Genomic DNA, 134,463 nt, shown 5'->3' with positions numbered 1-134,463 from the left:
CATTTTAAGTCTGGGTTATAGTAGCTGCACTTGCATGCTTTTATTATGTTATATTATATCATGTTTATGGCACAACCACTGACATTTATTCTTGTAGCCTTTTAAAATTCAGCATTTTAATTTTATTCCAAAAAATTACATGTAGGAGGGATAGTGTGACTTTTAAATAAACTTCAGCTCCTTAATTTTAGCTTTTTGGTGGAAGTTATTACTGCATTTTTAAGCCTATTTTCTTTTTTTCACTAAAACTAGTTCACGCGTTAATTGACAGTCACCCAACTGTACCACACTTTTTAGTTTTTAGGGATTAGAATTAATTAATTATTATTTATTTGTATTTTTTTACCATTCTTGTTCGGCATCCGGGACTCATTTGCACTTTATTGGAAACTGAAGCAACAAGATCGAAACTATATTTAATTTATTTTATATGCTCTTTGAAGCAGTGTCTGTTCAGTGGCTCAGATGATCTTTGCCGTGGTCTAAGAGTTTCACAGTTGGCAGTGTGAACTAAATTGTGAGATGTGACTGCAGTAATGAGCACGAGCGGAGATTATCTGTCCATGCTTCTTTTTTTTTTTTTTCCAGACCCTTTTAGTAATGACAACAGCTGGACACTGACAGGACACTATCACACAGCACAGAGAGCACTCTAGCGTATACAGTTGCCCGATACAACTGTAAAAGTCATCAATATTTATATTTCTGTGCTAATATCATACTTTCTTGCCTGCAATATCGCTCTAGGGGTTTTTAGTGTTCTGCAACATGTTCCAGGGGCTGAACAGTCTATGGCTTTCTCTCTTTTATCTCATGTCCCAGCGCCTAAACGTGTTTATGCATGTTTTCCATTGTGTTTGTTGTTCTCTAGCGTGTGACATCAAAAAAGCTGCCACGCTGAAGTCCCCCTCAGGCTGTTGATCGCCACAGAATAGCATGTCACATTTCACACAGAAAGCCGCTAGCCATGCAGTCATTTCACAGATGGTGACCAGGCCATGTGTGGATAATCAGGCTCGTTCTCACAAAGGTGAACAAAGCAACCTGTAGACTGTTTATAAAAAGCAACCCCCAATCGGTGTCCTGCTTGTTTGAGGAGCATTCGTGAAAATTATCATCATTTCATATATGCCTTGCTATGGTATGATATGTAATGGAGTGATACTGATCATCATTATAGTCTTTTATCCGTTCATACTTTTTGTTATGATTTGTTTTGTTTTAGTTTAGTTTTTTAGTATTATTTTCCATAAAATGGTCACCGATGTTCATCTATAATTTAGCCTTTTGACCAAATCAGGTTGATTTTTGGACAACATCGCATTCAGTGTTATTTTAGTAGTATTTATATGCTATTATAGTATTTGTTAATGTTTTGGATTTTAAAATTCATTTCAGTTAGGACATTTGTTGAGCGTTTCTAGTTGGTTTTCTAATTCATTTTATTTCATATTATTTAATTAATTATTATTTATTTTAATAAGTTTTTTTTGTTTAATTCAATTGCTGAAATGGATTTTTAATAGACTATTTTTTTACAGTAACAGCTGATCGCATCGGCAGGGCGTTCAACCGTTCAATGCGCTGCAAAGACTTTTTCCTTGAAGAAAATATTTCTAGTTAATCTACACCCAAGGTGTGTATTTTATTACGCTCATTCAAACTTGTCGATATTAGAACAAGGAAATGTTTTTCACTTATGTGTTTCAGGTACAACAGGGCCGTGTCTTGAGCCTTCTTTTATTTTGATTTGTGAGTTATGTTAATTGCAGCCTTTTGAAGCTGCTTTTAGTATAATCAAGTGGCAGGCTGGAAAATGGGCTATTTAGTCTGTGCACAATAGCGTACTAATCTGAAAAAAACTTGAAATCCGAACCTTAAAGTGCCACCTTAACCCAGTTCCCCGTAAAGCACGGGGTGAAATAGATAGAAATGAACCCTCCTGGTTCACATTTGAGGGCGTCCTCTTCACGCTATGCTGCAGTTTTGATCGCAGCTCGCTTTGTAATGCACTTACATAAGAGGTGTTTGGCTAACGTGAGGTGTCTGATTGCTGCATTGCTCTCTTCGGAGGTGATGGAGTGGATTGAGAAAGGTTAGCTGCGTTGCTGTGGTAACCACAGAATTGGACCCTGCGTCTGCGGTCTCAGGGGAACGTGAGGATCTAAGGCTCTACAGAGATCTGGAAACAGCTTGTTGTCGCCACGATGATGATTTGCAGAGCGCACATTGAGCGCGGCTTATCTCTGCGGCAGATCCCGAATGAGGCCACGTACTGTATACAAACCCAGCCAGGAACCAAGCAGCTGCGGCAGCGTTATCTGTGCACTTCTTATAAAAACTAAAGGCACAAACAAACACGATCTACATGTTTAAATACGCGCTATAAAATCCAAACACACCTTTGAGTGCTCAGTAACAGAGAGCAAACATCCACCTTTAAGTCTTCCAGCGTTGACTACACAGGTTGCCAAGTGCTTTTCGATCAGCAGGGGCTTCTGATCTTCGCGTGCTGTCTGGCTTTCTAAAACAAAATAGCGGTTTTCATTGAAGTGCTCTTTAATGTCTTAATGTGGGCATTGAAAGATGTAGGCGTAAATCTGGGTTCTCATTTCCTGTGGTCCGCTGCACTTCTTTCACTAATGAGGGTGTGTGTCATTATTGGGTTTTCGTTAATGACAATTAGGATCCAAGCCAGGCGGATTAGAAGAGACCCTCAGATGCTTGAAGCACAGTCCGACGTAAACAAAAGCTCTATTGTGTTGAATATGGGAGAGTTTTCCAGACGCAGTTGTTGACTTTTGTTTGGTTTATTGCGAAGAATGACATGCAAGAAAAAAATCATGCATGCTATTTTGTTCCTTGATTTGCTAAATTTGTGCACATGATTTGTTATCGATTTATCAGTTGTGTGCATGATTTAGAAAATTGAAGGAACGAAATAGTAAATCGTACGATCGATTTAGCCTACTATATTTTTTTCTGCATGTCACGTGCGGGGCTCCGTAGTTTCGAACTCTTTAGGCATGTATTTATTTCCTCATTTTGTACGGATACCAAGTACTAAGGATGTGAGCTGCACATTTATTTTCAGATCTTGGTTTTAGTGGCCTATTTGTATGGTTGTAGAGCAATTATTTCGCTATAGGCGAAGGAGATGCCTGGTTAGCGTCATCTGTAGTCACATGTCCCTTTTGCTGTATCTAGAAATCCCACAATCAAATATTTTATTGCTGGAGAACTGAAGTATTAAAATGATTCTACATCCAGCTGTTATCTTTTACTCTGTGCAAATGAAGAGTGGAAGCCTGCCTACTATACTACACATCTTAACTCTCACACACATTCATTCAAGTGATTAATTTAAAGAATTAAATTAAACTGCATATAATACACTCTAATGTGCTTTGATGTTTGATTAATTAGCATATATAGTGCATATATAATGTGTGTGTGTGTGTATGAATATACACTGCAGTTCAGAAAGTTTTCTTTAAAGATATTGGCTTTTAATTGTATTTAACAAGGATGCATGAAATTGTGACAGTAAAGACATTCATAAAAAGATTAGCATGTAATATTTCATATTTGATTAATTAAATGCAGCCTTGATGAGTGTAATTTTCAGATATAAAAAAGTCAATTTTGAGATCACCATTATATTTGTGAATTTTCATATTCTAGAGATGGCATTTTGAGCGTTGAAGCATGTTTGTGTTAAATGTAGCGCAGCCATGGTTACCATTCTGTTCAATCCGGATCAGATGTAATCACATTAGCACCTTGCTAATATAGCCAGACAGCATAGTTTCCATAGCAGCAGGGATTGTAGCTCGTTCCCATGAAGTTAATAAGTACAGAGAGTGAGAAAGAGCCGAATGGATGGAAACGCAGGTGAGCCCATGGCCTGTAAGGCTAGGAGTGTCTCACAGAATCAACTTCAAGCTCTGTTTTCAGATCAAGAACATTGGATTGAGAATGCATGTTTGTTTGAGCTGTGGATATTTATGACACGTCACGTCGTGTGCTGTTGCTGTTTTAAAGGGCTACTTCACTCCAAAATGAAGATTTTGTAATTAATCACTTACGCCAATGTCATTACAAACACACAAAAGCTTGGCTTGTGACTCTCCCATTGACTGAACACTGTCAAGGGCAAGAAAAGTACAAAGTATTTTATGAAGCAACGAGAATACTTTTTGTATGCAAAGAAAAAGAAGTAATTATTCAAAAGTATTCTAGTCGCTTCATAAAATAAAGATCGAACCACTAATGCAGATGGACTATTTTTGGCGACGTATTTAGTACTTTTCTGGACCTTGGCCGTGTTATTTCATTGGGACAGTCACAAGCCTCCCGATTGATTCAAAATATCTTAAATTGTGTTCTCAGGACAAATGAAAGGACAATATGTGGGTTAATGAAAAATAATAATTTCTGAGTGGAGTAACTCTGTAAGTGATGAAGACGGGTAAAAGAGTCCTAAGCTGTATCTCTACCCTTGAATATAACCAAAACTTGGCTTTTAGTTTGTTTTACTTGGACCAGAAAGCCATATAACATACCTTATAACATAGCGATGTTTTAAAAGTGCTATGAACACTGTAGCAAACGCATAGTGGTGTCGTGGCAGCAGTTTTTCCATTTCCTTGCATTGTATCTTCAGAAAATATTAAGTCTAGGTTAATAACATGAGTTCGTCTGTAGACATGGAAGAGAGCCAAATTAAACCAGAAAAACAACTGGCCCTTAGCTCGACTTTAAGTGGAGCAACAGGAAAGTCCACACAATGGGAGTTTCCTTTATCCATCCACACTTTCCTGTTCATGGCATCTCCTATCGCTATTGCAAATTATTATCTATCTTCATTTTTTCCCATTAGCTTTATTGCTTCTTAACAGATTTTTAAACATTTGTGGCCGCTTATGATTCACATCCTACCTCACAAAGTAAATGGAAGCTGTCAATATTGCCACGTAAGCGTTTTTCTGTTCCCGTGCTGCAGGTCTGTGCTGATGTTGGCTTCCTTCCCGCTCAGAGCTTGGTTAATGATTTCTGAGCCAGCAGCAGATGGTTAGAAATATTCGGTTTTAATCCAGCTTTATGATATGCTGATCTTTTTACGTAATCATGTGTGCTTTTCCTTAGTCTAGCAAATGACCAGAGATGTTTTCACAATCTTACTTCATAGCCAGCTGAAAAGTTTGATATTTTGGCCAATACAGATGCGTTCGAAAACAAGCACAACAATGTGTTTACAACCAGTTAATTATTTATATTTGTTTATTTATTTAATTATTTTTATTAATTATGCAAAGAGGAATCTGTGCATTTTTTTAATGTGAACTGGTGTGAAAAGACCAAATTGCTATACTGCGTGATAATTAATTAATAAATTAATTTTATACCATATTAACTATGTTTTGTGATGAAAAATGTATTTTATTACATGGACTTGCTAATTTTTATTGTATTTTAATTAAATCATTTACAAATAGACAATACCTCGTTACTTTTAATGTCACATAATCATGTTGCAATAATTTATTAATTTAGATTTTATTTTATTTTTAATTTGATACTTTCCAATAGAAAATACCTAATCAAATTATGATTATTATTATTATGAAACGGGTCATGTATGCTATTTTGTAGCATCAAGTTATTAGTACAAAATACTTCTTACTATATGAGCCATGCTTGTGAGCAACAAACACACTAGCGTATCAGTTTATTTAGTTTGATATAATTATATTCAGTACTATATTATATTAATTAATTTTTTTAATGTATTTTATATTTTAAAGTTGTCTTTAGAAATGACCATGTTTCAGATATTGTCCAGTGGTCGGTTCTCTTTTTCTTTTGAAGGTCTTCATGTCATACTTGACTGTACACATCAATGGCCGTCTCATTTCTATTAGCTAGTCCTTCAAAGAGTCCAAATAAAATTATAAGGTCTGTCAGGTTTGACTTTGATCAGTCAGTGATTTTAGATGCACTGGCGATCAAAGCATCTTCTCCAGAAACATTATGGTTTGTGATAACGGTCTGTGAGCCCTGTTAGCTAAAACAATGGGGTTCTATACAAAAGAGATCTCAGTGGGGGTTTCTTGTACATGCAATAAGTCATATTAAAAAACAGTAGTCGAGTTATTTAAATAGAAGTGCACTTACTGCAGTGTAGCTTAAAAAACCCGTTGCTTCCAAATTTCCTCTTTATTTCCAAGCACAGCTTGAGCTTGAGGTTGATTGTGTAAATTAATGTCCCTGACCGGCTGGAGGTGGGCGGCCCAGCGGGGTGTTTAGAGGAATGTGCATCTCTCACATGCGCATACAGTTGCACCTCATTAGTCAGTTAATCTCAGTTCTCATGACTCCTCGTCCAGATTTAAAAGCAATCTGGTGGCGTTTTATAAAGACTAATGAGAGACGATGATGTCTGTGAGCAGAAATCAATGCATATTGTGCAGAAACATCTGATAAAAGGCACAATGATGATCGGAGCTAATGGCAAGATGCTTGCAGGATCGTTTTTCAAATGCCTGTAAGCACATTATATTGATTTTTATATGCGGAATGTCAAATATGAATATGAAATGCCCAAGTTTCTGTTGTTGAGATCAAATGTTGCCAAAAGTCTGTTTAAACTATTATATTTTTGTCATAAATTAATCTAGTAGAAACTGTCCGACAGGTTCGATGACATACTAAAATCATATATTGCAGTGATTATTTTAAAGATTTACAGATTACAAATTTAAAGATTACCAGTCAAAAGTTTGGGAGCAGAAAAAAAAATGTAAAGATTAAGATTATTATTATTATTTGTTAAGAATGTACTAAAATGATCAAATATGGTGGTGCAAATTAAAAAATTCTATTTCAAATCAAATTGAATAAATGGAGGCTTCGTGAGCATTTCAAAAATATTTTCAAATTCTTACAGACCTTATTTTTTTGAAAGGTAGTCCATATGTCAAATATTTTGGCGTCGTTGGTCGCCACTTGATATATATATATATATATATATACACACTGCAGAATCTGGGACTTGATATGAAATTGTTTGTAGTCTATTAATTTGTTTTCCAAAATGCCTATTAGAACAGAACATATGTATGTCTACTGTATGTACATTTCGAGTGTGGTGTATGGAAGCATTTGCCTTGGCAGGGCACTTGTATGCTTTCATAACAACGTAAGAGTGCTGTTAAATAACTATTGTTGCCTGGAAACACATCATACTCAAGGTGGCTTGAGAATATAAACTGTAAAAATGAAAAGTATCATTTGATATTACACAAGTTTGTCTAGACCATTAGTCAGTTTCACAGTCCAGTGAAACTCTATTCTCCTTCAAGAACAAATTGTAAATGATTGCTTTATGCTCATTGAAATTCTTTTGGGTGGAAAATGTGTCATTGTTTGATATTCAGCTTTGAGTTTCTACTGACGTCTGCCTGATGATGATGTCAGAGTGACAGATAGAGATCCAGTCATCACACAACACTGAACCGCTTCTTCTCTGCAGCTGAAAATTATTTTCCGATTTTGCTTGGAGGGTCTCACTACGGGTAAAAATACTTTATAAAATGCCTATATTTATTGTGCTATCTTATAATATTTTAAGGAATGCCTACTGTGGTATGAGCTCCCAGGTTGTTATATAATGGAATATGCATATGGATTTATTCTATTTTATTTTATTTAGATTTATTTTATTGATTTATATGATTTTTTTGCTTTTTAGCTTTATCATATAAAATTTCAGGAATATGCCTACCATGGCATAGGCTTCAGGTTTTTAAAAAATAATGCAATATGCATATTTTAATTTGTTTTTATTTAATTTTATTTTATGTTGCTTTATTTATTAAAAAAAAATACAACCCCAAATACCATTACTATTGTTTAAAAAGCAAATGGCCTGTTTACGATGTAATGGAGAAATACAGTACATTTTAAGTTCTGCAAAAGAGCACTGTATTAATCACATACATTTATAATTTATTTTTTTTTTTTTTTTTTTTCAAAAATGGAAAAAACCATCCATCGATAAGGCTCACAGAAGGCTAAAGCTGAAATGATAAAACAAATTACTAAAATAAAATCAATTATGTTTAAAAACTTTCAGCTAGTTAGTACGACAGCATTTCTTTAAAAATCTAAATAAACTTAAATTAAACAAAAATCACAAATATTTATTTATACTATAATAGTATACCAGCAGCACTAAAATGACACTGATCCACCATGAAATCCTCAAGCACAGTCACAACACACACACACACACCTGCTGCTGACCCAGATTTCTTCTGCACCCCCACAGGGTGAATTACACAGAAAATTGAGGGATTTATAGAGAAGAGGAGCACATATGAAAAGGTATCATCGAAGAGAAGCAGCTGAGATTATGATTGCGTCTGCGGACCGATTTTCATCATTCAAGCATGTTTGTACCGATGACTGACGTCTAGAGTGATTGAGAAGCAGTCAAGGATATTAGGCAGCCTGAAATCAATAGCATTGATGTCACTGGGTACTTCAGATGCCATAACCATTGAATGCTTTTGAGGCTTTAATCATTTTTCAGGTTGAAGTAAAGCTCCATCGACAGCATCTGTGGAATGCTTTTACGTCATGTCCTTCAGCTCTGTCCTTGTGTACATACACGTGTAATGTGAAATTGTCCAGATTTACTGGCTGTGCATGAACACGAGAAGAAAATAAAATATATGGATATACACTCATGTTTTTGTGGGGTTTTTTAAACCTTGTGATGTATTTGTTTAAGATAACTATTTTCTATTTTATTAATTTTGTTTAATTTTCATCTTGTGATGGTCTTTAATCACATGATCCTTCAGAAATCATTAAAATATGTTGGTCTGCTGTTAAAGAAACATTTCCTCTTATTATCAGTATTGAAAACAATTATTCGGCTCATATTTTTGTGAAAGAGCACAAAATATTTATTGTCTTTTTTAGTGATATAAAATGCTTGCTTTTTCTTCTAATCAATTTAATGGTTTTTTGTTTAATAATAATAATAATGTTTTTTAAAACGAGCATCACTCTTAATCTGTAATATTTTCCAAACAACCGATATCAAGAAATGTAATAGATTTTAAAGAGACTTGATTTTGTGCTATACATACTATCCTTTAAAGATACTGAGTATTTAATGTGTAGTGATATACATGTTCTTTTTCTGTTTCATAGTTTGAAAGAAGAAAATAAACTTTAATAAACTGATACTTTTTTTACTTGCAAAAACAACAACGACAATTAAAAAAACAAAACAAAAAAACATGAATCTTAATGTTGGTGTGACTTCAGAGGAAATTATGACTTTTAATGAACAACAGTTTTTTCAGCACCTGGTGCACTACTGAATAATGATTTTAAAGCACATAAATATTCAAACACATGACATGTGATGTACTTTTTTTTTTTTTTTACTGTTTTTTCTGTTTTCTCAGCGAACAAGTGCCCGATCACATAGACTGTGCCAGAAAGGGGCGGCACTTCTGCAAGCCTGGCTCCTCCCACTGTGGCCCCTGCCTCTCCCCATTGGCGGAAGATAAAGCGGGTCATTGTGTTGCTCACAGGACACACTTTCTCCCACACCACCACCAAGGTCACGAAGGCTTTCACGCATCCACCCTACCCTCATTATGGCTGCTGTGTCACGTTTTATTTAGCACCTATTGTCTAATCTGGCCTTTGCTTTGGTACATCAACAAACTGAGTCAGACGGCACAGAACCGTTTTCTCGAGCAAAACGCCGTGCATTCATTAACCAACCCTTGGCCCGTGACTAATGCCTTCGTGAAAGAAGAGATGATGTTAATGGTTTTAGGCCGCAGATCCTCCTTCATCTGGCCTGTGCTTTTGCTGTCATTTCTATTGGTTTTGCGTGGAGCGTAATCTCTTTCCGTCCCCTCCTCGTGTGGCAGAGGCACATAACTGAATTTAATCAGATGGATTGTAAGCATGCGCGTGTGCCTGTGTGCAGCCTTGGCTTTAATATAATTCGCATGTGAGCGCTGCATGCCCTGGCAGAAATAAATAACACTTCTTCTTTTTTTTTTTTTTAAATCTATTGCAATGCAGTAGTCTTAGGTGGAGTTACGCCTTTATAATAAATGTCATTTTTAGCAGCATATGCTTTCAGAAAGAAATTTTTGTCTTCTGTAAATGATTATTAATCGTTTATTAGGTTTTATTAATGTGCTATTATAGCTGAAAAAATCAAATGGTGATCTGATTTTTATAGATTTTGACACATGCAGCATAACAGTAACTTTAATTTGAACTATAAAAAAACAATAGTTCTTAAATAGTTTTTCAAATGAACTAGTTTTGTTTTGAAATGTAATTGTTTATAGATTACAAGTTCCAAGCATCCATTTAAATTACTTTATTACTTTATTAAAGTAAAGTAACCGATTACATTTGATTCGTTTTTGTTGCTTACTACTTTTCTTAATTTTAAACAATGTTTTACAACCATTTCAAAACATTTAAAGCAGGCACGATTACCAAAAATTGGGACTCAGCGCTGATTACTGACTTTCACTTGAGTTATGATTATATTAATGTCATTTTATTATCACATGCACCACATAATGAGACTTTAGCACCTCTTTACTTACTCAGCTATGACAGGAAACACTGGCATCTAACAATGCCTTGGACAAAAACAACTAATCATTACACAGTAAAGCGTATACTTGAACCCAAAGAGGAAATAAAACAGTTGAATAAGTAGTATTAAGTAGTATTCTGGGTCCAAATCTCCTGAAACATTCTTCATAAAAAAACGTTTTTGTGCATGAAATGTATTAGTATGTCATGTGATACGATTCACGTGTGATAAATACTATATAAAAATTCTTGAATATTTACATATTTGAATAGTTTATTTGCCAAAACAGATAAAAAAATGTATAAATCATGTTTAGTTTTTTTTTTTATATTGTCATGTTTTCATTAAGTTAGCTGTATACTTTGTTAGTTATCACTCTTTAAAAATTAGAGTTAATTAGATCTAGAATTAGAATATAAGTGTGTGTGTGTGTGTGTGTGTGTGTGTGTGTGTATTTTATTTATTTATTTTTTTAAACATGATTTTTACATTTCTTAAAAGAAATTTAATGTTTTTACAAATTAACTCTTTATATACTATTCATAATACAAAATGTTAAGATCCATTAAAAACAGTTTCTTTATGTCGAAAATACCCTATTATTATTATGCAGTTTAAAATTTAGGGGATTTTAACTGAATATCAATTTGAAAAATGTATAAAATCTTCAAAAGAAATTACAGATAAACGGAGATCTATTTATTCAATGCAGTTTTGCCTCTTAACACCTTTTTTACCTCTGATCTTTTGAAAGCTTTGCAGAACAGTCTTGGAGCACAATGTTACTCAATGTTGGATCAAGGTGGAACCTGCTGTTAAAGAGTTTACTGAGCAAACAGCCCGTGTCACAAGTCTCTTTGCCTTGATATGGTTACAAGTGAACAACACGTGGTGCTTGAGTTTTAAAGAACAATACAAATTCATTCGGATTTTAATACCCCATTATGTTTTGAAATCCTACTTTTTCCTACCCTTGAATTTGGGCCACACTGACAAGGTATTTAACAGCCATCAGCTAAACCGTCTGCGACTAATCATCATCTGTCTATGTAGGTCAGAGGCCTGATTTTTGCAGCACTCATCGGACAGAGAGAGACACCAGACACAAATAAACAACTTTTAACACATACATGGCTATGTTAATTATCATATTGATTGAAAGGACAGACTGTCTGGTGGTACTGCTTGTGTTAACCTGCACATCAGTGAATGGCTTAGAATAACTGTACTTTGGTTGTTTGATTTGAGTTGAATTTTAATTTTCAGCACTACATTGTTTTTAGATTTGAGCACTGTCGAAAACAGCCAGTAATCACTGACCACTGCATTTAGTAAAGCCACCACTAGATGGCAACATAATCGTGTCCAAAACTTCAGAGTGTTATATCCTGATTAATATAGAAAGATGGATTATATACTAACACTAGAAAATAGTGTCACAAATCACAAAGATTTTGGAGTATGCACTAATGCAGTCTTTATTTACTTATTTTTTTACTACTTGCAACTTTAAAGGTTAAATAGTCAAGTTTGTGAAAGAGTAATATGTCTCAACGCTGCCATTCATGAAAAAAAAAACGAGAACATTTAGTCCAAAATTGTTAGTAGATTTCACAAAAACAGCAAGTACCACGTGACGTTTGAAGACTCAAAAGCATCTTCCTGTAAAACTTACTTACCTATAATATTTTTGCTTTATTTACAACTTCAATTTTTTCCTTCACTAGTGAAGTGCAGAGTTATAGTTGGCAATAAAAGTGTGAAAACTGAGTAACATTATGTTAGATTTAAAGTGCGCCTATTATGGGTTATGAAAGGTTCGTGTTTTGGGAGCCCCAAACAACAGGTTGGCAAGCAAGTCACATGATGCTAAACACTTTTCTTATAATATGTATTTATTTTTACCTTTTTTGTTCAGCAACCCCCAAACAATTTGTTTTAAGAATAATTTTTCCAAACACCTCTGTCAATCGATTGATTTTATTAAAAGTAGTGTTTGTGAGCTTTTAACACTCAAAAATTCTCATTTTGTATTTTTAACTGGTGGGCAGGCGATATGCCAATGTTTTAAAAAAGGACTGATTCAGTGATTCAGAGTTGTCTCTTCCTTTTTTAGACAATAGCGTTAACTTCGCAGGATGTTTTCATTCGCTTAGAGCTGTGTATGAATCTCATTTTAAAAATCCACAATAGGCGCGTTTAAAGCGACTCTTTCTTAATACGCTTTTTACACAAAAAATACTAATTAGATTTTCTAGTAATAATATGAACAATTACAGTTCTAGTGTTTACAACATACTTTACGCATGTAAAGTTGTGGAAAAAGTTCTCTTACTCTTCTAGCACCTACTGAGTCAAAATTGAATCAAATTGTTCAGCCGCTTTAGTCAGGCTGGACTGTTTGTGAACACCCCCTTTATGCGTAAAGCACAGATGTACAGGTTGACTTGTCCCCTAAAAACAAGTACAGATGGTTTGAGCCGCCCCCTTCGACACCTGCTGTGGAGTGTGGGGTGCTCAGCCAGAGATATGTGCTGTTCTATCACATCAGTCTTGTTCCAGAAGGCAGATGGCCAGTCATCTGTAGACTAAACACAAACCTTCACGATAATAAACGGTAACTATCGACTGTCTGCACTGATCTGCATGATACAGTGCTGAGGAAAGTTTCGATATTTATAGTCCTGTATGGAAATGTCACTTGTTCAGCAGCTCTTTGCAGCCATAAGCTGTGTTCGGTATGCAACACCTTACCATGGCTGTTAAACATATCTTTGTTAAACTGTTAAACATATCTTTGTCAATGTGTTTCACTTATTAACACAAAAGAGCTTGGAGATGCAATAATTGTTTTTAACTAAAATGCCTTTTAAATAAATTAAATATTTATGTACATTATATGTTATTAATGTGCTGTTATATGTATGTTATTAATGTGCTGTGTGTGTGTGTGTGTGTGTGTGTGTAATTTTTTTATTTCAATATAACATATCAACTATATTTTCACTATATTCTGTGTACCAACTGGGGCTTTTATGAAATTAAGAGCTGCTTATACAGCTTATATTTGCTAAATATTCTATATTACTTATTTGTTTTTATATTTCATAAAATTAACCTTCTAAGGCTGAATGATGTAAAGATATATAATATTAATTTATTGATGATTTATAATTTACTGACTAGTGCTGCTGAGCAAATTAATCAACATTTCTGAAATATTCAATATAGTTTTATGCCATTATAAAGTGTTTTATAAGTCTTACTATGTTGCTATATGTTTAAAATTAAATAACTCTTAGTATAGAATCACAAAGAGAAATTCATTTAATACTGTATTTAAAAAAAAAAATTAAGATAAATGACAACAAGTTTTGATTCAGTGAATCAGTTGATTCACTCACCACATCAACACACTACTTTTTCCTTTTCTGAATGTTGTAGGAGTTTGTTGCGTTCTTGCGGGTGAGAGATAATGAGCGATCACACACCCTCTCACTGGCCACACACACACACACACACACACACACACACACACACACTCAGGCTGGTTGTCAAGAGGACAATCTTCCATAGTCTTGGAATGCAGCTTACTGTCTGGCCAAGCGTACCATTAAACCATGTGCTGCCTTTGTTTTCCTTTAAAGTGTGTCAAACAAACAACACTCTGGCACACTCTCGCTCTCAGGACACACACAGCCCACTCATCACACTTCCCTCACAGATATATATGTGAATATTTACCGTGCTTCAGTAACATATTTTCAATACAACTGAGACTGAGCTCAATTTATTATGAAGTACAGAAAAAAAAATTTGTTGCCTGCTCAATGAAAAGAATCAGCTTTGTATTTAATGTTTTCTATCTTCATTTCCACAGCCTCTCATCCTGACGTCGATGAAGAAATCGACTATCTGTCCTCCGTCATTGCAAAGCAGCAAATGTCAGAAGTCAAACAGCCAGGTTTGAACTATCTTCTCTTAAGATCTGTGTGGTTATGGTTAGCTGGGTAGTGTAAGCGGTTATAGTGGTCATGATTCATAGCAAACCCTTGTGAGCTTTGCGTCCTGCTCACACTTTGCTTTGTGTGAAGTTTCTGTTTTAATGTAGCGTAAAATAAACAAGCGATGCGTTCGGATTGCAGAAGCAATGCGGCTTAGTTAACGATTCATCACATCACACCCACTCACAAAATATGATTTCATTGCATTTTTGCTTTTGACAAACAGTAAGGTGAAGTCCTGTATTATTTCATCACGAGAAAAAGTGCCACAAAGACATGATTCTTCTGATCCAGATTAGAACGTTTTGTTCAGTTCTGAACCCGTTTGTACTGAATGATTCTGAACACGTTATTTTACGCCTAATCCTGATTTTATGGGTTAAAATTATGGCCAGGGACTTAAGATGATGCCGGATGTGACCCAGATGTTTCCTGCTACATCTGTGAATGTTTTACTAATTAAAAAAAAGCACTTCAAAGCTTTTAATTTTTTATTAAAATGCAGCTATTATGGGTAATGTAAGGCTCATATTGGAGAAAAGGTTATTTTATCAGCTCCAACAGCGGTACCGGTGGCAAGAATGAATTTGCATTTGCATTCAGACCAAGGAGATAAGACTAACACAGGGCTGTCTAAACTCGGCCCTTTAACTTGCCTTAACACACCTGCATGGGAGTTTCTAACACGCCTTATAAGAATTTGATTGGCTGCTTAAAGTTTTAAGTTGACACATGAAACCGCTCAGTTCGTTTCATTGATACATGATATCTTTCTTTTGAGAGACAATAACTTTCACTTACAGCGCACTTTCACATAGGAGGATGTTTACACACTGCATGAAAAGTCATTTCAAAATCCGTAATAGGGGCACTTTAAATATCGTGCATTAAAGCTGAAACTTATGTATCTGAAAGCTATATAATTAGAAAAATCTTAATTGTTAATTTGTGGGGAAACTATGTGATGGTAAATGTTTGTTTGTTTTTACTGTGCATCATGAAACTATATACAATTTTTTTGTCTTTGTCTCTTCACCTCCTCTCTAGACTCTACGCTCGTAGATCTACTCTGCAACACCAGTCAGAATCGAAACAGAAAAGTCTACACAAACCCACCACTGCAGAACCAACGACCAGCGGCCCATCCACACCAGCGCACAGACCCTAAAACTCTCCAACCGGTCACAAACTCGTCCGACCGCCACGGCCCAATCATCTCCCCCACTCCTCCAGAGACAGCCTGCTAGTCCGTTATGTGTCACTCAGCTTCTTCTGATTTTTATTTAAAGCCTAATTACGATCAATGTGTTGTGAGTTGTTATTTATTTTGAATCATTTCAATATACTTTGGCCCAGTTTCCACAGAAATCTTTCTGTGTCCCATTTTGAATGCCATTTACTGGATTTGTTGTGGTTTGGCTGACCTGCCTCCCGACAAAGATGGCATTTAAAAGCAGGCCAATCACATGATGTTTTGTACTTTTATAATTGGCTTGTCCTTAGATGTTGGGACACTGTGAGCCTCTCCGAATTATATCGTCAAACGTCTCTGGAATGTGTCCATTTAAACACTTCACGACGTACCTTATTTTCGATGAATGTTCTGTATATGAGAATGCTCCTCATAGTTTTCTCGTCTGTCTCTGTCTCTCTTTCTCTTTGGGAGCAGTGATGATCTCTTTATGCATTATTGTGGGGTCCATGGCGCTCATAAATCGCTGCTGTCTGCTGGATCAGGTGAGCTGAATCTTAATTATTTTTATTCGTCAGTTTGTAACGTCAGTCTAAACCTTCACATGGCCTTGTAATGTGTTTCTAAAAACATCCTGTTCAAACTAATGAAAATAAGCTTTTCTAAATAAATTAAGGTATAAATATATATTTAAAATATATAAATGATTTTTTGTTGTCAGTGCATTATTTTTTTATATACTTTTTAGTTTTGAAATAATAAAATAAATATTATATTAGTATTAAAATGCATCCTTTTAAGTTCATTTTTCATACTTTGTATTTCTATGAAATTTTAGCTTGATGTATTATTATTATTATTATTTTTTTTTTTTGTCTTTTACAGGTTACAGAGAGAGAAACTGCGTCTGCTCAGAAAAGATTACCTCAAGACATTTCATGTTGCCGGTGCCAATCGCGGGCTCACAGCTTCGTGCAAGATGATTTCACAGATGGTCGACAACGATATTAACCGGGAAAATAATAAACACTTGACATTTCTGTAATGTGTTTATGTCCATCTTTCTTTCACGTTTTAGTTCGACAAAACCCCGGCTCACAGTGCTCAGATGTATCAACAGCACAGAAACAACAGACGCTTCAATGAGAGGGCACAAAATGTGATCCTCTTCTTTGTTACTGCTTGGTCTCTACATTGCTCTTTCACGTTTGAAACCTTTCTATTATTTGGGTTTTTTTATTGTTAAAGTTAAAAAGGTAGTATCGCGACAAGGTCATAACGTAAAGCATGTACTACCTTACTACTTTCATACTGCTTACTTCACTACGTACATATAGCACGCACATTTCAGTACGCTATTCATGCCATTTAGTGCTAGTTTGAACATTACATAGCTTGAAATCATGACTTGTAAACAAGTGATTTTTTTAACGCTTGCTTGAAAGGTGAAGTTGTCTAGTCCTTTTTAGCTGGGCACTTCTTTTCAGTTGGGATGAGTTTTGTTATGAAACGAAAATATATTCATTATGTTATTTGAGAAGCTTATTACATTATATGTATCATATCATTACCTAAAGTTTTTCACAAGTTCTTCTACTGACAGTGCTGTCACACACGAGATACAAATTTGTAATACAATACCTTTATAAAAGAAACGAAAAAGATGTGCTATCTCAGTCAGATTAATATCAGATGAGAGAACATGGGAGATTACTGTGTACGAAAGTGTTCTGAGACTGCAGAACAGTTTCAGACTACATGTATTTTTATTAATGTTAACACAATAAATTTGAATAATTAAATATAATTTGGTTAAATTTAAAATTATATTTTATTTTATTTTTTACATAAATTTGTTTTATCGCATGCACATGTACATTTTTCAAAATTATTGTCTTTTGTTGAATAGCTGTTTATATATATATATATATATATATATATATATATATATATATATATATATATATATATATATATTATATATATAGTTTAAAAATACATATATATATAGCAGTATATAGTTGAATACACACACACACATTACAATACACACACACACACACACACGTGATAGCATCGCTATGGGTTTTGGTAACTTAGTTTTTTGTTTTCCTTCTCTAGACTGGAGAGACGGGAGGTGAAAACTCATTGTTGATGCCCACCTGTCTTACTAGAATGTTAGTATTCGACACACAATATTACACACACAGCCACACACACATTACTCCGCATTGGCTTCTTGAATAGAGCCCACGCCAGCATCTTCCATAGTGAAGCTGCAGCCCAGCCAGCACACAAATGAAATACATGACTCTTCTGAAAAATTGTTCGAATGCTAAAAACACCAAACTCTGAAGATACGAGCAGCGCGGTGCATCAGGTAAATAAAGTAAAGACAGCAGTGGTTGTGCGTTTTTCACAGATGCATTATGCACTGATTACCACGCGATCACAAACAGTGGTTCAGATCGTTTTCATGTTTTTGTTACCATCTTTGCCTTCTTCAAGACTGGCAAGGCTCACTCACTTGCTTTTATGTCACCTCTCTTTAAAATCATTTCTTCTTTCGGTTCGTTGTGAAATCTTATAAGCATCTTTCAGCTAGATGTACTTTAATGTTCATGTTTTTTTGGCGCTTCTACACCTCTTCCTTATATTATTGCGTAGTAAAATACAGTGCTTTCATTAACTTGTGTTTCATTCGAGCATTATTTTCATTGTTACTGCTGTTCATTAAAAATCAAATTCTGTAAAGTTTGACTAAAAAGTTATTTATCTTTCACATTAGTTTTTCCTCATGTTCTTTATCGCTGAGCTTTCGTATTTCATTAAATATCAACCTTAATATCAGAAACATTAGTTAAACTGAAATACAGATGTTGAAAATTTTCGTGCTTCAAATCACTAGTGTAAATAAAGAAATAAATAAATCTCTAAATGTATTATATACGTGATAGTTTTGCAATTACACTCTTGCACAAGCGCAGTGTTACACTGTACTGTTCATTTACATTTTGTCATAGTAATCATATCATTGAAAGAGTTTCAGTTATGGAAAATATATATATATATATATATATATACATATATATATATATATATGAACAGTGGGTAGCAGTAATGTTGTGAATGTTTTCAGTTTAACATATTTAAGGTGCCGAATTAGTTTCATATTGGCTCAAAAATGTATTTATTAAAAAATATTCGTTTTACCAGCATTGCCCCAAACATTGAATTATTCGAAATGTTATTTTCAAATATTATGTTGTGTTACGTCACAAAAGTGAATATTCAGATTGGCAGGTGTATTAAAAGAATTAAATAGCCTGATTACAAGTTGGTTTATTCCCTTTTTATGCTTATGAGGTTAATATTATAATATATTTAGTATAAAGTTTTCCTAAATTCGGGATATTCGTAGTTGTTAGCATGGGTCTGCAATCGTTGTTGTTTGAATAGTGCTGCATCAGCTATATATATCAGGACTTCTTGAAAGGAAATGATAATAATTATGTTTGATTCGGGCTCCCGAATTTTTCCGATTTGAACTATTTGCGTTGACATTGTTTTAGTTTGTTTGTCTTTCTCCAGTCATCTCAACTAAACAGAACGCAGTAAAGGAGACAGTCATCTCCCCAGTAGCAGTCTTTGACAACAACTGCTCCCATAAGGCGTGGTTCAGAGCAAGCTCATCACAGACCAGCTCATTGAGGTGTTCAGGAGAGCCATTAAAAGGCCATTGCACCGTGAACGGTGAGAAGGCACAGTCGCTCCGATCAAGACATGCGGGGAGCATATAGCAGTCGTCAGCAGGGTGTCAAAAGCAATCAGCGTCATCGGACAGGCGAATGGGCAGAGGAAGAGAGGTCACACATCGTTTATCGATACCGTAAATCCAATGTCGCTTTAAAAACAACAAAACACATACTTGCTTCCTCACTTGGGCTCACATTGCCAAAATTATAGGCGAATATAAAATGATTTATTATGACATAACATTACATTACATGTTGCTTATATTGCTTTTTATCATTATTATTCAGAGGGAGAACAGTTAACAACCGAGAAAGTTTTATACCGGCGGGTATATTATAAAGTTTTTTTGTTCTTTTATTTTGTCTTTTCCATATTTATTTAAGTCATTTTTTGTTAGTTAGTTACTCTTTTGATACAGGCCTATATAGTTGTTTTAGTCAATTAAGTAATCAGCAAAAATGTGCCGTTTTGTGTTAGAGTCAAATAGCCTCTTTAGTTCAATAATTCTCTGCTCATATATCGCTAAGATTACGATATCGATTTCGCAAGTTTTGTTACTTGATTAACTTTTTATTAGCAGCGTAAATCACTAGCTTCATCTGAATAAATGTTTATTTACATATATAGCGTGTGGAGGCTGCCGCTGCTTCATTTATTATGCATATATAAATATAAACACGTTGTATACATAATAAATAAACACAAAGACACATGTTATGTAAACAAAAAAACTTTTATTTGCATGTGATTACCGCTTGACAGAATTATTATCCAAATAGTGCTTTTGGTTAATATAATAGGTTTTCTTTTAGTATAGATCGATGTGTTAGCTTTATGTTTAAGCTTATTTCTTTCTTCTTCAGACAGACATCAATCACATTATTCATTCAGCTGGAGTTTATTGTTATGCAAGCTTCTTTTGTGCCATAACAATATTTGCTTTCACATACAAAGGCCGTAGCGGATGCAGAAGTAATATCGCCTGAAATGTTTTAGCATGCGTTACACGAACATGGTGGGGCGATGCTGCCTCGCACAGCTGACCAAGTTGAATACAGCTGGTCGCTTGTAGATCTGCACACGCGCTCGTGAACGATACCCGGGAGCGTTTTCGCGGGCTGATCTCTGCCCCTGCCGCCTTCGCCGCTCGTTCGTCTATCTCCACTTTCCTCCCATGTCTGCATGTATCATCTTCACCGTGTTCACGGGTCACGCCGCAGCAGAGCCCGATCTGCTTGATACCGGTCTTCGAGGCCTGCGTAAAATCCTTTCTGTAAGTTTTGCGACCGAAGAGATGGACAGCTTGTGACTATAGTTTCCTGAAACTGAGAGAGCGTGTTACGGCAGTGGGGTCGATTGTTTGTGTTGCAGCTGCCAGCTGTGCCGAGTTGTGTGAGGACAAAGCTGCGGTGGCTACTAGAGAATAGAATAGAATCAGCAGACAAGTGAGGCACATTTGTGCATAGTGTTAGTTTTATCATTTTAAATTAGACTGTTCTATGATGACATGTACTTTGCCATCCTGGTTAATTTTTTTCAATTAAATATAAAGTTATTATTTAATGTTTTGTTTACTTAAACATTATTGGTCTACATTATAATTTTGTTTAAGAGAATATTTTGAATGTTTTATTTATTTCATACACAGTGTGCATGTGTATATATATATATATATATATATATATATATATATATATATATATATATATATATATATATATATATATATATATATATATATATATTGTCTAGCAAGCCTGGCGATTATTTATTACATAAAATTATTTTCAGCACACCAATAAGCCCATGACGCTGTTGTGTTTACATTGCTTTGCCTATTTATGCTTTAAACGTTATGTTGTGAATATACGTTCGCCAGTTCCTAATTCAAATAATTACAATTTAGTTTTAAAATCCAAAAGCGACATTTCAGTCGATAATACGCCATTAAACCACAGTACAATGCATCGAACGCCATCACCAGCGTCTGGTACCGTTCATTTGCGGCGCGCACAACAGGAGCTGTCGGCGCGGCAGCCTGCCGTGAAGCCGGGACGCGCATCATATGCACGCGAAAATCGTTATAATAGCGCACGAACGCCAGACGATTTAGCGCAACAGCACCGAGGTTCGTTTTGTTTTAGTTTCGTGATTACATTGCGACGTTGATGCTGGAGAGCAGAGTTCGGGATGCGCGTCGCGAAACTTTTGCGTAGCGTTTGCTTCAGAGTGAGTAGCGGCGTGTCAGTGACCACGTTCAGCAAGCCGAAAGGCAGCACGCGCCCCGACCTGGAAAAGTAGCCACAATGCCTTCCACCACTTCTGGCGGCGCGCGCCGCTTCCCCAAGTCGCACCACCGACGGTCGCCTCGTCGGGGCGCACAGCCGCATCGACGTTCGCAGAGTCCTTCAAATCGTAAACGATACACTGCACCCAGCTCATCTCATTGGCTATTTTATCAGGCCATTCTATGGCCAGTAAATTTCAGCATTATACGGAATTCAAATTCATCAGTTTCTTTAAGTGCTCTGAATAAATTCAGACTTTTATACTTACAATCTACTTTTTAAAAAAGATTACAGCTATTTCTTGAAGATGTTGCTTACGGTGCACTTAGAATAATCACAGTAATATATAATACAATAAATTATAATAATGAAGATGATAAAATCACATCTCACAATAATAAATAATACGGGAGTTATACGTTGCGCACAGATCATGTGTCGACTATCCTACATGATGCAGCTTTTTAAATTATATTATTGAGACTATCTCTTCGGGATGGTTGTGATAGGCTTTTACTCATAAATTGTTTTGAAATATGCAGCCCGTGTCGCTCATATGAAACTAAAGTGAATCGAACCACCGCGATTCCATAGCAGCAAAGTCACAGTTGTCTCATTAAAATACTGTTCGTCAGTGATTCGGCAGGCGGCTGAAGGTGGGAGATGCCACGTTGTAATCCGTCCGTTATCAGCAACAGACAACATTCACCAGTCGCTTCGGCCAAACAGTAGTGACGCAATTTCCACGATCGTACAGTTTGCTTGGCATCTTTTTACACGAAAATTAGCCCAGGGCCCGAATGAAACCATTTCTTGCCACGTATAAAAACTAAAAACCGTATTTTACACTGCGCATCAGAACTGCATTTTTTCCATTTATAATTTCAATATTTACAAAGTTTATTAAGTGCATATTATTGAATACGGTTTGCTTAATGCGGCATGAATATTAATATAAACATGAATAAACGCATATTTGCATTGTAAATACTTCACGCGCGTAAGATAAAAGTGATCGGTTATCGTGCGTTGTCGTATACTATTATTAAATGCGTGATTTGTGTACTTTGGAAAATGCAAATATACACAGATATACTCAAAGTTGTCTTTCGCTCAATATGAAAATTAAAAGTCGTCAGCCGTGGTTATTAGTTCGAGTAAGATCAGAGAGAGATGGTCAGCACCTCTGTGCCTTCAACCTCGACTGATTAGAAATTGGGACAGATCACTGAGCCAGCAGCTGGTGCTGGTGACTCTGCGAAGGCCCACTGGATGGCCGTCACAGAAGAGCCACACAGGCTGATGTGCTGGGACGCGCAGCAGGTTTCGAGTCTACTTTGGTTTGCTAAAATTCGGTATTACAAAATATTCGGTACGGGAGTTATTTGTCGATTATCAACATCAAATCAATAGCTTCGGTCGTTTTCCGCTTCGAACTACAGCTTTTGCGAGAAGATGACTTTATAGACACAGAGCCCGACAGACGACGCAGACTCCCGCTTATGTCAACAGCCACGTAATTGCCGGCCGCAGCCCGGATGGACTTTCGGCGGCGTCTGCAGTCGCGCACGGCATGCTTCAGACCGAGCCCGCTTTTTAATAAAGCCCATTTACGAATGTTCTCAGACGCATCAGCATCCCGTCTACGGGCGATTTTGTGTCCAGCGACCTGCAAGGTGAAAGCACCAAAACACGGCACTGCTTGCGGGAAGCCCGAAGTTCACCGGTCAGGCGGGAGACGGCGGCGTCGCTCCAGCCGGGCGGTCGTTTTACGAAACCAGGAACAAAATCAAGATTCCGGCTTTGAAGTAAAAATGAAAGCGACGTTGATGAATATTGAAGGCGACGAAAACAAAGCCGACGGCACAAATATATCTTACGCCCGACATCATCAGCACTCACCGCGAATTACACACCCCTGAAATCCCCTCGTTTTGCCTGGACCGTCACACATTACGGCCCCCGCTTTTCAATATTTTCAGGCCCCCGACTCGTCCGGCATCATTCCTTATCGATGTCCATCTTCGCCGAATGGCAAGCCCGCCGTTGAGTCGCAACCTTCTCTTCGTCAGACGCGCAGTCAGGGAGTACCTCAGTGAGTGGCGCAGCGATTCTGGTGAGAGTGCGAGCTTTGACCTTTAATCGTTCAGTTCACCTCGTTTTTGAGCACCAACATCTTCCTACTTTACAGCTGTTTTAGAGCAGTTCGACTCAGAAGACTTCGGGAGCAGTTTGTCAAAAGAGCCAAACACAAGCGCACACCCCGGCTTTCACGCAGCAGATGCGGGCCGCGCCGTGCCTTTCACGGTGAGCGCCTGAGGCGAACGACCGGTGTGTACTACGCGTGAAGAGCTGCTTTGCGTTAACTGAAGTGTTTGCAGTTCAGCAAAATAAAACAGTCAGACGATAAATATTCGCCGCTGTGCTCTCCAGCTTGCTCGTTAAACAGGCGTGCAACTGCCGCTTCCAGTATGCGGTTGAATGATACGAGAATTCAAAACCTCAGATGCAAGAAGACTACGACCCCCGTCGTTGAATCCTGATTTTACAGTCGCTTCGTTTTGCTTGTTTGCCGGACGCATCGGTTTCATCGCGTTAGGCAGTTCATTTGCATGCGAAAATCGATATTTTAGGGCCGGCTCAGTTTGTTGCGCCACTCCTTCAATAGCGTTGAGTTTAGCCACTGTACATAAAATTTATTAGTTGACCCAGTTAAAATGTAATAAGCACGAAATTACTGACGTGACTGGAAGTTTGATTACTTTTCTGGCTAGTCGCCTACAGTTGTTAAATCTTTATTACGGTTACATTGAACAGCTAGCACTACAATAAAATACTTCAAACCACGATGGCTCGTAAACTCGTTGTTTTTGCCATGTTTAATACTAATCGTTTGAACAGTCAAATATGCAAGTTTAAAATGTCACATGCTTCGATGCTTCAGTTTATCAAATCTTATTTCAAATAAAGAACAAGTTTCATCTACCTTCTTTGATTTTTTCATATTTTCAGATGCAGCTAAACACGGGTGTTTGTTTATCACAAGAAAGAAAGAGGAGTGACCAGTTTGAAGGTAATAAACTGCCTGAGCCTGGTTTATTGTAGGCAAGCGTTCAGCCCAACACCCTGAGATCACACACATCTGATGACCTAGGCGCTGAGAGTAGATGTAGCGTGTTCTCAGTTTGGCCCATCATGTTTATTAGTTAGGAACTACTCAACGTTTTTCTTTTTCTTTTAATTTGTAGCATACAGGTGGTGTTCAGCAATCACAGACAAAGTGAAAACACTCTCGACATGAATGCACTGAAGCTGTGCATTGCTTATTCACCGCCTCCACTTCACATGGGTGTAATAGTTTCAGGCAGGTTGTATCCCCGGAAGCCTCTGCCCTGCACATGCCTCCATCGGTCGGAGGTTCAGTCACCTCGCACTGGATCGTGTCACTCACCAGCCAATAGAATGCTCGAGCAAGTTATCGGTCATGATTTATTTTTATAAACATTGCATCTTCGTGTTTATTTGGTTCTTCTGCGTGCCTGGGACACTTCTGATTAATACGTTGGGCCCGATGGATCAATGTATCGGTGCCTTGTTCAATTAATGCTTGCATTACGAGTTACAGGAACAGATGATTTCCTTTAGTCAGTGGTTTGTCATATTTTTGCTCTCCGTATCATTTCACGCACATATTTGAAACTATCGTTCAACATTTTGATGATTCCCAAAGTATATTTCCGCATTCACCATACTCAGTTTTTCTCCCACTTTTTCGTGTGAATCAAGGTGCCAAATCCTGAGCGCAATTTCGCCACGAGATGGATCTTTCTTTTCTTTCTTTCTTTTATTACACTTGGGAGGGAAAGCTCCTTCTCTCTTTTTTAAATGGCTTGATAAAGGACAATAGTCATTGTTCTTTTCTGTACCCAGATTCTCATCTTCCACCTGAAAATACTCTAGGTGTATTTGTGATGCAAATTATTATTTAAAAAAGAATAGTTTTCCATGGAGAAAACAAGTGTGTCTATTTGGTGTCATGCATGCTCATTCTTATGTGCAGTGTAATGAAAGTTACATTTGATATAATTTATTGAAACTGTGCTCAACATCATAAGCTGGCCATCATTGGGCAGTACTCACAAAATGCTCATTAACAGTCACTACTTGTTTCAGGTTTTGCATAGATGAGTTCTGTGTGTTTGTGCTTTGACATGTTCAACGTTATGCACGTGAAAATGGTTGATATGGGGTGTTTAGTTTTATTTGCATTTTCTCACACGATGCTGGAAGCCATTGCAAATACATAATTTGCTGCACAGATATTATAGTTGCAAAGGATGATTTAAAAGTTATTTGCACATTGTGTTTTCGTTTGGTACAGCATCTGTTGTATAAACAGAAGAGGCACGTGAACATGTTGTGAGTTTATATTTAGCAGCTTTTTGATGTTGCCCCGAATGAGTCACATCATTACCAGCAGCAGACTATTCACACAGAATCGCAAGCTTGAGCCTTCACTGACGCCAGATCAGATACGTGTTATTTGTAAACATGCTCATTCTGCATGACTAAAAATCCCACAATTTGTTAAAATGTTTAAACTCAAACATCTTCATTGGCGAATACAGTCAAAGTTTGTGAATAAGCGATTAAAAAACAGGTTGAGACTGTTTTTTCCAGCCTACAACCACATCATGTGGCGCAGCGTTGCGCTGCCGCATACTTGCAGTTTCGTACATTAAGCGCAAGCGATGCTCGTTTCATTTCGCATTGCATAGCATTTGAAAAAGGCACCAAACGATTTATACTCTTCTATTGCTTGTTTGCGTTTTTTGCTTCAGTTCCCATAACATCACTTTAACGACATTCTTGATGTCTCAAGTTAATATAATGTTAATAAAATTATAGACTCGTATTTTTCATTACTCCTGCACATCTTTTTGCCTTCTATCATGTAGCATTTTTAATAATTTTTTCTCAAACATACTTCAGACAAATGTCTTTCATCTACATTACGTGCTGGTAAATGTACGTTCGTTGTTAAATAACGTTCAGTTTTCGGGTCAACATAATGTCCAAAATAAGAGATTTATCTATCTCAATTGATAAGACAAATAAATAAAGAATTGGGGAACACATTGAACTCAGTGAAATTAGACATGTATTTTCCCAGATTTATTGCGCATCTGTGTGGACTAGTCGCCGTTGATGCTAATATTTGTTCATTACCAAATTCCGTGGAATGCCTCATATATGTGACGTTCTTCTCTGCTCCGGTATATATTTCACCACAGCGTCTCCAAAATATCATTAGCATTTTTCGGACCCAATATTTCAAAGAGATTAGCTAGTTTTAATAGATTTGTGTCATCTACGTGATGAAATACCACGTTTTCATGTCTTTCGACGCACACAGGCACATTCTCCTAATGGAGACTGCGTGTTTTTCAGCGCCAGCAGAATAATACGTGAAATCGTTGGTTAGCGCCTCCGGCGGCGAGTCGTATTCGCATTTCGAGTGTTCTTTTTCTGCTTCTTGGTACACGTCGCCTTCTTTGTGCCGTTTTTTAGTTGTCACCAGCAGGTTCAGAACTTGCTCGTATAATAACATCGAAGCAGACGTGGCGACTGCTGAGGGCGATAGGCGACATGGTGAGGTTGAAAGGGTGTTGTATGGCATGTTGTCGCTACATAGCCACTTTCAGCTTGGCAGTCGATGAAGATTTACCAAAGGCGTTGATTGTATACAAAGTGATGAAAAACAGACGCTCACAGAGCGTTATTGTTCACCAGATATGATTCGTAAGAGCGCCAGAACCAGACACGTCTTTTCGCGTTGTACTGGGTGGTTATATAGTTGTGCGCCACAATAGAGCGGTATTATACAGCTAGAGTTTATCTCAGCGTTGCTGATGAGATGTTATTATCACCAGCACCAGTTATCGTTAATAATGTCATAATAAAACAAGGACAGTCTTTAAGGTTGCAGATGCCTTTCTCTCCACTTTGCCATAGCTATCTATGCCGCAAAGCTCATAAGCGTGCGTAAGCGTGAAATAGGCCAGTTGGCAGCGCATTAGTTTGCCGTTTTACGTTTCACGCAAGTTTCAAGCCCGCAACTTCTGCCTTGTCAAAGTCGCGATCCGCCTTCTTTCCTTCCTCGTGAATGACAAGAAGTATCAGCAGGGAGTACCAACAGAATTCGCTTACTTCAGTTAAGAAATTGTTATTCTACGCAATGCCGGTAGAATTAACGCTTCAGGAAACAGCCATTTTATTTCTTCTTCTTTTTTTCGCGCCAATGTAGTATTTGCAGACAAACAATTGAACCGGTTGTTTTCTTTGGATCACTGTTATTTTTCCATGCTTATAAATTCGCTTACAGCATTTGCTATTTTTTGAAAATAGAATTTTATTTTAATATTTGGCTTGCGTTTGAACGCCTTAAGATTTAGTAGCGTATGCTTCTGCAGACAGCCGCTTTATAGCCTAACTATCAGATTAGAACTTTTGTTTATTATATCAATTAAAAATTTAAATTAAAAGCTTGTTTTACTTTTATGAAAATGTTGTTTAGCGATTTTTTAACAGAATGTTTTAACAACTACATCACACAGACAAAAGTTCACAGCATAGCAGTTTTCCACTAAAACCTAATAATAATTCTGATTTGCACCGAAAGCAGTTGTATTGTAAAGCAAACATTATAAATATATATAAGAGAGTGATATTTTGCTCGTGATATACTAAGATGGTGCTTGTATTTCCGTGAATGTAAAGAAATGAAAACATAAAAAGATAATGTGCATAATTGTGCAAGAAGAAAAACAGAAGCGATGTTAAGCTCTACTGTTTTATCGCGTCTTGCGGGAGAGTTATCGTTATTGCACAGTCTCCTCAAAGATGCGGTGAGATAGGTGGAGACTAACCCGTCAATAAATGATAAAAGATTACTATGCATTTGTAGAAACAAGAGCTTCCTGTTAAGATCACTACCATGTCTTCCCACTCATTTGCATCGCTTCCTCGACGCCAAAGCAGCTTGACATGCCTATTCTCAACAACATAGAACGACATAACGAAGCTTTCTAAACAATATAAGCCTGCTTCTCATGTCATTAAGCCATTGCGGGCTTTGACCCCCAAACAAAGCTCGACATTGATTTTGCTCGATAAACTGTTAGTTAGCAACGAGCATGCATTTATTTTCCTTTGTATCAGCGCAGAACGCGTTCGTGGCTGCAGCTTTCATGCCGAGACAGAGCACTGCTGGCGCTTCATCATCCCGTCTTTGCGCTCGTGTTTCTCATTTAAACAGTTAAAAGTGATCGTTGCAAACTCCAATGTTTAATTTCATAAGAAAAATCGCATGTGAAACAGTCTCCAAAGTAAGAAATGTAAGAATCGTCGCTGAAGAAGCTTCTTAAAACATCAAATTCCTTTGTGAACCTTAATTAAAACGTTTTTGCTTTAAATCAGGTTCAGCACTGCTCTCACAGACTCACAAATATCAGCCGATTATCAACATGCTTCTTTCTGGTAGTGGTTGATTAATGCCGTATTGTAAGATTGTCATTACGTCATCTCTCACATTAATACCATGCTCGAGTTAAAACATGAAAAAGATTATATATCAATTTAATAAATGCATTAATGATTCACTGTTAGCCAGCATGTGGTTAAAATATTCTTCTCAAAATATTTAATGCTTGTCATCAGAAGAAGTCAGTTTATTTATGTTTTTCAAGTTGTTTTGAGGTCACCTCAAAACAACAGAAAAACCAAATGAAACATGACTTTCTGGTGAGCAAACACAAAATATTTTGAAGAATATTTAGGCCATGTAACAACAGTGGGGTCAAATTTGAAAATGCATTTTATTAGAATTATTATAATCTTTTTCATGTTTTAACTCAGGCCATGAACATTAGTAATGAGGATGACTAAATGACGGCACATCGCAATACAGCATTAATCAACCAATTTACCAGAAAAAGCATGTTGATATCAGCTGATATTTTTAGTAGGTCTGTGAAGCAGTACTAAGCCTGTAGTTTCAAAGCAAAAACGCTACCAAGGCTCCCAAAAAAAGGAATTTAGATGTTTTGCAGAAGCTGCCTAACGGTGATTCTACATTTCTTACTTTTTGGAATATTTCTATACGTTTTTTCTTATGGGAAATTAAACATTAAGGTTTGTAACAGCTACTCGCTTCTCTATTTAAAATGAAAACACAGTACGTAAAAGATACAGGATAAACGTATAGCGTGAGGCCAGAGTTCTCGCAAGTGCTCACTTCCTCCTCCTGTAGTGTCCTCAGCGCAGAGAAACTACAACCACAGTGAGACACTGATACACGACCGATACACGTAAAAGAATCGTGCCATGCTCGTTCTGCTCTTTTACCCAGTTTGGTAGTAAAATCATATCGTCAGGCTTGTTTAAAGGACATTAAAAGCCCTGGTGAGCTAGTGAACATGAAGCAGGCTTATATTAGAAGGTAAAAAGGCTTTGAAAGCCATTATATCGCTGGCTCTATGTTGTTTTGAGGAAATAGGCATGTGTCAAAGCTGCTTTAATGATCAAGGGGGCTATGCAAAATGGTAAAGACATGAAATTTGAGCGATCTTAACAGGAAGCCTTGTTTCCTGGCAAGCAAGAGTCACTTAGCAAATCTTCCATCATTTAGTGACAGGACAGGTCTCCACCTATCCTCCACTACATCTTTGAGGACTATAGCCGCGGTCTTCCATTAAGACACGTCTCAAAAACAAAGCAAGAACTTGGCTTTTAATGTACTTGTTTTTCTTCTGCAATTTAATACACACATTTGTCTTTATGTTTCTGTATTTCTTTTACATTCTGCAGCCATGCACCATCTTAGTATATGTTGTCTGAGCAAAATAGCTTGTTTAGTTTCACTCTCTATATGTATATATTTATATAATGTTTACTTTACAATACAATACTTTCTAGTTGCAGTCAGTTATTAGGTTTTATTAGGCTACTAATACTGTAGACTTGTCTGTGTGAATGCAGAAGGATTTAAAACATTCTGTTAAAAATCACTAAACTAAATATTTTTCATTATAAAAGCAAAACAAACTTTTAATTTAAATTTTAATTATAATAAAACAAAAGTTCTAATCTGATAGTTAGATATAAAAAGCGAAATATACAATCTGCAGAAGCATACACTACTAAATCTTGAAACTGAAATTCAAACGCAAACTGAATATTAAAATAAATTCTGTTTCAAAATTATAAATACTGTAATAGTTTATAAAGCAGCTGGAAAAATAACAGTGATTCAAAAGTAACTTCGGGTCTTAATTCTCTGGTTTTTGTACAGGTACCTTCTACATCAAGTACTTAGCAAAAGAAAAAAAAAGAAAGAAGAAATAAAATGGCTATTTCTCAAGCGTTAATCTACCAGACTATGGCTAGAATAACAATTTCTTAGAATCCAGTATTAGAAAGCTTAGATTCTGGTTGAGCAGAAGACACTTCTGCTTGGTCACTTCACTCTTGTCATTCACAGGAAGGGGAAGAAATGACATGGATACTGACTTTGACAAAACTACAAGTTGCAGGCTTAGAGCTTGCATAAACATTAAAAAACAGCAACTAATGCCCACTTCTGCTTCTTCTTCCACAGCACGCATAAGGCTGCAGCATAAGATGTATAGCAAAGTGGGAGGAAAAGGCATCTGCAAGCCTTAAAAGACTGTCCTTGTTTTATTGCTGACCGTTAGCATTAGCATTAGCTGGTTGCTGGTTGATAAACACATCTCAATGGCAGCACTGAGTCGCCCCAAACAATATTACCATCCTGTTGTGGCATCTGGCCATGGTGGTACCCAGTACAGCCTTGAAGGGGACGTGTCTGAGGGACTATAACATCTCCGGATGTATCCTGGTGGATACCCACTTTATGAGAGCGCCCGATCTAGTGGTTTTTCATCACTTTGAGCTAAGGGTGCACAATCAGCACCTTCCAGTCGATATTCAATGCCCAAGCAGAAGTGGGCATGGCTTTTTAGAAGTTTACAAAACAACAAGTAACTTGTCACCATACAACACCCTTTCAACCTCACCATGTCATATCACCCCTGCTTCGACATTACCGTACGCACGGGAAACTGTTACAGAAGAAACCAGATTTCGAATGTTGGTTAGTACCAGAAAACAAGAGCTGGCTAAGCTTCAAGGTGGTGAGCACCAAAAATGCAATAAAGGAGCGATGTAACAAGAGCTAAAGAAGAACTCAAAGTGCAACTCACGGCCGCTGCCAAAAACCTCTACCGAAGGAGGCGCTGCTTCCAACGATTTCACGCTGTTATTTCTACCTGGCCTTTGAAAACACGCAGTCTCCACATTATATCACCGAGAAGCTCTGAGGAACTCTCTTTCCAGGCTGGGACTGCGCCTGTGGTGCTGGGACCGTCCCAAGAGACTATGGCTGGTGCTCTCTGAACTCCTTCATCCACGTAGATGACTTTAAATCTATATTAAGGCCCTGGCTGAGTATTTGAGAGGCGACTAAAGATCCGAAAAGGTATAATGAGTATTTTACCTGGAGACAAGACTATGGGTTAAATCTATACAGACTGGAGAGAGACTGTGCAACATCTGTCCCATATACGGACGTATTTCCGACTCAAAAGGTTTACGAGGATTTGAGTGTGGACAAATGGTAATGAACGGCGGGTGCTGCCACGCAGAACTGCTTTAATAAATCTCTCAAGAATCAGGGAAGATATATGTCCTAATTTTCGCTGAGTTCAATGTGTTCCCAGAACAACATTTTATTTTGTCTTAAGTGGCTCCGGGATCGGGATAAGTCTGTATTTTGACAGTTATGTTGACTCCAGGAAGATGCTGAACGTTTAATTTCTTCTAACTTGAACGATGCATCGTGCACCGAAAAAAGATGCAAGACATGTGTGTAGATGAAAGATATTTGTCTAGAGTGTCTACGCAGGAAAAAATTATTAAAATGCTACTAAGATAGAACAAAAAGATGCAGGGTGGTAAAAAAGAAAAAAATGCAAGGTCCTATATAAGTTTTATTAACATTATACACCTTGAGACATCAGTGTCCGTTAAAGGCGTGATGGTCTACATGGAACTGGAAAACATAACGGAAAGCAAAAACGCACACACAAACAAGCAATAGGGCAGGTGCTGGGTCTAGAGTATACTGTTTGAAAGTTGCCTTTTCAAATGCTATTGCAAATGCGAATGAAAACGGGCAAAAATAGCACGCTTAATGTACAAAAACTGCAAAACAGTACAAAGGAAAAGTAAAAGCATGCGCCACATGATGTGGACTGTGAAACGGAAAACAAAAAGGTCAACTTACCATTTTAGAAAGCAGGGCAGTAGGGAATGCAAAAACACGCGTTCTAGGCGACTAGCTGTTCACTGTGAATGCTTAAGTTAAAACATTTTAACTTAAATTTGGTAAATTTTAGTCATGCAGAATGAGCATGAGCACAAAATGGCACATGTGCTAATCTACGCGCTCCAGTGGAACCTAAACACGTTCTGTGAATAGTCTGCAAGCACTTTAAAAGGCTGTGAGGTGCGGTGGTCTATTCAGGTGTTTACACTGACAGCATCAAAACACTTTCATACAAATACAACATGTTCACGTGCACTTTCTTTGCCTGTTTATATGCTGCTGGGGCTATGGTACCAAACGAAACCAATGTGCAAACCTTGCTTTTTCGCTCATCAGCACGCTTGTATATCCTGCAAAGATTGTGTGGCTCTATGTGAGTAAACCAGCATGTGTGTGGGGAAATGCAATAAAACTAAACACCCATATCAACCATTTTCTGCAATGCATGCTTAGACTGAACATGATCAAAGCTTTAAACACAGAACTTCATCTGTAAAAACAAAACCTGAAACAAGTAGTGACTGTTAATGGAATCCATTTTAATTGCTACCCAATGATATTGTATGTAAGTGATACAGTTTCAATAAATTATCAAATATGGCTTTCATTTACACTGCATAGGGATGAGCATGCATGATAAAACACCAAAAGATAAGGCACATGACTCTCCATGGAGAGGCTCGTATTTTCTTTTTTAAACTGGCAGCAAATTTCCATCTAAATCACCTGATAAGATATTACACCTAGAATTATTTTCAATTGGAGATGGGAGAGTGCAAGATTTTAGAGAAAAGAACAATGACTAATGTCCTTGTAAACCATTTAAAAAAAAGGGGGGGCTCTCCAAATTGTAGTAAAGAAAGAAAGAAAAAAAAAAAAAAGAATCCATCTCATTAAAAAAACAATTACGCTCAAAGAGTTTTGCTGCCAGTCTGCACAGAAAAAAAAAAAGGAGAAAACTAGAGTATGGAGACAAATACGGAAATATACTTTGGGAACTACCAAAATATTGAACGATAAGACAAATATGTGCCATTAAAAATTGATACAGGACAAAAAATGTAATAAAACCACTATTTAAAAAATCATCTGAACCTATGATCACGTGCAAACGATTAGTTGAACAAGGCACCTATTGCACATTGATCCATCAGGTTGCTGGTGTGCAATCAGAGGTCCAAGGTACATATGGGAAAGAACCAAATAAACAGATGCAATGTTTGGCATAAAAATAAATCATGACCGATCTGATCCATAGCTTTGCCTCGGAGCATTTCTATTTAAATTTAACTGGTGAGGACCCACCAGTCCAGGGTGCAGGGTATTTTTAAGACCTCCGTCAGGAGGGATGGCATGTACAGGGCAGGCTCCTCCGGATGGGCTGGTCCAGATAGCCTTGCCCTGGGAGGGCTGTGCCACCCATGTGGGGTGGAGGTGGTGGACTCTGTCAGACACTGCGCCCAGCGCATCTGTCGTCGAAGGGCAATGCTAGACGTTTTCTTTGTCTGCGGGGTTGCAGAACCACACACGTACTACCTAAATTAAAAAAAAAAAAAGAAAAAGAAAAAGGAAACCGCTAGATTGGTTCTAGCCAATAAATATGATGGAGCCAAACCTGAGGCATTTACATCTCTCCAGGCCTAGTCATCAGATATGTGTGTGATCTCCAGGAGTGTTGGGTCAGCACTTCTACAAAGTATAATTTCCAGAGCAGAACGGACTGTGCCTTCCAAACTGGTCCTCCTCTTTTTCTTGTGTCGACAAACAATCTGCCTGGATTTTGTACATCTGGAAAATAAGGAAAAAAATAAAGAGGTGTAGATGAGAAACTTGTTCTTTGTTTGAAAATATTAAGATTTGATAAACTAAACATCAAGCATGTGACATTTTTAAGCTTACATATATTTGACTGTTCAAACGATTAGTATTAAAATATAGCAAAAACAACAGGTTTTGACAGGCCATCAGTAGTTTGATATTTCATTGTAGTGCTACAACAGCATTTCTGCAATGCAATCTATGTCAGGTTTTAACAGCTGTAGGCATTTGTGGGCAGTGCTAATCAAACTAGTCACGTCAAGTAATTTCATTACTTGTTACATTTAACTAGGTTAACTTGTCATTTTGTAGCACATTACATTTCAACTCTTCCCAACACTGGTGAAGGAGTAATAAATGAGCACGGCATAAACTGAAACCGTTTCAAATGTCAATTCTCACATACAAAAATACACTTAGCACGATTAGAAACCAGCTACGTCCGAGTAAACAAGTAACAAGGATCGAGGTAGTAATCAAGTTCAACGACAGGGTCGCAGTGTACTGGCATCCGAGTGGTTTTCGAATTCTCGGCCTCATTCAACTACCTCTGAGAAGGGCTTGAGTTTGGTAAGCATATTCTGAAATCTGCTTTTCGAGGAGCCTCAAAGCGGCAGATAGTCGTCTGACTGAACATTCGCTCAGACACAAACACTTCGCAGTTAGCACGAAACGGTTTCACGCGTAAATTGCATACAGCGGTTAGACGCCTCAAACTCACTGCAGAGGTTTCAGCGAGCCTCACGTCTGCCTGCAGCTTTCCAGGGTGATGCGCTTGTGTTTGAGCTTCGCAAACTGCCTTAAGTCTTCTGTAGTCAGATTCTCCTAAAAACCAAACGTAAATAGGAATGCGTTAGTTATCAAAAACGAAAGATTTGAACTGAACTTTGATTGCAAGGTCAAAACCTCACCTCCTCCTCAGGAATCGCTGCACCCTCCACTGATGAGCCGTTCTGGCTGCGCTCGGCGTCTGACCCGAAGAGAGGTTCCCGTACGGAGCCTCCAGTTGAAAAACCTGGGCCTGAAACCATTCCCGCGGAGATGGTGACATCGATGGGGATGATGCGGACGGGCCGGGGGCCTGAGAAACATTAGCGGGGGCCGTACGTGACAGTCCGGCCAAAACGAGGGGTTCCAGGTGTGTAATAATCTAATTCCGGTGGGTACTGATGATGTCCTGGCGTAAGATTACATTGTGCCGTCGGCTTGTTTTCGCTACCAGTATTCACTCAACATCCTTTCGGTTTTTACTTCAGCCGGAATCTTGATTTGTTCCCTGGTTTCAGCGATAGGCGGCTGATGCCCGCCGGCTGGGCGGCTGCCGCTCCCGCGACCTGGACTGGTGAATCCCGCGCAGCAAACGGGTACCAGTGTTTGGGTTGCAAAAATCACCACCTTGCAGGTCGCTCGTTTTAAAATCGCCGGGAAACGGGAAGATGGGTCTGGTGCGTCGCAGGGCCGATTCTGTTAAAATGGGCTTTGTTAAAAGCAGGCTCGGACTGGAAGAGCGCTGTGTGCGCGAACTGCAAAAGACGCACCGCCGAGTCCATCCAGGCCCGGCGCTTGGAGGATACATGGCCCGTTGACCTCGTAGGGTCTGGCAGTCCGCTCCGTCGGGCCTGTGGTCTATCCGTCATCTTCCTACCCCCAAAAAAGCTGTAGATTTCAAGCGAGAAAGCGTTGAGGCTGTTGGTTTGATCAATAATCGGCCATAAGTAGCCTCCATGCGGTGATGTTTGTAAATACCAGGGGTTTTTGTAAACCAAAGTAGATTTGAGAAGCCTGTGCCTCAAACCGCTGGCGTCCCAACATCAGCCTGTGTGGAAATCGCGGCGCAGATCGCTTAATGGCCGGCCATCAATTGGAGGCCTTCGCAGAGAGTCTAGAAACTCACCAACACCAACTCTTCCCAATCTCAATTCTGATCCTGTCCCCCCACAGGTTTTCCTAATCAGAAATCGGGTTGGGGCTGAGGTCTTGACCATCTCCTCTCCTATTGGTCAGTGCGCCTCAGACAATAAGCCACAGCTGACGGTGAATTTGTGAATGAACTTGGTTTTCTCGATGGGCGAAGACGCTTGCTTAGGAATGTGAGGTGTATCTGTGTATATTTGCATTTTCAAAGTACACAAATCACGCATTTAATAATAAAAAATCATACTGACGAAACGCACGATAAGCCGATCCCGCTTTATCTTACGCACGTGGAGTATTTACAATGCAAATAGCACCGTTTATTCGTGTTTGTATTAATATTCATGCCACATTAAGTAAACCCGTGTTTCAGTAATATGCACTTTAATGAGCTTTCTTGATATTGAAATTCTCGAGAGTCGTGGGAAAAAATCTAGTTCACAGTGCAATTTGTTAAATACAGTTTTTAAAGGTTTTTTTATACGTGCTTAAAAATGCGATTTCATTCAGATTTTCATTTCATTTTCAATATAAAAAAATGCAAACAAACTGTACAATCGGTAAAATTGCATCCACGTGTATTTTCGCCGTTCTGTTTGGCCAAGAGCGACAAATAAAAGGTGAAATGTTTGTCTGTTGCTGATAAGCAATTGGATTACAAGCGTGGCATCTCCCACCTTCACGCCGCCTGCCGAATCACTGACAGACGAGTATTTTGAAAATGGAGACAATAATGACTTGCTGCTATGGAATCGCAATTATTATTTCAGTTCACTTTTAGTTTCATATAGGCTATTTTTAGGCTACATGTTTTTCAAAAACGAATTTATACGAATAAAAGCCTATCCTAGCCATCAGAGGCTGAATCTCAATAATATAATTTAAAAAGCTGCATCATTATGGGATAGTCGTTTTATGATCTAATACTCAAAATGCACAAGCGTGCTTCCCCTCGTATTATTTATTATTATTACAAGAGTTTGTGATTTTATCATCTTCATCACATTTATAATTTATTGTATTATATATTACTGTGATTATTCTAAGTGCACCGTAAATATCCATCTAGCTTTATCTTTAAGAAATGTAGCTGCTGTCTTTTTTTTTAAAAAAAGTAGATTAGCTGAAATGATAAAGTCTAGTTATATTCAAGAGCACTTAAAAGTGTCGTTGAATTCCGTATAAATGCAAATTTTTGGCCACTTAAATTGGCCTGATATAAAATAGCATGGCATAAGTTGGGCTAAGACGCAGTGTAGCCTTTACGCATCGTTTACAGTTTGGAAGGACTCTGCAGACTCATCGATACAGCTGTGCACCCCCGACCGAGCCGATCGGTGCAGATTGCGGCAGGAAGACGCGCCGCAGGAAAGTGGATGGGGGAGGCATTGTGCCAGAAGAGCCCGAGGCCCCCCGCCGCTTCCAGATCCAGAGTTGCGATGGCCGGCCATTAGCTGCCTTTCAGCGCTGAACAATAAGTCGCAACCCTTTGATTCCGCCCCTACCCTCCTCTGGAAGCAAACACTACACAAAAGTTTCACTGACGCACATCCCGAACTCTCTCTCTCCAGCATCAACGTGCACACATGTAATCACGAAAACTAAACAAAAACGAAACCTCTCGGTGCTGATACGCTAAATCGATCCTGGCGTTCATATTGCACGCACGTGCATATTATAAGCAGTTTTCGCGTACATATGATACGCGTCCAGCCCACGAGCAGAACATACGCGCCGACCTTCATTTTCCCCTATTTATACGCACTATCACGAATGGACCGTTTTAGACCTTAATTATTGACGTTCGGTGCATTGTACTGTAGTTTAATGGCATGTTGTTTATCGACTAAATGTCCTTTTGAAAAAGTTTTAAAACTTCTAAATTGTGAAAATGACAAGATTAGGACCTTTTGAGCGAACGGGCACATTCTCACAACATAACGTTTTTAAAAAGCTATAAATAAGGCCAAAACTTAATGTAAAACATTCTCTAACAGCGTCCTTAAGATATTAGTTGTACTGGAAAGTAATTTTTATATAATAAATAATCATAACAAGAACACTGGACAATATATATATATATATATATATATATATATATATATATATATATATATATATATATATATATATATATATATATATATATATATACACATACACACACACTCACACACTATGTATAAATAAATAAAACATTCAAATAAAAGTGCCCTATATTTAAATAAAATTAGAGTAGTAGTAAGGTTAATAAGTGTTTTAAAATTAAACAAAAACATTAAATAATGCTATATTTTGATTAGAAAAAAAGTGTAGGATGGTTAAAGTGCATGTCATCATAGAGACTGAATCTATGATTTAAAATGATCGAAATAACTACTATGCACAAATGTGCCTCCGCAGTCTGCTTTGATTCCTATTCTAATCTCCCTAAAGCTTCGCCACCCACCCAGAGCATCACACAGCATCAGCACAAGCACAGCCAACTCCAACCTAAAACAATCAACCCCCTGCCATCAAACACACTCTCTCAGACCAGGAGCTATAGGTCACAACTGAGCTGTCCATCTCTTCCGGTCACAAAGCCTAGGAAAGGACACACAGGAGGCCTCCGGGGCCAGTCAAAGCTTTTAAAAGACATCAAACCACCGCTGCAGGCATTGTGGTGGCCCATGGACTTGGGTGGGGATTGTTATGTAAAGTGCAGACATAGGAGGAGAAAGTGGAGATAGATGAGAACAGGCCCAGCGAGGGACAGCAGAACCAGGATTAGCCCGCGAAAAACACTCCCAGATGGCTCCGTTTGCAGGCTTGTGTACTGCAAGATCTACAGGCGACAAAACTTTGTTGTTCAACCGGACGTTCAGTAATACGGGCGACAGCATCGCCCCACCCATGTTTACGTGTAACGCATGCTAAAACATTTCAGGCGGTGGTTACTTCTGCATCAGAATTTTATTTTAGATATGTAGGAACCAAATGTTGTTGCTGACAAAGGGCGGACATGTGGTAAAATGCAAGCTGAGATGAAATGATGCGTTTGATGATCACAATCTGAGGAGGAAGGAAATGCGGGAAAGCAAACATAAAGCTCTTACATGCGTCTATATAAAAAAGCCTATTAATATTTAACCAAAATATTTGGATGGTAGTTCTGTCAAACGATTAATCACATGCAAAATAAAGGTTTTTGTTTACATAACATGTGTACTGTGTTTATTTATTATGTATACAAGCACGTGTTTGTATTTATATATACATAATAAATATAAACAGCGTAGCAGCACACATATATTATGTAAATAAAAACGTTTATTTTGGATGCATAATTAATTGGTTCACAGCACTAATAAAAAGTTAATCAAATAACTAAAACTTTGCAGAGATCAAATATCATGGCATCTTGTATTATATGAAACAGGGTTATTAGTTTAAAAAAAAAGAGAAAAATGTTTTATTTGAAATATTTGCTAAAGCAACATTTTATTCAGTTACTTGGTGAGCTAAAACAACTAAAAATTAAAAAACCTTTATAGATGTATAAAAGAGTAGTAACTAACAAAAATGACTAAATAAATATGGAAAAGACAAAAATAAAAAGAACAAAAAAAACTATAATAGTATACCAACACCAGTATAAAACTCTCGGTTGTTGGCTGTACTCCTCTGAATAATAATGATAAAAGCAATATAAATACATAAAAATATTTCAAGATGCAGCATGTAGTATAATGTTATGTCATAATAAATCATTTTATAGTGCCCTATAAATTTTGCTTAATGTAGGCCCAAAGTGTGGGGAAAAATAAGTATGTGATTTTTATTTATTTATTTTTAAAAAACGACATTTAGGTTTTAGTATCTGATAAACAGGTATGTGACCTCTCTTCCCTCTGCCCCATTCACTTATACAACCTGTCCGATGGCCTTTTGATTGCTTTTGACACCCTGCTGACGACTACTGCCTCTCTCCCCACATATCTTGATCGGGTGGCCTATGGCTGCCTTCCTCACCATTCACAGTTACAATGGCCTTTAATGGCTCTCCCCCCACAGACACCTCAATGAGGCTGGATCTGTGATGGGCTGCTCTGAACCACACCTTATGGAGCAGTTAAGTGGCCCATCGCAGAAAAGAACCTATACTGGGGGAGGTTGTGTCTCCTTTACCCACGTTCTGTTTAGTTGGGATGAGCTGGAGAAGACAAACAAACCTAAAACAAGTATCAACAGAAATGAAGCTTGAGACAGGTGTTTCAGAAGAATTCAGGATTTGAGATCAAACATAATTATTATCATTTTCCTTTTCCAAAAGTCCTTGATATATAGCTGATGCAACACTATTCAAACAACTTAACTTGATTCTTGCAGTTATGTAAACCTTTCTTACAGATATCAGATTTAGAGGCTTTATATAAATATATATTATAATATTAACCTCATAAAAGTATAAAAAGTCATTAACTGTATAATCAAATTTATTCATTCTTTAATATACACCTGTGGTCTGAATATTCACTTTTTGTGACATAGCACAACATAATAATTTGAAAATAGCATTTCAATTCAATTCAAATGTTTGGGGCCAGTAAAGTTTTTCCTAATTAAAACAAAATATTTTTTTAATAAATACATTTTAAATTAATGTAAACTAATTCAGCTTTACATTTAAATATATATTAAACTAGAAAACATTTCACAACATTACTGCTTTTACTGTTCATATATATATATATATATATATATATATATATATATATATATATATATATATATTTTATTTTTTTTTTTTTATATATATATATATATATATATATATTTTTTTTTTTTTTTTTTTTTTCATAACCCCAAAACTCTTCAATGATGTCTGATTATATATGACAAAAAATGTATAAACAAGACAGAATTTTAGTGTACAACCTTTATCACAGCTGATGTATGCAAAAGTGTAATTGCAAAAACTTCACTCACACACGTCAAGGAAGTACTATATAATACATTTAAGTTTATTTATTTCTTTATTTACACTAAAGTGATTTGAGCACAGGAACCTCAACATCTCTCTGTTTCAGTCTAACTAGTATTTCAATTTCTGACACAACCATTATATCATTAGATAAAATGGATTTGATATTTAATGAGGAATACAAAGAAAAATAGGAGAGGGAGAAAGAGCCTCAACATTAAAGAACATAGGGAAAAAAACTAATGTGAAAAATTAAATAACTTTTGAATTGAACTTTTTTTAGAATTTGGTTTTTTGGTAAAGACAACCGAAAGTTGACAATAAGAAAATAATACTCAGATAAGGAGAGACAAATAACACAAGTTAATGTGTGAGAGAGAGCACTGTGTATTTTTATACACAATAATAAGAAGAGGTGCTTTTAGAGGCAGCTTTGCCAAAAAAACATGAAGACTTGTTAAAAAGTACATCTAGCTGAAAAGATGCTTATAAAGATTCCTAACAAGACCCGAAGAGAAATGATTTTAAAAGGGAGGTGACATAAAAAAGCAAGTGAGTGAAAACTAACACCAGTCTTGAAGAATAAAGATGTGGTGTAAAGAAACCGCACTGAAAGGCCGGTCTGAGTTTCCACTGAGAGTTTGTGGTGCGTGGTGAGTCGAGATATGTGCATCTGAGTAAAAGAAAAACCTTTTAACCACTGCTGTCTTTTACTTTTATTTACCTGATTGACTACACACCGCCGCTTCTTCGGTATCTTTAGAGTTTGGGTGTTTTTCTCACTTTGTTCCGAGGACAGATTTTCCAGGAAAAACAGAGTCATGTGTATTTTTTTCATTTGTGTGTGGTGTAACAGATGCAGCTTCACCCTATGGAGGAATGCTTTTAGGCGTGTTAGACCTATTCTAAAAGTATGCAGGTGTGTGTGTGTGTGTGTGTGTGTGTGTGTCCAGGTCACTTGTGATTTCTCTGGGAGTGTAAGGTGGAGTCGTCAAACAGTGGGTTTTTCACCTCCATCTCTCCAGTCTAGAGAGAGGAAAAACAAAAACTAAGTTACCAAAATACATAACGGTCATATACGTGTGTGTGTGTGTGTGTGTGTGTGTGTGTGTGTGTATATATATATATATATATATATATATATTTTTTTATAATATATATATATATATATATATATATATATATATATATATATATATATATATATATATATATATATATATATATATATATACAGCCTTGTTCAGCTTTAAAAGACTAATGGTTTTGGAAAAATCTTACACATGTGCATGCATTAAAACAAATTTAGTAAAAATAAAATAAAAAATATAATTTTAAATTTAACTTAAAATTATATTTGAATTATTCAAATTTATTTTGTGTTAACATTATCATAAAAATACATGCTAAATACAAAACTGTTTACGCACCGGTGCCAGTCCAGGACACTCGTACACAGTGAAATCTCCCACTTCATTCTCCTCATCTGATGTGGCCCCAGACTCTGACACTTTAGGTTCTGCTTTATGCCTGCGTTTAACATAAAAATTGTTATATTACAAATTTGTATACTGCGTGTGTGACAGCACTTTTGTCAGTAGAAAGAACTTGTGAAGAGCTTTCGTGTGATGTAATCACATATAATGTAATAAGCTTCTCAAAATAGCATATGAATATATGTTTTTACGTTTCATAACCAAAACTTCATCCAACTAGAAAAGTGGTGCCGGGCCCGAAAAGGAGGATTTAGACAACTTCACACTCAAACAAACGTTAAAAAAAAAAAAATCACGATACAAAAAGTCATGGTTTCAAAATATGTATGTTCAAACTAACACTCGTAGCATGAATCGTACCAAGTGCGGTGCATATATGTACATGAAAGTGGAAGTAAACGAAGTATAAAGAAGAAAGGAAATGAGTAAGGACAATTACATGCTTTTTTACGTTCATGTTCTTGGTCAGCATTCTCTCACAGCAACTTGTGATAAAAAGGCCCAAATAATTGAAGGGACAAAGAGCCGAGTAGAGACAATGCTAGAGTTAAAGCAAGTGAAATAAAGAGAAGGGATCACATTTTGTGCTTACTTCTCCATTGAGAGCATCTGTTGTTTCTGATGCTGGTAGTGATACATCTGAGCACTGTGAGCCAGGGTTTTGTCCCCAGACTAAAACGTGGAAAGAGGTGGACATAAACACACATTACAAGAAGTGTCAAAGTGTTTATTGTATTTTTTCCCGGATGTGTGAACTGTCATTAAATATGTGAATGCTCTTACTGAAGTATGATTATGATTGGCACCAGCAGCATGAAATGCAGGGTAATCAACTTTCTGAGCCAGACGAGTTTCTCTCTGTAACCTGTAAAAGACAACAAAAAAAAAAATAATAATAATAATACATCAAGCTAAAATTTCATAGAAATACAAAGTATGAAAAATGAACTTAAAAGGATGCATTTTTTAATACTAATATAATATTTATTTTTATTATTTCAAAAACTAAAAAGTATATAAAAAAATAATGCACTGACAACAAAAAATCATTTATATATTTTAAATATATATTTATACCTTAATTTATTTAGAAAAGCTATTTTCATTAGTTTGAACAGGATGTTTTTAGAAACACATTACAAGGCCATGACGAAGGTTTAGACTGACGCGTTACAAACTGACGAATAAAAATAATTAAGATTCAGCTCACCTGATCCAGCAGACAGCAGCGACGATGAGCGCCATGGACCCCACAATAATGCATAAAGAGATCATCACTGCTCCCAAAGAGAAAGAGAGACAGAGACAGACGAGAAAAACTATGAGGAGCATTCTCATATACAGAACATTCATCGAAAATAAGGTACGTGCGTGAAGTGTTTAAATGGACACATTCCAGAGACGTTTCGATATATAATTCGGAGAGGCTCACAGTGTCCCAACATCTAAGGACAAGCCAATTATAAAAGTACAAAACATCATGTGATTGGCCTGCTTTTAAATGCCATCTTTGTCGGGGAGGCAGGTCAGCCAAACCACAATAAATCCAGTAAATGGCATTCAAAATGGGACACAGAAAGATTTCTGTGGAAACCGGGGCCAAAGTATATTGAAATGATTCAAAATAAATAACAACTCACAACACATTGATCGTAATTAGGCTTTAAATAAAATCAGAAGAAGCTGAGTGACACATACGGACTAGCAGGCTGTCTCTGGAGGAGTGGGGGGAGATGATTGGCCCGTGGCGGTCGGACGAGTTTGTGACCGGTTGGAGAGTTTTAGGGTCTGGTGCGTTGGTGTGGATGGGCCGCTGGTCGTTGGTTCTGCAGTGGTGGGTTTGTGTAGACTTTTCTGTTTCGATTCTGACTGGTGTTGCAGAGTAGACTGCGAGCGAGAGTCTAGAGAGGAGGTGAAGAGACAAAGACAAAAAAAATTGTATATAGTTTCATGATGCACAGTAAAAAAACAAACAAACATTTACCATCACATAGTTTCCCCCCCACAAATTAACAATTAAGATTTTTCTAATTATATAGCTTTCAGATACATAAGTTTCAGCTTTAATGCACGATATTTAAAGTGCCCCTATTACGGATTTTTGAAATGACTTTTCATGCAGTGTGTAAAACATCCTCCTATGTGAAAGTGCGCCGTGTAAGTGAAAGTTATTGTCTCTCAAAAGAAAGATATCATGTATCAATGAAACGAATCCGAAGCGGTTTCATGTGTCAACTTAAAACTTTAAGCAGCCAATCAAATTCTTACAAGGCGTGTTAGAAACTCCCATGCAGGTGTGTTAAGGCAAGTTAAAGGGCCGAGTTTAGACAGCCCTGTGTTAGTCTTATCTCCTTGGTCTGAATGCAAATGCAAATTCATTCTTTGCCACCGGGTACCGCTGTTGGAGCTGATAAAATAACCTTTTCTCCAATATGAGCCTTACATTACCCATAATAGCTGCATTTTAATAAAAAATTAAAAGCTTTGAAGTGCTTTTTTAAATTAGTAAAACATTCACAGATGTAGCAGGAAACATCTGGGTCACATCCGCATCATCTTAAGTCCCTGGCCATAATTTTAACCCATAAAATCAGGATTAGGCGTAAAATAACGTGTTCAGAATCATTACATACAAACGGGTTCAGAACTGAACAAAGCGTTCTAATCTGGATCAGAAGAATCATGTCTTTGTGGCAGTTTTTCTCATGATGTAGACACAATACAAGACTTCACCTTACTGTTTGTCAAAAGCAAAATGCAATGAAATCATATTTTGTGAGTGGGTGTGATGTGATGAATCGTTAACTAAGCCGCATTGCTTCTGCAATCCGAACGTACCGCTTGTTTATTTTACGCTACATTAAAACAGAAACTTCACACACAGCAAAGTGTGAGCAGGACGCAAAGCTCACAAGGGTATGCTATGAATCATGACCACTATAACCGCTACACTACCCGGCTAACCATAACCACACAGATCTTAAGAGAAGATAGTTCAAACCTGGCTGTTTGACTTCTGACATTTGCTGCTTTGCAATGACGGAGGACAGATAGTCGATTTCTTCATCGACGTCAGGATGAGAGGCTGTGGAAATGAAGAAAGAAAACATTAAATACAAAGCTGATTCTTTCATTGAGCAGGCAACAAATTTTTTTTTCTGTACTTCATAATAAATTGAGCTCAGTCTCAGTTGTATTGAAAATATGTTCTGAAAGCACGGTAAATATTCACATATATATCTGTGAGGGAAGTGTGATGAGTGGGCTGTGTGTGTCCTGAGAGCGAGAGTGTGCCAGAGTGTTGTTTGTTTGACACACTTTAAAGGGAAAACAAAGGCAGCACATGGTTTAATGGTACGCTTGGCCAGACAGTAAGCTGCATTCCAAGACTATGGAAGATTGTCCCTCTTGACAACCAGCCTGAGTGTGTGTGTGTGTGTGTGTGTGTGTGTGGCCAGTGAGAGGGGGTGTGTGATCGCTCATTATCTCTCACCCGCAAGAACGCAACAAACTCCTACAACATTCAGAAAAGGAAAAAGTAGTGTGTTGATGTGAGTGAGTGAATCAACTGATTCACTGAATCAAAACTTGTTGTCATTTATCTTAATTTTTTTTTTTTAAATACAGTATTAAAATGAATTTCTCTCTTTGTGATTCTATACTAAGAGTTATTTAATTTTAAACATATAGCAACATAGTAAGACTTATAAAACACTTTATAATGGCATAAAACTATATTGAATATTTCAGAAATGTTGATTAATTTGCTCAGCAGCACTGGTTAGTAAATTATAAATCATCAATAAATTAATATCATATATCTTTACATCATTCAGCCTTAGAAGGTTAATTTTATGAAATATAAAAAACAAATAAGTAATATAGAATATTTAGCAAATATAAGCTGTATTAAGCAGCTCTTAATTTCATAAAAAGCCCCAGTTGGTACACAGAATATAGTGAAAATATAGTTGATATGTTATATTGAAATAAAAAAAATTACACACACACACACACACACACACACATTACAGCACATTAATAACATACATATAACAGCACATTAATAACATATAATGTACATAAATATTTAATTTATTTAAAAGGCATTTTAGTTAAAAACAATTATTGCATCTCCAAGCTCTTTGTGTTAATAAGTGAAACACATTGACAAAGATATGTTTAACAGTTTAACAAAGATATGTTTAACAGCCATGGTAAGGTGTTGCATACCGAACACAGCTTATGGCTGCAAAGAGCTGCTGAACAAGTGACATTTCCATACAGGACTATAAATATCGAAACTTTCCTCAGCACTGTATCATGCAGATCAGTGCAGACAGTCGATAGTTACCGTTTATTATCGTGAAGGTTTGTGTTTAGTCTACAGATGACTGGCCATCTGCCTTCTGGAACAAGACTGATGTGATAGAACAGCACATATCTCTGGCTGAGCACCCCCACACTCCACAGCAGGTGTCGAAGGGGGCGGCTCAAACCATCTGTACTTGTTTTTAGGGGACAAGTCAACCTGTACATCTGTGCTTTACGCATAAAGGGGGTGTTCACAAACAGTCCAGCCTGACTAAAGCGGCTGAACAATTTGATTCAATTTTGACTCAGTAGGTGCTAGAAGAGTAAGAGAACTTTTTCCACAACTTTACATGCGTAAAGTATGTTGTAAACACTAGAACTGTAATTGTTCATATTATTACTAGAAAATCTAATTAGTATTTTTTGTGTAAAAAGCGTATTAAGAAAGAGTCGTTTTAAAACGCCCCTATTGTGGATTTTTAAAATGAGATTCATACACAGCTCTAAGCGAATGAAAAACATCCTCAGAAGTTAACGCTATTGTCTAAAAAAAGGAAGAGACGACTCTGAATCACTGAATCAGTCCTTTTTTTAAAACATTGGCATATCGCCTGCCCACCAGTTAAAAATACAAAATGAGAATTTTTGAGTGTTAAAGCTCACAAACACTACTTTTAATAAAATCAATCGATTGACAGAGGTGTTTGGAAAAATTATTCTTAAAACAAATTGTTTGGGGGTTGCTGAACAAAAAAGGTAAAAATAAATACATATTATAAGAAAAGTGTTTAGCATCATGTGACTTGCTTGCCAACCTGTTGTTTGGGGCTCCCAAAACACGAACCTTTCATAACCCATAATAGGCGCACTTTAAATCTAACATAATGTTACTCAGTTTTCACACTTTTATTGCCAACTATAACTCTGCACTTCACTAGTGAAGGAAAAAATTGAAGTTGTAAATAAAGCAAAAATATTATAGGAGTAAAAAACGTCACGTGGTACTTGCTGTTTTTGTGAAATCTACTAACAATTTTGGACTAAATGTTCTCGTTTTTTTCATGAATGGCAGCGTTGAGACATATTACTCTTTCACAAACTTGACTATTTAACCTTTAAAGTTGCAAGTAGTAAAAAAATAAGTAAATAAAGACTGCATTAGTGCATACTCCAAAATCTTTGTGATTTGTGACACTATTTTCTAGTGTTAGTATATAATCCATCTTTCTATATTAATCAGGATATAACACCTCTGAAGTTTTGGACACGATTATGTTGCCATCTAGTGGTGGCTTTACTAAATGCAGTGGTCAGTGATTACTGGCTGTTTTCGACAGTGCTCAAATCTAAAAACAATGTAGTGCTGAAAATTAAAATTCAACTCAAATCAAACAACAAAGTACAGTTATTCTAAGCCATTCACTGATGTGCAGGTTAACACAAGCAGTACCACCAGACAGTCTGTCCTTTCAATCAATATGATAATTAACATAGCCATGTATGTGTTAAAAGTTGTTTATTTGTGTCTGGTGTCTCTCTCTCTGTCCGATGAGTGCTGCAAAAATCAGGCCTCTGACCTACATAGACAGATGATGATTAGTCGCAGACGGTTTAGCTGATGGCTGTTAAATACCTTGTCAGTGTGGCCCAAATTCAAGGGTAGGAAAAAAGTAGGATTTCAAAAACATAATGGGGTATTAAAATCCGAATGAATTTGTATTGTTCTTTAAAACTCAAGCACCACGTGTTGTTCACTTGTAACCATATCAAGGCAAAGAGACTTGTGACACGGGGCTGTTTGCTCAGTAAACTCTTTAACAGCAGGTTCCACCTTGATCCAACATTGAGTAACATTGTGCTCCAAGACCGTTCTGCAAAGCTTTCAAAAGATCAGAGGTAAAAAAAAGGTGTTAAGAGGCAAAACTGCATTGAATAAATAGATCTCCGTTTATCTGTAATTTCTTTTGAAGATTTTATACATTTTTCAAATTGATATTCAGTTAAAATCCCTAAATTTTAAACTGCATAATAATAATAGGTATTTTCGACATAAAGAAACTGTTTTTAATGGATCTTAACATTTTGTATTATGAATAGTATATAAAGAGTTAATTTGTAAAAACATTAAATTTCTTTTAAGAAATGTAAAAAAAATCATGTTTAAAAAAAAATAAATAAATAAAATACACACACACACACACACACACACACACACACACACTTATATTCTAATTCTAGATCTAATTAACTCTAATTTTTTAAAGAGTGATAACTAACAAAGTATACAGCTAACTTAATGAAAACATGACAATATAAAAAAAAAAACTAAACATGATTTATACATTTTTTTATCTGTTTTGTAAAATAAACTATTCAAATATGTAAATATTCAAGAATTTTTATATAGTATTTATCACACGTAACCGTATCACATGACATACTAATACATTTCATGCACAAAAAACGTTTTTTTTATGAAGAATGTTTCAGGAGATTTGGACCCAGAATACTACTTAATACTACTTATTCAACCGTTTTATTTCCTCTTTGGGTTCAAGTATACGCTTTACTGTGTACGATTAGTTGTTTTTGTCCAAGGCATTGTTAGATGCCAGTGTTTCCTGTCATAGCTGAGTAAGTAAAGAGGTGCTAAAGTCTCATTATGTGGTGCATGTGATAATAAAATGACATTAATATAATCATAACTCAAGTGAAAGTCAGTAATCAGCGCTGAGTCCCAATTTTTGGTAACCGTGCCTGCTTTAAATGTTTTGAAATGGTTGTAAAACATTGTTTAAAATTAAGAAAAGTAGTAAGCAACAAAAAACGAATCAAATGTAATCGTTACTTTACTTTAATAAAGTAATAAAGTAATTTAAATGGATGCTTGGAACTTGTAATCTATAAACAATTACATTTCAAAACAAAACTAGTTCATTTGAAAAACTATTTAAGAACTATTGTTTTTTATAGTTCAAATTAAAGTTACTGTTATGCTGCATGTGTCAAAATCTATAAAAATCAGATCACCATTTGATTTTTCAGCTATAATAGCACATTAATAAAACCTAATAAACGATTAATAATCATTTACAGAAGACAAAAAATTTCTTTCTGAAAGCATATGCTGCTAAAAATGACATTTATTATAAAGGCGTAACTCCACCTAAGACTACTGCATTGCAATAGATTTAAAAAAAAAAAAAAGAAGAAGTGTTATTTATTTCTGCCAGGGCATGCAGCGCTCACATGCGAATTATATTAAAGCCAAGGCTGCACACAGGCACACGCGTGCATGCTTACAATCCATCTGATTAAATTCAGTCATGTGCCTCTGCCACACGAGGAGGGACAGAAAGAGATTACGCTCCACGCAAAACCAATAGAAATGACAGCAAAAGCACAGGCCAGATGAAGGGAGGATCTGCGGCCTAAAACCATTAACATCATCTCTTCTTTCACGAAGGCATTAGTCACGGGCCAAGGGTTCGGTTAATGAATGCACGGCGTTTTGCTCGAGAAAACGGTTCTGTGCCGTCTGACTCAGTTTGTTGATGTACCAAAGCAAAGGCCAGATTAGACAATAGGTGCTAAATAAAACGTGACACAGCAGCCATAATGAGGGTAGGGTGGATGCGTGAAAGCCTTCGTACCTTGGTGGTGGTGTGGGAGAAAGTGTGTCCTGTGAGCAACACAATGACCCGCTTTATCTTCCGCCAATGGGGAGAGGCAGGGGCCACAGTGGGAGGAGCCAGGCTTGCAGAAGTGCCGCCCCTTTCTGGCACAGTCTATGTGATCGGGGCACTTGTTCGCTGAAAACAGAAAAAACAGTAAAAAAAAAAAAAAAAAAAAAACATCACATGTCATGTGTTTGAATATTTATGTGCTTTAAAATCATTATTCAGTAGTGCACCAGGTGCTGAAAAAAAACTGTTGTTCATTAAAAGTCATAATTTCCCTCTGAAGTCACACCAACATTAAGATTCATGTTTTTTTTGTTTTGTTTTTTTAATTGTCGTTGTTGTTTTTGCAAGTAAAAAAGTATCAGTTTATTAAAGTTTATTTTTCTTCTTTCAAACTATGAAACAGAAAAAAGAACATGTATATCACTACACATTAAATACTCAGTATCTTTAAAGGATAGTATGTATAGCACAAAATCAAGTCTCTTTAAAATCTATTACATTTCTTGATATCGGTTGTTTGGAAAATATTACAGATTAAGAGTGATGCTCGTTTTAAAAAACATTATTATTATTATTAAACAAAAAACCATTAAATTGATTAGAAGAAAAAGCAAGCATTTTATATCACTAAAAAAGACAATAAATATTTTGTGCTCTTTCACAAAAATATGAGCCGAATAATTGTTTTCAATACTGATAATAAGAGGAAATGTTTCTTTAACAGCAGACCAACATATTTTAATGATTTCTGAAGGATCATGTGATTAAAGACCATCACAAGATGAAAATTAAACAAAATTAATAAAATAGAAAATAGTTATCTTAAACAAATACATCACAAGGTTTAAAAAACCCCACAAAAACATGAGTGTATATCCATATATTTTATTTTCTTCTCGTGTTCATGCACAGCCAGTAAATCTGGACAATTTCACATTACACGTGTATGTACACAAGGACAGAGCTGAAGGACATGACGTAAAAGCATTCCACAGATGCTGTCGATGGAGCTTTACTTCAACCTGAAAAATGATTAAAGCCTCAAAAGCATTCAATGGTTATGGCATCTGAAGTACCCAGTGACATCAATGCTATTGATTTCAGGCTGCCTAATATCCTTGACTGCTTCTCAATCACTCTAGACGTCAGTCATCGGTACAAACATGCTTGAATGATGAAAATCGGTCCGCAGAGCGCAATCATAATCTCAGCTGCTTCTCTTCGATGATACCTTTTCATATGTGCTCCTCTTCTCTATAAATCCCTCAATTTTCTGTGTAATTCACCCTGTAGAAGTGCAGAAGAAATCTGGGTCAGCAGCAGGTGTGTGTGTGTGTTGTGACTGTGCTTGAGGATTTCATGGTGGATCAGTGTCATTTTAGTGCTGCTGGTATACTATTATAGTATAAATAAATATTTGTGATTTTGTTTAATTTAAGTTTATTTAGATTTTTAAAGAAATGCTGTCGTACTAACTAGCTGAAAGTTTTTAAACATAATTGATTTTATTTTAGTAATTTGTTTTATCATTTCAGCTTTAGCCTTCTGTGAGCCTTATCGATGGATGGTTTTCTTTTTTCCATTTTTGTGAAAAAAAAAAAAAAAAAAAAAAAAAATAAATGTATGTGATTAATACAGTGCTCTTTTGCAGAACTTAAAATGTACTGTATTTCTCCATTACATCGTAAACAGGCCATTTGCTTTTTAAACAATAGTAATGGTATTTGGGGTTGTATTTCTTTTTTTAATAAATAAAGCAACATAAAATAAAATTAAATAAAAAACAAATTAAAATATGCATATTGCATTATTTTTTAAAAACCTGGAAGCCTATGCCATGGTAGGCATTCCCTGAAATTTTATATGATAAAGCTAAAAAGCAAAAAAAATCATATAAATCAATAAAATAAATCTAAATAAAATAAAATAGAATAAATCCATATGCATATTCCATTATATAACAACCTGGGAGCTCATACCACAGTAGGCATTCCTTAAAATATTATAAGATAGCACAATAAATATAGGCATTTTATAAAGTATTTTTACCCGTAGTAAGACCCTTCCAAGCAAAATCGGAAAATAATTTTCAGCTGCAGAGAAGAAGCGGTTCAGTGTTGTGTGATGACTGGATCTCTATCTGTCACTCTGACATCATCATCAGGCAGACGTCAGTAGAAACTCAAAGCTGAATATCAAACAATGACACATTTTCCACCCAAAAAGAATTTCAATGAGCATAAAGCAATCATTTACAATTTGTTCTTGAAGGAGAATAGAGTTTCACTGGACTGTGAAACTGGACTAATGGTCTAGACAAACTTGTGTAATATCAAATGATACTTTTCATTTTTACAGTTTATATTCTCAAGCCACCTTGAGTATGATGTGTTTCAGGCAACAATAGTTATTTAACAGCACTTCTACGTTGTTATGAAAGCATACAAGTGCCCTGCCAAGGCAAATGCTTCCATACACCACACTCCGAAATGTACATACAGTAGACATACATATGTTCTGTTCTAATAGGCATTTTGGAAAACAAATTAATAGACTACAAACAATTTCATATCAAGTCCCAGATTCTGCAGTGTGTATATATAATATATATATATATCAAGTAGCGACCAACGCATGCGCCAAAATATTTGACATATGGACTACCTTTCAAAAATAAGGTCTGTAAGAATTTGAAAATATTTTTTGAAATGCTCACGAAGCCTCCATTTATTCAATTTGATTTGAAATAGAATTTTTAATTTGCACCACCATATTTGATCATTTTAGTACATTCTTAACAAATAATAATAATCTTAATCTTTAGATTTTTTTCTGCTACCAAACTTTTGACTGGTAATCTTTAAATTTGTAATCTGTAAATCTTTAAAATAATCACTGCAATATATGATTTTAGTATGTCATCGAACCTGTCGGACAGTTTCTACTAGATTAATTTATGACAAAAATATAATAGTTTAAACAGACTTTTGGCAACATTTGATCTCAACAACAGAAACTTGGGCATTTCATATTCATATTTGACATTCTGCATATAAAAATCAATATAATGTGCCACAGGCATTTGAAATCGATCCTGCAAGCATCTTGCCATTAGCTCCGATCATCATTGTGCCTTTTATCAGATGTTTCCTGCACAATATGCATTGATTTCTGCTCACAGACATCATCGTCTCTCATTAGTCTTTATAAAAACGCCACCAGATTGCTTTTAAATCTGGACGAGGAGTCATGAGAACTGAGATTAACTGACTAATGAGGTGCAACTGTATGCGTGCATGTGAGAGATGCACATTCCTCTAAACACCCAGCTGGGCGCCACCTCCAGCCGGTCAGGGACATTAATTTACACAATCAACCTCAAGCTCAAGCTGTGCTTGGAAATAAAGAGGAATTTGGAAGCAACGGGTTTTTAAGCTACACTGCAGTAAGTGCACTTCTATTTAAATAACTCGACTACTGTTTTTAATATGACTTATTGCATGTACAAGAAACCCCACTGAGATCTCTTTGTATAGAACCCCATTGTTTTAGCTAACAGGGCTCACAGACCGTTATCACAAACCATAATGTTTCTGGAGAAGATGCTTTGATCGCCAGTGCATCTAAAATCACTGACTGATCAAAGTCAAACCTGACAGACCTTATAATTTTATTTGGACTCTTTGAAGGACTAGCTAATAGAAATGAGACGGCCATTGATGTGTACAGTCAAGTATGACATGAAGACCTTCAAAAGAAAAGAGAACAAACCACTGGACAATATCTGAAACATGGTCATTTCTAAAGACAACTTTAAAATATAAAATACATTAAAAAAATTAATTAATATAATATAGTACTGAATATAATTATATCAAACTAAATAAACTGATACGCTAGTGTGTTTGTCGGCTCACAAGCATGGCTCATATAGTAAGAAGTATTTTGTACTAATAACTTGATGCTACAAAATAGCATACATGACCCGTTTCATAATAATAATAATCATAATTTGATTAGGTATTTTCTATTCGGAAAGTATCAAATTAAAAAATAAAATAAAATCTAAATTAATAAATTATTGCAACATGATTATGTGACATTAAAAGTAACGAGGTATTGTCTATTTGTAAATGATTTAATTAAAATACAATAAAAATTAGCAAGTCCATGTAATAAAATACATTTTCATCACAAAACATAGTTAACATGGTATAAAAATTAATTTATTAATTAATTATCACGCAGTATAGCAATTTGGTCTTTTCACACAGTTCACATTAAAAAATGCACAGATTCCTCTTTGCATAATTAATAAAAATAATTAAATAAATAAACAAATATAAATAATTAACTGGTTGTAAACACATTGTTGTGCTTTTGTTTTCGAACGCATCTGTATTGGCCAAAATATCAAACTTTTCAGCTGGCTGCGAAGTAAGATTGTGAAAACATCTCTGGTCATTTGCTAGACTAAGGAAAAGCACACATGATTACGTAAAAAGATCAGCATATCATAAAGCTGGATTAAAACCGAATATTTCTAACCATCTGCTGCTGGCTCAGAAATCATTAACCAAGCTCTGAGCGGGAAGGAAGCCAACATCAGCACAGACCTGCAGCACGGGAACAGAAAAACGCTTACGTGGCAATATTGACAGCTTCCATTTACTTTGTGAGGTAGGATGTGAATCATAAGCGGCCACAAATGTTTAAAAAATCTGTTAAGAAGCAATAAAGCTAATGGGAAAAAAAATGAAGATAGATAATAATTTGCAATAGCGATAGGAGATGCCATGAACAGGAAAGTGTGGATGGATAAAGGGAAACTCCCATTGTGTGGACTTTCCTGTTGCTCCACTTAAAGTCGAGCTAAGGGCCAGTTGTTTTTCTGGTTTAATTTGGCTCTCTTCCATGTCTACAGACGAACTCATGTTATTAACCTAGACTTAATATTTTCTGAAGATACAATGCAAGGAAATGGAAAAACTGCTGCCACGACACCACTATGCGTTTTGCTACAGTGTTCATAGCACTTTTAAAACATCGCTATGTTATAAGGTATGTTATATGGCTTTCTGGTCCAAGTAAAACAAACTAAAAGCCAAGTTTTGGTTATATTCAAGGGTAGAGATACAGCTTAGGACTCTTTACCCGTCTTCATCACTTACAGAGTTACTCCACTCAGAAATTATTATTTTTTCATTAACCCACATATTGTCCTTTCATTTGTCCTGAGAACACAATTTAAGATATTTTGAATCAGTTGGGGAGGCTTGTGACTGTCCCAATGAAATAACACGGCCAAGGTCCAGAAAAGTACTAAATACGTCACAAAAATAGTCCATCTGCATTAGTGGTTCGATCTTTATTTTATGAAGCGACTAGAATACTTTTTGAATAATTACTTCTTTTTCTTTGCATACAAAAAAGTATTCTCGTTGCTTCATAAAATACTTTGTACTTTTCTTGCCCTTGACAGTGTTCAGTCAATGGGAGAGTCACAAGCCAAGCTTTTGTGTGTTTGTAATGACATTGGCGTAAGTGATTAATTACAAAATCTTCATTTTGGAGTGAAGTAGCCCTTTAAAATAGCAACAGCACACAACGTGACGTGTCATAAATATCCACAGCTCAAACAAACATGCATTCTCAATCCAATGTTCTTGATCTGAAAACAGAGCTTTGAAGTTGTTTCTGTGAGACACTCCTAGCCTTACAGGCCATGGGCTCACCCGTTTCCATCCATTCGGCTCTTTCTCACTCTCTGTACTTATTAACTTCATGGGAACGAGCTACAATCCCTGCTGCTATGGAAACTATGCTGTCTGGCTATATTAGCAAGGTGCTAATGTGATTACATCTGGATCCGGATTGAACAGAATGGTAACCATGGCTGCGTTACATTTCAACACAAACATGCTTCAACGCTCAAAATGCCATCTCTAGAATATGAAAATTCACAAATATAATGGTGATCTCAAAATTGACTTTTTTATATCTGAAAATTACACTCATCAAGGCTGCATTTAATTAATCAAATATGAAATATTACATGCTAATCTTTTTATGAATGTCTTTACTGTCACAATTTCATGCATCCTTGTTAAATACAATTAAAAGCCAATATCTTTAAAGAAAACTTTCTGAACTGCAGTGTATATTCATACACACACACACACATTATATATGCACTATATATGCTAATTAATCAAACATCAAAGCACATTAGAGTGTATTATATGCAGTTTAATTTAATTCTTTAAATTAATCACTTGAATGAATGTGTGTGAGAGTTAAGATGTGTAGTATAGTAGGCAGGCTTCCACTCTTCATTTGCACAGAGTAAAAGATAACAGCTGGATGTAGAATCATTTTAATACTTCAGTTCTCCAGCAATAAAATATTTGATTGTGGGATTTCTAGATACAGCAAAAGGGACATGTGACTACAGATGACGCTAACCAGGCATCTCCTTCGCCTATAGCGAAATAATTGCTCTACAACCATACAAATAGGCCACTAAAACCAAGATCTGAAAATAAATGTGCAGCTCACATCCTTAGTACTTGGTATCCGTACAAAATGAGGAAATAAATACATGCCTAAAGAGTTCGAAACTACGGAGCCCCGCACGTGACATGCAGAAAAAAATATAGTAGGCTAAATCGATCAGTGCGATTTACTATTTCGTTCCTTCAATTTTCTAAATCATGCACACAACTGATAAATCGATAACAAATCATGTGCACAAATTTAGCAAATCAAGGGAACAAAATAGCATGCATGATTTTTTTTTTTCTTGCATGTCATTCTTCGCAATAAACCAAACAAAAGTCAACAACTGCGTCTGGAAAACTCTCCCATATTCAACACAATAGAGCTTTTGTTTACGTCGGACTGTGCTTCAAGCATCTGAGGGTCTCTTCTAATCCGCCTGGCTTGGATCCTAATTGTCATTAACGAAAACCCAATAATGACACACACCCTCATTAGTGAAAGAAGTGCAGCGGACCACAGGAAATGAGAACCCAGATTTACGCCCACATCTTTCAATGCCCACATTAAGACATTAAAGAGCACTTCAATGAAAACCGCTATTTTGTTTTAGAAAGCTTTCGTACAGTACGCGAAGATCAGAAGCCCCTGCTGATCGAAAAGCACTTGGCAACCTGTGTAGTCAACGCGGGAAGACTTAAAGGTGGATGTTTGCTCTCTGTTACTGAGCACTCAAAGGTGTGTTTGGATTTTATAGCGCGTATTTAAACATGTAGATCGTGTTTGTTTGTGCCTTTAGTTTTTATAAGAAGTGCACAGATAACGCTGCCGCAGCTGCTTGGTTCCTGGCTGGGTTTGTATACAGTACGTGGCCTCATTCGGGGATCTGCCGCAGAGATAAGCCGCCGCTCTCAATGTGCGCTCTGCAAATCATCATCGTGGCGACAACAAGCTGTTTCCAGATCTCTGTAGAGCCTTAGATCCTCACGTTCCCCTGAGACCGCAGACGCAGGGTCCAATTCTGTGGTTACCACAGCAACGCAGCTAACCTTTTCTCAATCCACTCCATCACCTCCGAAGAGAGCAATGCAGCAATCAGACACCTCACGTTAGCCAAACACCTCTTATGTAAGTGCATTACAAAGCGAGCTGCGATCAAAACTGCAGCATAGCGTGAAGAGGACGTCCTCAAATGTGAACCAGGAGGGTTCATTTCTATCTATTTCACCCGTGCTTTACGGGGAACTGGGTTATGAGTGGCACTTTAAGGTTCGGATTTCAAGTTTTTTCAGATTAGTACGCTATTGTGCACAGACTAAATAGCCCATTTTCCAGCCTGCCACTTGATTATACTAAAAGCAGCTTCAAAAGGCTGCAGTAACATAACTCACAAATCAAAATAAAAGAAGGCTCAAGACACGGCCCTGTTATGTACCTGAAACACATAAGTGAAAAACATTTCCTTGTTCTAATACGACAAGTTTGAATGAGCGTAACAAAATACACACCTTGGGTGTAGATTAACTAGAAATATTTTCTTCAAGGAAAAGTCTTTTGCAGCGCATTGAACTGTTGAACGCCCTGCCGATGCGATCAGCTGTTACTGTAAAAATAGTCTATTAAAAATCCATTTCAGCAATTGAATTAAACAAAAAAACTTATTAAAATAAATAATAATTAATTAAATAATATGAAATAAAATGAATTAGAAAACCAACTAGAAACGCTCAACAAATGTCCTAACTGAAATGAATTTTAAAATCCAAAACATTAACAAATACTATAATAGCATATAAATACTACTAAAATAACACTGAATGCGATGTTGTCCAAAAATCAACCTGATTTGGTCAAAAGGCTAAATTATAGATGAACATCGGTGACCATTTTATGGAAAATAATACTAAAAACTAAACTAAAACAAAACAAATCATAACAAAAAGTATGAACGGATAAAAAGACTATAATGATGATCAGTATCACTCCATTACATATCATACCATAGCAAGGCATATATGAAATGATGATAATTTTCACGAATGCTCCTCAAACAAGCAGGACACCGATTGGGGTTGCTTTTATAAACAGTCTACAGGTTGCTTTGTTCACCTTTGTGAAACGAGCCTGATTATCCACACATGGCCTGGTCACCATCTGTGAAATGACTGCATGGCTAGCGGCTTTCTGTGTGAAATGTGACATGCTATTCTGTGGCGATCAACAGCCTGAGGGGACTTCAGCGTGGCAGCTTTTTGATGTCACACGCTAGAGAACAACAAACACAATGGAAAACATGCATAAACACGTTTAGGCGCTGGGACATGAGATAAAGAGAGAAAGCCATAGACTGTTCAGCCCCTGGAACATGTTGCAGAACACTAAAAACCCTAGAGCGATATTGCAGGCAAGAAAGTATGATATTAGCACAGAAATATAAATATTGATGACTTTTACAGTTGTATCGGGCAACTGCTATACGCTAGAGTGCTCTCTGTGCTGTGTGATAGTGTCCTGTCAGTGTCCAGCTGTTGTCATTACTAAAAGGGTCTGGGAAAAAAAAAAAAAAAAGAAGCATGGACAGATAATCTCCGGCTCAAATGCTCATTACTGCAGTCACATCTCACAATTTAGTTCACACTGCCAACTGTGAAACTCTTAGACCACGGCAAAAGATCATCTGAGCCACTGAACAGACACTGCTTCAAAGAGCATATAAAATAAATTAAATATAGTTTCGATCTTGTTGCTTCCAGTTTCCAATAAAGTGCAAATGAGTCCCCGGATGCCACGAACAAGAATGGTAAAAAAATACAAATAAATAATAATTAATTAATTCTAATCCTAAAACTAAAAAGTGTGGTACAGTTGGGTGACTGTCAATTAACGCGTGAACTAGTTTTAGTGAAAAAGAAAATAGGCTTAAAAATGCAGTAATAACTTCCACCAAAAGCTAAAATTAAGGAGCTGAAGTTTATTTAAAAGTCACTATCCCTCCTACATGTAATTTTTGGAATAAAATTAAAATGCTGAATTTTAAAGGCTACAAGAATAAATGTCAGTGGTTGTGCCACGTAAACATGATATAATATAACATAATAAAAGCATGCAAGTGCAGCTACTATAACCCAGACTTAAAATGCAACGCTCAGGTTTTGCGCAACTGTATATAATCCCAATGTCTATCAAAGGGTCCTTGACCTTAAAACAATTTTAAACAGCCACAAGAAATTCCATTAAATTTATCTTTTCCTTCTTCGGTTTTTCCACTTGTCCAAGAGGATTAGGAGCTAACCTAGTCTGAATCCTGTTTATTCTGTCAAAAAATAATCTACAAAAGTCTATTAATAATAACCCACACATGATATAACTGGAAAAGAAATTCAAAACAAATATTCAAACTCATAAAATCAACGATATAACATTTTAAAACCACTTTAAACAGTGTTTTCCCATCGCACACTGTGAAATACACAAATAATGTTTTAAAAACAAATGACCTACGGTGAATGAAAGCTGATAAAAGCTGCAGAGCCACCACCATATGTCAGACGGACAGACTCTTACCCAGCATACTCGCACCGACGGCGGCGAGATCACGCAGATCAAGACCCCGGGCAGGAGGAGGAGGCCTGGGCTCGCCGTGCGCTCGGTTCGGCCAAACAACATCCTTCACTGCGCTTCTCAGGTCCGGGACAGCAGATAAAGCTCAGGAGTGTCATTCCCACATCTGTGTGGGTCGCTTGAACGTACGCTACAAAGAGAGAGAGAGACAAACCGGCCCGAATAAAGAGATGGGGAGCGTCCACTCAAGAAGAGCGTTAAGCCGCTGCCTGTGTGGTACAGAGCTAAAAGATAGAGGAGAGAGATTGGTGGCACGGGGAGGAGGAGGAGGAGGAGGAGGAGGAGGAGGAGGAGGAGGAGGAGGACCTCAGCCTGATAGACACGCTACAGGAGAGATTAGAACAACCACATGCAGCAGCGGGAGGATGAATGAGCTCGTGACGCAATGACGCTGACGTAGGTGCTTCCTCTCAGGTGAGGAACATTCTGTTATCAAAATAAAACATAGTTAAGTTGTGAGAGTAAGAATAATTATTTATATATATATATATATATATATATATATGTATATATATATATATATATATATATATATATATATATATATATATATATATATATATATATATATTTAGTTTTTACATTTAAATTTATTTAATAAAAAATATATAGCAGAACTGAAAATTGTCGTCGTGAAACGTTAAAGCCACCATTAAAGTAATAACTCAAAAACCCAAAACTTTATCACCTTTCAGGCCATACATAAAACATATTTAAGTTGTGGAGTAAAAGAATTATTTGTTATGGGAATATATATATATATATATATATATATATATATATATATATATATATATATATATATATATATATATATATAATATATAATATTTTTATTATTATTATTATTAATTCTAATTTATATATATATATATATATATATATATATATATATATATATATATATATATATATATATATATTTAAATGTATATACACATTTAAAAATTTACTCCCCTTCAGGCCATACATTTATTAAAAAAAAAAATTTTAAACTGTGAGTAAGAATTATTTGTTATGGAATATATATATATATATATATATATATATATATATATATATATATATATATATATATATATATATATATATATATATATATATATAAATGTGCAATTAAAGGAATAACTCACCCAAAAACTGAGTTCACCTTCAGGCACGTACAAGATGTCTTGGAACTGATTTGAAGAAAATGTAGAATTATACATCCTTTGCTCACCAATGGAATGGATAGCCTGCATTCAATGGGTGCCAACGGATTGAAAGACCAAAAGACTGCTAAACACATCGCAATAATCTACATTTAAACCGCACGACTGCGGTCAATCAATTAGCGTCTTGTGAACTGAAAATCTGTGAGTTTGTAATGAACAAATCCATTATTAAGACGTGATTATTATTCTGTGTTTACCAGCTGTTCAGTCTCATTCTGACGCACTCGCTCACTACAGAGAACCCATTAGTAAGCTAGTTACATAATGCTGCATTTCTCCCAAATCTGTTATGATGAAGGAACAAACTCATCTACATCTTGGACGGCCTGAGAGTAAATTATTCCTTTAATGGTGTCTTACAGTCTTTTTTTAGTGAAAATGTTCTAAAATGTTCAATGGCAAAATGTTTAAAAGTATAAAATCCTTGTTTTGGAAAGAAAATGTAAATAATGAATTGTCTTAAATTTACATACTATAAAATACTTGTTGTACTTCACGAAAATACTTAAATGAGAAAAAAATTCAACCATGTTGGTTCTAAAATGAATTTTATTGTGCTGAGCTATAGTATAAATACAATTGGAATTATAATTGGAAATGTATTGGAATTTTAGTTGGAAATATAAAGACAGTTACGAATTAATTTCTGGTTTAAATTCACAAAGCCCTGCTAGAAAAAAAAAGACTTTTGTCTAATTCTGATTGGGTTTTCAGTTCTTAAACATTAGCAAAATATGACATAATATATCTCATATTTGGTCATTTACTGCATCAGACTACGTTAAGAGCAGGGAAATGAACAGATGAAATAATGTGAAAATTCAAATGTCATGTTTATGAAATTTTGAATTCATACTGATAGTGGCACCTAGTGGCCAGAGTTACCACGTGCAAAGTATGTTTTTTTTTTTTGCATTGCTTCTTGGTGACACTTTTAAGGATTAAGAAATAAACAAGCAGACTAACAAATACATGCATGCATGCATAAACATTCAACCGCAAATACATTTATTTATTGAGCATTATTTTTGGCTCCCAATCTAGGGTTGTCATCAGATAGCTCAAGGTCCTTGCCCGGAGAAAATAAATATTTTTATTATTACCATCATATTCAGAGATCCACAATCTTCAAGACTCAGTTGTTCTGAGGGACCTTTTCCAATTGCTCGGGTTCATGGTACGTGGCCTGGATGGTGGGAATTTATACAAAGAACGCTGCACTGCAAACCAGAGAGATTCAAAATAAAACAGACATGAAAACTTACAAGTTGCATGAACTTATTTTGATACATCAGTGAGGTTAAAACTCAATATCTAAGTGCTGATACATACGGTTTAGCGTATATGGAGATTTGTTCTGCTTGCTTACCTGTGGATGGATCCAGTCCTGAGACAGAAAAGTCGATAGGATGTGCAAAGGAGGCAAGAGATTTTTCTACAGGATGTTCTAAGGTCAGTTCTGGTAGAATCATCTGCAAAAGCATAATGCCAGAAACAAAACTGATGCTAAAACACTGTAACATTCACTGTTAAACCAATAAAGATTTTTTTTTTTTTTTTTTTACCACCAAAGTGGGACCTAAGATTGTTTGAAGATACCTCTGTTTTGGATGAGCAAGATGTTAGATGTCTAGATGGTCGTAATTCGGCCAAAAAAGGTTTCTACAAACCATATCGGTTGGACGAAATGGAAATGGGCTGCAGCTCTAAATTTTGAGAGGCATGACGTTATAAAATAAACACATTTATGAATATGCTGTTATCTAACAGTGATGTTAAAATGAAAGGTTGCCGCAGGTAAATAGAAGAAGATGTGCATGTGTGTGTGTATATATACATATAATTTGATATTGTTAATATTTTAATACTTTTGATTTATTGTGTACTGCACAAATTACACAAGAATGGTGTGTAATTAAGACTGTTAAAAAACACATGTATAAGCATCAGTTTTTTTTGAGTACTTTCACTAAACATAAATGTAAAAAATAATAATAAAATAAAGGTGATACGTATGTAAGGATAAGTTGGTCACACACACCTCTGGCTTGATCCAGGCTCAGAAAAGAAGGTCCAGAAGGGGGCGCAGTAACGTCAACTGCATTTTAAATAGGACTTTTAAAACAGATTTAAGCATCAACGACATAAATCTGACAGGACATTGTAGCGAATACTTTTAAAGTTCAACCATTTGACTAACGGCGTTAAAACCATCTTTAAACAATTAATTTTGTCAGCTAAAAACAACAACTACAACAAAGTTTAAACTGCAACATTCTGCTACGAGGAGGAAGAAGAAAAATGTAGCTCTGATACTAGCTCCTTGGCAAATCATTCCTCTAAAAATGCAAAAATATTCAAGAATCGAGAGTAGTTGTTTGCAAGTAGCTATGCTTTCGATGAGAGTTATCAACATAGCGTATATGATAGATACTGATATCTCATCAACTCAATTTTAAGAAAATTAGCCTTCCTGAAGTTACGACTTTCTCTTTAAACTAAATGTATTGATGATGCTGTTGATGTATTTGAGTAAAATATGTAGACTGACTTACAAAGACAATATGTTCAAAATGAGGCATTGTGTACAAATGAGTTCTATATAACACAAGAAAAAAATCTATTCAAAATAGAAAACCCTGACAAGATAAAACAATTGATTTAATTCCTGTTCACCTTATTTATTTTGTAATCACGTATGACATTCTTGAACATATGTTTTAATATCCATCTACCACAGCGAAAATAAGACAATTCAGGGTCATAAATCTGATTTTAATAGCAATTACTAACATTTCATCAGTCAATACAAAACGGCTATTAAAAAGACGCTATAAAAACCTTGTTCTGTCACAGCAACAGAATGTTACATCACTTTGGCCCTCAAGAAATGCTTCAGCTGACCCCAGTGACAAGCATCTTCGTCTCAAATTAACGTATAGAAAATATCTTGAGAAATAAATACAGTCCCATCTAATCTATAATATGCCCATACGTTGAAGTGAATCAGTCATAAGCCCTTTTTGAAACAAGAGGTACACAGGTTGACATCCTTTTGAAAACAGCCATCAGTGACAAAATTATCAAGTAATTATAAATAATTAAGACTTGAAATGGATAGGTCTGGGGCTGATATAACCGTTCTCTGCATTCTGCAAAGCAACAGATTGTAATAAACTGAGCTACATAATGGCTGTGACACCCAAAATGCGAATGGTAGTCTAATAACGTTTATACATTTGAAATATTCTCAGGTGAGACGCGTCGGCGATGAATCTAGTGTATGCGGCACCTCTAGTGTGGTGGTAAAGCTGCGCGAGTAACTGAGGAGGTGGTCAGAATGGCAAAATTAGACAAATCTAAATATACATCATCACCACCCTGACTGCAGAAATGGTTTCGTCATTGCACAAAAACGTATTTATCACTATATAATCTGCCTGTGTCCTGGGCCTTCATGACAGATGCAGGTTTTTGGTAGAGGAAAGGGCAACTCTCTTTCAAAAACGTCCCCTCACCAGGGAGATGAATGCATTGGCTGCAAATATGCACACACATACACACACACACACAAATATTTAGTATTGGCACAAGATGACATGCACAGTCTGTGACAAAATGATAAAGGCCACCGTACATGCCTTCCGCACGCGCACGCACACACACGTTCAAGTCAGATCATTGATTTCCCTGATGTTTCTGTATCTAAAACATGTTAAACTATGTTTTACTGGTCCATTCTCCCTCGTTTAAACACTGTTCTTTTGGGGGGTTTGGTCATAGGAGCCCTGTGTTAAGGATGTCCTGAAGACTTCAAGCCACTTACACTTTTAAGAATGCATAAAAAAAAAAAAAAAAAGCACAGGACTAAGAACCAGTGATCCGCAGTGAAAGAAAAAACATTCAAATAAAATCTGATCCACATAAAGTGGGGTGAGAGAATCATCTCTTTAATACCCAAAACCGATGCTTTTCAATTGCAGACAATTGAGAAGAATCTATTGCAACTACCACGATATCAGAGACGGGAGCTTCGTGCATCGTACCATCTCACTCTGTGCAGATCAATGTAGTTCCAACTATGCAAGAGAAAACCATCTTAATATGGGAGGACTTGTGATCCCCTGTGAGGAGCTCAGATGGTACGGTCCAGGCTTAGCCTAAACACTTTTTAATAGCGCGGCCTGCATTTTCTGAGGTCGGTGACAGGGAGCAACGGCCCTGTGTTCGGTGAAGGAGCGCGTGGTCGTGGTGCGTGACCGATCCCGCCGTCAGGGGCTGGTTGCCTTAGCTCTCAGGAGTCTCTCTTGGTTCTTCCTCATCAACGTTGCGGCCTCATTGTTCGTCTCTGTGACAGTCTCGCTTTGCTCCAGCACCAGCTGGATGGTAGTGCTTTCAGTCTCACCCTCGGCAAGCTCTCCTTCCTTAGCTAAACGGAACTTAATATTTAACTTCTCGGGTTTTTCTAAAAGGAGAAAAAAAAAATAAGGAGACTCAAAAAAAAAAGATGAGAGAATATATACACATCAAACATGGATAGTATCTAAATTGTAGTGTGTGTGTGTGTATTTATTATACATGATGTTGAGTCCTATTCTCTCTCTCTCTCACACATAAAATAAAAAAACTACCAAATATGTCACTCGGAAAAAAGTTTATATGGTGACCAATTTGACTATTTGCTCAAGTCAACAAACTAAGAGTACAGCACTAATCTATATTCAGTAGTTTTGGTCTAGTCAAATACCTTTCCCTAGCTGTTTCTCTTTGGGCAGAAGAAGAATGTCCACATTGTGATGTTCTTGCAGAGCGGCAGTGAGTGTAGCTCCCTCTTTGCTGAAGAGGAACACCAGGGGAACTGTGATGTCATCTGTAGGCTCTCCATCTCCAACCATCTGGAAGAGAGGAGTCTCAGCGCTGCTGCTGCCCTCTCTGTGATCTGTGAGAAGATTCGAAACCGCAGGGACCGGATTCAAAGACGATGAAGAGAAATCGGGTGCACGGTCTACAAGTAACGCTGCACTAGATCTCACCAATGAAGATGATTCCGTGACTCCTGCTTCCTGCAGGCGCCGAGCTTTGGCAGCAAACATGCAGTCACCTCTCAATGCCAGCGCTATGCGTCCCTGCAGCTCTACTGCATTTTCAATTGGGCCACATGCTGTATAGGGAACACTCTTCACAATGCTGCCTTTGACCTTATAGAGAGAGACAGGAGAAAGAATAACCGGTTGTGTAAAGTATATGGCATACATGCAGCGTAGTAGAGACATTTCTATACGGTTCCTCACCCCATGCTCTTGTTTGGTAAGATCCAATCCAAACTTTGCTGGACCAGCTGTAAGAACCGTTCGACCCAAAAATGGGGGAAATGAGCTGCACTATTAGTGGCACCACTTCCTCATGCTCAGGTGTTTGGCTCACCTCAGCAACCAGCTTTAACTTGTACACACCCTTCTGAGAGTCCTATGGAAAAGAGAGATAAATGAATGAACTGACATATGAAAGAAGAGATGATCACTGAAATTCTATGGTTGGTCCTACAGTTTTTTTTTTTATTACTATAATATAAAACTATTATTATTTTTATTTAACATTATTAAACTATCATATAGATGTATATATGAAATTATAAAAACAAACATTTAAAAAACCTAAACAAAGTTAGTTGAATCTTAAAATGAAAAAAAAAAAAAAGAAACTATTAATAAATATTACATTAATATAGAAATAATACTTAACTATTTGGTCCACTGAACTGAACTAATATGTTTAAGTAATAAAATTATCAAAATAATTTAAAGCTTAAAAAAAAAAAACACACATCAAAATTGCTAAAAAATAAATAGATATAAAAAAATAAAATAAAATGAAAATAAACAATATACAAATAAAAGTTCAAAATATTAAAAGTAATACAACAATTGGCTGGTCCATTGAACTAAAATAAAAAAAATTTTTTAGATGAAGTACTACAAGAACAGTATATACTAAAATAACTAAAATAAAAGGAATAATTCACCTGAAATGCTGAGCCTTGGCTGGCGGAGACCAGCTCAGTAAGGGCGTCAGAGAGATGCCCATGCTTTTCAGAAACTCCACCGGCTCCAAGCCCGTATCATGAAGAGGCAGTTCTATCCCTCTGTGTTGAACAAAAAAAAAATAGGAGCCGTTTTTTCCCCATTTAGATTCTGCTCCGTTTATAAACCTGTAACTTGTGACCCACCTGACAGGTAAGGCCTGCTGGGCTCTTCCCACACCAGTGAGGTATTTATAGCTGTCCCTGATCGTCTTGGCAAAGGTGGGGTTGTTAGGGAACAGGGTTTGAGCACTGGGGCACGAGTATGAAAATAAATCGTCTTCATGAGCTTGAGGTTCCTGAAAGATACAAAACAATGTTGCTACTGAGATGCTGCTACTGTAGACAGAAAAATGAAGCCAAAAGTAGCAGAAATGATCACATTGTGGGGAATTTAAAATGTTTAAAACCAGAGTCTCGTTTGAGAATAAGGTGATCTCTTACTGTGTTGTTGGTGTGGCAGGGGGGTTGGGTTGTAGACAGAGATACTGGGAGCAAATGAGCCTCAGTAGTGAAAATATAATCATCAATGTTTATAGGCAACTGGCTCTTCTCTGAGAAAAGCAGGTAGAGGTACTTAAACATCTCAGCCAGGAAGAAGGAATCCATTCTTGAAAGAAATGACATAAAAATAAATGACTACTACAGCCTTTAAATATAATCTAGACACACAATGATCCAAACAATATGGAAGAACTACTAATTGGAGTCTCACCTGTCCTCATGCGTTCCTGTCCTTACATCCTGCACGGCAGCGAAGCCACAAGGGACTCGAGCGTGAGTGTTCAGCTTCTCCACTATAGACTGGCCTACTTTCAAATAGTAAGGATCACCTGTGGCCTAGAAATGAGGCAGAAAACAATGAAAACAGACAAACTAACTAGTCTGACAAAACAGCGCAAGTCAGCTGTGACCTCAAGATCCGTTCACACTGGAAGTAAGGAAGTCCCAGAGCTGTTGTTATTAGTAAGCATTTATATTCAGCTGTATCAGGTGGTATACCTACTTTGTAAAGGAAATAAGTGCTTTCAGCAAACTCCGGTCTCAATGGGTGCTGGCCCCAGTGAACTCTGAACTCAGTGGTAAAGGCCTGTTAAACAACATACATTGCAGGCAAATACAATTGGAGGATTATTATTAAAAGAAGTAATACTAGGCTCTGATCTTTAAAGTCTGAGGATGTTGTTTGGGTTTAAAGTTATTTGCGCAAATGTAGCCCATTAATTACCTCAGGGAGGAAATTGTGCTGTTTAGTCACTTGGTACAGCATCTCGTGCGTCTCTATGGCAGGTTTCAAGTCTCCTCTCAGAACCTGAAAGATATTTTGGAAAATTCATTCATTTGTGACCATGGACCACAAAACCATTTTTTTTTTTTTTTTTTTTTTTTTATTTAGATTTATATATTTTTGAAAGCTAAATAAATAATGATGTATGGTTCGTTATGATATAGGGCAATATTTGAATAAAATCGTGCACCAAGATCTATACTTAATATCCTGATGATTTTTGGCAATAAAAATATTTAATAATTGTTGGCTACTGCTACAAATATCCCTGTGCAACTTATTTTTGAGATATTGTGGGTTATTTTGTGGTTTTATGGTCACATTTCTTTACATTTGAAAAATTAATCTAAATTTAACATGCCATCCAGTGGCATTATACTGAGAAATTAAATATTTATTAAAGAGCATAAAAATGTGTTTTATTCAAAATATTTGAATACAGATTTATTTTGCATTGAATATTAGACTACTGTGTCATTTTCAGAATATGCCGTTCAATCCCTTAGAAAATTGGAACCATCTATTAATATGTCACGAATGTTTTATTTGAATATTATTTAAATACTATTGTTGCATTTATTAAAATTTTGAATGAAATGATTGAATAAATGATTAATAATAGCATAAAATGTATTATATTAGAAAAAGTATATTATCAGTATAAATTTTAGTTTATGTTTTAGTAATTTGTGTTACTTTAATTTTTTGTAATTTCAGTACTTCCACTTAAATTGATTTTATTTTCAGAAAAGTGTAAATATGTTTTAGTTAACAGTAACAACACTGGTAGTGACTTATCATTATTTCATTACACGTTTTCCTCTTGTTGTCTTAACTAAAAGAAGGAAAAACTAATTTTCTAGCCAAACACCTGGCCTTCCATTGAGGTAAAAACGGCTATTTGTCAATTGACAAGATTGTTTTTTTTAGCGCCTGTATATTTGAATACATCACAGAAAACCAAAAAGGTGGCTACCGTTCTTGCATTCGGTTTCAACAATGTTGTAATTCTCAAAAACATAGTAGCCAATAAAGTCCGTTCTCATTCAATAAACTATCATTTTGACCCTCGCTCCAGCTTAAACCGCCCTATGAAGTGCTGATCCACCCTGATAATGCTAAAAATAACTCTCGAAGTCAACTTGGAATGCAAAGGATAAAGAAGCGAACCTGCAGCCCGGGGAAGAAGGCAAGCAAGGAATCCATCCAGCTTCGCACGTTTACGGTGGGGTTGTGCATGTGCACGTTGAGCAGCAGAGGAGGCTGGCTGATGTACTTCATAATGGCACTATAGTGCTGCCACAACAGACAAAGACAAAGTCACACGCGCAGATAACAGATGTAAAACAAGCTCAGTTTGACTAATAGAGGCTTGATTATTCCTGGAGAACAAAGAGCCCTTACTGTGTTGAATCTGTTAAGGTACACCTTGTCCCCAAGAAGAATATAAGCTTTCATCAAGTATTCATAATAAGAGTCGATTCCAGCGCCAACACCACTATCTGTCATGAGAAACGGAGAAGGTGCTCATGTGAATACCGCCTCTATAAGAGTCAAACTGGGATTAGACGTGGTCAAGTGGGATATTTTCACGGTGCAAATGAAATAGCAGAACCGTCAATGTGAAGCCGCACCTCTGCGAACCCAGTCTCCATTGTGGATGTTGATCACAGTGCCGACAAGGTCACTTCCTCTTTGCCTTTTCTCCCAGAGGACATCCATAGCTTTCCTAGCATGTTCCTAGGTTGAACAACTTCTTAGCACACTTTGTTTTACTCGAGTCCTGATCTGTTATTAGCAAGAAAACATGCTGGATGTTTACCTCAAATATCGGGTTCCCGGAGAGTCGGCTGAGAGCTGCAAACTCCAGAATCATGGTGCCCGCGCAAAGCAGTGCAGGTGTCCGACTCTGTCCCGTCCGAGAGAAGGGGTTGATTTGACCCCATAGAGCAAATTTACCTGAAGAGGAAAATGAAGATGCTTTAAATATGAAAAAAAAAATTAGGGGGTCAAGATTTAAAACACTCTGGAATCACTGTCATGCAGCTTTATGTAAATCACATCAACGGATATATTTTATCAAATAAAAAGGCAGAGTGAGTAGTGTTACGGATTTGTCCCCAAAATTAAAAATTTCAATTAACATAAAATGTTATACTCAAATGAAAGTAAGTCATTTTGATTATGCGACATTCAAGAGATGCATCCCGATTTTTATTGTTACAATGGCAGTAGTATATGTAAATAAACCATTCGTACACTTTCCTGCACACAAATATTTATTTGTCAGCAAAATTCTGCCAGCTGACTTTTGGCAGCTCTACGGCTTTTGTAAAAGTGCAAATCATGCTAGATAAACAATCAGTGCCAAAATGAAAAGTGCATAATGTGTGCTGAACTTTTTTGGCAAGTTGGAACGACCCTTTTCCTCTAGTTATGTAGCATCGATGTCAAGTTATTCGAGTTTTATTAAAAGCCCATTTTGCCGGCAGTGAATTACATCTTTATGTCACTCTGTTGCAAATATAAGGAAAGTTCGAATGCTACGTATTTAGTGGTGGAGTTACCCGAGGATAAGGAAGGCCACTGGTGGTGTTAAAGGCAGGCAGGAGGCGGTAGCCCAGTTCCTTGGCCATGTGTAGCAGTTCATCTCTGTACCACTGCATCCTCTCTCACGCTGCTTTAGTACATCTGCCATCACATGTGCACCCAACAAGCCACTGAAACAAAGGGAGAAGTTCCATCAATAATGCATTTCATGGAGGAAGTCTACAGAAGGCCTGTAATTATCTAAAAGATTAGCTTAAAAATCTGCTGTATTTGTGTTAGATAAACATATAAACACAGATAAACATCCAAAACGAAAAAAATCATTATGATTCGTACCCCAGCACACGTATGTTAGTCTCAAAGACAGAGACGACAATGTCATTATCAAATCGGACGTCTTGCACCGTCTTCTTCACAGCCTCCTCAAATTCATCCAGTTTGTTTAACAACTGCTCAAAAGAGACCAAAAAAAAGTTAATTTGAATAAGTTTACTTGTCTGGTTAAATAAATCAAATCAGCATTATTTTCATCAAACGAGAAAAGATTTAACTCACCACAAGAGTATCTAAAGTGTCTATTAATGTTAAAGAGAACCTATAAAGAGAGAAAGAGAGGTTTCCATTAATATCTCAAAGAATCAACACAAAAACTGAAGAAATTTCAGATGTCCCATCAATGTTTATATCAATCTTTGAAACTAAATAGTGAAAACTGTCCCATCAAATTTCCATAGTCTGAAGTAATATGTCACTACAAGGGTCATGTGCTGCTGAAGCTGAATGGATCACTTTATAGTACAAAATGTTTATGAGCTTGACTAACTTTCCCAGAGAGTCATCAATGTCCCCTCGATTGGGTTCCAGCCCTCTCACCCTTCCTCTGCAGCTGAGGGCATTAACTCATCTGCTGGGTAGGCGTAGTCCTAAAAGAGAAAATAAGGAGAAAAATGCGGATCAAATAGTCTTAATAACAGATGCAATCCTTCTGCTAAAGTCAGTCATTTAAATGATGGGTATTTACTCACCATGTAACTGTTATAGGCATGATCAAACATCTCTAGAATTTGGTCCCTAAAAAATAAACAAGAGTGCAGAGGTTACTCTTTCAAATCGCACTAGAAAACAAACAAACAATGGAAATGTCCATGTAGATACAATTCAACTGCGATAATAATCGTTTTGGATGCCGAAATGTGCATATACGGTTTTTGTACACAGTTTGACATTATATTTTGTACAAAACACATCTTTCTCTTTTTTGCAATTCTTTAAATTTAAATTTTCATTAAATAATTCTAAAAAAAAAAAAAAAAAAAAAAAAAAAAGCATTAGTTTCGCTAAAATATTACACTCCCAGAATCCTTTTAGATGCATATAAATAAAGCCTGCAACTGTTTTTAACACTGATGATATAATGTACACATATAAATGCAGACATATGTATATACGGTCAACCAAAGATGTCTGCTACTGTAGGTCCACATCCTGATGCTGTATAAAGGCATTACCTCTTAGTTAAAAATGGACCACACCTTGACGATTTAAAACAGAAATTAGCATGACAGCAAACTCAATCATTAAATTAAGTAATTGTTTTGGTCAACAATTCGTTCTGAAGCAACCCTCTCCTAAGAATCAACCGCTGACTGAAGCAATGAGGTCATGTATGGATTTACAGTCCAAGTACACATAATTGATGTACTAACATAATGTCAGACAAAACCAAAATGACATAGAATTAAAGTACATGGATAATGTTTACTATTACATAAAGCATTACAGTGTGTCATCATCCTCTAGGTATCTCTTTGAGTAGAAGGCATCAGAAGTGTTTGTCTAATGGGCTGGAATCAAAGTCTCCAAATATAAACTTCATATACATATATACTTAAATGTACCCATGAAAATAGTAAATGTCTTGTTTGACAACATCAGTTAACATAATCACACCATTAATCATCAAAAAAGTCATGCCACATCACATCAGACAAGAACATGAAAGTGTCTAAAAAAAAAAAAAAAGTTAAACTCACCTGATTTTGGACTTTTCCTCTGCAGTCATTGCATGTCCATCTTGACCAGTAACTCCAATCAAAAGACAAGAGAAGATCACAGCTGCCAGAGCCATGACAAAGCCACCACAACCATATGATTCTTTTCTGATCCAGTTTCCCCCCATTTGTAGAGGTCTTTTTCTTTTTAGCCCCTTTAATACTATATAATGTAACCCTTTATGTACAGCAATAACAGGCCTGCCAATACTTAACCACTTCTTGGTCAACTTGGCCTATGTATTTCGTTGACATTAGTTGGTTTGACTTCCCTACGTTAATAGTTTACTTTAATAATCTCCAGAAAAACTGAAAACAAGTAAATATGTACTTTGGATAAAAGCTCCTGACAGTTTCTTTACTTACAATACTGCCTCTACTTGGCGAGCTAACGACTGCTAACTAGCAAACTTGCCCACGAATGTATTTCCCAGCACTAACGTTACTTTTGATCTCGTTGGTCAGTCTTGAAATTTCTAGACATATATCCTGTCGAACTGCCTGTGTCCAGCTCCTGATAATCCCCATCCTATCTAGATTTAGCCCCTCATTTCGCAGTTTGATTTAGCCGACTGACCAGCCTCATCCGGGCGCAAGCTGATGACATAATCAACTAGAGTCGGGCACATCGTTTATTAAAGCTGTGTTTATTTATTGCTTGATTAAATCAATTTTGTTGTATTACACTTAAATTGTATTTAAATACTCCATTTATGTCTGTCAAGTGGTAATAAAGATTTTATCGGATTATTAAAACTGTTTTTTCTAATGTAGTGTTTTCCTAAGAGTGTTTTTTCTAATGTACAAACCCGTTGTATTTGTAAACTACGTGTTTAATATGTCTTTATACGCGTTCAACTGCATTTCTAAAGCAATTTGGAGTGGTATGTAGTTCTAATGGAGTTTTTGGTTATTTCCGCATAGGACATCAGAGGACTTCAACTCCCACAGTCCTTTTCGGCGCATATAAATAAAGCCTCGCGATGTAACGGCACTCTTTTTGTTTGGGCTGAGCGGTCCTCAGCTGTCCGGCTGTACGGGCGCAGAAAAATGTGGCTAATTTGGCCGTTGAGGTGCAGGGGGTAATGAAAGTTTCGGTTTTGAGGCAAGGGTCCTGTCATCTGTATTAAATTTCTTTGAACTCCTCGTTAGAAGACCACGCGCGACTTCACCATGAATGTAAGTTGGACTCTTGTGTACAGATATTTATATAGTTTCATTGATTTCACACCTGTACATTTTAGTCAGTTCAACACTACGCTTCAAAATAACTTATGGGTTTGATTAAGTAATAGCCATTTTTAATTTAATCGTTCTTGTATTTCTATGCTATCATTTACATGTAAATAATGGATCTGTAATCCAAGACCGTGTTAGGGGGTTAAAAGGTTAAAATGGTTGCTGTTTCTTACTACGTGTGCATGCATTATTTCATTTAATACACCAAGGGCGTTATATTAATAGCTGCTTAAAAGATGGAAAACATGGAAATTTCGTTTAACCTCAGTATTGGGAGCTGACAGCCTTATTCAGCATTTACTAACAGTGCATCTGTATTGCTTTTAATAAAAGTGAAGATGACTTATGCCGTCATTCTATCATTGTTGCGCACAAAAAGCAGCAGGTTTCGCAAAATTGTCAAAACGATTTTTAACCTATTTTTGCACCGAAGTTGACCAGTCAGCAGCTATTCATGCTGCAAATAACAGTGGTATTCATGTGAGAGCTTACACAGCTGCTCTGAGATAGCGCTTGATAAAGGCACAAATGTATCAAAAGCCACTTGTCTCTGCCTGGCTAATGCAAAAATATCTCCAGCACAGAGGACATGCGGTGCAGGACACTGGAGTTCTCCGGTGCTTGAAGTGGATTGGATGGAATTCTAAATTTTACATCTGAAGACGGAACAGTAGATTTGCTCCCGATTATAGCAAGTTATGGAATGTTGTTGATCAGGGGCATAACAGGGACCTCCTTGTCCCATATTCTACTATCTGCACTTCCTGATTCGGAAGCACACTTTTTAGTACAAGTTAACCTCAAGGTGCTGTTTCCTGTAATGTGACTGTCACGAGAAAATAGCAGGGCTTTCTTTACTACACTTTTATGACATTTTACATAACACCTGCACACGTACTGAGAAAAGCCAAGACTACTGGATTTACGATATTGCGACTTCTGACAGTTGCTAGGGTAATTTAAGCAAGTCAAGCAAAAAAAAAGAAAGATTGATGGCATTGAATTACTGCTGTGTATAATAGCACTTAATCAGACTTTAAACATTGAACTTCATGGACTGGCAGGATTGCATTACTGTTTTGACAAGGTAATGGAAGCATCATTACCTTCTGTTTATAGACATTTCCCACTGGATGGGTTGACAGTCAACCCTCGGTGGGAACATGTCACTAATTACAAACCTGCTTATTAAGTTCTCGTGTTTTGTCTTTTGCAGATGCACTTTATAGGATCCAGCAACGTCACGCTGTTGTTTGACTTCTGGGATGTGCGTGGACCTGCAGGTGCGTGAGATTTACAAACAAGACCAAACATGATCATATAATATTCATGACAGTTTATACCAAACCATCTTGTGCTTGCTTTTATCATTTAGTTGTTTAACTTGCTTTCTTGTACACTTTACTTCACATTACAGTGATAGTCCTTGCACAGACTACAGTGATCTCATCAATTAGTGTTAGATCGAATCAGTGTTATTATTATTTTATATATTTATATTTTTATTATATTATACACGCACACATACTGCTTTCAATTGAATTTCTATATTATATTCAACCCAAAAAAAAAAAACTAAAAGGTTAATTGAAATAAATTAACATTTCATAGTTTGATTATAGAACAAAAAACAAGCAAAGAAAAACCAAAACAATAATAATGATAAAAAGGTGTATGTGTATAGAGAGAAAGAGACATTAAAAACTAAATAAGATTATAAAAACAAGCAGAATTTCATTCAAAATATTAAAACCGTAATATTATCTTAAAATAACAATAAAACATTTGCAGTTTAAAAGCACTTCTAAATCTTAAATCAAATCACCATACTACACTCTTGCTCTTTTGATGGTTTAAACACTGAATAGCACTTTGGCTGGTGCTGTGGTTTAGTGGTTAATGATCTGAGGTAGAAAAATGTGCAAAGCATGCAACACCTTGCGGCTTCACATGAAAGCATCACCGTTATCTTGAACAGACATTGATGAGCTTGAAATATACCAGAAAATTGACATCTTTTTGACATCAGGCTCTTTGTTGTAGAAATGCCATGCCTTTTACAGAGTATATTATGTTGTAGTTTAGGGCATGAATGTGTGTATTCAGTCAAACTGTGGGAATCACATAAACAACACTTTTCTGGTTTGTTCTGTTACATTCAGTTCATTGAAAGGAGTCAAAAAGAGACAATGATATTATATGCATATTGGGCAAGATTGGTTCCTGAAGTCTCTTATGCTCACTCTGTGTTAAATAGCAATATTGTAAAATATTACATTTAAACTTTTTTTTTTTTCATTTTAATATATTCAACAGTGAATTAATCATGTGACGTCAAAGCTTTCAGTAGTTCAGAGTTTTCAGCAGCATTGCTTCAGTTTTCAGTGTCAAGTTCCTTTTAGAAACCAGTCTAATGTGCTGATTAGCTACTCAAGAAACTTTTTTTTATGAATATTTTTGGTGGAAACAACTTTTTTTTTTTTCTTTGAATAAAGTACAAAAGGACAGTATATTTCAAATATTTTGTAACATTATACGTTTTACTGTTTTTTTTTTTTTTTTCTGCGACTGCAATTAATCACATCCAAAATAAACGTTTTTTACATAATATATTTGTGTATATAAATGCGCCTTACATTTAAAAATCGTATAATAAAAAGAAAAACAGAATTCAAAAAGATTAAAGAAACCAGTGTTATTACTTTTCAATTAGGTTATGGGTTGTAAGGTGTGAGACGTCTACATGTCTTGATTTCTCTTTCTACAGGCATGGTGTTGTCGGTCTTTGTCGTTCTACTGCTCACGGTGATCTACGAGTTTCTGAAAGTCTGGAAGATCACTATTGGAAAACGGAATCAAGCCTCCGTTAAGCAATCATCCGCTCCGGTGTCTTTCTCACCTGAAGCGTCTTGTTTTGCTTCCGTCATGAAGCATCAAGAAGGAAGTTCTTCTCTGACCAACAGCCCCTCCGAGATCTCATTAGCTCCCACCGAGAATACAGCCACCACTGCTGACGCCGCCGCCACTGCTAAGAAAAGGTGAGCCTCGCGAGACAATCGGGAAGTGTTTTCCAAGAACTGGTGTGACTTCAAAATCGGTCAGGTGGAACGGTAACCAACGAGCTGATGATTATTTATACCTCTTGTATTATAGTTTAATGTCTCTTCCTGTCTTTCAGCTGGCTTCTACACTGCCTCCTGACCGCCATACACATCCTGCAGGTGACGCTAGGCTACATGCTCATGCTCTGCGTCATGTCCTACAATGTTTGGATCTTCCTGGGGGTCGTCCTAGGATCCGTCTTGGGATACTTCCTGGCTTTTCCTCTGCTCAATCACATTTGAGAAGACACAGGAGAACGAAAACGTGGCGGTTTATCACAGATTCTAGATCAAGAGCAAAATGCGAGGTTGTATTTTAAAGATCTTGCATAGAATCTTATTTAAATGAAATCCGGCGATAACCAATTGTAACATTGGTTAAAAACCAACTTTCAGAAGTGTAGAGGTTAGGTTTTGAACCTGGTTTGAAACGCAATGTCTTTCAGGCGTTGAATGCATTGATTTTAGCCTTGAGGCTGTACGATCAGCACTCTACTAAACGGAGGTGTGCCTCATTTTATGCTTTCTACAGCTACTGATGTGATTTTTAATAAGCTAATTTTCTGTTACACAGATGAATATTTCAATTCTCTTCTCTGAGATTTGCTTTACTGTAGCCGGTGGTTTTCTGTTATTTTGGGAAACTCAGACTAGTTTTAAACCTCATAGTTAACTTCCTATATGAGTCAAGATCAGGCGTTTTTGCGTCGACTGGAAATAACTGCGGAATAGCAGAACAAACAATGGTTCGAACCATTAGGTAAAAAGAGAAATGCAAATCATGTGGCCTTAGTTAATGTTCACCAGCAATACAGACGCATTGAAACTGATTGACTCACTGAGATCAGATATTAGATACCACAATCCTCACCACAGTGAATTAAATGCACTTTTAGTAAGGTTCCTCCAGGCAGTCTTTTTGTTTTTTCTTCATTGCTTAATAGTTTTTAAATGAAATTTGGTTTATTGCAGAATGTATTAAAGGTTTTGATTACAAGTCTACACCCTTGTCTGTGGCTGAAAAATACCAAGTTGCATCACATGACTTTTACAGTTTACATTTTAGCCAAGAGCTTATATATTCTGACCACGGGCTATGGATTTCGGTCGAGGGATTTCTCGGAGACCTCATTCCCTGCTTTCACAGACAAGGCTTAAACCTAGTCCTAGACTAAAATGTAAGTTTGCGCTGACTGACCTTTGTTTTGTATTAAGATGCACACCAATAATGTTTTTTTTCTAAATTACTTTGGCCTTTAAAAATGGTTGACATTTATTTTAGTGATCAGATCGGGTCCACTTTCACGGTTTTTTTTTTCCAAGCAAATACACAATATATATTGCTGTCACAATGGCTGTCTTGAGCATTCAAATAAACTCAGGCTACGTCTAAAGATGAAATCCTAGAACCACCCCTGCTTAAAGGTGGATCGATTCAGTATTTTAAATTGTTCTTTGATATCTACTTCAGTAAGGGCAACAAAACCCAAAAACCTTTTATGTGTAAATGTATTAATGTGTTCACTATCAATAGCAGCGGTCAGTACCTGCCCTGGCCATAAGCAGCTTTAAGTATCTCATCCTGAAGTTCTCAAACACATCTGGATGTTCATATGTGGTTTGGCTACGCAGGACGATCAGATGTCCTCCCTAACTCCCTGAAGCACTGGCTTAAGTGTCTTGCATTACAGACGATAGCTTTCCTAAAGACAAAAGCAGAAAACACAATATTTATAAATAACACTATTATTGTTTAATACATCACTACACGTCGGAGTTAGGATTAGAGAAGCGATGTGAGGAAAATGATGTTTATCGTTAACTGCTGCAGTCGACTGTTACACTATACAGCATTCATTCTGTTATGGGTTCCGTTACTAGCTAGACAACTAACGCGAACTCATTCAATTACAGCACACACAACTCTTGGCAACGAAACGCTAATAAAAGCTTGCCATTTTCACTAAATGACAATCAAAACGCTAACGGAAAGAAATACACATAATCAAGACGACATTTCCTCACCTGACTGGAGATGTGCGCTGATCCAAGACTTGCTCTTCTTCGCTTTCTCGGAAATCTTACGTCTTTAATTTCAGACTTTATATAAATGAATGTTAGTTCCAGGCCGGAGGGAGCACCCGACCGCGCAGCAGGGTCTCATTTTAATTTTCCCATTATAAACAGCGGGATTAAACAACAATTAAATTGTCCATCAACCGCCTCCCGCCATTTAGTTTCGAACGCGCTCGAGCACTAACCGGAAACGTCCGAGGACCAAAGGCGTCACTTCTAAACGGAACGAACAGCCGTTGAAAAGGTTTATTCAGGAGATTTAAACAGGAAGCACTGGTGTTTAAAATCACATGACCGTGAGCCTCAATGTATGGTTATTTAACTATACCAAATTAAATGCAGTTTTATGGCACCTTTAAGGTGAACTGCATTGATAATTTTTTCTACTTGTCCTCTTTAATAAGTACTTTTTCATTGTAAATGCATTAAATTCATCATATTCTTCAATCTCTTAACCGAGGCTCGTGATTAGCTGTTTGCAAGTGATGTCACATATTCATATGGATATGCATGTAAACCATAAAGGGACTATAATTATAGCATCTTAAAATTACACTACTGTTCAAACGTTTAGGGTGTTTTTGTTGAAATGTTTGAAATATTTAGTTTTTGTAACCACATTCTTAGACGTCACTATATCAATTTAATGTGCATTAGTAATTTCTCCTAAGTAAACGACGAATGCCAGGGTATGGTCTTAAATGAATTTGCACAGCATAAACATTTCAAAATAATAGTCATTTATTTATCCATCGCTGCCTTGCAAAAGGAACAGAAGATGCAGAAAATAATCACAACACTTTAAAAATAAATAACCAGTGAAATATGTGTGGAGCTAAAATGTTAGATACACGAGCAGAAAACGGTAAAACATAAATATATCCAGTAATGAATTAACAGTTTAGTAAAAAAAAAAAAAAAAATCCCACAGCTGCATGCCAGAGAAAACCTTTGCCCTCCAGTCCTGTATGGGGTCTCGGAATTCCTCAAATTATCCACAAAGCTACTAAACTAAAATACAAACTGATTCTGAGGATTTTTATACACCTTACTTTAAACCTTGGCCGTGAAGCTCAATCTGTAATGAGGTTTCCATCTTAATGCACGTAAATAGGTGGAGGATGTGAATCTGGGTCACAGGACACATTTTTACACAGAGATGCATTTTATAGGAAATAGCTCACTTTAAAACCACAAAGGCTACAAGCATTAAAAAGCAAGCTTTAATTTACGTTTCTGTAGTATTGTTTAAGTGCTTAATGAAGCTGCAAGAATACATGTGCAATTAGTGTTTAAATATATTCCACAAGTAACGGAAGGCAAAAAAAAGATGAATGTTTCAGTTGGCCCTTATGAAATATCACTGTACTTTAAAGATCAATTGTAACGCGCCAGTCCACCTCACTGTACATATAAATACATTCAGGTGAAGTCCATAGATTTGATTTAGTTATAATACTAACCTCCTCAACTGATGTCAAGAGGTAAAAGCATGCCGGTTTACACCACCTTCAACCAAACCGCAGTCTAACAAGATAATGACAGTTTATGAAACCTCTGCCACATTGTAATTAGCGTGGGAGTCATGAGTTACATAAAATAAAAGAACGGGAAAAACAAAAAATAAAACCAAATTCAAATAAAATTAAATTAACAACAAATTGGCTGAAATAAATCAACCATGAAGTGTTGCTGAATGAAAAGCAAAAGAAAAAGAGTGTCAGCAAACACTTTCAGTTTGTAAAATGTTTTATCTCTCACTTTCAACTTTCTCTTTGGACTTCCAATTTCTTTTCCGAAGCATCACAAGGAGCCTTTGCGTCTAAATCGATGCTACTCTTCACTTCCTCCACCAGAGTTAACATCACTTGCTCTGTGTCCACCACTTCATCTGTGATTGGCTGAGGCTCCACTTCTTCTACATTCTCATTGGCTGGGGACTGAAAGCCACTGTCATCGTGATGAAGAGGGCTGGAGTTGGGAGATGTTTGAACGAATTCTCCATCCGAGTCGATGGCGCCTTCGCTCAGGTTCTCGCTGGGGTCTTCCTGGATGGCGATCTCGATCTGTTGAATGGCGCTTTCAATGGCCGATACGCACTGCTCCTCTTCTGAAGACTGTTCAATCTGGGCAGTATCCGAATCTAGGTCATTCTTTTTTGGTGACTCCCTTGGCACGATCTCCGTTACCATTGTGATGTGCTTTACCTCATCACCTTCTTCCAAAGGCAACATCCCATTGGTCAACTGTGAGCCATCTTGTTCGACAACTTCCAGCACAGGGTTTATGAGGTCTCGGATCTCATTGATACTGTCAGGAGAACCTGGTTCTTCCTTGATGGGTACGTGCTGGATCGGGTTCACAGGCTTTTCTGTTTGAAGATCTTGTTCTGTCTGCCCTTCATTCTCCTCTGGGATGCCGTCCACTCCTGGTACTTCCTGGCAGGACTCGTACGGCAGAGGCATCCCATCCAAGTGGATCATGGAGACAATCTGTTTGCGTTTCCTGTTGGTCACTTCTCCACTTTGCCTCTCTCCTTTTCCTCCTCCAAACTGGCCAGCCCAGTCAATGGTGTCCTCTCCCAGAAGATGCAGGTTGGGGTCGCTGTTGGTCAGGACCATGCTGTCTCTGTACAGGTTGTGCCTTCGCTGGACCGCAGCTTCCTTCACAGCTACATAACGCAAAGGCAGAAAACACATTATTATACATACAGCTATTTTTAAGCAGTAAGGTATGGAGCCTGTGCTATATTGTGCAAACACTCACCCATCATGATGTCCTTGCTGACTGACTGCAGGACCACTTCCTCAAAGATGTTCTCTACTAGTATGAACCTAGAGAAGTCCTCAAAGATGAGCTCCTTGAACTTGGGTAGGTCCTAGATGTTAAATACAATTTTTTATTTTACTCAAAATATAACACCAAAATTCTGTGTAAAACCTACTACTACACCTACTACTCCTACTACTACTGCACATACTACTCCTACTACTACTGCACATACTACTACTAGACCTACTCCACATACTACTACTAGACCTACTCCACATACTACTACTCCTTCTACACATACTACTACTCCTTCTACACATACTACTACTAGACCTACTCCACATACTACTCCTCCTTCTACACATACTACTCCTCCTTCTACACATACTACTAGACCTACTACTACTACTACTACTACTACTACTACTAGACCTACTACACCTCCTACTACTACTAGACCTACTACACATACTCCTACTATTACACCTACTACACATACTCCTACTATTACACCTACTACACATACTCCTACTAGTACTACACATACTCCTACTACTACTACTACACATACTCCTACTACTACTACTACACATACTCCTACTACTACTACACATGCTCCCTGCTACTACTACACATGCTCTGCTACTACTGCTACTGCTACCTGCTGCTGCTACTACTGCTACTACTAGACCCACTACACACTCCTACTGGACCTACTACACATACTCCTACTAGTACTACACATACTCCTACTACTACTACTACTACTACTACTACACATACTCCTACTACTACTACTACTACTACTACTACACATACTCCTACTACTACTACTACTACTACTACACATGCTCCTGCTACTGCTACTGCTACTGCATACTGCACTGCTCCTACTACTACTGCTGCTGCTGCTACTACTCACTACTACTACTACTACTGCCAGTGCTACTGCACTACTACTGCACTACTACACATACTACTACTGCACCTGCTACTACACCACTACTACCAGTGCTGCTGCTACTGCTACCTTACTACTGCTCCTGCTCATGCTACACACCCCTACTGCTGCACATGCTGCTGCACATACTACTGCTGCTGCTGCTGCTGCTGCTGCTCTGCTGCTGCACACTACACACACTGCTGCTCCTGCTGCTGCACACCACTGCTGCACACACTGCTGCACATGCTACTGCACTGCTGCTCTCACACTCCATACTGCACTGCTACTGCCACTACTGCTATACTACACATACTACTACTGCTACTGCACACTGCTCCTACCACACCACACTGCTGCTGCTGCTGCACATACTACTCCCACCACCACTACACATACTACTCCACCACACACACACTACCACTACTGCTGCACACTATCTGCACTACACATGCTACTACTACTGCACTACTACTACTACTACTACTACACATGCCACACATACTACTCTACACACCACACACACTACTGCTTACCACTACTACACATACCACTGCCACACTACACCACTACTCCTGCTGCTGCTGCACCCACTACTACTACTACACTACTGCACTACTACTACACTGCTACTCAGTCTTGCTACTCTCTGCTACTACACACACTACTACACACTACTGCATGCTACTACACACTACTACTGCTCCTACTGCTCCTCTGCTACTACTCTACTGCTCCTACTACTACACACACTACTGCTCTGCTACTGCACACTCACTACTACACTACTCCTGCTACTGCACATACCACTACATGCTACTGCACACTACTACACCTACTACTGCACATTACTACTCCTACTACTGCATACTACTACACCACATACTGCACACACTGCTCCTCCTACTACACACTACTACTCCTGCCACACTGCACATACTACTCTACCACACTACTGCTCCTCCTGCTACACTGCTACTCCCACTCTACTGCACACCACTACTCTCCTACTGCTCCTACCACTACTCCTACACACATACTGCCCTACACATGCACATACTCTTACTACACACACTACTCCCACTCTTACTACACTACTACTCCACTGCTGTACTTACCACTACTCACTGCTACTACTACACACTACTCCTACTACACACTACTCACACCTACCTGCTACTACTCTCATACTGCACTACACTACTACCATACTACTCTTACTTCCACATACTACTCTACTACTGCTACTCACTACATACTGCTCTACTCACTGCTACTACTCACTGCACACTACACTGCTACTACACATACTACTCCTACTACATACTACTACTCTACTACACTCTCCCTACTACACATACTACTACTACTACTGCTACACATACTCCTCTCACACATACCACTCCTCCTCTCCTACACACATACTCCTCCTCCTACTCTACTACTACACACTACTCCTGCCCCTACTACACACTACTCCTACTCCACTACACATACTACTCCTACTACACTCACACACACTACTCCTACTACACCTACTACACATGCTCACCCTACTACCCTACTACACATACTCCTACTACTCCTACTACATACTCACACATACTACTACACATACTACACTACATCTCTACACATACTACTCCCACTACTACTACACTCCTGCTACACCTACTACACATACTACACCACTACCACATACTACTACTTCTACTACACATACTACTACTCCTGCTACATACTACTACATACTACACATACTACACTACTACTACACACTACTACTCCTGCTACACACTACTACTACACATACTACTACTACTGCACACATACTACACTACTACACATACTACACCTACTACTACTACATACTACTCATACACATACTCCTCTCCTGCACATACTCCTACTACTCATCCTGCTACTACACTACCCTACTACTACTACTACACATACTACTCCTCCTCCTACTACTACTACACATACTACTCCTACTCTGCTACACATACTACTCCCTACTCCTGCTACACATACTACTCCCTACTACTCCTGCTACACACTGCTACTCCTACTACTCCTGCTACACATGCTACACCACTCCTGCACTACACTGCTACACATACTACTCCTGCTACACATACTGCTACACATGCACATACTACTCCTGCTACACATACATTCTCTACACATACTACTCCTGCTACACATGCTACTCTGCTACACCTCACTACACATACTACTCCTGCTACACATACTACTCCCTGCTACACACTACTACTCCTGCTACACATACTACTCCTGCTACACATACTACTACATACTGCACACTACTACATACCTGCACTACTACTGCATACTCACTACTACACACTACTACTACCCTGCTACTGCATACTGCTACACATACTACTACTCCTGCTACACATACTCTCTCCTGCTACACATACGCTACACATGCTACACACTGCTGCTACTACCTGCTACACATACTACTCCTCTCCTACTCCTACACACTGCTCCTCCTCTCCTACTCACTGCTACACATACTCACTGCTACACATACTACTCCTGCTACACATACTACTCTGCACACATACTACTACTCTACTACACACGCCTACACATACTACTCCATGCTACACATACGCTACACATACTACTCTGCTGCACATATACTACACATACTCTCGCTACACATACTACTCATACTCACTCCTGCTACACATCGCTACACATACTACTCCTGCTACACTACTACATTTACACATACTACTCCGGCTACACATACTACTCCTTTACACATACTACTCCATTCCTACACACTACTCATATACACATACTACTCTTACTACACACTACTACACTACTCTTACTACACATACTACTACTCCTGCTACACATACTACTACACATACTACTACTCCTGCTACACCTACTACTACTCCTGCTACACCTACTACTACTCCTGCTACACCTACTACTACTCCTGCTACACCTACTACTACTCTTACTCTACTACTCCACTACTCTACTACACTACTCCTACTACACGTACTACACTACTCATACTACTCCTGCTACACCTACTACTGCTACTATACATACTACTACTCCTGCTACACACACTACCCTGCTACACCTACTACTCCTGCTACTACTACCCTGCTACACCTACTACTACTCCACTACTGCACTACACATACTCCTGCTACTACTACTACTCTACTCCTACACATACTACACTACACTACTCCTACTACACACTACTCCTACTACACATACTACACATACTACTCCTGCTACACATACTACTCACTACTACTCCATACTACTCACTGCTACACGTGCTACACCTACTACTCCTGCTACACTACGCTACTACTCATACTACTCCTCCTCCTGCTACTACATACTACTCCTACTCTCCTACTGCTCACTGCCACACTACTCCTGCTGCACCTGCTACTCCTGCTACTCATACGCTACACACACTACTCTGCTACACATACTACTACTACTACTCTCTACTACCTACTACCCTACTGCTGCTACACACACGCTACACATACTACTCCCGCTACACATACTACTACTACTCACCTGCTGCACCTACTACCCTACTACTCCTCTACTGCTACCACTACTGCTACTCACTACACCTACTACACTGCTCATACTCACCTACTACTCCTGCCACACATACTACTACACATACTCCTACTCCTGCTACACATACTACTCCTGCTACACATACTACACATACTGCTACTGCACCTACTACTCCTGCTACACCTACTACTCCTGCTACACCTACTACTCCTGCTACACCTACTACTACTCCTACTACACCTACTACTACTCCCGGCTACACATACTACTACACCGGCTACACACTACTACTACACATACTCTCTACTCCTGCTACACATACTACTCCTACTACACACATACTACGCTACACATACTACTCCTGCTACACATACTACTCCTGCTACACATACTACTCCTGCTACACATACTACACATACTACTCTACTCCTGCTACACGTACTACTCTACTCCTGCTACACGTACTACTCTACTCCTGCTACACGTACTACTCTACTCCTGCTACACGTACTACTCTACTCCTGCTACATGCTACTCTACTCCTGCTACACATGCTACTCTGCTCCTGCTGCACATGCTACTCTACTCCTACTACACATACTACTCCTACTACACATACTACTCATACTACTCATACTACACATACTACCACACTACACTACTCATACTACTCCTACTACACTACTCATACTACTCCTACTACACATACTACACTACTCCTACTACACATACTACACTACTCATACTACTCCTACTACACATACTACACTACTCCTACTACACATACTACTCCTACTACACACTACCACACATACTACACTACACATACTACACTACACATACTACACTACTCATACTACTCATACTACACTACTTACTACACATACTACACTACTACTCTTACTACACATACTACTCTTACTACACATACTACTCTTACTACACATACTCCTCCTACTCCTACACATACTACTCCTCCTCCTACTGCTACACATACTCTCCTCCTCCTGCTGCTACACATACTACTCCTCCTCCTGCTGCACATACTACTCCTCCCCTCTGCTACACATACTACTCCTACTACTCCTGCTACACATACGCTACACATACTACTCCTGCTACACATACGCTACACATACTCACTCTGCTACACACACGCTACACATACTACTCCTGCTACACATACGCTACACATACTACTCCTGCTACACATACGCTACACATACTACTCCTGCTACACATACGCTACACCTACTACTCCTGCTACACCCACTACTCCTCCTGCACACCTACTCCTGCTACTACTACACTACTCCTGCTACACCTGCTACACTACTCCTGCTACACATACTACACTACTCCTGCTACACATACTACACTACTCCTGCTACACATACTACTACTCCCTGCTACACATACTACACTACTCCTCCTGCTACATACTACACATACTACTACTCCGGCTACACATACTGCTATCGGCTACACATACTGCTACTCGGCTACACATACTGCTACTCCATTTACACATACTGCTACTCCTGCTACACATACTGCTACTCCTGCTACACATACTCCTACTCCTGCTACACATACTCCTACTCCTGCTACACATACTGCTACTCCTGCTACACATACTCCTACTCCTGCTACACATACTCCTACTCCTGCTACACATACTCCTACTCCTGCTACACATACTCCTACTCCTGCTACACATACTCCTACTCCTGCTACACATACTCCTACTCCTGCTACACATACTACACACACTACTCCTACTACTCACACCTACTACACTACTCCTGCTACACATACTACACATACTACACGTACTACTCCACATACTACACACACTCCTACTACACATACTACTCCTCCTCCTACACATACTACTCCTCCTACACATACTACTCCTCCTACACATACTACTCCTCCTACACATACTACTCCTCCTACATACTACTCCTCCTACACATACTACTCCTCCTACACATACTACTCCTCCTACACACTACTCCTCCTACACATACTACTCCTCCTACACATACTACTCCTACACATACTACTCCTCCTACATCATCTCCTCCTCCTCATACTACTACTCCTCTCTACTACTCCTCCTACTACTCCTCCTCCTACATACTACTCCCACTACTACTCCTCCACATACTACTCCTACTACTACTCCCTACTACTACTACTACTACTCCTCCTACTACTACTACTACTACTGCTACTGCTACTACTACTACTACTACTCCTACTACTACTACTGCTCACTACACCATACTCCTACTACATACTACACCTACTCCCACTACACATACTACTACTCTACTACTACACATACTACTCTACTACTACACATACTACTCCTACTACACATACTACTCCTGCTACACATACTACTCCTACTACACATACTCACCATACTACACTACTCACTACCTACCATACTACTCCTACTACACATACTACTACCTACTACACATACTACACCTACTACACACTACTCACTACTATGCTACTACACACACTACTCCTACTCTACTACACATACTACTCCTGCTCCTACTACACATACTGCTCCCTACTCCTACACATACTACTCCTCTGCACATACTACTCCTACTACCACTACACCTACTCCTACCACTGCCACTGCACATCTCTACTCCTACTACCACACATACTACTCCTACTCCTACCACTACACATACTACTCCTACTCCTACCACTACACATACTACTCCTACTCCTACCACTACACATACTACTCCTACTCCTACCACTACACATACTACTCCTACTCCTACCACTACACATACTACTCCTACCACTACACATACTACTCCTACTACTACTACACATACTACTCCTACTACTACACATACTACTCCTACACAAACTACACATACTACTACTACTACTACTACTACACATACTACACATACTACTAGATGTAATAAATGCATAAATTATAATAATGAAGTGGTAGTAGTAGTAGTATTTGTAACATTTTTTACTACTATCATTAGCAGCACCATAATTATTATTACGAACACGGTAATAAATAGATTAGAATAACGGATGTTATTATTATTATTAAAATCCAATTCCATATAATATTACTACTCCTAATAACAGTAGTGGTGGTTGTACTATTTGTAAACAGAATTTTGTATTTACATAGTCATCTCATTCTATTATTATTATAAAATATTATCTGGTTTAAAAAAAAAAAAAAAAAACTACTACCACCTATTATTATTATTATTAATATTAATAAGCCACCAAATTTGTGATAATAATAGTAGTGGTGGTGATAGCTGTAGTATTGTTGGTAATCAGATAATTTAGTGTGTGTAGATCACTACTATGATCTGCAGCACCAATATTACTATTATTAACAATAAAGTAAATAAATTTGAATTTAATGAAATTAAATTTTGAAATTAATGATAAATTACACGGTTACAAATAATAATAGTAATAATAATAATAATAATAATAATAATAATAACCCCCAATAATATCTCAGAAATATTAAAAGATCGACACAGTAGGAAAAATGTAAAAAAAAATTTTAAGACACAGAACAGCACTTCTAAAAGTCAGAGGCTGATTCCTTGTACGAACCGGTGAACAGGATGGAGCGAGCTGTTTCAGCATGTACGGTATGATGATCTGAAGCAAAGCCTCTCTGAAGAACTTCTTCCTCACTGTGCTGCTGTCGTAATCATATTTCTGCAGGTCACAAACAAAACAGAATTTAAACCAAGTTTTAATGAATGAGGTGTCTAATACAGCAATGAGCCAGGAGCTGCGTGACAAAACCTATTTCAGCTCTGTAGAGCAGAGCAAAGACCAAACTAACACACTTACTTTGAGCACTCTGTCCTGACAGCGCTGGATGGTCTTGCAGAGATCCTCTCCACTGTGGCCGTCTAGACTCTGATGGACCAGCTGCTCAAACGTGTGCACTGCGTTGTCCATTTGCTACATACATCAATAGAGACATTTTAGAAAGGATTATCATCGGTTGATGGTTTATTTGTAAAAATGATAGAATTCTTAAGGACAACGGCTATTTTGGAATAACATATCACAAAGTAAAAGTAATACTATGCACATTTTCTGCATTCATATAAAACCAAGATGACTATAGGATATTATATACCAAAATAGAATATACCGATAGATTAACTGATAAACGTGATCCATTTCACTTGGTATTTTATTTATTTATTTTAAAAATTGCTGTCAGACAACAGTGTATACTTTGATTTTGTATGGGTCTTAAATTACATACATGCAATAAGAGGTATTACCTCAGGGTGGCGCTCATTAACAATAAACTGCTCTTTAATATGCATTCGTCTTATTGATTCATCCTTTTGGCCTCACTGCTAAATCGATGTGAATGCTTGTTTTTTATTTTGTTTTTGGGCACCAAAAAAACATTAATGCAGGCTATGTAATGATTAATATCAAATCGATTCCAAGTGCTAATGCCAAGTACTGCAAAACTTCATGAAGTTTTTTTTAGTTAATATTTAAAAACAGAGGAAAGACACCTGTCTCATGAGGATCTGAGCTCTCTGGATGAACACGGAGGGACTGGACACATCACATCTCTGCTGGAGGCCTTCGAGGTTCAATGCCTCCATCTTCTCATAACAGCTCTGCATCTTCACCGGATGGAAGGCCAACATCGAAATCTTGTCCATATGCTATAAAAAAGGATTTTGAGTTAGCTGTTGCTTTAAAAAAAGGCTCCGATAACATTAACATTGTTAATAAAGCCCTGCCTCACCTCTCCCAGTTTCTCACTGCTGCTATCGTTCATCGTGTTTTTGCTAACCTCCACCAGCTCACGGAAGAGGATGTCTCTCACTTCAGAGAATCCTCTGCTGGTAGGCTCCATGAGGGCCTCCAGGATGGAGTGGATGTAGGGCTGAACCTTGCTTCTCACAAGCTGTTCGACACGGGGCAACACCAATGCTTCAAGAAGACAAACAAATATAAGTGCACTAGAATGCCTCTTATAGAGAAAAAAAAATATCTAAAGGGTTGCGTTAAATTCATGGGAAATGTTTAGAGCACATGTGAAATTCCACATGTGTTGGTTTTAGATTGTGAGAGAATATCCTGAGCTACAAGGGTGCTTTTATGTTCGAATGTTGTCTCGTTGCGTGTCATACAAAATGACACTTTAGAAAAGACTCAATTATGAAAGCTTAAGACTAGGCCAAATAATGAGCCTTGGTATCTGCAGACAAGTGACAAGCACCTGCCCTGTGAGTCAAAACAACCCCTATTATTCGCTAAGAAAAAAGGAGCCGTCACAAACACATAGAAGGACTCTAAAGTAATTTAAGGCTCATACAAATACTCAAAAACATGCTGTCAAGATCATTTAGCTTGTGTTATTTGAAATGTGTTATGGGTGGAACACAGTCCTAGCCACAAATGACACAAGAAAAATGTAGTACTCTTGCCAAACCTACATTATGGTAGGAAGGTCAAAGCTTTTTAGGTTAAAGTCAAACTATGTTGATGGAGACTGAATTCCAATGAAAGAAGGATCATGTGGAAAAATGTGAGACTGAAAGAAAGTGAAAGACTGTGCAGCACAAGAATAGGGTATATTCAAATAAATTGTGGCATAATCTGTGTATTAAATGGAAGTCACAATTTTATTTATATTCAAAAAGTATCTTTAATACTGAATCATCAGAACACAAGAAAAAGGCTGATGATAAAGCATTATTATACATAATTATAGAATCTTAAGATCTTAATTGTCACAAATCACATGTTTTTGCTTTTTACTAAAAGTTGTGTTTTTAAAGCACAAAGTGTGCGGTGCAATGTATGTGTTTTCTCTTACCACGGATCTTTCCAGAAATGTGTTCTTTGGACGTGATGATCTGATCCATATCTGTGCGCAAAGCAGAGTCCAGACGGGGACGTTCCACCTCACATACTTGAGCCAGAGCTTCGTGTTGAGTTTTTGTCTGTGACAGCACCTGTCTGTATACTGCATCTGAGATCTGACAGAGCAAACAAATAGATGATAAACCATTTCGCAGCAGATACACATATTCATTTATAAATTTTCTTAATCAAGTAGCAAATGTAATTCAATAGAGGCACAACAATAAAGTGGGGCAGTTGGAAAATTCAGCACATTCAGGACATTTGCTGATCACATCAATTTGTTTTTATGCCTTAAAACCTAAATTGTTTGTGTAATGTATTAACCATTACAAGATAATGAACCTGTCACCAAGGTAAGAATCTTACACAGATAAGGCCATCAAAATTTCAAGAGCTATGAGCCATTGAAGTATCAAACAGTGTTAAACAATTTCTAATGTTCCACTGTGTAATAGTACACACAAAAACTTTTATATTAATACATTATTATTATTCAAATAGTAATCTAATAGTGGAATCTAATTTTTATATCCATTGTAATTAAATACATGTATTGCCAAGAGAAGCATTATGATATTATGAAAATGGTTTTTACAGCTTCAGAATTTACATATGAGAACCAACCAGCATCCAGTCCCTCTGTCTCTGTTGTAGTTTTCCTTTCAGCCGAGGTACGATCAGATTCTTCAGTTCAGGGTGCAAAGTCTCCATCACCAGGTTAGCAAGAATCTAGATACACAAGCACGCAGATGCAAATTGAAAAAAATACTTTGTTACTTAAATGGTTCTTTCACTTGCCGTGTAAGCAATGGCAGAATTTGAATAGTGCTTAAAAAAACTGATAAGACTGACAAGGTTTCGAGAGCATCATTAACTTCATGCTAACAGCTCAGTGGTTTTGCATGCATATCTTCGGTAACTAGACTGCAGACCGTACAATGTCAAACTATCAATTCGGAAAACAATGCTTTATCGTTCAAATCCACAACACAGACACCCATCACAGACGGCTGCTTTGTTCATGCTCAATGCATGACAGCCAAAACCGAAACAACCTTTGATGCCCGAGAAATGTGTCTGCAAGAATCGGTTCTTTTCATGTGTGTTTTTAGGGATAGGACAATTGGCTTATGAATAAAACGCCAAGTATGACACACTCACTGTCTAATTATTAAGATTGGCTCACTCTAATGTTGCCTGATAACAAATGTGTTTGATGGAAGATAGGTAGAAAGAGAAAGAGAGAGAGAGAGAGAGAGAGAGAGAGAGAGAAAGAGAGAGAGAGGGCAAAAGTCAGCAGTGACCTGACACCTGAGGTGTATTAGCTGGTCACGCCTGTAAAGCATCTGGTCACACCATGCACATAAAAAGGATTAATGAGTAATGGCTAATTGAATTCAAATTACTGCTATAGGCTTGCCTGAACATACTAGTGTCAGCAACTATATGATGAACTTCATTAAGATGCTTGGGTGAGTGGGATGAGTTCAAGTTCCTCTTAAATCCTTGAGCTTCTGACAGTTTCATCCAAGAGTAAATAGTACAGAATCGCTCTCTCAACCCTCCAATCGCCCAGTTTCCATAGCAACGCAGGGGCCAGGTGGGAAGTAACACCACACAGACCCCCTGACAAAAAAAACAAAAAACAGACGGCCCACACCCAGCAGTAATAACAGACACACAGCCATTTCCAGTGTGTGCCACATCCAGGCTGACCGTGACGCCCTGTAACGTTGCTGAGGGCGGGATGAAGAGGACAATGTCAATACCTTCTTTACATTCAACTCCTAGTACTTTTCCTTGGTTAAAGTGTAAGAACAGAATTAATTGGCTTCATACACACAAAAAGCTCATTCATAAGAAACATTTCCAGGGTGTGTTCTGGAAGGAAGCAAAAAACTGCCTTCAAATCAAAGTCAAAACAAACTATTTCTTAGGAAGGTGTGAGTGTGCTTTTAAAGGAATATTCCAGGTACATCAAAATACAACCAAAGCTATATAACTTATGCTGTTGACTACCCCAGAAAATACATTTAACATCATCTTTTTAGTAACAACAATCTTTGACAATAATGCACAATAAGTGACCTCCTGTGACTAACAGTGTCTCATCAGACTTGACTGCGCACATAAAAGTCATTTTAAAGCTATAGTAGATGACAAAATATTCAAATGGCATTTAAAAGGCATTTTAACTTTTAACATTTAACCCAACATGCAGTGAATTATTATTTTTTTTTTTAATTTTGGATAAAGGAATATTTATCTAATGAAAAAAAGACAAAAAAATTGTGTGTGTGTGTGTGTTGTATGCGTGTATGCATGCGAGGTGTGAGGACAACCAGCACCCAATTATTTTAATGATTGCCTATTTGCATTTTATTCAAATCTGTGTGTGTACGTGAGAACCAGGCAAGATATTCCTAAATCTATTAGGAAGGTTATTTCTAGCGCATTATGACTAAAATGAGACAGCAGTTTAAACCAGAGACCTGACCATAACTCACCCCTCTAATGACACATTCTCAGCTGTCTCTCTGCTTTGCGGTTTAGACATTATTGAGGGTTTGTGCTGCTCCAGCACGGTAGAGAGCTTAAATACAGAGTGATCAGTCTGATTTATCAAGATAAAGCTTAAAAAGAGCTAGTCTTTTAGCTATGGGCTTCGGGTCAGATGGAAAGAACTGAAACATTGTACTGGTATGTTTGTGGGTTTAAATGAGTTTTGGACAGAGGAACATGCCGTTTAGAAAAATTATTATGATAATCACAAGTATTAGCACATTAAAATATGGTGGTCAGGTTTAACCTTTGTCAGGCTAGTAGACCACCTTAAGTTTGCAGACCTCATTTTTTCAACCTAGATTCTCTTAAATTCACTGCTGAAGTTTTCAGTGAAATTAATACTGCTCATTTAAGAGAGTGTTAGCTACACCCGAGCCACCTGAGTTTGGGTGCCCTCCCACCTGTCTGGGACAGAAGATAAAGCCTGGATTGAGAACATGTAGAGGAAACTCTCCCTGAACGATCCAAGGAAAACAGAAGTGCACAGGGATAAACGCTGTCTGAACTGTTCTTTCCTCCTCTCGGTCTCATTCTTTTTCAGGGAAGCTTTGATTTTCCCTATATTCCTATATGCCATGAATTCAAGACAATGTCTAAGGCTCATTAGATAACATCAGGAGCACATTATACTTACTAGTAAACATACTGTACTAAATGATATGATGCATTTCACATGCAAAGCATCCGGTTTTGTATAAAGGATGATTTATTTCTGAAATTTGCCAGATGTTCCAAACTAATTTGAATGATGTTCTCAAACCTGTGCTTGGTTTCCACACATCATGTCCCAGGTGCCGTAGTGACCCTTGTCCTGCCTGTAGAGCCGCAGGGCGTCTGTGAAAGCTGGTGTCGCTACCTTGCACTCTTCCGACAGTCCTAGAGAGAGAGATCAGGAAACATGACATTATAACATCTCATATGATTACCCATGGCCAAATCACAGCCGTGCTAAAGCAGAGCAATATCATACAAACACATGCATGCTATTGCTCATATATTCAACAAGAGTGTCAACATCCTTTAAGTCTTCTCAAAACCATCTAAGATTTGCACTAACAATATTAATTTCAACAATTTAATTTGGTTGGCCTTTAAGAGTTTTTAAATTCTCCAGCTTCTGTCAATTTTTTCCAGCAAGTAAAGAGAAAGAGCTGATCATTTTTTAAGACCTCACTTAGAGATCTTTACATTCACTAAGAGTCTATGGATGGAAACTAAAGCTACCACCACTCAAGCAGAGAATCCACAAGACCTAATGTGACGGGACTTATTGGAAAAATACTTAAACAGGAATATAATTATACAGTACTGTAGTGAGGATGGAACTGTTTGCATAAAAGCTGAAAGAACTGCCATGTAGATGATGGTCAAAAGATATCAAACAGTCACACACTCCCCATTACTAAAAGTCTATCTGAACAACTGTTATTTGAGGAGATTTAAGTCTTTTAAGATAAAGACAACCTTTTAGAGTTGCTTTTCTGTTCACAGCAGGAAGTGAGTGTGATCCATAAAGTTACACATATGGGCAAGGGAAGACAAACACAGATGGCATGAGCAATGGCAAGCTGCACAAACACTCATAAGACTAGAGCTGGTGATGGGGAGCATGTATATCTGTGTGCTGTGGTACGTTTCAGGCTGATACAAAGACAGGAAGTCAGCAGTGAGAGATGGAGGGATGGAGTGTGTAACAGTCTGTCAGGAACAGGAAATCCACTCGGCGTCCATTTTCCAGAGAGAGGGAGGCCGAGACAGAGACCATGCGCACACACAGACTGAAGGAAAGTAGAAAATAACTAGCTTTTCTTGGCATGCGCCCCATGAGAAAACACTAGATGCGTTTGTCAGCAGTCTACTTGGAAAAAGTCCTAGAGTTCTGTGCTCTGTAAAACACGATAACCCCAAATCCATATTAAACCCCCTCTTCCCCAAACACGTCCACCGGTAATATAACTAGCAGTCCTAACAAGAGACACCTTACATCAAAAGATAAATTTGAATGTGGCTCATTGTGTGTGCGTTTAGTGTCAGGTGGAAAAAAAAAAAAAAAAAAAGCTGCACTCTTTTTCTCTGGCAAGCTGGCAGGCCTGAGAAACTCAATGCGAGAGTCTTGAGCAAAAAATAGTACATATGGTAGAGTTTAGCGTGGGCCGCCTCTGGCATGGGGCTGCACGGTGGTTAGCAGAGACTCCTGGGATGGCTGGTTCCCAGGGTTCCTATGCCACCGCATGTGTGAACTCTTACCATTACTGTTCCATTCACTGGAGCATTTCCCGTTTGGGCTAAAAACACAAGAACTAGTTGAGTTGCAACAAAAAATGTCTTATCTCTGAATCAATAATAAGAACCAAAGAAAACATTTCAGCTTTTTAAATGACATTTCTTTCCAAATCTGGAAGAAAGCTATCTCTAGAGCAAACAAACATAATTTTTACCATAGACTGTACATACTAATTATTTTTATATCAAAAATATTCACATTTTTTGTTTCAGAATAAACAAAAACAAGTGAACATACATTTTATGCCCCTTTAAATTAAAAATAAACATTTTTGCATGTATCAAATCAAATGTTCAAAAAGTTTTGAATTTCAGTGAAGAAAAACAACAGTAACTGCTCTTCACGTTCACATGTGAGCTATTTCCCAAATAGATGGTCACAGTGTGCCTATTACTTAGTGCAAAGGGCTGTTATTAAATTTCAGCTAAATTGAAAGCATTGCGTTTGATTGTGTATTGCAACTGTCAACAGTGTCTGCAATTCTATATATGACATTGACATTTACCTCTACTTTAAATTTAAAACCTGTTTGTTTTCCTTGTGCCATTGGTCTTCACACTATAATGTCGTAATGGGTGTGTTATGATTGATTACCAAGTGTCCCAGTTGCCAACGAGACGGGTACGACTACAACAAAACAAAGTGACTAAACACCACCACAGGCTGTCAGAAGAACGTTTGGAATACAATTACCACATGAACAAAAAGGTTCGGAATGCAACATTTGCATCCAATCCCCATGGTTTAAAACTCTCCATTGGATTAATCCCATTCCTGAAGGCTAGACAGGTCAATTAAAACATACACTGAGTTCATAGACAGCCCGAGTTCAAATTCAAACATCTTAAAAGAGCACTCATCTGTGGTTTGCTTTACCCAAGGCTCTCTGAAAAGCCTTTGTGTATAATTTATCTTGATTTCTTTCCAATGCTGTAATAAAACCCAAGCACTTTGAGCACCTGCTGTAATACCACAGCTTTGCATGTGGTTGATCTTCTCTGCCCTCTGGTAACCCTCTAGCAAAAACACAGAGCTGTGTTCTCACGTATGCTGAGCTACTACCTGAAGTCATCTTAGTCTCAGGGATTTTGCAGAGCACTTTGATGCCTCAGACAAATGATATTCCCCATGTAGGGCCTATGAAATTTGTGCTATTTTCACAAAATTCCACCGCTTAAATTTTGTGACATTCCATGTTATACAGTAACATGCATTTATATGACTGATTCTATTGCCGTTTTATGCATCACAGAAATCATAGGGCCCTACCTATGCACTTGTGACTTTTTGGCCTGATACCAATCTAGGCACTGTACTTCACCTTCAGGATCTTAAAAAGCCTAGAGGCAAGCTAGAGATCTCACGATGTTTGCTGTACATATTGATTTGGCATGAAGGCCCTTGTTACAGGCTAATTTTAAAATCAATATGAGAAATGGGTTGAGGAACAACACTTCCTCTTTAAGACATCTTGTGAAAGTCAACATTTACCTTAATTAAAACACATAATTAGTCCAAGTTATTTAAATGAAAATAATGGTTTTATCTTTAATCAAAATGCACTCAACTTAACAACAGAAGCATAATTTTGAAAAAAAAAAAAAAAAAAAACAACAACAACAACAACAACCTACTTTACCACTCCCAATAGATAAAATGAAGTCCATCTCAATATATTTTCTCCAGTTTGTGTTACACAAATGAAAATTATGTTACAATAAGGTAGTCAAATAATTAGCACATTTTGTGCAGGTAAATCAGTAGGAAGGTCACTGTATGCAGCCTCTGGCTAATTAGTGTCTCGACTGTCCGATCTTTAAAAGATTTCTGACTGTGGAGAGCAGGGAGGAGTGGGTTTCCACAAAGTGGACTGCTGAGAAGGAATAGGATGGGTGAGGGGTTGATGCTAAAGAGCAATTTATGATTATATGGCTCTAGAGGTTGGGCCGTGAGTGATATAGTTTTACTGTTTATCGGACACACCCTAAGGTATTTGATGATATATATCAGTGCAAATTGTCTTATGCCATTATCTACATGATCCACAAAACTAGAAATTTGCCGTCATGCCTTGACAAGCCTAACTGAGAGTGCCCCAAGGCATTATGGGAAGGTGTTGACATGTGGTCAGAGGATGTTCAGTTAGCAACATGTAGGAGCTATGCTGCTCTGCAAGTTGGGCATTTCTTATATCTTCCAATAAATACAATACCTCCTTTTATTAGATTGACAATGTCTTTATAGCATTCTTCAGACATTATTTCCTTTAAATTTTTTATTTAAACTGCAATATTGTTTTTTGCCCTTACGATATGAAAGTGTAGAGAAGCCAGGAAGTGGTGGGGAATCGGGTCTTTATGCCAAACTCGTGACACCCATATTAAATGTGTCATGTCGGAACACTGCTTAATAAGCTATTGGTGTCAACTACAGTAATTATTTTTTACTTCTCATTTTTTTAATTTGCACCATTCAAATAAATCTCTTAGGTTCACAAAGACTGCATTTATATGATCAAAAAAAAAAACATTTAATATCCGTTTCTGTAGTGTATGTAATAATATATTTTAAAGCAATTTATTATTTTCATGGCAAAGCCGAATTTTCTGCATCTTTTACTACTCAATATCACTTTATACTTTTGAAATCAGTATAATACGCTTATCTGATGTTCAAGAAACATTATTAATATCTTTTTGTGAAAACCATGATGCATTTTTCAGCATTAACGTCTAGAGTCTTCAAAACAGCATAATTTATCTATATATATATTCCTAGAAGATAAATACATCATTAGAATGCATTGATATTAAGAAAGAAAAGTCAAAACACAAGAGCATTGAAAGTTCACTGTTCTAGCATAGGATATTTAGCATCAGTTAAAATAACAAAAGGAACATCCTCCACACCTTAAAAGTAATTTCAAAAGCATTCAACATTTAAAGCAGTGACACAAACACTTCTTCCCCTCAGAAACACAGGCATAGATACACACCCTGCTGTGTGATTTGAAATATGACGATAAGCCAGAAGACAGGTGATTTGCGAGGGTGGAGTTGAAGGTAATGTAATACTATGAATTTTTACAAAGGCATGAAGATATTCCTGAGCATATTTAGCAAGAAATGTTGTATAGACTATGTTTTGAGTGACAGAAAGGAAAGATAAATGTTGCAGGTCAAATCTCACAGTTAATTGATCTCTTACTGTGACGCAAGTAAGAAAGAAACGATTATACAGCGAATGCTCTGGAATGGAGATTTACTTTAAGGTTATTTTGGATAGTAGTTGACATGGCAACTTTGTGGATTTAGGTGAAATAGATAAGGCAAGTTTTTTTAACTCAGCAATCGTAGCCTTTGTTTGTGGCCGCGACTCACCGTTGTTGCTGTGTCTCACACAGTCCTGGAAGACGGCATGCCACTTCTTCTGTTCTTTCTCTGTCATGACACAGAAGTAGTGATGGCGGGCGTATGGATGCCACAGGATGAGAGGAAACTGCGTGGGACATTTTAGAAATGGGGCACTGGCAGCTTTGGCCTTTGTATCTAAAACAACAGATCGCACGATACATAAAAATGGTTATAAATTAAGCCATTATTGAAAATTATAGACAAAACAACAACAATTATCTTTTAGAATCCTTTTAGAATTCTGCTAGAAAAGTAGCAGTGTCAGAAAATACTGTTTATTATTTTATCCATTAATATCTCACCACTCAGACTATTGTTGAGAAGCCCCAGGTATTCCTCCATGGAGGTCAGGGCTCTGTACCCGGCACAGTTAATGACCCCTTTGGAGTGAAGACCTCGATCATGTGCCTGTAGAGGAAATGGACAGCTCAGAATCACTCTGCAGCTGGTGAAATGACAAAAATGTCCACCAACAGCTGTACACTTTAGATTCACTTTAGGTCCAGTGAATGCAAGATTAACATTCAGATCATTTTTCTTTTGTTTACATTTAATTATCTGTGCTGGGCATGTTTTTGGTGAAAGTTAGGGAGGGAAAAAACCAAAACAAAACAAAACAAAACACACACACACACAAAAACAACATGCTCGGCAGTTTACACTCACCGCTTTGCTTTCATACAAGCTGATGTTGTAGGAGTCGCCCACATACAAAAATCGGCTTCTCCATTTCTTGCTCTCTTCCAGATACTGAAACAAACTTCCGGAGAAGATGGACTTGTTCTTCAGAGGGTCCTGTGGTGGGAACAAACGCATTTTCAATGAATGCAAATCAAACTCATTTTCCTAGATGAAAGCATGACTAAACAAAACAATGAACGTTGTTTGGAAGACCAATGTGAAACAATCCCAGCAGTCTGAAATAACAAAAGGCCAGCTTCAGACGTGTTTATATAACATAGACCTAAGCGTTTCAGCCAAAAATAAGAAAGAGGCGGAGCAACTGGTACATAAAAAGACATTCAAGCTTGTGTTATGTCTACAATCAAAACCGCTGCTTTCTGTTAATGGATGCTGAATTCACCACTGGTGTATGCACATGCCTTTGAACACGGTTAATCTGGTAATCTTTGAAGCTAAATACAAATAAATCCGGACAGATATTTTCTAAGTCCAGCTGTCCTGGTGCATAACATCTGAGGGCTTCAAATATGCGAGTGCACAAGCGTTTTCTTGGCCATGGTCTAGATTTCTGTGTTGAGTAGAGATCAAATGACTTCAAGGACAATTGATAATTGTGGAGGCCAGGGGAGTTTGGAGACTAATAAGAAAGGAGGAGTGTTTACAATTGAAGGCTGATGAAGATCTCAGAACATCCCTTGAACCTAATGCAATCAAACCATTTCATCCAGCAATGTGTTGGTGACTGATTTTGAGAACTGACATTTTCCACTGCAGAAAAGCTAGTTTCAGCTCCTTAGGCATGCTCGTCTCAACCCAGAAACAATACATATCAAAGGACAGGGGGGTGGAAAGTTCTCAAAACAACAACAGCTTAGACTGGCAAAACCAAGTAGACAATTCCCATTATAATCAGTCTAAACTGGGAGAACGCCCAGGTGATGCACATTCATTTGATGGGCGCCAAAGTTCCCATGCACTGGACAGCAGCTCCAACAACTTCAATTTTCATGTCGGAAACATAACTAATGGTTAAATTAATTGTTTGCTATGAATTGTATTCGATTATAACTTTTGGCAGTAATAATCGTAATCAAAAGACAGTAATGCTCCAAGTTAATTTGTGTGGTTATGTAGTCAGTTACATCATCCTTAGACTCAGTGGAAATGTGGGCTGGCACCTGAATAATTTTGGTGAAAAATGACATTAGAAAGATCCTTTGATGCTATAGTCAGTGGAATGGCGTCTGAAGTCTTTGTGCTTTTGTGTGTGTGTATCTGCTATTCAGGCCTTTGTTACAATTATTTAACTTGTGTGAAATCTGCTCCACTTCCTCTTCGCTGACTTCATGCCGATAAGCACAACCAAAGATCTTTCAAAATGGGGGAAACAGTACAGCAGAGCCAAAGGGAGAGAGAGAGAGAAAAAAGGAAAAACCGAGCCAGGAAGGCTTATTCTACTCTCATTTGAACCTGGAGTGGGCAATAATTTTGCCATTTTTTCCCATTCTTTGACAATCTTTCCCCATCCCTCTGGGATCTTCATGACTGGACAGAAAGAGGTGAAATGAAGGGTGTTTTACCTTTCTATGTAACAGCTGTGTCTGGGTATTCCCTCCTCCTTCGATCTCATAGCGTACGCTGTTGAACAAAGCCACAGCATACTGCTGCTCATAAAACCTCCCAAACTCTGCCATCACGATGCTGGTGCGGGCTAAGTTGGAACAGAGATACAGGAATGTTAGATTTAAAGGAGGACCGCAGCAAGGAAAGAAATGATTACTTTACAGCTGCAGAGTGCACTGCAAATTGCAGGTTGCATTTGCTAAAGATTACTTTAGGTCAAATTGCAGTATAAACATTTAATCACCATCGCAAAGCATTAAAAACCCGTTTAGTTAGTTTTAGTCTTTTAGTTGAGAATTGCTCCAAAAAGAAATTAGGCAAGATAACAAAGATGCACACACAGAGGAAAATCCCAGCCTCTTACGGCACAAAACAAAACAGAGATGTAACTTAATCCAAGAATTTTAAATGATGAAACTACAATGTTAAATTTAACAAGTGAGACTCACTGTCAAACACATCATCAGCCCATGTATGCGAGCATGGGTTTAAAATAGTCAAATATGCAATTATTAAACCACAAAAGGCTGAAATTTATTTAAATAAATATAAAGTCTGCAAGCTTCAAAGTCTAATGTAGTACTAAAATATTGTTGCAATAAAATAAAGCATTATTATAAAAATATTTATATTAATACTAATTTTAAATGCACATTATATATTTTTAAAGTTATTTAACCATTTAAATAAATACAAATACATTTCTTAAAATACATTACAATATTAGTTTAAATAATAAAAATAAAAATAATAACCAAAATAATAATAATAATAATAATAAAGTCATTTTGTGCAAACTTCTGTGTATTATATATTTATTTATAACAATATATTGTGTATTATATTATTACATTATGTATTATATTATTACATTATAACAGTTGATGAAATATCTCTTATCTGTGAAAATGCTGATCCTGAAATTCAATAGGGCTACAAAACAAAAGGTGATCAACAATAAACGGGAATTCCTGATAAAGAGCGATACAGTTGCAAAAACAGTCAAGTGTGGAAACATGGACACAGTATGAAAATAAACATTAAAAATGAAAAGACTTAAGCCTGCAGGCTTATGAAGCTTTATGAAAAGAAGATGGTGCCATTAAGATGAATTTGCTTATATAAAGAGGCCTATAAAATGGAAAAAGTGATGCATGATCAGAGGCGATCACATTTGAATGCCATATTCAAAGCACAGTGGTCTAGCTCTGAAGCAAACCATATACTTGGCATTTAATATTAACAGGAAGAAAGCTTTAACGCTTGGATGCTGATGAAAGTTGGCACGTTTCTGAATGTATGCGAAAGGACATATTTCCAAGAAAAACAGGAAGAAACGGTCTGACAGGAACGGAAAAGGAAGAAGGGCCCATCTTTACTGTACCATGGCCTACAGAAGGTCTCCACAGGAAGGAATGTCTTCACTTACACCTCATTTCTCAAGCACTCCATCAGATTAGAAGCTTCTTGTTACAGCACATTCGAATGAAAAGCATGTTGTTGTGTTTGCGTGAATGCAGCAGTCGGTGTGTCTGTGAGGGCAGACCGTTCTCTAGCAGACCCACTATTGTACTAAACTAGAATAACTTGTAGACTCAGTTTGCTTTGGCTCAGTGTTGACACTATTCCACAGTATTCATTCACATGCATATTTACAGAGTGTTTCTAGACACTCCAGATTGCACGGACGGAACAGGTGCTGGCAACAATTCGCTGGAAAACTCTGTATCGACATAAAGCTTGAAATGTAATTCGGTTGTAAACACTGCACATTGCGTCACTCGTCATATCCTAAGATCGGAGCTGTTATAATGCATAAGAGCAGGGCTTTTAATCTTTGACCCTAAGTGGCTGCAAGAGAAATGCCAGGAGGTCCATGGAAAAACTGAGAAAAAGGAATTTTAAAAGGAATAAACTAAATAAAATCATATTAAGATAACTAAATATTAATTCAATTCAATTACAAATCAGTACTGAATCATAGAAGCAAAGTACTGCATGTTGAAAAATAAATAAAAAATAATAATGCAACATAACAGAAGCTAAATATGTATAGCATAAATTGGGTCTAATTATATTATATATATATATATATATATATATATATATATATATATATATATATATATATATATATATATATATATATATATATATATATATATATATTTTTTTTTTTTTTTAATTTATTTATTTATTAGACAAATAAAAACTATTTTCACCAAGAAAGTTATTATTATACTTCAGATAATTTCAGCTTTTATTAACAAAAACAATACGATAAAACGTTTATTTATTGACCACTTCCCTCAGACATTCTTGTAATTTCAGCAAAAAAAATTTACCTTAACTGCCAGTTAGATTATTTTACCTAGGTAACAAATTTATAAAATTGACTTCAACAAGTCAAAGCTATCAATTTATTGACCACAGACTTTACTTTTACGGTAAAATAACTAAAGCTGACAAACATCCCCTCCCACATGCAGTCAGCAGATGAACCCTAGGGAGGGAAAGATATGGGGGACACAGATAAAACAAAAGAGAGAGCATGATGACTCCTTGAGAAGATCTTCCCCATTACTCCAAGACATGTTCAAACTTGCTCTCAATCTTTCAGAAAACATCCAGCCCTATTAGTCAAATAGTTCACAAGGGAGGTCTAAAGATCCCTGGAGGAATTTCCCGTGTTCAAACCACCCTTCAACCTCCTGACCTCCTGTCCATCTACAACAAACATCTTCATAACTGCTTGAGCTTCATGAAGGAGAGTCTATGAGGGCGGCCTTTTCTTGTGAAGACCAAACATCTTCCCACAGTTCATTACTAAAGAGTGGTGGAATTTCAAAGGGCTGAGTCAGCAGACACACTCAGCATTTCATGACATCAGCGCTGCACGTCTGCGTGAGATCCACCTGCATTCATCGCACAGAAATTAAATATTTCCCTGAAATGAGCTCAGAAGAAGACGATCACTTCTTCAAGTGCCAGCTCACCAAGTGACTCAAGCCTATCATCAGTGAAAGATCTGGACTGGTACTTCAAACATACACAATGAAACCTATACTTCTTAACCAGTCCTGACTTGTTCTTAGAGTGTGTGTGTGTGTGTGTGTGTGTGTGTGTGAGTGTGTGAGAGTGAGTGTGTGTGTGCATACAAGGTTGCGGTGATCCAACATTTCCAGTCACAGCCAAAAAGAGCTTTTGTTCTTCCATAATAACGTCAGGAAATTATCTCACACCAAGTTCGTTTCAATCAAACTGGTTTTTCAACAGTTTTCCACAACTGAAGATTGTTCTCAACAACACTCGGGTTATATTTATCAAGTCGGGTTTTCATCTAGAGATACTTTCTATGACTGACATGAGGAAAAAAGACGAGAAGCAGATCCAAAACACAGCGACCACTACTGACGTCACAAATTATGGACTGGTAACTTTTCATTTCCCACGAGTCAGGTTGGTCGCACAGGACAGCTATGAAATGGTCTCTAGAAAAACTCAAACGCCAATCTTGCAAACATCATTGCAGTGATCCAGACCTAAAGCTTTTTAACTGCAAATGCATGTTTCTTTAAAGGAACGTGATTATTTCTCATGTTTTGGAGAGGGAACTAATTTATAGTTATTAAAGGTGTATTTACAGGTAGAGGACATAAACGGTTCTCCAAACCAGAGGAAGCATAACTAGGAGCTAGAGGAAGCAGCAAAATAAGTAGAAGCTTCATGGGCTTCACGGAAGGACATTTTTCAATTTGACCATTAAAGTTATAACAAAAAAATATATCTGTGGACACAAAAAGCAGGCCTACTGTTTAACATATCAACGATACTCTGAATAAAAAGTAGAGTTAACAAAACGTTAAAAACTGTACAGTGGAAAAAAAAAACATTTCGATTAGCGATATTAAAAATGTGTTTAAAACAAAAATACGTATCACTCAGCGTTGTCCGCTTCAAACCTGCATCTGTCTACTTGAGGCTAAGGGGCGTTTAAACGGCTCAGTCCGGAGTTACTTTTAATTGATGGTTATTGAACACATGCGCACGTCTGTCGCGTCGCGTTTTAAGACGCGCGTCAAATAAATTTGTTGCGATTTACTCAACCTCACGAACTTGTACAAACACGTTTGACTTTCTTTATTCTTTCCTTGGAACATAAAATGCCGTTAGAGAGAAGGCAGGCAATCTGGGTAAATGGCGACAGTGAGTTTTGATAGATTTTTCTTGAGTGAAAAACAGCTTTTTTGAGCGCGCGAACGCGTACAGGTTTGTTCGGTGTACGCACGCGTCTGCTAAAAAAACAGCTAGTAAAGATCTGTAGCTGGCGTGTCCACGTTAACCAAACCCATCTTATTTAGCCTGAAACAGCCCTCGTTTAAAGCACGCTAGCTCCACAGCACAGATAATCGCCTTTCCCGTTTAAAAGCCACGCTAACGCGTTTTACCTGCAATCATCTCCCGCTTGCCTTCGTCCAGGTTGGTAGAAATCACATCACCCATGGTGGCGATCTAAATGACAGTCGCAGATGTTGAAGTAAGTTCCTTTGGATGCGAAACGGAGGAAACGCTACAGAAACGTGCCTTTTAAGTCTTCCAAGTAAAGCATCCTGGTCACTTCAGAGGTCTGCGTTCATTTTGCCTTGACGTGACTCGACTGACTGACTACGTGACGCCTTCTTCGGGAGAAACGATTCACTTAAACTCGAGTCAAATGAGTGACATTCAGAGGGTGTGGTTTACGCCGCGCGCCACACCCAACTTCACAACAAACCTTCTGTCGTGTTTTAATCACAGATGATTTTAGAGAGTCTGATACGATCAGGGATTTACTTTGTTATGTGATGGGTTCAGGAGACGCATTTATCTGTTTATTTTATTCGTTCGTAATCTTTAAATAAATAATCAGTAATTAGCATTTTCTTGAAGCAATGAAGTAGCCTAATTGGTTGTTATTTTTCATACTTACGAGAGTTATAGAGTTTGCAAATGCCGTTCTGCACATAGGTCTTTGAAACTGAATTAGAAAACTGATAATTTCTCCAGAAATGCAACAAAAAAAATTTTAGGAACCCGAACAAAACTTTGTTTTCTCTTTCAGGTGAAAAAAGACAAAATTATATTTTAATATAAAATATATAAAAATATAACTTTTTTTAAAGAAATATAAATCAAATCAGAGAGAGAGAGAAAGAGAGAGAGAGAGAGAGAGAGAGAGAGAGAGAGAGAGAGAGAAAGAGAGAGAGAGAGAATATTATTAAATATGCAAAATGCAATTATTAAAAAACTTAAAACATTAAAAAAATAGATTATATAATATTGATGTTTTATTGATAATATTATTTTATAGTGTGGCATGGGAGATAGATACGATATAATATATAATTTCACAATTTTAAAAGTATTATTATTAAAGTATTGATATATTTAAGTATTTACCGAAGATATGAAAAAATTCTCAAACTTTTAAAAATAGAATTATATTTTATAAAAAAAACAAACTGTGGATGAAATAATGTAATTTATAAATTAAACAATTGAACTGTAATATTATAGGCCTACGTATTGAACAAAAAACATATATAACTGTCTAAATATTACTATTCAAATCGTTTTATATTAGGCCTATGGCCAATGGTTTGTTTAGACGTCTGTCGCCCCAAGCGGTCAAAATGACTAAATGCTGCACTACAGCCAGGAATATGATCACGCACACACACACACACACACACACACACACACCATACTTGTGCATGACAAGAGCAAAATGTCAAATATAACTTTATTTATTTTTCATTCGTATTTTAACGATTGTCGTTTGTCACGTGAGTCAGTAAGCGCGCGGTCGTCAGCGAAATTTAAATCCAGAGTTCAACGTTAAACCTTTAGCCGCTTCTCTGATTGAGCAACCTGCGGTCAGTGAAGAGTGGAAACGGTTGCGAGAGCGTTTTGCAACATCCAGCGATCACGGCGCGAGCGATCAGCGTGAAGTCACGGAGGGATTCACTTTCCGCGATTCAGTGCCTGCGCCCTCAGCCTCTGGCAGACGCGCTACGTTTAACGGCGCCCGGTGGCGCGAGCGCACGCGAGGGAGGGGCGGTTACGCAGTGACGAATCTCCGCAGTCAGCTGCTGTGAGTGCGCAGCACCGCTCTGCCAGAGACAGCAAAGAGGAGGAGAGGGAGGAGAAGAAGATACAGCACACGGGCGAACACTCTCAGGAGCATCGCGGCACCCAATTGGATTAAAGGCGGTCGTTGGCGAAAGTAAGAGCATAATGTTAATCTTCGGCTACCGAGGTTTAATATTCAACCGTATGCGCGTGCTATTTGATGGTACCTTCCCTTTTGCATGTGCCATTAGTGTTCCTCGGCGTTCGGTTCCCTGGATGCGGCTGGTTGTTTCCTGCCATTGTGCCGAACGGGGAGGACATTACTCCCGGGATGCTGCGGATGCGCATTGTGCATCATGACGTGAATAGGTTTAATTCTCGTCGCACGCTGTTTAAATGCATTAATAAACCAGGCAAGCACCAAAAGCAGCTCGATGCACCGGCGTAAAGATGGTCCATCACAGGAACGCCTCTTATTCTGCACGGACGTTTGAGGAATTACGCAGGGTTCTGTCGACAGACCTCTGCGTTTTTGTTTATTTTGCTTCGGTTTGTCATTTACAGGCGTAACGAGGATAGGACAGAGGGACGTTTGCCCAACTCTAATCTTCTAGTTCTGGAGACGAGCCTTAATTATATGCGTTTTGGCAAAGCCTCACCCCTGTGATTGATCACCAGTGCATTATATTCCATTGCGTAAAGCTCCAGCTGGTGAACCGATCTACCCAGGAAGTGCCCGTGCTTTTAGCGCGAATGCAGCTGCCTCGCATCTCCAGATGGATCGTTAAATGGCGGAGCGGTTCGCGTTCGGTTGAATAAGGGAAAATGAGAGCACCGAATGCGCATCCTCAGAGGTGTAGCTGTGTCTGTCATGTGTAGCGCATACTAGCCGAGAGAGCGTGCGGGAACAGAATGGCGTTTAGTACGGACAGACTGATGGCGGTTGTGGGAGCTTACGGTATAGAGAAATATTTGGCTTATGCGGGAGGATACGGAGAAAACCGTTTTGATATAGCTTCTGAAACGGTCAATTAAACATATTATTACAAATGTGACTTTTTTCCACAATGTGGGTCTATGACATTAGCCACTGCGTTTTCAATCAGAAATGACTAGTACATTTCACAAATGATTAAGAAACGGCAAGTAAATAGTATTTTCGTGTCAAAGGCAGGCTACTCCAGTCATCTCACGTCAGTTGTTACATTTACACATTTTACAATTTAAATAAGAACTATTTGATATAATACTATATAATAAGCCATGATCAGATGACTATTTATTTATTAATAAATTAAGATAAATTAAGAAGTATTCTATTTGTAGCTTAATAGAGTTAAATAAAATATGTTTTACATTTATATTTAACATACATATCGTTTTCATTTGAGTATAAGAGTCATTTTTAATTAAAATATGTAAATACATAAAAACGCAATATGTTGAATAATTATTTAAAATATTTGTGTAAAGTCTATCGCTTTAAAACAAAAGAATGAATCACAAATGAAGCATATATATATATATATATATATATATATATATATATATATATATATATATATAGTTTGATTTAAAATAATGAAATGATTAAGGAAAAATAAAACCAAAATATTTGAAAAAAGAAAAAAAAAACACTTAACCTTTCCATTATCTTTATTTGTCATTGACTCATATTATGCCCACATCATTCACATAACCGCATTTTTGAGTTTGTTTTGTTTGTAATACATCAGTTAATGTTGCTGAAACACCTTATGCTAACTTCAAACTGAAAGCACAGAAAATCCGACAATAGTGAAAAAGCTATTGCATTGTCCAGTCCAAATGAAAGGCTCGCGCACATAATCAATATCGACTGAAACCTGATCATTAAAAGCCATAAATGCTCCGAACACCTGCCTTGCATTCTGTCTTCCTCACACACGGGATGATGGATTGGTTTTCCTGCGATTTGATGTGCCGTGGGTGTATGTGTCTTCTCCAGGGACATGAGATCCAGTACACATAACAATGATCAGACGCAGGGTCAGACAGAGAGCAAAGGCATGAGCCGAAGACTGACCAAATTCATATGTTTTTGCTTAGACTGTCGATGTCTGTTGATTTGTTTTACCTTTAAAATAAGCAGGGCTGGTATATGCGCTGTAGGATGTAATATAAGGGGACAGCGTGAGTACACATGGACAGCATCTGTGTGAATGACTCACAGCATTTGTCTAAAGGGTCTTTCATCGGCATTAGTCTAGCTCTGAATGAACCAGTTCTTTTGTTAGCCTGCCTATTTGTTGATCCATTTTCATGAATTGAGCTTATACTATGCCTCTACTTACCAGATTTAGCCAAATTACACATTCAGCATTCAGGAAGGCATATGATATTAGTGCTATTAATAGATTAATCACTTTCAAAAAATCAAGGTTTTTTCATATATATATATATATATATATATATATATATATATATATATATATATATATATATATATATATAAGAAAAACCTTGATTTTTTTGAGATGGTTAATATATATATATATATATATATATATATATATATATATGTGTGTGTGTGTGTGTGTGTGTGTGTGTGCACTGTGTATATTTTTATTATACAGAAATACACTCAATATATATTTTCTTAAATATATGCATAATAAATATACACAGTACACATATATATATTATATAAAGAAAAACTTTCATTTTGCATGTGATTAATTGTGATTAGGCATTTTACAGCACTAGATTTTTATTATAATGTATAACTTGAGTCATAAAGACCAGGGAATGTCAGATTCATATCCAAACACACAAAGCCTATATGTAGGCTATATGACAATAGATTGAAACGTTTTAATATTAATATAACAAGCTGAAATGAGACGAGAGTCATAGATCATACCGTGCATGCTTGTGTATGGAGAGGAAGAGAGGACAGTCAGTGTGCCCTGCGGCAAACTGTAAGCGTGCAGGATTCATGCTTCACTTGAACGGAGGACATTTATAACTCCTTTAAAGCTCAAAGACAACTCCATGCCTGTCACGTCAGCGTGCATAACGTGGAATGTATTAGGAAGCTTTTGCTACAATGGACATTGTTTATCGTTTTCCATTAACAGAGCTGGGGAGTATGGATCCAGCGTGTGGCTCTTTTATTGTTTCAGAATTGCATTCCATAGCAACTCATCAAGGTTTCTCCTGTAAGCCAGACCATGTCTTCACACCGTTTATAAAGAATACGTAGACCAGACACGCACCGGGATAAAATAGCAGTTAATGATGATTAATTCTAGTGTGGATGAAAAAAGAATGAGGGGTTAAATGAAGGGCAGAGTGAAATTAAAAAGGGAGTAGCAATACAGACTAGATCTTATATATTCAGAGAACACCAAAAAGCAGCTTAAACCAGCTCAGGGTTTATTTAAAAGGTTTTTGAGCAATTTTCTGACGTCAAGATCATTTTAAACCATCTTAGGCTGGCAAAGCATCTTAGGTTGTTTAAAAATACTCTTTAGATGCTCTATTTGAAGACAATAAAACAGATTAGGGATTGATTTTCCCCATTTTATCATCTGTCACGGAAATAACTGCATCTTCTCTCTGGAAAAGTATTCAAATCCATTGCTTGCGTTATTAAGCACTATTAGCAGCAAACCAGCCAGAGGCTTTGTAGTGTTCTAGTTATTTTAGATGTTTGCTCACAACGCCTATCCCAAATCTCAAAACCAATTCTGGCAAGCCGTGAACCGCGTTAAAGATGCTGCTGTCTGTTAGTCTACTGTACGCCGGCATGGCTGTCTCCATGTCTGAAATGCACCACTAGCCTGTCATTATCCATGATTGCACTCGCCTGACATTTGGGTGTTGCATTAGCTTTGTGCAAGGGTGCACAGACCAGTGTAACATCTCCGATCTCTGCAGGCGGATGCACAGTGTACCAACAGGCGAAATGAATTATAGATTTCTATTTAGATCAGCCATGAGCGTGCCTTTGTTCGTGCAGTTTTATGTCAATTCTCCTTGTGGTTATTAACGGCATGATCTGGTTTTAGGATGCTTTTATGTTTGAGATTAATGGTAAGAAATAAAGATAACGCTTTAATTCAAGGTCTCCGTTGAGTCCCCTGGAATACATTATCCAGAATTCTCCCGTTGAGAGACGGTTTATTGCTTTCCTATGAAAATGAGCCTGGAGATGTTGAGACAAACAGAGAGCTAAAATGGACTACTGCAGTACAGTACAAAACATGCTGTAAAATACAAAACATGCAGATTATCTATAATACAGATATATGTACTATAGTGCTATATCCATTATTTGATGGTCGGTTTACATTTATCTATGTGCATGTTCATTTACTCCATTTTTACACTTATATTAACATCTAAAAATCTAGAAAGTAATTTTTGTAAGAAATCAAAAGAAATTAAAAAGAAAAATAAACGTATAAAAATATTAACAGCTACAATAATTTAATTCCCTAATCTAATCAAAATCAATTGTATTATTTTATATTATAGTATATTAATATTTCTTCCTGTATATTACATAAATTATCATAATTATAGTGTACAATATGTGAACATATACATATTTGTATTTTTTTTTATTTAATTTAATATTGTTATTAAATATTAACTTTATTAGTCTTGTTAAATGACTATTTTTTAGATAACATATAGGTGAAAGAGCCTGCATGCAATTAAATATTCAACATCATCCGCTACAAAATACTAAATAAATTGGCTCTGACATGAGTGATAGTTTCATTTCCAATTATAATTATTGCCATGTCAGGATCAGCCTGAATTATAATATCATGCCTGGCATGAAGTCTTTTCAGCATCACTTTTCTTTCCTCAGAAAGCTCTTGTGTGCATTCATTGAGCGGGTATGTTGCGTAGTGACTCAGCATGCTGAAATTCTATACCAGCAGGACAGCATCCGAGTCAATGTGTGTGTGTGTGTGTGTGTGTGTGTGTGTGTCTGTCCTTGGACTCTGTGACGTTAGTTGGGCTTTAGCAGAGCATCTTCTGTCTGTTACACAAGGGCAATATTGGATAGTCACCTTCTCAGGGGCATTATCTGACACTATGCGCATAGACCGCACTGCAGTATGGATGAGATTCTCAGACAACACCAGTTCTCTTCAAAAAGCCTCTATATATTAAAATAAAACTCCTTTATAAGAAACCCATGATTCAGTTTCTGTTTGCAATCCTACGCAGCAGATATTTATAGTAAAGCTTGGCTGAAAAATAAGAGAAAGCACTAAGGTCACTGATGCATCCAAGTGATGCAACATAAATAGAAAACGAGAATGGTTTCTAGGTTTGGTTTTCATACCAGAAAATTAAAGCAGATCCACAAGGATAAAGAAAACCACAGACTGTCTCTTTAAGGTAAATGGTCGTAAAAATCCGAGAGACTGAGCGTAAAAGTGGGTCATGAAATGAGAGTGCCTCTGAGGGAGCCTGGGAATATGGAGGGTTAAATCTGCAGCGATGAGCAGCTATAGTTTTTTTTTTTTTTTTTGTATTGACCAGAAGCACAGCTTGGGTGGTATTTTTCTCTGTATTTGCTCTGAAATGGCCTACAATGGTGATTTGATATAAGTATCAATACGGTGATGATATACTACCTAATTTTATGCAAATATCATCACTCATAAATGTTTCTAGATTAGACAAACTGATTATTAAGTTAATAATCATGCATGCAATCACTAAAGCAAATTTACATCATTTACAATCTTGCTTTTTATTATAGTCAGCAAAGTATATTGCGAATGAATAGCATATTAGCATATTGCCTAGGAATAACCAGCAGTCAAACACAGTGATTGCATCATATCAAAAACGCTGTCCTTGCTAAAGCAATCTTTGATTACAGCTGCAAGATCTAGCTTAGTTTAACCAAACATCTACTTTTATCGCAAACTACAGCTTGTGCTTAATTAAGACATCTACATTAAGGTTAAGTATGAAGAGTGAAGAGCTGAAGTGAGATGAGACTCCAGCTGGTGTACTCAGGAGAGAGGTTCAGTGTTTAAGTGAAAGAGCATGAGACAGAAACCATATATTGCTCTTCCGACAGCATCTGCCCTTCTTTGTGACGTGCTGAGAAATCAGTCTGACATGAACCAGGAGAACATGTATATCTGTGTCAGTTTTAAAAGCAAACTGAAACGTTATCATTAATACAAATGCATGATACCATTGTAAACCTTAGTGTGCTGTTGGCCAACGTGCTTGTATTGTACATTCGCGCTCCTGTTTAGACTGCCGTTGTGATGAAATTTAGCCTTACATCACTTCTTTCACCAGTGGATCCTCGGCAGTGAATGGGTGCCGTCAGAACAGGAGTCTGAACAGCCAATAAATACATCACGATATTCCGCAAGTGATCCATTCATAATTAACAACTATCTACGCTTTGCAAATTCATCAAGATGTTTTTAACTTAAAGTATATGGGTCCTTTATCTTTAATATTGCATTCTGAAGTGAAAAGTTTTGTCTGAATCAGGAGAGAAATGTGCAAAAAATTTATATGCAAAAATTCATGTTTTTGTTTTACAAAAAGATAAATGATGGCCTTGAGTTATGTGGATTCCTGCGTGATTTGTATTTTATCAGCTGTTTGGACTCCTGACTGCACCCATTCACTACAGAGGATCCATTGGTGAGCTAGTGACGTGATGCTAAATATCTCAAAATCTCTTTATGATGAAGAAAAGCTCATTTACATCCTCGGATGACCTGTGGTTGATTTCATTTACAGCAAATTTTTATTTTTGGGTAAAAATTATACCTATATAACTGTAAATGACTCCAGTGTAACTGGATATATATTATACCCCATTTGGTCTTTGCAAAATCAGTTAAACCCAAACACCTTTGGAAACGCCTTTTGAGAAAATCAGCATTCAGGCGATCCGGCCTGCAGTGACACATAGCTGATAGACTGCGGTACATTTTATTACCCGATATGAGGTGGAAAAAGAAATAAATGGAGTCTATTAACTGAAACCTGGCCTGCAGTCTGTGTGTACAGTATGATAACCAGTTTATTTCTACTGCACTGCAGGAATTCATCTTGAAAGGTTACACATCAGCAAGGAAGCTAGATCAATACATCGAGAAGTCCCCATAAAAGAGTGTCTAAAATAGATGCATGCATGCCGATGGTGTTTAAATGCGCACTGATTAGGATTTTTGAGAATGTTGCAGAGGCCTTAGATGAGGCCGTTTGACATTCATTTCGTCCTTCCATGTTTTTTTTTCCTCATTTCGCAACAGTAACCCCCATTTGTACAGTAAAATGGTTTTTACCTTAGTCCTGAGGCTGAACATGGGCAGAAGTGAACTCAGGCCAGTGGGGAGTTGTGCCGATGTCACATGACTGTATGAAGTGTCCTCTGGAGACAGCTGAGAGCGACGTGACCGGAGTATACCTCTGAAAGTGTGTGCCCTTGGTGTTATTTTCAGTAAAAGTAGTAGTAGAAGAACACAAAGACACACAAAGCATAGATACTCATTCAAGCAAATAATGGATAAGAACAAATGTAATTTTCTTTAAATGTATTTTATTTATGAATCAATGTAAATTAAACGCACATTAAGAATTATTACATTATTACATATTTAGTATTATTTATATACTATATAAGTATATAAGATTTTGTACCTGTTATTTTATATACCACATAGTATTTTGTAATATTAATTTTTTTCAGTATTTATTATATATTATATATATTATATTTTTAGTTTAGTTTTAGCTTTGCACTTTTGTAATTTTTTTATATACTGGTAACTGCTTTAAGTGCAAGTTTTTAGTGTAAAAGCCATATTTTATTACAGCTTTATCTTAGTTCATTAAAGGGTTTATTTAGATTTAGTTTTCGTTTAGTTACATTTACATATTAAAGGCTTTTAATAGTTTTAGTTAACAAAACCTATATATATATATATATATATATATATATATATATATATATATATATATATATATATATCTTTTGACCTGATTTAAAAGCATCATCTTGTGTGAAAAGTACAATAAAAAAAATGAGACAATAATGAAGCTCTGCTGAGGATTTGAATTATATAAGCTTTTCTGAATTCTGCTGGCTACAAAAAGAAACATCCCACACATTTTGGAAGGTAATGCTAGTATCTGGAGCTTTTAAGCATGGCTTTTTCACTGAAGTCATACTTTACTTTTTACTTTACTCGTTTTTATTATTAAACCATTCTCCTTTCCAACATGTCAGAATTTTGACAAATATGTTTTCAATTGAACTCTTTAATAGATTGCTTTACTCTCGGTTTGATTAGCTTTGGCCCTCGTTCACATAAATTGCTACCGGAATCAATGCTAAATCTCCTGTTAGCTAAACTGCCTGCTAATCTTATGCTTGGTGTTTAAACACCCATAATCCATCTGGATTCAGCCAGGATTCAGCGTTTTCATCCACAGCGGAGCTTAACTCTGTATCGCTGCACCGCACAAATGTCAAAACCACAAAATCACCCTGGAGCGCCTTTATTCTGACACTACAACCAGATGGCTAGCACTGCAATCATGCTAATATTGGCCCCGACACACAAACATGGTCGCCTCCGCCCAATCCCTGCATGATGGGATTACTTACAGCAGAGTAAGAGAGATCAACCACAGAGCAGAAACAGTAGTTACAGAAAGAGATTCTGCATAGATTCAATTCTCAACGATCGGCTGTGTTCATTTAACATCGTCTGTAAGCAGCACAATCGTGGCATCTGAACAGAGGAGATAAACAGATTCAATTTGCTACCATAGCAAACGTTGTCTCTGTCTCACATCTGATAGCGCCCAGCTTCCCAATCTGAGACAAATGCACTTTACAGGAACGGTGCATACTGAATAAATTTTTTATAAATATATAAATCTTATAAATATAGAGCATTATGGCCTTCATTTTTATGTGGAGCATCAGCCTAACACTTCATTAGCATAAGAAAATAGGAAAACAGCACAATAAATAAATAATTTAAGTGTTACTTTTGCTAAAGTACTGCTTTTAAAATATGTAATTGCCATTTTATGTCACAATCAACACTTTTTTTTCCCACATAATTTTGACTATATCTCACAATTGGCATTTTGACTTATCTCAGAATATCTGAAGAGGTCAGCTGCAAAGCATTTGTTATTTTCATCTAAAATGAAATTTTTACTATGTTTAGGTTCAGTGATTTTACTCTAATTGTAATGTGCAGGCCTTTTGCAATTAAAGTGAAATAACCGAACACAGATATAGGAGAATCTAGAAGAACATTTCATGTATACTATACTCATAATTTCATATAACATTTGATTTATATATTACACCTGATGGTTTTTCTTAGGGTGTGACTATCAGTTGCCACTTTTTCTCATAATACTAACTTTCTATCAATTTTAATATTTCATCATCAATGCTTTTTTTCCCCATATAACTGGGACTTACAATCGGTGCTTTTTTCTAGCATTGAACGTTGTATAATAGCTGTTTTTTCCTCATAACTGCCATTTTATTGCTGCTAATTTGGCATTATATCTCACAACTGTCAAATCTTTCTCACACTTGTTACTTTAGACACACTTGTTAATTTTACAGCCTTACAGTTCGGATCTTACACAATCGTGACTTTACATCTGAGAATTTGACTTTTACATCTCACAGTTGTGTTCCTTATCTTGTAATTGTGACTTTATATCTCCCAGCTGTGATTTTATTTCTGTGATCGGGTTGGTAATGTTTCATAAGAAGCAGCTGGGTGTAGCTCAGCCAGTCTCGCCCCCCCCCCACAGTTACATTCCTGATCATAATTTTAATATTACCTGGATGACCAGATTAACTGCATTTCATGAATATGATTCTTTTATGCAGCCAGAATGCCAGTTTATTAAGAGGCATGCCTATGAATTTTGATGTAACAGATGCCAAAAAAACCCTTCTGAAGGAGAGAGAGAGAGAGAGAGAGAGAGAGTAGAGAGATAAAAAAGGAGAGTGAGATAATCCATTTTAGTAGAGGACCAGTGGGCACAGTCAGGCTCAGGTGTGACTAGGACAGAACGGGCACACACACACACACACACACACACACACACACAAATGCCAGAGGCTTTGTATGGCAATGTAGCAGGTGTGTTTGATGATAAAGGGTGCGATGGAGAGCGATATACATTGTGTCATGACTAATGCCTTCATATTTTGATTGTGTAAGATATTTATCTGCCTCCTACACATCAGTAGCTATTAACATCATTTATAAATGACCACACAAGCTGGTTCCTGTCAAACACAATGCAGTACGACACATATGCAGCCCTTAATTGTCTAATGATTTTTTCTCCTGTGATGAATCTAGAGCCGTCCTAAACAGTCAAAGAACTGTTCAATAACGGCAGCAGCTATTTTACGCTAAAATACAGTATTTTTATTTTTTTTAGCAAGGATGATTAAGTTGATTAACGTGACAAAAACAACATTTATAACGTTACGAAATATGTCCAATATGTCCAATTGGCATTCTAATGACAAAAGAATCCCGTTTCTTTTTGTATAAAAATATTTAGTAGCGCATTTTTTTTCAACGCTGATAATAACAAGAAATGTTTCTTGAGCAGCAAATCGGCATATAAAAATGAATTTTGAAAGGATCATGTGACGCTGAAGACTGGAGTAATGATGCTGACAATTCATCTTTGCTTTACAGGAATAAATACAATTTTTTTAAATAAAACAAAAGTTGAACTGGAATATTGTTTATCGCTTATACAGCATGTATTTGTGGTTTAAACATGGATATGACTAGTCAAAATCACTAATATCTGTTGTTTGATTAACTTTTCTTCCTGCAGAGATTATGAATGATGTCATCAAGAAGGTGAAGAAGAAGGAGAGTGGAAGGTAAGATAAAACTCAGTAACCCCGTCGCCATAGCAACAACTCTATCCTTATGTCATCGCACCACAGTTTTAATCTTCATTGAGTCCCGAGCCGCAGACAGGAAATCAGAGTGAATAATTAAGCCCAAACAATTCCATCCATCCTGTTCTGCTTGTATCACACCGCATGCATATTTATTTCTGTGCCATATTAATAAATAACAGTTTTCACACTGCCTGCATAAGCAACAGACCTTTCTGTTGCAGTAAAGTGGGTTTCTGAGACTCTCTCATGGCTCCTGCTCTCTGTTTTCTCTGTAGGCTTTGATTGTGGACCAGCTCAGCATGAGGATGCTGTCCTCTTGCTGCAAAATGACTGATATCATGACAGAGGGCATCACCAGTAAGCCAATCGTCCGTTTTTTATCTTCAGATTAAAGTAAAAAGTTTACCATTGCTGCTAACAACAAGTCTATGGCTCAAAGACTTGAGACATAAAAATTATATCCAATTTCATAACTGATCTCTAAACCTCAAACAATTCTATAATCGCAAAAATAGCGACCAGATGAAAATAAACATAAACTATGCCCACACAAGATACGTCTATGAGATATCTGCAAAAGAACAGATCCGGAAAGCATCACACTAAATTAAAGTTAGCAATATGTTAGGCAATATATATATATATATATATATATATATATATATATATATATATATATATATATATATATATATATATAAAAATGACTATTTAAGCTTAATTTTCTTTATTTTTGTATTTTTAAACATTTTATTTTTAATGCTTTAATATTAATTCAATGTAGAGGCAACATTTCACATGTTTCAAGGCAAAGCTTTTCATCTAATGAAATTTTATTTTAGCTTTATTTAAATTAGCCAAACATTTTAATAAAAATAACCCATTCAGAAAAGAAAAGCTGCTTCTGTGACTGACCATTGTTTCTACTTTTATCTCTGCAGTTGTTGAAGACATTAATAAGCGAAGAAGAGAGCCTCTCCCGTCACTGGAGGCCATTTACCTGATCACCCCGACTGAGAAGGTACTCGAACACACTGATTTTAGAAGATGCTAATAAAGCAAAATAACACCACCAGTGTAGACCGCTTCGCAGCGTGGAGGCGGAACCTTCACACTGTACACACTGAACATATGTGATTCACTAACACGATATACACACACACAGTATTTACACAGCCTACACAGATAGCCTGAAACTCTTTGTCGTTTCTGCTGGCCATTTTGCTTGCTATAACAACACAAAACACAGACGCAGTCTTATCTAAAGGTTGTTGTATTTCTCTTACCAGTCCGTGCAGACTCGTCAATGACTTCAAAGATCCCCATTCAGCGAAATATAAAGCGGCTCATGTGTTTCTTCACTGACTGTGAGTATCTGAGGGTACTCCACTGTACTTCAAGTGCTCTGCAAGCATAATACACACCATAGTGTTAATGGGACCTCAATCAAACCTAGACTACTACACAGGAAATCAGCAAGACTTTCCTACAAATATTAATGAACTTAATTATTATGTAGTTTGTTACAAAAATAAAAAGGAGTGGGAAACATATAAGTGGGCAGTAAATAAAATAAAAAATAATAAATTAACTAAACATAATGAATACATAAAAATAGTTAAACCTGCATCTATAACAATAAAATAAAATAAAGCTTAAATATGCAGTAAATTCTGGATACATTTTTGACATTAAATTGTTTGGCGATACACACACACACAAATTTAATAACATATATAAACAAAAAAAAGAAGATAAGAGAATAACGGAATTATATGTTGCAGTAAAATTTTGCAGCTGATTTTGGTTGTATTTTTGACTTGTTTATAAAAGTGTAAATTTGCAGTTAAATATTGAAGCTGATTTTATTGGAGATTTTATTGCTGATATATTGCAGCTGATTTGGGGTATATTACACTTAATTTCAGATATTTACATCTATATAAAATAAGCGTGAAAAGATTATTTTACTTTAAAAATTTAATAAACTATCGGTCATTGCTCAAATGCTATGTCAACTACCAATGTTTTTTTTTCCCCAGCTTGCCCGGACCCCTGTTTAATGATGTGGTGAAGAGCCGTGCCTCCAAAACCATTAAAACCCTAACTGAGATCAACATCGCCTTCCTGCCCTATGAGTCCCAGGTGAGCCATTTCAGGAGGGGAGGGACGACAGAGATAAAAATAATTAGGAATAATGACTATCCGTATAGAGAACTATCCAGAAACAACTCTGTGAATGCAGAAATAGATCGTTACAGCTCTGTGGCTGGGGGGATGCAGTCTGGCCCACAATGCCTTGCTGCTTCGGCTGTCTGCTATGATTAATTCAGTGGAGTCAGAGGAGCAGTGCGTTTCTGCTGGCGTGATGTTGCAGCTCAGTGTTTTTGCAGGCCCGCCTCGTTCAGCAGCGCGTAATTGGCCGACGAGCATCCAAAGAGAGCCTTGGCCAATCAGAGGTGGTTATGAGAGGAAACAAGCATCAGGGGAACCCATCTGCTCAACAGAAGGATGGTCATGTGACCCTGTTTGTGCCGATAGGGGTGGGGAGGGTGGCAGTGAAGACCTATACAGATAGACGGTCTGACACAATCAGAGATTCAGCCACAGGAAACACATAGACAGGAAGGAAATGAATGAAAGCAGAGACTGGAGAAAACTCACTAACTCCATGCTCATCCTCAGACTAGACTGGAAACATGTGACATGCATTCAAAAGCATAAAAATATTTATTTATAGAATAAAATTCATTTAGAGTTAAATGCTAATAAATTAAATGAAAATAAATGCTGCCTTGGTGAGCTTAAGATACGTTATTTAATATAACAAAACATTTTAAATATAAACTGAATTATTTACTGCCATTTACAATTATTGGCTTTTTTTCCTGGGGTTTACTATGCATTATACTATATACTTCTCATTGAGATTGCCTAGCATGGCTTTTTATAGTGATATAACCTATTTCAGATCAGTTTTATTTTAGTATAATTGAAATATTAATATGGTTTTATACACACACATACGCAGTCATTGGCCAAAAATATCAGCACCATTGGTAAATATGATTAAAGGCAGTTGTGACAATTAATCTGCATTGTTAATCCTTTTTGATCTTTTACTTGGAAAAAAAAAATATAAAATTATTCATGTTCATAATCACAGTGGAGCGCTCAAAATTGTGAATATGAATCAACATATATTTCAGAGATATTGTACTGATATTATTGGTGTCAATAATTGTGTAAACGTGTATTAGAGAAAAATATCATTTTAATTTATGAATTTTTATATGAATATATATATATATATATATATATATATATATATATATATATATATATATGTTCATTTTAGTCATTTTGTGTTTTGTCATTTTAGTACTTTTTGTTTTTGTATCTATAAAATGTATTTAATTTTATTTCCGGTTTATTTTATTCCATCTAACTAAATCAACATGAAAGACATTGCCTTGTGAACTTAAAAAGCTTATATTTTCTTTCACTTAATATTTATTGCAAGTAACATTTATATATATTTTTTATGATTTTAAACTTAATTTCAGTTGTACTCAACTATAACAAACCATTTTAGATAGACCCGCCCCTAAATGGCTCAGATACAAAGCCCCAGCTGATCAAATCTCCTGTGAACATTACTGCTCTATCAGTGACGAGTGTGAATGTGTGTTTAGGTGTTCTCTTTGGACAACCCTGATGCCTTCCAGAGTTTCTACAGCCCTCATAAGACACAGCTGAAGAACCCTGTGATGGAGCGGTTGGCAGAGCAGCTGGCAACGCTGTGTGCCACACTGAAGGAGTACCCTGCCGTCCGATACCGAGGGTAACAATTAATCACCTTCATAACCCATCCGTTCCTGACGGTGCCATTTTCACATTATGCAATCATATTTATCCTACCTAAACACACACTTACAGCAGGAACTAGTGTAGAAGACAGATGCCCAGTCATCTCTGGATCAGATTGCAGGAAGTGGCCGCTCGTCAGGATCAACAGAGCTGTCTCACGTTCGCTTTCTCTGCTCTAATACTCTGATTTTCTGTGCACAGGGAGTATAAAGATAACGCCACTCTGGCTCAGTTGCTTCAGGACAAACTGGACGCCTACAAGGCAGATGATCCCACAATGGGGAGGTGGAGCGGCACATCTCAGTTACTGCACTGCAGGGAGAAAGGAGTTAATACATGCATATAAGAATATGCTAGAAGAAGGAGTGCATGTTCCTCAGGGGAACATAAGCAGCTTTCAGCGCAGTCTTGGAAAGATTTTGATTTTGTTAAACCTTTAAAATAGTAATTATGATTAAAATAGTATTGATGTAATGATGACTGTCCTGGTCTTACTGTGGACAAGTTATTGTATTGGATTCTTGTTAATCAGAAAATGGCTTCATGCTAATCATGGAGTAATAGTAGATTTTTTCTGATCTCTCTGCAGGGTCCAGACAAGGCTCGCTCTCAGCTCATTATTCTGGACCGAGGTTTCACCCAGTCTCTCCTGTCCTGCACGAGCTCACCTTTCAGGCTATGGCCTATGACCTGCTGCCCATCGAGAACGATGTCTACAAGTAAGTCAATATATATTTTTAAAATAACATTTACTAGATTAAATTATTATATTATTACAGGATATTATATTGTATAGATATCATATAATATCATACAATAAAATTATTATAATACATACAGTATAATATGTATTTTTTTCTATTTTTAAATAATATTTTCTAAAAATGTAGCTTCTTTTATTACTATATAATAGTATTACAAATATAATATCATAAAATAATAAAAATACATCTGATTTATTAAAATAATAATTAAACCACATCTGACTTCTAAAATATTTAAATGATTTAAAATGTTTAAATAATATTAATGAGTTAATTTATTATATTATTCCATTCTATAATGAAATATTCAATAACTGAAATACACATAATATAAAAAAACTGTTATATAAAATATACCATATATAATCTAGTATGATATAATATAATAATTTAAATAATAATATAATAATTAGTTTTATTTGTATCTGGCAGGTACGAGACCAGTGGAATAGGAGACTCTCGTGAGAAGGAAGTGCTGCTGCATGAAGACGATGACTCTGGGTGGCACTACGGCACAAACATATTGCTGAGGTCTCACAGTGAGTAAACCTTACATTTTTGGTCTTCAGCTCTGGTTTTCCTGTGATGAACTCCTGTCTGTAAATGGTGACATCCCTGTTCTCTTCCTACGTTCTCATTTTCCTTGCTCACAGGGAGGTGACACGTTCCCTGAAGGAGTTTTCTGCTAGTAAACGGATGAATACTGGAGAGAAGGTACGCTGGAGTCCGACTGAGGGGAGGGCCTGGAGGAGAGAATAAATGAGGAGTAGCACAGAGAGAATAGCATAGCGTGGGCGAAGGAGGATAGCCTGGCAGATTGCACTGGCAGCCGAAACCAATCCAAACCATGATGGCTGACTCATGTGAAAGCATTCTCACGCTTACGGCAGGATTAGTATTGATTGGTTTACTGACACAGCACAAGCCAATAGACATAAACACACACATTTCTTCTGCGACATACTATGCTATATATGCAATAGTGTATAGTCTCACAAACAATTGCAGCTTTTATATCGCAATCGTGTCCCAATTTTGCATGCTGGATATGAGACTTGTCTTTACTTCTGGTTCTGGTTTCATTTCTGAGACAGTCCTGTGTTTCTTCCAGACCACCATGAGGGATCTGTCTCAAAATGCTAAAGAAGATGCCGCAGTACCAGAAAGAGCTCAGCAAGGTGAGAGAAGTCCAAACACATGTGCATTTAGCCAAACAAGAGACCCTTGTTGGAATTTTGACTCTTAAAATCTCTGCCCCTTTAGTACTCAACCCATCTGCAGTTGGCCGAGGACTGCATGAAGCACTACTAGGGAACCGTGGACAAGCTGTGCCGTGTAGAACAGGTACAAGTTTGCCACAGACATCAAAATGTTATTGTGATATTATTATTGTATATATATATATATATATATATATATATATATATAAAGTGCTTAAAATGCTTTAAAAGATTTGCTATGATTTTAGCTAGAATATATATATTCTATATAGCTAGAATATATTTAGTTAGTATTTTGACCAAACTATAATCATCCATACCTCCTCCATTTTTGACTTCTAGTAGATAAAAAGACATTTTTCATTGGCTGTTCATTCTATTTCTATGGTGTAGGCTGAAAGCAACCAAAGTAAGAGGTGGTGGGAAGGGAAGTATAACACAGGAGCTGCTTGGAAAAGTTACCCACTAGGTCACGATTTATTTTTTCAGTGAGGGGGTGAGCAGAGCGGAGAGCAGGAGAAATGAAACTGCCACAATGAGCGATCGAGTATTGCGTATGTGTCTAAAAAGCTGTGTGCCTAGAACACTGCACTAGGTCTATCACCTATACCAGGAACCACCGCGGATGAAATTAATCTAACTATGCTAATGAAAATGAAAACATCGTATCATTTTAGATTTTTATTGCTTCCAGTGTGCTAAGCATTAATTTATGAAGTGCGCTCTGTCACCCGGCAGGATCTCGCTATGGGAACAGACGCTGAGGGCGAAAAAGATTAAAGACCCCATGAGGGCCATCGTGCCAATCTTGCTGGATGCCAACGTCAGCACCTACGACAAGATCCGCATCATCCTGCTCTACATTTTCCTCAAGAACGGTTAGAGTCTTTGGCGCCATTTTAAAGCGGTTTGTTTCTCAACGCCCAGATCAGCCATTTTGTAACATATGTGTTCCTGTGTCGCAAACAGGGATCACAGAGGAGAACCTTAACAAGCTGATTCAACACGCCCAGATCCTCCTGAGGACAGTGAGATCATCACCAATATGGCTCATCTGGGGCCCCAATCATCACGGATGTACGCTGTCCGATTTGCATCCTAAGCAATGCTTAAGCCTCCTCGGCTGTTAAAGCAGTTTTTTCTGACCTGCCATTTTGTTTCTGTACGCTGCAGTCTACTCTCCGCAGAGGCAAGAAGCTGGATCGTAAGGGAGCGTGTGAGCGAGCAGACCTATCAGCTTTCTCGCTGGACCCCACTCATCAAGGACATCATAGAGGTCGGTCCTGATCCACACAGTTTGACAGAGCAACTGGCGTGTAGATTGCGTGTAAATGTGTGGTCTTGCTTTGTTTGTCAATGTTGTGGCAGGATGCTATCGATGACAAGCTGGACACCAAACATTATCCATTACATCTCCTCAACACGCTCGTCCTCTTCCTTCAGCACTTCTGCAGTCAGGTACGCTGCCACCGGTTCGGAAAAAAGGAATTTGAATTGTACACTTCTTTAGGAAGTTCAATTGGAATGACAGGGAAAATACTTGCAAAAAGGAAGCGAATTATAAATGAAATGAGCAAGAAATTATTTTTCAGGTGTTTTATGCTTAATGAATGAGAGATATATTAAAGCATTCTGTGTTCTTTTACTATTTTCCAGAAACAATTAAAAAGAAAATACAAATATTTGGCATTTTATAATCATTTTAAATATATTTAAAATAATATAATATACATCTTTAATATCCTCTAATGCTTCTGGTATTACCATATTTAAAAAAATTATATTATGTATATGATGTTTATAAATCATTTAATTTCATTATATATATAATTTCACATATTCATTTTTATAATCTTAATTTTATTGTTTTACAATAAGGTTAAACATTACTGACATTAAATAACACACTAACAATAGAATCAAATTCTATATTTTATATTATATTATATGATATTACTTTCAATAAAATTCTAAAGCATGTATTCATCTTAGTTAAATATTAATACATAATTAAAATGTTTATATTATTTAATTGATAGTTGTGTTTTTATTACCTAAAATCAACAAAGATTTATAAATTCTGTAACAAATGCATTGGTTAATGCACTAATATATATATAACTAAAGGGACCCTACTGTTAAATTTGTATTTTTATTTTATTATCATCGATTTTATAATCAACATTTTAAATGAACAAAAGCTAGCAGTTATTTATTTAGTTTAAATGTCCATTACACTTCCATTTCTTTTGAAATTTCAAAGGCAACCCTAACACACATACACACACACACACACACTAAAACCCCAATAAACAGGTGTATGCATTTTTGTATTGCACAATTTAAAAGATAGAAGCAACTTGGATCAATAATCATTTGTGCACCCAAGGGTAAGGAGAACATTGAGATCAATACCTTGATCGGTGGGTGGTAATGATGTGGGGTGTGGGTGAACATCAAGTCTCTTTCAGAAGCGGTGGAAACTGGGATATTTCCTCAGGGTCAGCAGTAATGATCCCGCCGCACTGTTCTGCTTTCAGGACAAACAAACCAGCACAGCTCCTGTAAACAGTAGCAGAGGCAAAGCAGGATGTCCCTGACTCCACAGAGGAGAACTGGGAGCTGATGGGTCCCATTGTGTAGCTATTGATTAGACTCGAGATCACCAGCGTTCACTCTCATTATACTTGCAAATAACTGCCATTCCTTAAAGGGAAAGTTCAACCAAAAATGAAAATTCTACCATCATTTACTCACCCTAAATTTGTTCTAAACTCTCTATGAATTTCTTTCTGAACGCCAAAGAAGATATTTTGAAGAACGTAGGTAGCTACAATAATAAGTTATTGATTCTCATTGTATTTCTTTTTCCATATTATATTCCATATTAAGTCAATGGCTACCAGAGCAAATTATAATAAAAATCGATGTTTTTGCCTGTAGTGTCTAGTCTTTAGTCACTCATCAATCAATCAATCAATCAATCAATCAATCACCTTTATTTATTTAACAATACATATTGTGTCAAAGCACTGAACAGTATCAAATTGGAAAATAGAGTGTCAGTAAAATATAACAAGATTAAACACTCAATTTTCAGCTAAAGGCATTTCATTATTTGAATGCAGAGACGTCATTGTCTAGATCAGCTCAGTTTCAATTGGATCTTTGTAATCAAATCGACAATAATCGCTAGAAAATAAGTTACGAAAGATATCAAAGGGGCCATATGATGCTATTTTTAAAATCCTTATTTGGTGTAACAGAATACGTTGACATACTTTAATAATAATCAAATTTGATCACCTTTAATCAAATACTGTACGTTATCGTAACTCCTCTATGCCCCGGCTCTTTCAAAAGCATCATTTTCTACACAAGACCTTCCTTCCAAGCAGTCTGGTAACTTTGATTGGCCAGCTGGCACAGTGTTTGTGATTGGACTTAACCTTACAAGCATGTGTCAGAAACGTTACTCCTTTACTAACCTTGAAGTTAACATGCATTCTTGTGTTCTTTCCATAATAGTGCTCGATATGGCCACTGGCACAAGAACAAAACCCCTGGAGAGTACCGTACGGGCCTCGATCATGGTCTTCATTATTGGAGGCGCTGGCGTCCTTTAGCGAGATGCGCTGTGCCTATGAGGTCACACAGGCTAATGGCAAATGGGAGGCCATCATTGGTGAGTCTGCAGAGGATACTGTTAAAAGTCACTGTAAATTAAGCAACCACCCTTTAAGATTTAGATTAATATCTTCATATTTAACTATACATGTGTTTTTGTTGTATAATACGTGTAATCAGACAAAATCTGTCTTGTATATTTTTCCTGTGCTCTTGTCTTGTATGGTATTTTGTGCCTGTCATGTTTTAACTGCTTTTAAATTGCAGTCGTGAGCCTCTGATGTGTTCATAAGTCTATGTTCGTAAGTTCTTCTTGTGTGTGTCTTGTGTGCGTGTGATAAGGTTCATGTTTAAGATCTGTACTTGTGTTTAGAATTGTCTTTAAGCTTACTTTCAAGGGTTCAAGCACACTGCTCTTAAAGGAATGGTTTACCCAAAAATGAAAAATTAGCTTAAAATGAACTTATTGTCTACGCATTTTTCTCTACCTAAACAGATTTGGAGAAATTTGGCATTATATCATTTGCTCACCAATGGATCCTCCGCAGGAATGGGTGTCATTAGAATGAGCTGATGAAAACAATCACACGTAATCCACAGTCTAGTCAAACACATTAAGTGAAAACTGCATGTTTGTAAGAAATCAATAACAATCATTAAGATGTTTTCAAAAATGTGTCAGCTGTTTGACTCTTATTCTGATGGCACCCATTCACTATAGAGAATTCATTGGTGAGCAAGTGATGTAATGATAAAAATATACATCTTTAAGTGGCCTGAGGGTGAGCAGGGCCATTTCATTTTTTGGGTGAACTATTATGAGTTCTCATTAAAATTATTGAGTTTTGTAACTGCAAATTATCATGTCAGTGTGAACAGCCCTTTAGAATTTAATGTTAGTATGGTATCAGTCTGTTGTTTTCTAGAAGAATTTTGAGCATTTAAGATTTTACATTAACACAGAATTTCTAATTGGTGGATTTGTGCAACCTGCACAATTTTTGTTCCAAGCATGAGGTCTATTAGAGATGAACAATGCACAACAGAAGGACTCTATGGAATTAATTTCATGGAATGACTTTTTAAGTCGATTGAAGGAGGCCTCGAGCATTTATTGAGTCTTCCATCACTGATCTGGCTCCAGCCAGAGCTTCCAAAAAAAAATCATTTTCTTTGTCGGGGTTCTAGGACGATATTTCTGAAACATCAAGATCTACAGATGGTGGAAAATGGCTTTAACCCTTTGTCCCTATAAAGATTAACGGGTGGTGAAAGAACGTGAGGTGCGTGTGTGAGATTCATTCTGAGCGTGAAGCCACCTTGTTCCTCCGCAGGTTCTACTCTACACGCCACCCCAACCAAATTTCTCGCGAATGACCTATGGCACCTTGTACTTCCGAGAATCCATTAGGTGTCCTTTGAGGACCGACCCCCTCAGACGAGTGAGAGAGAAAGAGGGGAAGGTGGGAGGAGAGAAATCACACTTCCTGACAAAGTAGCGCAGCCGAACAAAGAAACCCCTCTTCTGAACCCCTGCGGGCAGCACAAGGGCCTTTTCTTTGCTCCTGTTACCACACTCCCACCGCTTTACCACGCCCACCACGCCTCAGGGATGGGCCGTCTGCCCTGACCCGACCTGCAAGCCTCACTGCTCGCTCTGACTGGGACTGGCCAATATTGATCTGCTGAATGAGTCATTCAGAATCTGCAGTGGGCGGAGCCTTTTTTTTGAGTGACAGATGGTAGGAGTCCTGACCCATCCCTGTTGACTGCATCCTCTCAGTTTAGTGGATTAAACTGTACTTCTCCCACTATGCGCTTTAATTCCAATGGAGTCTCCTCCAAGAGGAAGGGCTTCCATTTGCCTCCCAAATATCATTAATTTTAAAGCTCCATTTTCCCCATAGATTTAATCTACCCTGAGTCTCACTATATTCCAATTATTTCTGGAAAACAACTGGATAATCATCATATTAACTTATTTTTTCTCTGAGAGGTAACATGCCATGTAGATGATTTGCTTGTTTTCTAATCTTAGTTTCAAACTACCTCTACATCACAGTTCGATGATGACTGAGGGCTGTCTGCAAGAATATATGTAAATACTCGCCAGACAGCCACTGGCCCATTTCTCTTTATAATTCTTCTGCAGATGCCAAAGCCAGCCAGCTGTACCTTCAGGATATGCTTCGAGCACTCAACGCTTCTCCCCCCAGACACTAACATTTTGAACCAACTGTTTGGGCCCTGGCTATGTCACGCCAGGAAACCTCTATGTGTTGGTGCCCTCAGGTGCTGCTTTTTGCATTAAAAATAACTTACTATATTATTAAATGGCAATTTAGTTCATGACTGGTGGGGTTAAAAAATAGATGATGTTTAAACAAGCTAAGCAACACTTTGTATATTACACCACTGCAATTCTTGTGCAAGCTTGTGGTTATATTAATGTTATGAATTAATCATTGCAATTCATTTGAAACATACTATTTAGTTAAAGCAGGGGTTAAATACAACTTTGTCACATGTGCTCTCAGTTACTAATAGGAAATCATTTAATCGTTTGAAAGACGGTTAAACTGCTTGTGTAATGATCTTAAAATGAAAAACATATGTATTATATTTGTAATAACAATCAAAAATACACGCACAGTTTGAAAGTACAGCCAAACCTGGTATATAATATTTTTTACTTTCTATTTTAGTCTTTTGAACTCTTTGAATACTCTTGCCCTATATACTTCCTTTTTAAGAGCATTAGCATTTTTTGCCAAACAACTAGAAAAGCCAAATTGTTTTCTGTAATTATAGATGCTGTTGAGTAGAGATTAAGTTGTATTGAACCTGGTATTTTCCT

At 37.1% G+C, this 134,463-nt stretch overlaps 3 protein-coding genes and 4 pseudogenes across 3 annotated transcripts; 3 read left to right on the top strand and 4 right to left on the bottom strand.

The window, feature by feature from the left end:
- Nucleotides 1-31,744: 31,744 nt before the first annotated feature.
- Nucleotides 31,745-32,594, top strand: LOC122333948 (annotated as a pseudogene).
- Nucleotides 32,595-34,748: 2,154 nt separating this feature from the next.
- LOC122333947 lies at nucleotides 34,749-38,778 on the bottom strand (annotated as a pseudogene).
- Nucleotides 38,779-42,018: 3,240 nt separating this feature from the next.
- Nucleotides 42,019-64,312, bottom strand: LOC122333946 (neural proliferation differentiation and control protein 1-like). Its single transcript, XM_043231812.1, is given in 10 exon segments — nucleotides 42,019-43,025; nucleotides 43,430-43,529; nucleotides 44,088-44,167; nucleotides 44,279-44,360; nucleotides 44,706-44,772; nucleotides 45,194-45,284; nucleotides 45,287-45,396; nucleotides 46,497-46,580; nucleotides 51,463-51,621; nucleotides 64,198-64,312. Coding segments are annotated over 10 exon segments (960 nt in total). The 3' UTR covers nucleotides 42,019-42,953.
- A 2,787-nt stretch (nucleotides 64,313-67,099) lies between these two features.
- Nucleotides 67,100-75,412, bottom strand: LOC122333945 (annotated as a pseudogene).
- Nucleotides 75,413-75,790: 378 nt separating this feature from the next.
- On the top strand, nucleotides 75,791-80,138 carry LOC122333953 (probable low affinity copper uptake protein 2). The gene is made up of 4 exons (XM_043231815.1): nucleotides 75,791-75,975; nucleotides 77,252-77,318; nucleotides 78,803-79,073; nucleotides 79,214-80,138. Exons 1-4 carry the CDS (start codon nucleotides 75,970-75,972, stop codon nucleotides 79,377-79,379), a joined length of 510 nt encoding a protein of 169 aa, XP_043087750.1. The 5' UTR covers nucleotides 75,791-75,969; the 3' UTR covers nucleotides 79,380-80,138.
- A 1,797-nt stretch (nucleotides 80,139-81,935) lies between these two features.
- On the bottom strand, nucleotides 81,936-109,653 carry LOC122333955 (protein Niban 2-like). Its single transcript, XM_043231817.1, has 14 exons — nucleotides 109,497-109,653; nucleotides 105,006-105,136; nucleotides 103,408-103,536; nucleotides 103,044-103,149; nucleotides 102,709-102,876; nucleotides 97,805-97,920; nucleotides 95,104-95,208; nucleotides 94,430-94,592; nucleotides 93,353-93,540; nucleotides 93,114-93,269; nucleotides 92,422-92,535; nucleotides 92,176-92,283; nucleotides 83,979-84,090; nucleotides 81,936-83,883 (listed from the first exon to the last, which is right to left on the bottom strand). The coding sequence occupies exons 1-14, from the start codon at nucleotides 109,549-109,551 to the stop codon at nucleotides 82,976-82,978; spliced, it is 2,559 nt and encodes an 852-aa protein (XP_043087752.1). The 5' UTR covers nucleotides 109,552-109,653; the 3' UTR covers nucleotides 81,936-82,975.
- Nucleotides 109,654-111,288: 1,635 nt separating this feature from the next.
- LOC122333944 lies at nucleotides 111,289-133,069 on the top strand (annotated as a pseudogene).
- Nucleotides 133,070-134,463: the final 1,394 nt, after the last annotated feature.

This window comes from Puntigrus tetrazona, unplaced genomic scaffold (assembly GCF_018831695.1).
Source record: "Puntigrus tetrazona isolate hp1 unplaced genomic scaffold, ASM1883169v1 S000000446, whole genome shotgun sequence".
NCBI classification, from domain to species: domain Eukaryota; kingdom Metazoa; phylum Chordata; class Actinopteri; order Cypriniformes; family Cyprinidae; genus Puntigrus; species Puntigrus tetrazona.
This window is presented reverse-complemented; position numbering and strand designations above follow the sequence as displayed.

What these genes read in the sequence shown, in the direction of transcription:
- LOC122333955 (XM_043231817.1), bottom strand. Translation starts at nt 109,551, where the DNA reads ATGGGTGATGTGATTTCTACCAACCTGGACGAAGGCAAGCGGGAGATG. An exon ending in GACAGAGGGACTGGATGCTG is followed by an intron (nt 94,593 to 95,103) that starts GTTGGTTCTCAT and finishes TTGCTCTGTCAG; the next exon opens with ATCTCAGATGCAGTATACAG. An exon ending in CTCAGATCCTCATGAGACAG is followed by an intron (nt 92,536 to 93,113) that starts GTGTCTTTCCTC and finishes TGATGTATGTAG; the next exon opens with CAAATGGACAACGCAGTGCA.
- LOC122333953 (XM_043231815.1), top strand. An exon ending in GGATGTGCGTGGACCTGCAG is followed by an intron (nt 77,319 to 78,802) that starts GTGCGTGAGATT and finishes CTCTTTCTACAG; the next exon opens with GCATGGTGTTGTCGGTCTTT. An exon ending in GCCGCCACTGCTAAGAAAAG is followed by an intron (nt 79,074 to 79,213) that starts GTGAGCCTCGCG and finishes CCTGTCTTTCAG; the next exon opens with CTGGCTTCTACACTGCCTCC.